At 33.4% G+C, this 113349-nt stretch overlaps 10 protein-coding genes, 1 long non-coding RNA gene, 1 other non-coding gene and 1 pseudogene across 20 annotated transcripts; 7 read left to right on the forward strand and 6 right to left on the reverse strand.

Moving 5' to 3' along the window:
- Positions 1–12413: 12413 nt before the first annotated feature.
- On the forward strand, positions 12414–15665 carry ROPGAP3 (Rho GTPase activating protein with PAK-box/P21-Rho-binding domain-containing protein). The gene is made up of 5 exons (XM_020356867.3): positions 12414–13035; positions 13939–14059; positions 14392–14511; positions 14601–14831; positions 14940–15665. Exons 1-5 carry the CDS (start codon positions 12572–12574, stop codon positions 15492–15494), a joined length of 1491 nt encoding a protein of 496 aa, XP_020212456.1. The 5' UTR covers positions 12414–12571; the 3' UTR covers positions 15495–15665.
- A 414-nt stretch (positions 15666–16079) lies between these two features.
- Positions 16080–17462, reverse strand: LOC109796551 (uncharacterized). The gene is made up of 3 exons (XM_020356219.2): positions 17431–17462; positions 17244–17310; positions 16080–16379 (listed from the first exon to the last, which is right to left on the reverse strand). Exons 1-3 carry the CDS (start codon positions 17460–17462, stop codon positions 16080–16082), a joined length of 399 nt encoding a protein of 132 aa, XP_020211808.2.
- Positions 17463–21898: 4436 nt separating this feature from the next.
- On the forward strand, positions 21899–25099 carry LOC109796952 (DHHC-type zinc finger family protein). The gene is made up of 6 exons (XM_020356816.3): positions 21899–22398; positions 22468–22559; positions 22740–22866; positions 22973–23058; positions 23459–23524; positions 24539–25099. The coding sequence occupies exons 1-6, from the start codon at positions 22029–22031 to the stop codon at positions 24653–24655; spliced, it is 858 nt and encodes a 285-aa protein (XP_020212405.1). The 5' UTR covers positions 21899–22028; the 3' UTR covers positions 24656–25099.
- A 13166-nt stretch (positions 25100–38265) lies between these two features.
- On the forward strand, positions 38266–42775 carry LOC109796584 (CBL-interacting serine/threonine-protein kinase 9). 6 transcript variants are annotated; one of them, XM_083066152.1, is made up of 14 exons: positions 38266–38501; positions 38690–38752; positions 40126–40197; positions 40349–40456; positions 40547–40621; positions 40746–40799; positions 40886–41035; positions 41138–41251; positions 41369–41491; positions 41579–41686; positions 41837–41953; positions 42037–42093; positions 42177–42251; positions 42357–42775. In XM_083066152.1, exons 1-14 carry the CDS (start codon positions 38325–38327, stop codon positions 42417–42419), a joined length of 1356 nt encoding a protein of 451 aa, XP_082922278.1. In that variant the 5' UTR covers positions 38266–38324; the 3' UTR covers positions 42420–42775. The 6 variants fall into 6 exon arrangements, with proteins under 6 accessions (XP_082922278.1, XP_082922279.1, XP_020211845.1 ...); XM_083066153.1 differs by having other exon boundaries at positions 38268–38501; positions 41138–41227; XM_020356256.3 differs by having other exon boundaries at positions 38269–38501; positions 40910–41035.
- Positions 42776–52417: 9642 nt separating this feature from the next.
- LOC109796791 (3-ketoacyl-CoA synthase 1) lies at positions 52418–59038 on the forward strand. 2 transcript variants are annotated; one of them, XM_083066151.1, is made up of 3 exons: positions 52418–57383; positions 57475–57572; positions 58848–59038. In XM_083066151.1, exon 1 carries the CDS (start codon positions 52747–52749, stop codon positions 54250–54252), a length of 1506 nt encoding a protein of 501 aa, XP_082922277.1. In that variant the 5' UTR covers positions 52418–52746; the 3' UTR covers positions 54253–57383; positions 57475–57572; positions 58848–59038. The 2 variants fall into 2 exon arrangements, with proteins under 2 accessions (XP_082922277.1, XP_082922276.1); XM_083066150.1 differs by having other exon boundaries at positions 52418–57572.
- Positions 59039–62332: 3294 nt separating this feature from the next.
- Positions 62333–62743, forward strand: LOC109797534 (death domain associated protein). The gene has a single exon (XM_020357595.3). It carries the CDS (start codon positions 62333–62335, stop codon positions 62741–62743), a length of 411 nt encoding a protein of 136 aa, XP_020213184.1.
- Positions 62744–64177: 1434 nt separating this feature from the next.
- LIF2 (RNA-binding (RRM/RBD/RNP motifs) family protein) lies at positions 64178–70938 on the reverse strand. Its single transcript, XM_020355716.3, has 9 exons — positions 70766–70938; positions 69134–69571; positions 68906–69022; positions 68656–68796; positions 68393–68569; positions 65266–65470; positions 64945–65123; positions 64751–64836; positions 64178–64662 (listed from the first exon to the last, which is right to left on the reverse strand). The coding sequence occupies exons 2-9, from the start codon at positions 69533–69535 to the stop codon at positions 64518–64520; spliced, it is 1452 nt and encodes a 483-aa protein (XP_020211305.1). The 5' UTR covers positions 69536–69571; positions 70766–70938; the 3' UTR covers positions 64178–64517.
- A 1815-nt stretch (positions 70939–72753) lies between these two features.
- Positions 72754–74519, reverse strand: GULLO7 (FAD-dependent oxidoreductase family protein; the record flags this gene model as incomplete). The annotated part of the gene is given in 4 exon segments (XM_083067550.1): positions 72754–73502; positions 73505–73734; positions 74299–74414; positions 74416–74519. Coding segments are annotated over 4 exon segments (678 nt in total), but the record flags the coding sequence as incomplete, so codon positions are not given.
- Positions 74520–75733: 1214 nt separating this feature from the next.
- Positions 75734–78527, reverse strand: LOC109797626 (putative L-gulonolactone oxidase 4). 2 transcript variants are annotated; one of them, XM_020357726.3, is made up of 4 exons: positions 77689–78527; positions 77126–77384; positions 76757–76858; positions 75734–76609 (listed from the first exon to the last, which is right to left on the reverse strand). In XM_020357726.3, exons 1-4 carry the CDS (start codon positions 78370–78372, stop codon positions 75897–75899), a joined length of 1758 nt encoding a protein of 585 aa, XP_020213315.1. In that variant the 5' UTR covers positions 78373–78527; the 3' UTR covers positions 75734–75896. The 2 variants fall into 2 exon arrangements, with proteins under 2 accessions (XP_020213315.1, XP_020213316.1); XM_020357727.3 differs by having other exon boundaries at positions 77126–77381; positions 77689–78522.
- A 7046-nt stretch (positions 78528–85573) lies between these two features.
- On the reverse strand, positions 85574–86426 carry LOC109795789 (uncharacterized). The gene has a single exon (XR_003804058.2). It is a non-coding gene; the product is annotated as an uncharacterized LOC109795789 (transcript).
- Positions 86427–95418: 8992 nt separating this feature from the next.
- LOC145952983 (uncharacterized) lies at positions 95419–98191 on the forward strand. The gene is made up of 3 exons (XR_014430492.1): positions 95419–96432; positions 96507–96851; positions 97156–98191. It is a non-coding gene; the product is annotated as an uncharacterized LOC145952983 (long non-coding RNA).
- A 2804-nt stretch (positions 98192–100995) lies between these two features.
- On the reverse strand, positions 100996–108250 carry LOC109796553 (uncharacterized; annotated as a pseudogene). Its single transcript, XR_014430857.1, has 8 exons — positions 108075–108250; positions 104198–104405; positions 104012–104104; positions 103612–103730; positions 103396–103482; positions 101899–101976; positions 101724–101775; positions 100996–101290 (listed from the first exon to the last, which is right to left on the reverse strand). The product of XR_014430857.1 is annotated as an uncharacterized LOC109796553 (transcript).
- Positions 108251–111154: 2904 nt separating this feature from the next.
- On the forward strand, positions 111155–112524 carry LOC109797177 (large ribosomal subunit protein P1y). The gene is made up of 4 exons (XM_020357125.3): positions 111155–111296; positions 111406–111481; positions 111954–112169; positions 112271–112524. Exons 2-4 carry the CDS (start codon positions 111413–111415, stop codon positions 112322–112324), a joined length of 339 nt encoding a protein of 112 aa, XP_020212714.1. The 5' UTR covers positions 111155–111296; positions 111406–111412; the 3' UTR covers positions 112325–112524.
- Positions 112525–113349: the final 825 nt, after the last annotated feature.

The following is a 113349-nucleotide window of genomic DNA, read 5'->3' on the forward strand; positions in this document are numbered from 1 at the left end:
AATCGAGCTATTTATTTATTGTAATTTAACTCATAAGACTAGAGATCTATTTATATTTCGTAAAATATATATATATTTTTTATACTTTTATAGTTGCAAAGTCACCTCAAATTATTATATCATATATCAATGTACATATTTAACGAATTTTAATTTATCTATAAATGTTTTTTATAAAGTCTTTAATCATAACAATTCTAGAATAGTAAAAAAATTTAACCAATAGTATTTAAAATCTTATATACATGAATGATGATATTGAATACTAATATAATATAGTCATTTGAGTGCAATAAAATACTACATTCATCTTTATATATAAGGTCTAATTGCCTAATTCATTAAGATTAAGAAAAATATTTAATTTAATTATTAGTAATAAATTTGTCTTATATATATATATATTCTCCTAAATTTATCTTTATAATATATTTTTTTAATTAATATTCATATATTTTATAAATAATTCAAAATTAAATCTTATAAATAAAAATAGAGATAATAAAAAATATTATGTTAAATTAAAAATCATAAATTATAAATAAATATCTAATTATAAGAATTAAATTATAAAAAGATGAAAGATAAAAAGGATGATTTTTTTTTAATTTAAGACCTAATTAAAAATAAAATTGTAAATTAAATAATATATTAAACTTTAATTAAAACATATATCTATTTTTATATTATTAATATTTATATTTTAAATTATTCATATATATATATATATATATATATATATATATATATAAATAAAGATTGATATTTATTATTTTGTTGCAGGGTTGTTCCCGTAAATCCACACATCATGATGAGGTTTTGGAATGTTTCAGTACACACTATGACAAAACATTAAATGCCCGTGTCTTTTGGTCCAAATTTTGCTCATTAACAACAATGCATTAAACTAAAAAAATTGTGGTAATAAATCAAAATTAGTATATATATATATATATATATATATATATATATATAATTTTAGTATAAATATGAATGTGTTTTAATTTTGGTTGCATAAAATAAAGGATTTATATATATTTTTTAATTAGAAATGACATATGATAGTTGTGGCAATATTTGGGATAATTAATTAACTTTCTAATAATTAGATAAGTAACTAAAATTATAACATAATAATAAAAATTAAAATAATAATTTTAAATTTTAAAGAGACAAAAAATAAAAAAATTACCGGAATTAAAATTAAAATTTATTTATTGTATAAAAATTAAAATATATTTAAATTTAAAAATAAAAATATTTTCAATTAAATAAATTCTAATATATTCATTATTTTCTTAATTTTTTTTAATTTTAAATCTTTATAATATAAAAAAATTCGTCTTTTAAAGTTTAGTTTATCTATTATTGTCCCAATCTCATTTGTTAAGTAGTAGTTATTTTAATTTTCATAATTTATACTTTGTTTTTAGATATTTTTTGTCTATTTATTTAAGAATAATGAGCTAACTTGAACTTTCATAAATTTCTCTATATTTGTCTATTTTGCCTTACTTATGTAAATTTTTTAATATGAAATGTCTTTAAATATTTTAATTGGCTATGTAGGACTTTCAAAAAAGTTAGGTGAGGCCTTAGAAAATGCCTATGGCAAGTAACAAGATAGTATTGAGTCTTGAATTTTTAAATAAATAATAATTATTTACAATTTAAGGAAAATGTTTGACTCAACTGATTTTCACCCGTTATTAAGATAAGGGACTTTTTCAGCTTAAAATTGACTCAATATTTATCATTTTAGCTTTTTTAGTGCTTTTGTTTATAGATTTATCACAATAGAAGTTGTTACCAAAATTTTATTTTGATTTTTGCAAAACATGTTTATTGATGCAAGTTAATACAGTCCACTAAGGGGCAAGTTTTAGAAAAATAGTCTGTAAAACACTGGGCCTAAACTTTTCTGCAGCCCATGTTTTTCAGCTTAAGAGGAATTAAGCATTGGCAGATGGTAAATACACCTCCACTCTCGTATAAACACACCTCTTTTTAAAAAAAAATATATAAAATGTCTAAATTACCCTTAAAAAAATATAATTCCCAAAATTTACACCCTCCTTCCCCGCACCCCACACCCCCATTCCCCGCACCCCTACACCCCACACCCCCTTCTTCCTAAAGCCTCTGTCCACTCAATGTCATCAAGTAACTTTCAAGATAGTAAGGGGTCCTCCAGCGCCGCCTCGTCCTGGGATGCCCGCTCTACCACTGCCTCGCCCCGGCATGCCACCACCACCTGGAGGTGGTGTTCCGGTGTATGGTCCTCCTCGACCTGGCATGCCTCGTCCAAGCCCAGCCCGGCCTTGCCGGCCTCGTCCTCGGCATCGGTGGCCCCGCTCCCGGCATGATGCAGACTCAGATCTCGCGCCCGCCGCAGCTCAACGCGCCGTCGGTGTCTTACCCCTACGCTCCGCTGCCGGTGATGCGCCCGCCTGGCCAGATGCTGGGGTACCCCGGCCAAGGCCCGCCTCCTATGGCGAGGGGACCTCCGCCGCCGATGCCGCCCGGGCAATTCGCTTCCAGGCCCAGCGGTGCTCTGCCGCAGCCTTACCCTGTTCCGCCACAGTTTGGACAGCGTCCCATGGGGCCTCCTCCTCCTGGTAAGGGGTCCTCCGGCGCCGCCTCGTCCCGGGATGCCCGCTCCGCCACCGCCTCGCCCCGACATGCCACCACCACCTGGAGGTGGTGTTCCAGTGTATGGTCCTCCTTGACCTGGCATGCCCCCTCCGCCAAACCCTTCGAATCAACAACAACAGTAATGGGAGAAGGGATTGATAGGTTGGTTTGTGCTGTTTTGCTCATTTCTCTCTTTTAGGTTTCGTTGAGACTGTGTGTTAGCAGAATTTATTTTGAAGTGAAGTGATGTATGTTTGAATGTGGGGTCCGGGGAAAGAGGGTGTGGGGGTGAGGGGAAGGGGTGCGGGAAAGGGGGTGTAAATTTAGGAATTTTATTTTTTTTAAGGATAATTTAGACATTTTATATATTTTTTTTAAAAAAGGAGGTGTGTTTATACAAGAGTGGAGGTGTGTTTATCATCTGCCTTAAGCATTTAGCGCATTCTTGGGCCAGACCTACCTTGAACAGTTTACAATCCATATCTTATTAGTGTTCTACGCATAAAAAAAAAGTGTAAACTAAATATTAATACAATTTTATGTCTAATATTTTTCTTCAGTTATTAAATATTTACATATATTTTCATGCTAAACCATCAATTTTACATTATATGAAATCAAATATTTTGTCTAACTAGAAAAAAAAAGTGTAATTATTTCTGCAATGAATACTAAAAAATGGTATATTCGTCCCTTATTGAAAGGTTTTAGATACATGCATTTTGGGACTTCATTATTGTGTTTTTGTCATTTGGCTAGCTAATAGACTTAATTTATTATGCAAGGTACAAATTTGCTAAGAAGGGATCCCGAACACTTATTTATAATAAAATAATGATAATAAAAAATTAACATATAGTAATATAATATTTATTACTAAAAATTACTTTTATTTATACTATAAATACAATATGTTAATATAATTATGTATCAAATAGATTTATACTTATACATGTTATATTTATAATAACACTTTTTTATTGTATAGAATATTTATTGTAGTGAGTTAAAATTTAGGCTGCAATATACTCTTTGATTGTAAATAAATTATATAATTATACAAATTATCTACGACTCAAAGCAAGATGAAGCTTAACATGAGTTTATGTCACAAAAGAAGATGTAGTTAAAGCAGATCACCCATACAATAAGTTTCAGTGTTCAACCTTTGTACGTCGATCGTTAAAGGAAATCATTGCATTTCAATATATCGTGATGATTCACCGATACACATCATCAGTTTGAGATACTAAATTTTTGAGTGAAGTTAAAGAAAATATCCAATATGTAAATGAACTTAGTATGACATAAATTTCCAACAAACTTGTATAATATAAAGTATCATCCGTATGCGTGTGGATTTGAATGAAATATTATTAAAATATCATGACCATGTCCATTTATTATTTATGAGAAACGAAAGCAAGTTTAATGAAAGCAAATTAATTGTAATAATCAATAAGCTGAGATTTTAGTTTATTAATTATCTGACATAAAAGTATTAGGGACAATATGGAGGAAAGAAAAAAGACAAGACTTCCCTGTTAAGTCAACTTCCATAAAATTTGGTTAAATTCTGTTTGAATACAATTATGCAAAGCTACGTGTCTAAAAGGTACTTGAAAGGTTACAAGAAACAAGTAATAACGTTGACAGTTCCATAAAAATAAAAATAAAAAGAAGCAAGCAAGCAATCTTCACTTCAATATACCAATATGTACTCAATTATTGTTTTGAGCCTATTCAATACCTTAGAGCTCACACTTTTTGTTCGTTAAGAAGTTTTATTCTAGTTGGTGGGGTTTAGTTAAACTGTTACACACGCACACCTTCACCTAATTTCTTCATTCTCTTCCCCAAAGAAATTAAAAAGCCCTTTGTGGAGGCTTGGAACTCCGAAGCTCATTATGGGGTAGCTTAAAAGTAACTCTTAAACCAAATCAAGACTAGTATAGAATATATGCATGGAATTGGTAGTGCATGTTCTTCGATGCTTCAAAGGCAACCACATGATAATGACTCGAACAGTTTTAAATGATGGTGTGTGTTTTAGCAATGGATGACACAATTAATCATGGTTGAGATATATTCAAACACACCAATCATATGGAAGAATGTCTGCAGAAAGCAAGTTCCCAAAAACTGATTTCCTCAATATGTAACTTATAATAGAAATGAAAGCTTTATAGAAGCAGGCCCGGCTTAGAATTATTGAAGATCAAGACCCATGGCTAGGCTCCAAATTCATACAGAGATAGCAGATAAAGTTATTGTCTGATTACGTTTTTGCGTTGCCCCCACATAAAGTTATTATCGATTTCCCAAAGTAATCGAGATATACGGCCACTCATCTTGAATAAATATATACAGAAATATTTATAGGATCCTGCTAATCAATAAGCTTAGTTAGTGTATTAGTTTTTTTTTTTTTTTTTGAGGTACTTAGTGTATTAGTTAAACAATCATCATGTTCTATAATCATATATTCTAAAGAATAAGTATTAATTTTAAATTGATAATTTTTATGTTATTCTAAGAAAGAATATCTAATTAGGGTGATTATAGTCATATGAAAAAGAAGAATGACTATTTTAATTTGAGAAATTACCCATATATAAAGAAATGTATAATAACATCTAAAACAAAGATTAATGACTAGGGCAAAGTACTAATTTAGATAAAGACTTGTCTCATCCGAAACTTTAGTGTTACTTTGCTATTTTGTTGTATAGCTCGTCTAAATTGAAACTTTGAACGAACTATATATTTATCTGGTGGTCAAACTATTGTCAAGGACGTCTTGGATTTAGGTAAACTCTTCGTATTCAAATATAATACTTCCTCAAAATGTAACTTTCCTACAGATTAGTTGTACTTGTACAATAAATAAGTCCTTTATTGTTCGTCATTTATTATCCATACAATATGTTGCCATATACGTTAACTTTAATGTCTCAGGATGAAAAAAAAAAACCCCTGCAAAGCTAGGCACCTTAATTTAACGTTATGTTATTCCTTTTTTTTAGTGAGTCTATTGTCACATCTACAAATTAGAGAAGGGTAATTAAGGGAAAGGACAAGGAGAGTGAAGGTGACACATCATCTAGGAGACAGGTGGCAACAAATTCATGGAAGATGGACGTGCAGAAAAGTAAGAGAAATAGAATATCAAATTCACGTTGGAGGTATTACGTGTGAGAGTATGATGGTATATAGCCAATTAATTACAAGAGAGAGGGCATGTAAAGGCTGATTCTGGTTTTCTCTCTCTCAATATTTTCCTTACTTTCATTATTTCTTTTCTCTGTATCTGCTACTATTCATGGTAGCTCAACCTTTCATTGTAAGAAATTCATAGTGCAATAATACTTACAGAGGAATTTCATACTCATTGATCATAGTTAATTTTACACATTACAAATTGGTGCTTTCATTTTTGTCATGGCGGAAAATACTCGCTTAAAAGAACTCTCCTCTGATGTGAAGCGCATTCTGGAATGGATGGAAAATCGTGATAAAGAGGATTCAACTAGATTTGAGACATTAGAATCTGTTGTGGATGAATTGATGAAACAAAAGCTAATACGAGAAACAAACGGTAGTGCTCCGGTTCAATCTTTCCAGGTACGAAACATTAAATTGGATTTTCCGCGTTTTGATGGTACTAATGTGCTTCAATGGATTTTTAAAGCAGAGCAATTCTTTAATTACTATAAAGCTCTTGATGCACAACGACTTACCATTGCTGCTATATATACACCTGGATAAAGACGTCGTTCCGTGGTATCAAATGATGACTCGCACCAATACATTTCATTCATGGGTTGACCTTACAAGAGCTTTGGAGATTGAATTTGGTCCTTCACTATATGAATGTCCTAGGTCACATTTGTTCAAATTGACACAGGCTGGGTCAGTGTAGGATTATTATGTGCAGTTCACTTCTTTGGCGAACCTTGTGCATGGAATTACCACTGATGCTCTTTTGGATTGCTTTGTGGGTGGTTTAAAACCTGAGATTAGGAGGGATGTTATTGCACAGGCTCCTACCACTTTGATCCGATCTATTTCGTTAGCCAAGTTATATGAAGAAAAATACATTCCTAACCACAAACCATACCAAACTAGCCTACCCTTATCCCAAACCCTTCGAACTACCAGTTCACCACCATTATTGCCCACCCCAAACCAAAGTTCTCTCGTTAACATGATTAAGAAGATTTCTCCTGCAGAGATGCAATTAAGAAGGGAGAAGGGATTGTGTTATACATGTGATGAGAAGTTATCTTCCAATCATAGATGTCCCAACAAACAGTACCTTCTTTTACAATTAGAAGAAGATGATATTAATGAGTCGGAACCTAACCCTCCTGATATACTGGGTTCTAATTCTACTTTGAGTTTGCAGCAACCTCACTTATCTTACAATGCCTTGAAGGGTTCCTCAGGTTTAGGCACCATGAAGTTCCAAGGTTCAATCAATGGCCTTTTAGTGCAAGTGTTGCTTGATAGTGGGAGCTCGGATAATTTCTTACAATCTCAAATTGCTCATTCATTGAAACTGCCTATTGAGCCAATTCCTCAATTCCAAGTTTTAGTTGGTAACGGAAATTCTCTGCAGGATGAAGGATTGGTTTGTGACTTGGATGTTCGAATTCAAGGACAACAACTAAAGCTTCCCGTGTATCTTTTAAATGTTTCTAGCACTGATTTAGTGTTGGGAGCAGCTTGGTGTTAAGTCTCAATTATACCTCTTTTTGGACAAAACTTAATAAACAATTTCACTCATTCTTTGAACCATTGCAATACAATTGTTCTCTTTTTGGTTCATTTTGTGTGCAGATATAACTAACCCAAATTTAGCTAACAATACCTTAATACACCTCATTTTTGTGCAGGTATTGAGCTAGATACTTGAGGATTGAAGACCCTTAGGATTGGAAATCTAAGGAGTAGGGAGCAGAGCAGAGTGGCTGCGCCGGGCGCAACATTACCCGCGCCGGGCTTGAGAAGAACAGAGTGCCTCGTCTTTGCAAGAAATATTCGCACCGGGCGCAAAAGGAATTGCGCCGGGCGTGTTCTGAGGCAGAGAATACTTGACCTCACTGGAAGGCCTCGCGCCGGGCGTGAAGACTTACGCGCCGGTCGCGAAACCCTAATCTGATCTCCCCAAGCTCGTATTTGAAGCCATTTTCGAGGGTTTCTCCCTCATTCACGCAGGGGCGCCTCCTTGGAGCGGTAGAAGGGATTCTCCGAGCTTGGGAACGTTCGTGTGTGGATCTTTCCTTCGGTTCTTCACTTCTCCTTTCATCTCTATTTTGTATTTACCCTCATTGTTGAGTGGTTCCACCCATTTTTTGTGGGGTTAGATGTAACCAACGAATTCTAGTGTAATCCTTACGTTTTCAATGATATATATATATATATATATATATATATATATATATATATATATATATGTTGTTCATTCATTGTTGTGTACGTTTCTATGCTTAATGCTTGCTTTGGATTTATCACCCTTTGCATGATTTAAGGTTCCATTGAGTATTGGGAAATACCATTGAAACTAGTTCTGGAACATATGCCCAGTGGAGATTGTATCTAGGGATAGAGCTTGACCCATTAGTAGTCTTAAACCCTAGCCCGTAATGCGGGTGTAGATATTGAGTATTCAAGGGATTGATATTCAATGTCCGCACCTAGGCTCTTTCTCTAAGGGATTAGGTTTGAGTAAACTTATGGGTTGACTAAGCAATGTATGTAACAAGAGATTAAGGATTCATTAGTCTGACGTTTGGTGAAATCTAACCCCCACAACCTCACAAAACCATTATACCATCTCTAACCTTTTTCACTCACAAACCAATATTTATTTATAGCTTTCATTCCAATAGTCACAACTTTGAATTCACATGACAAACTATGAAATTGGAATTATTCTTTAGTCACGAATAGTCAATAAATGCTTATTTTACCTTCTAATCCCTGTGAATACGATATTTTTACTACTTGAACGGCCGGTATACTTGCCGTGTTTGAGACCTTTAACAAAACAAAAGTGATTTAAAGTGATAACAAAAGTGGTTTTAACGGAAATCTCAACACTTGGTTAGCAACACTCGACTCTCATGTTTCAGATTACAGCAATCTAACCTTGAAATTTTATGTGGGTGACAAATTTATTACTTTACAAGGTGAACTGTTGCAGCTTCCTCGACCTGCTCAATTTAATCACCTAAGAAGGATGCAAAACACTCATGCTATTTCTGAGTTGTTTATTCTGCAATTTCAACACCCTGCCTGTCCACAGGATCAGTGGTTAGATTTACCAACTGATATGGGCTAGAATTAGCCAGATTGCTACATACTTACAAGGATGTTTTTGTTGTAACAACGGGATTACCTCCTAGGCACTCTCAAGACCATTCCATTCCATTGAAGTCAGGTACAACACCGGTTAAAGTGAGACCTTATCGATATCCTCACCGCTAGAAACAACAGATTGAGTTTATGGTGCAAAAATGATGAATGAGGTCTTTAGTGGGTTGTTGAGGAAGTTTGTGCTTGTATTTTTTGATGATATCCTTTTGTATAGTACATCTTGGTCTACACATTTACAACACTTAGAAATGGTCCTCCTCCTGTTGCAACAACATAAATTGTTTGCCAATTGTGGTCCTTTTCCAATTGTGGAGCGCATTGGACAGCCATCCAGTATTTTACAGACTCGTGCGATACTTCGGGGATCGAAGCAAGTGACACAACATTTAGTTCAATGGCAAAGACTTGATGTTTAACAAGCTACTTGGGAGGAGGATCATAATGCTATGACAGAGGCATTTCCAACTTTCAACCTTGAGGACAAGGTTGTGGTTAAAGGGGATGGTATTGTCACATCTACAAATGAGAGAAGGGTAATTAAGGGAAAGGACAAGGAGAGTGAAGCTGACACATCATCTAGGGGACAGGTGACAACTAATTCATAGAAGGTGGAGCAGAAAAGTAAGAGAAATAGAATATCAAATTCACATTGGAGGTATTACGTGTGAGAGCATGATGATATATAGCCAATTAATTACAAGAGAGATGGCATGAAAAGGTTGATTCTGGTTTTCTCTCTCTCAATATTTTTCCTACTTTCGTTATTTCTTTTCTTTGTATATGCTACTATTCATGGTAGTTCAACCTTTCATTGTAAGAAATTTATAGTGCAATAATACTTACAGAGAAATTTCATACTCATTGATCATAGTTAATTTTACACATTACACCTATGTATAATCATATCATCAATTTAGCGAGTTATATAGAGGGTTAATTGATGAGAATTTTGTTAAGGTGTAAATAAAGTTTTATATCATTGAATCACTTGAAAAAATAAAAAGTTTTTAAAGTATATACAATTTCTATTAGTAGGAATTTTTTTAAGAAATAACTAAAAATAAAACTATAAAAATATAAATTTAAAGATATATGTGTCCATTCTCGATCTCCTTCAAATTTTAATTCTATATCTAATTATTTATCTCTCATTTTAAGATATATGATCGGTACTTGGTGGCATAAGCTCAACTCATGATTGTAAAGTCACAATTTCTTAAATATTAGTTATTGTGATACACCCCAACTCCAAACAAAAGAAAGTTGCATATTAAAATGTGAGTAATAAACATACACCTCATTTCTCTTATTCTCTATCATCTCATTTTTGATCTTATCCTCTTATTCTAATTGGAAAGAGTAAATTATTGTTTGCAGAGTGATGCGAATGGGTTTTCAAATATAATTTATTTATTTTTAGGTGTAGAAATTATTCAAATAAGTTTTTTTTTCTGAATAAAATTTGTCTCATATGACAAAAAATTAAGCTCGTCATACTATGCTTAAGAAATTGATCTATTATTTGGATGAATCTCGCGGGGGAAATAACAATCTTCCTCTAAAGTGTATAATCACTTGGCTGTCTTGTAAGTTAAATGTACGAGACTGGACTTAGGTTATGGCAGAGAACGAACTAAATTTAATGTCTAAGGCGAAATGAATTAACCTTTCACTGCAAACAAGTTCCACGAATGCAGTAAATTGGAACGGAATTGATCTTCCTAGGAAAGTGAGGTTGCCCTGCCCAGTGCCCACATAGCTCTTAGTTCTGACTCATTTAATACGCCAGCTACTGCACCATTTATATTTACATGGTTCTTGACTTCTGCACTGTGTAAGTTGAAAGCACCACTTTTGACGTCCCCTTATCCTCTCTTTTTTCCCTCCCGAACTGGACTCTTCAGATACAGTAGTATTTATATTACTCTTACCCACTCAATATTTACAACTCTTCTTTAAAACAAATAACATAGATTAACTTCATAAAAATTAAATTTTAACTCAAACGGATTAATTTTTGTTTCTCTAGTTTTGATTAAACTTCGAACAAACTAAAAACTAGATGACATCGCAATAATAATTAGTACAGGACCCAATACTTTTTTTTTTCTTCCAAAAACAAAAATACACTCATGTCAACAAATGGAACATTGATAAAAATATTGTAACAGTAACTCTCTAATCCAAATAAATACAAAGTCCCCGGTACACAGAAGTTTCAACTTCGTTTCCCCAAGGCCACATAATATTGCGATTAGAAGAATATAATATAAATGGTTAACATCAGTACACGTATACTTGGAGTAATTCAACACTCAATGTTAGGATATATAAAAAAAAGTTCCCAAGAAAAGAAAAGCCCCAAAACTATTGTTTACTAATATTGAATAAGATGAAAACTGAAACCTATGACTGGATTGGTATTAGAAAATGGTTTTATTATATTCCTACACCTAATTGTAAGTAGTAATATGATAGAGGCTAGCAAACAATACACGTGATGCATGGGATGGGGACCAAAGAAAAGCCCACGGGTAGATAACATCACGCGGAGGTGGCATAGTAATGACAGGACAGGTAGGTGCATTTGCATGATGTGTGCATGGCCATGTTCTCATGCCCTACGGGTCCCAAAAATGACACAACACCCTTTCCACTTCACTTATGTGAAATTCATTATTTAATTGTTGCAATGAAAGTTTGCAGCTTCGAACAAGGAAGGAACATGTACCCATGTGACTTGGGTGTGGGAGTTCGGAGGCAAAATCCAAAACACAAGCAGTACTTTCTAGCTGTTGAGAATGAGAATCCATTCTGTCACTTACCAACTGTTGATAAAAATTTCCCTTTTTCGAACCTCAATTATCTACCCAATTAAGTTTAGCACGGAAAAACGGCGTAATTAGTTCATTTCAATTTCGAAAGGTGCTCCTTTGTTTACCTTTTTATTCACACCCTCTTTGTTTTCCCCGTTTCAAGGTTTAGTATCTTTCGTGATTTGAGGTGAAAGATATACTTTTTTCCGGCAACAACCAATCTAAATATTTCAAAAAAAATTAAGGGTAAACAAACAAAATCTTATCTAAAAAAAGAAACAACTGTATAAATATAAAAATCTGAAACAAATATCATAAAATTTTACAGAGCTTACGTATTTGCGAAATGTCAAAACTGTATTAACTACTACCGTCAAAACTTCCATTTCACTCTCACATAGGCTCGATCATTTTGTTAACTTTCACTCTAATGTCAATTTTTCTCACTAACCCGCTATTTTATTTAAAAAAAAAAGAAGGACCACCAACATAATACTAACAAACAAAAAGAAAAGCAAGTAGTCTCCATCAACCTTACCAGCATAGCGTCCCAATCTGATTATCTTTCCTTGGTTCTCTCTCCTTTTCACCACTTAACCAACCCCATCTCGTTTCCTTTAAAAGTATTCCCTTTTAGTTTTAGTTTTACCGCCTCCATAATAATACTCATTCTCTCTCTCACAGACACATTCGGATCCTTTTAACACGCCCCCATTATTGCTTGCTCGTTAATTACGGCAATGACTCGCCTATTTCGATCCAAATCTTGCGGACTCGTCGAGTTCAATGCTGCTCCGCCGAGTCCACTTTTCCACGATGTCAAAAATGTGGACAATGATAATGAAGAAGAAGAGGAGGAAGAAGAAGTAGAAGAGGAAGAGGAAGTGGAGTTTGACAGTGATGATGATGATGATGATGGTTCGAGCAACCAGGTTTCGACGCCGTTCATCAATCCAGGGTCAAAAGTAGGTGGTGGCCATAGTTGCCAAACGAACCAGTTTGCGATATTGGATATTTTGATGGCTGCGTTGAAGAAGTCGCTGGTGACTTGCAGTGTGGAGAGAGAGGATGTTTCTTCCTTGGATATTAGCTGGCCAACAGAGGTGCGCCATGTCTCGCATGTTACATTTGATAGGTTCAATGGCTTTCTTGGTTTGCCCTCTGAACTCGAGCCAGAGGTTCCCACGAGGGTCCCTAGTGCCAGGTCAACTTTCAACTCTCTCTTCCTTTCTTCTTACACAACCAATCATACTTTTTTAACTACTTATGAATTATAATAAAACATGAATTTGGGTAATTGAAGTAACTCCAAGGGTCCAATTTCGTTGAGTTTTTTTTTTGGTTCGGATCAGACAGAGTGTTGATTTACAATTTTCTTAAGATTAGATGCATTTGTTTTCTCACTGCATGAAAAAGATTCTAAATTTATTAGGACTGCTTCTTTGTGTGTTGGCTGATGCAGAATGCATCCACCGAAGTGTTCAGATGGTCCTGGCCTAGTCACATGGGGACAGGTTGGGACGATATACACATGGTAGTCTAGATCATACAATAATTTCTCTATAAGATATTAGTTTCGTGTTAAAGTTGCAAATTCTTAGCAACTTTGCTTTCTAAAGTTTTGATGCCCTGGAAATTGTATGAGCCTTCCGGAACGATTTTTGCTTTATTTCTTGGTTGACATTTGTTCTAAGTTTTATTAATGAATGCATCTAAGCAATTGTGAAATAAATTGCTTGGTAACTGTGAATTCACCACTGTTTCCTTCGGTAACACGTTATGTTGGATAAAACGAAAGGTCTGATCACTTACATTAGTTACATTACAACTGGGGAGAAATTATACAGTTGGATCTGGATTTATAGTTGTAAACTCAGTACAACTTAGAAGGTTCTTTGATTGATCTTGTGGTTGTTGATTATATTTGTAATCTCTTCATTGCCTTTTCCCTTCTCAGTGAGGAGGGAATTCAGTTGTTGCGAGAGGCAAGATAGAGAAAATATTAACTATGCTGGGAGATGATTGATTCATCTTTCATATCTGTACTACTGTCTTCCTTTCATTTCATTTTAAATCCATCTTTGACTGAGTTCTTATGATCATGCAGTGCAAAAGTATTCGGAGTTTCTGCAAAGTCAATGCAATGTTCTTATGATGAAAGGGGGAACAGTGTCCCAACCATTCTGCTGATGATGCAAAAGCGCTTGTATTCAGAGGGAGGCCTTAAAGTATGTTCTGTTTGTGCAGAATAAGTTGTTAAACGCATTTAATTGGTTTTACTTTCCGTAATTGCTCTTTAGCTTGAGACAGGATAGCATACCAGTATGCTGGCCGAATTATCAAACATTTATTGATCATCTAGTGCGGCTATAAATGTTCAAGAATTCATTAAATACAAACCCACCATCAATAAAATTTGTTTCACAACCTAACTCTAGTATCGTAGCTATAAATGTTAGTAGTAACTCATTAAATACAACCAACCGTTAATAAAATTTTTTTTGACAACCTTACTTTCACATGATTTTGAGGCCTAATTTCATGCTTGCTGTGCCTGAAGGCGGAAGGAATATTCCGGATTAATGCTGATAACAGCCAAGAAGAGGTTGTGCGAGATCAGCTAAACAGAGGTCTGGTCCCACTTGGAATCGACGTTCATTGTTTATCTGGTTTGATTAAGGTACATACTAAATTCTCAATTTTTAATTTAACTTTTCTGCCCTTTTTTGTTGTTGTTGTTGTTTTTAAGTTTTAAATTATATCTTGCAGGCATGGTTTAGAGAGCTTCCAACAGGGGTACTTGATTCCCTCACCCCCGAACAGGTGATGCATTGCAACACAGAAGAGGATTGCACCAATCTTATGAAGCTGCTTCCTTCAACTGAAGCTGCCCTTCTTGACTGGGCAATCAATTTGATGGCTGACGTTGTTGAGCAAGAACAGTTCAACAAAATGAATGCTCGCAATATTGCCATGGTTTTTGCTCCCAATATGACACAGGTTGGTTGACAATACAACCAAAGACGTTAATTTGCTCCTGTTCCTTCAGTTGTTGTTTGTTGGTTTTTTCAAACACATTTTAAATGCTTGTTTGATTGTGGTATGCAGATGGCGGACCCTTTGACTGCATTGATCCATGCAGTGCAAGTGATGAATTTCCTTAAGACATTGATTCTGAAGACCCTTCGAGAAAGAGATGAATCAATTGCCAAGGCGAGACAGCTTTCATCACTCTTGGATTCTCCCTCCTGCAAAGGTGATTCTCATATTCCTTTGGAAGTTAACAACGGGGTTGAGGAATCTTGTGATGAAACCGAATACGAGGATACTTGTACCGCAAAGGTACCCAAGTTCTCGAGAACTTCAACCTTGGGAAGAATAGAATGGTGCATTGAAGAGAAACTTTGGAAGTCTGAGGAAAAGGGAAACCGAGGTGGGGAATTAGAATCCGTTTCAGGTGGTAGCTCACCTTCTAGATATGAGAATGGTCCATTAGAGAATAGGTATAGGGGTATATATGAGAATGAACATTGGATGAGATTGAGAAAAGGAGTGCGCAGGCTATGCAGACACCCTGTGTTTCAATTGAGCAAGCCCACTAAGAAGCGTGAGAGTCTTGGTATTGTAAATACTAGCGAAGGAGGTGGAGAGGCTTGGGCCTAAACCAACTTCTCCATGCTTTTGTTTTATGGCTTGTATGATTGAGATGTATAGATCTTTGCTTGAAAGATTGTATGTAGCGTAGCTTTAGTTGTAATTGCTGCTTGGTAGAAAACAGTGAGATGTTTCAAGGAGTTTACAAATAGATAGATACACTAATTCGTCTGGGTACAACTATATTTTCTTATTGTCACTCTATTACCCTAAACAAAATTATGTTGAATATTTTCATACCAACCCGGCAACCACATTCATTGCGGATAAGTATTTGTTCAACTTATAAATAATTTTGCAAGTATTCGTATGATTCAAGTACATTTTGTCATCCTATATATCATAGCAGCACTTTTAGCTATACAAAATTGTCGTATGCCAAGAACCTAAAAGAAATTCTTTTATTGATTTGCTCACACACAAAAAAAATAAAAAGAAGAGAAACTTTGTTCTTTTGCTTGACCTATCAACGGGCATCGAATACACTAGTCCCACCATTAAGAGAAGGCTAATATCAACAGTTACATGTATCTTACGAAAGCTAGCTACAAGAAAGCATGTCACAAGTCCATCAGAAAAGATAATACAATATCGCTATTTGTTAAGATCAGGCAGACGAGTTGAGCTGCCATGAACATCTCTAGTGCCCTCAGAAGAACCTTGCATGCTTCCATCAGATGCATCATTTAGACCCACATTTGAAGATGAGCCAGTACTATTGGTGTGACCTCCAAGAACAACCTCACTATGCATTGGATACAAGTCATTACCTATCCATGGAGTTCTTGGTGTTGTTTGTCCTTGGATAGTCTGCTGTTGTGGATTACCAAATTGCAATGACATGTTTTGGGGAGAAATTCCATGTTGTTGCATCCTAGGGGTTGGGTTCATATGCTACAAGTGTCCAAAATGAGGCAATCAAGACGAGATGAGGGATGGTAAAAATACTCGCACCCGTGGGTATTTGCGGGTAAAATTCGCTACGGATAATAAATAGATAAATTAATTGGGTACTCGCGGATAATGGGGACGGATAATTTTTTATCCGTTTATAAACGGGGCAGGGGCGGGTATGATGATATTCATACTTGCGGGTACCCGTTTAATAATATTTCTTAAATATCTTAATTATCTCTATACCACATAATCCTAAAATTACATTCTCTCATCTTTTTTTCTTACAAAAGTGAGGTTGATGAAGTTACCAACATGTGTTAAGCATGTTATAAAATTATGTTGGATGTAATTTGATTAATTTTCTAGCTTCGATTGGACTAATAAAATTTATGTATTTTAAGTTGTTTACTTTCGTTTGAAATTATGAGATTGAATTATTGCAACTTTGTGATGAGACTTTAACTTGTGAGATTGACGTATTTTAAGTTATTGATTATCTTCATTTTTATTATTATTTCAACAAAATTAATGTTAAATACAAGTTCAAAATTAATATTAAATTTTTATTTTTAATATTTCAATAACATTAAATATAAACTTAAAATTATTTGTAATATAATTTTTTTAATTTCTTAAAAAAATTATAAATATTCATGAATATCCGTGGATATTCAAGAAATTCATAAATACCCGCTTAATGGATACCCACGTGGATATGAGGTGAGTATGAGACCAATTTTCATCCGGCAGAACGGGACGAATTTACTATTACCCGCCTCCATGGAGCCCATTGCCATCCTAGAGCTGATAGATTGCAAGGGACCAGAAATGCTTATTTTACATCTTTGGGGCAATGCCTACCTTTTGTACTTGCCAATCAGCAATTGCAGCTAAATACATGAAATTTTTTCGGAGTCGTTCTTGGTACCTAAGAAATCAAACCAATTTCTCAATCACATCCATCAATCCGCCTAATACTTGTATACCACTTATTAAATTCAAACCAAAAGTCGGCACAAATAAAATATGCAGATATGAGGTTACTTACTTGGCACATTCATGAAGCCTTCCGAGAGTCATATTTGCCCGTATTGCATTAATCAAGTTCTCGTTCTCATTATTGAGATACTTCATCATGTGTCATAACAAGGTATATAACATGTAGATCATAGGAAATAACAATCATTTCAAGAAAACAAATGTCACGATGGATAAAACTTCTCCAAAATAGGCCTAAAACATAAAGAGCAAGTGAACAATTTTGTGAATTTTAAACTTACATCTCTTCATGAATCTTGTTTAGTATACTATAGAAAAATTTCAAACACATTAGCACCATTAACGTTCATGTCCTCGATCTCAAACATTTAAGTATTTCAAGAAATATATACCATGGATGATTCTGGTGTGAAAATTTCCAAAAACCACTTTCATTCACTTACCAACTTAAAAATAATTTAAATGCATGAGATGTCCGAGTGCATCTTATGGACATGATTAAAACGTTAAAAACCATACCTGTTGAACCTCTTCGGGGGTCATTTTTCTGCGTATATATGGTGTTTGTTGATCTTATTTGCCTTGTAATGTTCACTGAATAACTAAAGAGCACAGATCCTAATTTCTCAACAACAACAAAAAAAAAGAGAATCATCAACAATTTACGACAAACAAATCCAAAACTCAAATGCAGGAACTTTATCCAGGGAAAGACAAAAACTACAAGAGAAAGAGAGCCTCAGTCTAGGAGTAGGTGCGACGAGTCAAGGAATGAGAATCTCTTGTCAAGATCTTTGAGATGTTGTGTCCACAATGTTTCTAGAATCATATCATAGTACATTTATGAATTCACAAATAGGTAAGGTAAACGTTGTTACATTCATTGAGAATTCATACATATTACAGATATTCGGATATTAATAATACAATAAATAAATTTAATGATTAAATAAATTATATTATGATATTCAAATCATTGTCACTTTTGTTTTTTATTATGGTATAATGAATAAAAATAATTAAGTTAATTTTGATAAATATATTTATAATTTTAATTAAAAAATAAACATTTAGCATGCATAATTATTTTGTTGCATTATTTAAATAATAATAATTAATGAAATAAATGTACAATTAATATATTTGAATAAAAAATATACTGAATAAATTTTTTTTTGCATAATAAATTAAGGTATTATGACAACTTAGACTATTAAGAAAATAATTGATATTATTAGGTTTAAGAATACATGTTTTTATCTATAAATAACTATATATTTTTTTATTTTGAAATAATTTATTTATAGACTTGACAAATTATAATGATTAGATTATTAATATAATTATAAAAAAATCTGATTAAGAATAAGATTTATAAATGATAAGATAAACCTAATTAGGTCTAATATATATTATGTAAAATAATTTATATTTGGTCTAAACTAATATAGAAATTTTATTTGATTTATCCAAATAAATTTATTTAATCAAATAATGATACTGAATTGTATTTTAAAATATGTAATATAAGTATTTATAATTATTCTTTTATGAAATAATATTCAATTAAATATTACTGAATTGTAATATTTTATGAAAATTATATTCAATTAACTAAAAGAAATTTAATTAGATTTGTCCAAAATAAACTTATTGAATTTTAATATTTAAATTAGATGAAAATAATATATATCTGGTGGCATGGACGGGTTTCCGCACTAGTTCAAGACTAAGTAAAAAAAACATAAACATAAATACAAGGAATATTTTAAGGTACCTTGACTCTTGGAGATTATGATTCAAAAACGAAACCCCCTACATTTGGTGTAGTTCGGCTTAAGGTAGTTCCACGTTGCCCAGACAGGCCCAACACTACATTATGTTCACATTACCCAGTGATTGAATTTTGGTGTCAACAAGTTCTTTCAGAATTGTTAATTAACCAATGACTACATCGTGTGTATGCTTATAATTCAAAACATTATTTATCAAAATAATAATAATTAAATACATTAACTTCTTTTTTCTTTTTTTTTTTACAATAAAGAGAATTAAATTTTGTTTGGCCAAATAATGTAACATGTGCATTTTTATTAATATTATTAATTTAAATGTTGCTGTGATTAGTTGATTAATTATTTTAAAATCCTAAGGATTTGAAAATCTTAATGAGTTTTGTAATTTAGAAGTTATTCTGAGTTGAAATCAAGTTGACTTGTTAGGAGAATATATATATATATATATATATATATATATATATATATATATAATTTTTTTAATAAAATTTCATAAGTTCATTTATTTATAAAGGTTAGAAAGAAGTTAGAGAGGGACACTAGAGCTAAGGAAAATCACATTCTCTTTCGATTTAGCATATTTTCTTTTGTCCTTTCCCTAAGAGTGAATTTTAGTAGTTGGTTAGAAATGCAAAGCTTCAGAACCTAGAATCAAAATAGTGGTTGTGTCCATGCGAAGTTAGCTAGGAAAACTCCATCTTCTTTTTTCTCCTTCTTTTCTATTTGATTTAGAGGTAAGTAATTAAAGCTTATATCTTGTTGGTTTTTATATTGTTCATGTTGATTTCTACCCAGAACATTGCTTGAGTTATGCATATTGGTGGTTGTGTTGTAATAGAATTGAGGAGTGGGTTTTGGCTCTTGGGGGATTTTGGTGCCTTGAAGGAGAATTGTTGAATTTGAGCTATTTAATGGGTGCATGTTTTTGTTGACCATAATGAGTTGGTAGTAATGTGTAGACACTATTTTGTGCATTGCATGTTAAAAATTTCTAAATTTCAAGTGGATTGAGCCAAAACGTGAATCTATCAAGTGTAGCATGTTAGAAAATATTAGTAGAAAAAGAATGAAAGAGAATATTGTGTTGTGGCACTAGCCACCGCCTTGAAAGCAAATTTTCGATGGACCTTTGGTGTAACCCAATAATTGATTTGCACCCTAAGGTCTTGATTGAAATGCGTGACGATATATTATGTTATTTTATTATTCAGTTGTAGAGTTGATATATGTTGACATGTTAAAATGTTGTGAATTTGTTGTGTTATGAAATAATTTATTGTGGGCTATTATGTTGATTATATGTTGTGTTGAAGAATTGTAGAATTCATATGCTAAGTTGAGGTGTTGTTGTGTTGCACAGTTGAATCCTTAATGAATTGTATTAAGTAGTTATATATTGATGTTGATAATATAGTTGTACTCTACATTTATACTTATTATGTTATTTTTTGTAACTTTACACTCGCATGTTTCCTTGTGTTTGGGCTGAGATAATCATACTTAATATGAGAGTAGAGTAGAGATAGACTAGAGGAGGAGTATGTGTAGTGAGCCATGTTGGTGAATATAGAGTTCTTTTGGTACTACTCGAGATTAGTTGTTTTGTAGTTGTTGCTTGATCAACAACTAAAATAAATTTTGTGTTTTCAACTTAAAATTTGGTGTAGTTATGTATATATGTACATGATCTATGACACACACACACACACACATATATATATATATATATATGAGTTAATCACCTATATACTGTCAGTGTAAAGTTTTTTTACACTAGCAATCAATTATATATCTTAATTGTGTCATGTCACTGTTAAAAGTAAATGTGTTTATAGTGACATGACATAATTAAGAGATATAATTGGTTGTCAGTGTAAAAAAACTTTACACTGATAGTGTATAGGTGATTAACTATATATATATATATTTATATATATTGTTGCATATATATTAAAGAACCATTTGCATAATAATCTTAATTAGTTAGTTTTATGTTTTCTACTGCTTTAGTCACTCAACTATAAAGAGTAAAGGCTTGTTGGTTCATTACAAATAACTCATTTAATAACCTTTTATATAATAAGAATTTATGTTATAAGTACTTAAAATTTAATAGATTATTGTATTTGAATATACATGTTAACAAATAGTTAAACAATTTTAAAGTGTTTGAATATATCATTATTTAATCATTTATAAGATGTTATCTCATTTTAAAAATAAAAAAATTACAAATTAAATTTTGTCTTAAAATAAAATAAAAATATAAAAAAATAACTAAATATTTTTTAAAACGACATTATATATTACAAATATTAAAAATAAAAAATCATTAATTATTGTTCATCTAATTTTAGTTTATAAAAAATAAAATTATTATTAAAATATGAGAAATCAAATATATATATAAACATGATTAAAAATTAAAAAACATAAATTTTTAAAAATAAAAAATAATTCTATATATTATATAAAATCATGATAAAACTTTATTTTATAAATATTAACGATACGACTTTTTGAGAACAAAAACAAAAACTGTTGAGATGCATATTTTATGCATCATTTATCTTTTTATAAATAGATGAAGTAAAAAAGAGAAATAAACATCAAATTATAATTAATATTATTCTTAAAAAGTAAAAAAGAATTTTATATGATGTAAGAGAGGAGTAAAAATAAAAAATAATTTAATTTTGTTTAAATGGTGGAAATAAAGTTGGATGTGGATGGATAGAGACTAGAGAGGAGGAGAAGGGGAAGAAGCAATTCCATCCTGGCATCGGATATCTGGAAACGCCTATTCCCGGGCGGAAGAAGGTCAGTGGCAATCCCAAGCGCAGCGATAAGAATGGGAACAAACATAAACGTGTTGAAGCTATGGTCAGGCCTCAGAGTCTTAGGTTACCTGATGATCCTGTTGTTCGCAGCCATCGTTGCCCTCACTTACTACGCCGTCGTTGTAATCACATGGGGCCCTCTCCTCTTTCGCTCCCCTCTCCGCCTCCCCTCCTTCCTCTCCGCCTTCTTCATTCTCCTCCTCTTTCACATTCTCCTCCTGCTACTCACCTCCTCCTACCTCATGGTCCTCCTCACTGATCCCGGTTCCGTTCCTCACAATTCCAGACTGCCCTTCCATTTCCAGGCAACCCCCTCCCCCTCCGCCTACTGCTCTCGATGCCAAAACGCCAAGCCACCGCGTTCCCACCACTGCTCTATTTGTAATTCTCTCTTCCAACCTCTTTTTCTTCTTCCTCGCCCTCTCCCTTACCATCTTCTCCTTTTTCTAGGCCAAAGGTGCGTTCTCAAGATGGATCATCATTGCATTTGGGTCGTCAATTGCGTTGGCGCACGCAACTACAAGTTTTTTCTCCTCTTCTTGGTAATTCTCTTTATTCCTTCCACCCAATACCTATTTCTTAACACTTAACACACACATGCTATTTTTATTACACAATAAAATAAAACATTTCATTCAATGCCATTTAGATAAAACTTCAATTCTCATTATCTACATTTTGTCTCTTTTGCTTAACTTTCCTTTCTATCCCCCTTTTCATAGCTGTATACATTTCTCGAGACAACGCTGGATTGTTTAGCTCTGGTTCCTAGTTTTATCAGATTCTTTGGTGGGGCCAAGACTCGTTCACTGTCTCCCGGGGGCTTTGCTGTCATCTTTTTGGCTTCTAGTAAGGATATGTCTTCTGCTTCTGAAAAATTGAGTGACTGTCACTGCCTCTTAATTGCATTCTCATAACTGTTAATGCTTCTTACAGATTGTGTGCCTTGATGCAGTTCTTAATTTAGCCTTTGCGCTCAGTCTTCTCTGTTTCGTTGTTATGCATGTATCTCTTCTGTTAAACAACACAACTTCAGTAGAGGTAATCAATACCTTGTTGTTTTCTCTTTACCCTGTTTGAACTGCTTTATTTTATCTTTAGCTGGGTTACAAAATCACCTTTCATTTGGAAAAATACTTCATGGCAGTGCTTTGAACAGTTTTATTTTATCTATAGACCACAGAATCATGAGATTCATTAGGTTCATCATTGATTCTGATGATATGGTTATGTACTTGGGGCATATTTTTGTTTCATTGAGTTATTGATTCAACTATCTATTCCTAATTCCTCATTGTCTTAGTGAACTTAAACTCGACAAAAACTCTGCACTGACTACCAAACAAATTTGAAAATAACTTGGCATTGTTTATCTTGAATCTTCATGCAACATTGTGTCTTCTTTTTATCTAAAATATTGTTTGTAAAAATGGTGTTTTAGGTTCATGAAAAGAAAAAAGGAGTTAGGTGGAGGTACGACCTGGGCTGGAAGAGGAATTTTGAGCAGGTAATATCTAAATATCAAGTAGGAAAAGATTACAAAATGATAGTAAAACAGCAAAAAAAAAAAGGAACACGTTTTTAACCTCAGAAATTTAATGTTTTTTCCTAACACCTTTCAGTTCTCCTCTACCCTCTCTCCCAACAAAAAGCAATTTTATGCCCCTTGGCATAAGAAAATTCTTACTCTTGGAGGCTTCTCTAACCATTACCCTTTTTTTTTAAATGATTAGAAATAGTCAAGAAGTGGAGTAAAAGTGGATAGTGAGGATCCTTCCTGGGATGGTTTAAGGACTTTTCATGCCCCCTAAAAATTTGACTAAAGCCTACTTTCAATGTTGTGGTTTTTTTTTAACGAAATTTAACATAAAATTAAGTTTTCTGCTGAGGATTTGTTTGTCTCATGATCTGTAATTAAACTAACGGATTATAACTTCTCTTGGTGGCCAAAATATAATCTGAAATAATGTGATAGTTTTATTGCAATTTAACATGGAATGATTTTCTTCCAAGGAATAAACCATGTAACAGTTTCTATCAAAATAAAAGGGCTTTATTGCTCTTTTGGTCCCTCTACTCTCAGTTTCATGATTCATCCCTTTTTTTCTTTTTGCGAATTTGACTCCCCTTCTGTTTTAGTTGTGCAATTTTTGCTATCCATTAACTGTACATCCAATATTTAATGGAACGTGATAGTTTGATAGAGTACTAAGTCAGCATGGAAGGTAGTGCAGTAGAGTGTTACATTAGCATTTTTTTGAATAATGGATGTTAAGTCAATAAATGAACCAAAGTTGCACAATTAAAATAGTGAGGATTAGATTCATGAAAAAAATTAGAGATGAAATTCGGGAATTTGAGAAAGTAGAGAGACTAAAAGTGTAATTAAACTTTAAAAGAATTCTGTAATAGTAGTTCTGTGATCTCTGATTGAACTAATAGATTATGAAGATTATATTCAATCTTATCTGATTTTTTATTTTTTATTTTGTTTTTTATTTATATATTTTACCTTTGAAAGGTTTTCGGCACTAAGAAGGTCCTGTGGTTGCTCCCATTGTATTCAAAAGAGGATTTAGACAACATACCTGCACTAAGGGGCATTGAGTTCCCAACAAGGTCAGATGTTGATGTATGAAGCCTGGGTCCCTTACAGGTTTGAACCTTTTTTTCAGTAAATGATGCTATTTTATGGTTCATGACAGTGAGTGCAGTGTAGGGCATGAAAATATTTTTATGCTCGACTGCATATGTTTAAAATTAAAGAATTGTGCAGTAGATGTATATATGTAATCTCCGATTCAGTTTGTATTGGTTATTCGTATAATCATTTTAAGAACTTGCCATCTCAAGGGAACAAAATGTAGATTTGCTTTCGAAGGACAAATTCATTCCAACTGTTTAACCTGTCGATTATTGTACTGTTCTGTTGAAATGCTGTTGTAGGTTTGTTTGTGGAATCGATTGATCAAAGTGGAACCTCACTTTTATCTGTTGATGCATTATTAATCTGATTTGTTTGTTGTACTACTACTCATTGATAAGATATTTAAAGAGTTAATCCAAATATTAGATTTGTTAAGGTATTGCGGAGTCCAAAATTTGTCTGAGAGAGATGCAACTGTTGAAAATTAGATGGGAATGATAACCTTGGCTTCAAGGAGTCAAGAAACTCATTCAGTCATTCTATTATTTGATTCTTAATGTTAGTCAACTTCTTATCAAGTAGTTTCTAAAACATGCTGAATTTCAAGTAGTGGGAACTGGTGATGTTCAGTGTTCAGGGTACCTGATTTGCGCATGGTGTATGTTTTGTTTTGTACCAATCCCTCGGATTGCAATGAAACTCGACGACATGTTTCATCTAATCGTCTTAGAGTATAGATCGTAAATCATACTTCTTTCCTCTGAAAGATGCATATAAGTTATCTTTTCTTCCTTGCCAATTTTACATCCCCTGAATCTTAAGTGTTATATTTTAGTTCATTTTAACGGAAATAATGTTCAGATATCTTGCTTTTGCTATGATTCTCGGCATCAACAAGAGCTAGTTTTGAAACCCTTATCAATTTTTTGAGATTTTAGAACGTGTAAAGATTTTGGGTAATGATTCAAAGCCAGTAGTAGTATTGGTGGTTAAACTTGAAACAATATTTTATCTTCAAACTCTATAATAAAAAGGAAGAATGGGAGAGGTTAGTTTATACATATTTCTTATTGTTAAGAGATTCATATATATTAACATAAATTAAAATATAATAATTATTCATCTCTCAATAAAGGAAAGGATAAATTATTCAAAGAATTAGATGGGCAAAAAGTAATGGTTTAACGCAAAATTTATTTAAAACTTATTTTTGTAATCTTCACACTTGAAAATAATTAGTTTTTGACTATTGATTGAGAAATGTCTTTTATAAAGTAATTGAGAAAGTGCTTCTAGTCGTACACGGAAAATATAACAATGCTCTTTAATAAAATAAAAGTCGTATAGCAAATTGCCTTAAGTGGCGATAAAGGTAAAGATAAAATAATTTCTACATTTTTTTATTGTGTATGTACAATAGGAACAACAAAATTTAACTTAGATGTAGTGCAAAGTTTAAATTTCCCAAGACCCCACTGCTAGGTCAACTTGAATGGAAATTAAATGAACAAATCTTAAATCAAAATAATTCAAAATATAGATACTTTAAATTTAATGAAGTCTGAAAATTCTTGGTACAAACACAACCTTAAAGATTTCCTAACAAATTTGTATTGAAATAGGGTTCTTATAGAAATTTGGATGAATTATTGTGGCTCTTAGCTTCTTGGAAGTCTTAAAAAATGGCTTTTTAAAATAATGGTATTATTGGAAAGCAACATGATGTCTTGGAAAGTAATAGAGGGTGAACTGGGGACGGTGTTGGAAAAAATGCTTTTTCTTGAAAGCTACCGATATGTGGCCTAGTCAATTCCAATTGGATTGCAGAATCTGGGGAAGGGAACATCTGTGACTACCCCACCCCTGCCATGCCTCTTCTAAATCACCATAGATATCATCCCCTGTAACCTCTTTTTAATAATAATAATAATAATAATAACATGTCACAATAGTAATCAATATTTTAATTTGTGGTTCCAGTCACAACTTTGTTTCCATATTTGATATTAGGAGAAATTATAAATAAATACAGTCGTAACTGTGATTGAGATAGCAGACTTTTTTAAAACCTTAATAATAATACTGAAAAATTTGGTCCCAGATATCACGTACTACCCCTAAGATATCTGATACTTAGCTGTAGCCTGTAACCAAGAATTAATTAATCTATAGAAACTAACAACAAAAGATTGTTGAAACAAAGTCATTTTAATGAATAAGTGAAGAGAGGTGTAGTATACTCTATGAAATATGTAATTTGAAGTGTTTTATACAAACTTGTTTCGAAGAAGAATGAAAGCAGAGAAGTAATAGAAAAGGGGGTTATAAGATGCGAAGATCATGATCTGTTTGGTTGAGACTTGAGGCAGTTGATTGTGGTTGTGGAAAGAGGAAGAATTAGTGAGAGGGAGATAATGAGAGGGGTAAGGAAGAGAAGGAAGCCAAAGGGCACCATCCAGAGTTGAGTATTTGTTGGATGGTATTTGTGTAGCCACCATCCAAGCACCAAAGCTCCTGCTATGCTTAGCAACAACAAGAAGGACAAGAATAAAATAAAGAAACATGACCTGCTTCTGCTTCTGCTTTTGTTGTAGCCTCCATTTTCCTCTCCCTCGTTTGATCTCATCTCAAGTTGAACAAAACTTGCCTATGTTGTCTGTTGAGAAAACAAATAACAACATGAATGCAGGCCCACGATGTGGGACTCAAACAACTTAAGCTCTACTTAACTTATAAGAGAAAGACGAGCATTATATGGGTAGAGCCGTAGAGCCGTAGAGCGGGGCTCAGCTAGGTACGTGCTTGTGCTTGTGCTTATTCAACCGTCTATATATAATAATGTCAACTAAATTTCTTTTTCATCTGTAGACCAGGATCAAAATTAACTTCTTATACATTTTTCTTAATTTCTATCAACAAAAGAAAGAAAAACTCAATCTCCACCGTTATAATTCAACAATTGAAAATACAATATTTTTACGATCTAATTGTTATATATATACGGAGAAAATTAATTAAAAGTTACTTATTGATTAAATTATTACTTAAAAAATCATGTATTTACCTTTTTTTATTTTATAATTTTCACTATTTAAATAAAAAATAATTTATATTTATTATGTTTATTTTTAATAATAATGTTCTCGTTAAATAACTTGTTATAAATATGATTTTTGAATAGTTATATTTTAATTCAGTTAATCAAAGTAAAACTTTTCTATAAATAAAATATTAAAATATATTCTCTTTTCAAACAAGTAAATTATTGGTACGAGACTCTTTTGTATCAAAAAAATTACTAATTAATTTAACAATTTTTATGATGTGTGATTAAAAATAAGAGTGCTTCTGTGATGAAGTATGTTACGAAAAATTTCACGAGTGTAATAGGAAAAAGAATCATGATAATAATATTTTATTATTTAATATTTTTTACATTTATTTTTAACAATATTTAAATTTTATTTTATATAAATATTTATGTTTGTAATTACACTTAAAAACCTCTCCATTGAATTCATTGATGTGGAAATTGGCTTTGCACGAAGCTTCGTGCTGGCATCTGGACCAATATTTTTAAACTATTGTATTAAAAAGCCTCAACTGCATGATTGAATTCCTTTTCACTCAACTGCCTCTTCAACGATCCCACCGTGCTGCATTTCTTCAACTCTCCTAGCACCACCATCCGTCACTCATAACTCTCTGGTAACGTTTCTCTGACACCATCTTTCCCTTTATCGTCATCATCGTTGTGCAACATGTCATGGCCTCCGTAATCATCGTGACAATTTCTTAAAAAAAAATAAATGACTACTCTTCAAGTTCTAGATCACAGGCAACGATAATGAGGTTGTTCTTATCGTCTGGTTATAGTGATTGGAGACTCATATGGTTAAGGAATTCAATTCACATTGTCACTGATTACCCACCTCCTCTACAATTGTAAATTAAGTCTACAACATTTCAGCTATTCAATTCAAAATTATACATATCATGCGCTTCATATAGCTTGGAACTAGATGAACCACCTAATAGATGCTTATTTTTAATGTCTCACTAGTGTAGCACCTAACATATATGGTGCTTCATGTTAGAATCCCTATAAAAATAAAAATAAGGATTAGTCCTCATAACATATCATGTGAGACATATCAGTCAATGTTAATCTAGTTTCAATAGTATGTGTTGCAACCCAATTCTGAATACACAGAAAGCTCAGACCTCACTCATTTCCTTTTGTTCTTGTGATGTTCCCAAACCCTCACTCTATCTCTCCTTAAAGCATTATTTCTTTGTATTGCTCCACTCGCATCACTATGGCTCTTAGTTGTTCTCTCATGGTGGTCATCACTGTCAAGCTTGATTTGAAGCCCATAATCACTATCAACAACGTAAGTTGTCAACTTTCTCATTCCTTGTCTTTCAAGTTTCTCATTGTCGAATGACCACTCATCGTAACAAACCACGTCACTAGAATTAGAAGTGTCAATTTGGATCTAATTCTTAAGATCATTCGAACAACTCATAAATAATATTAGATTGAGATTGAAAAATAATGATTCAAATAGAAGTAATCTTTTCGGACCTGACCCATTTAGCTTAATGGAGACTTACATTATAAAATTGACCTCAATACTTATATCACATTGGTAATAATTAGGTGTTAATCGAGTCAAGCTACCTAACCTAATTTATATAGACCAAATATTATTTTATACTAAGTTGACCTAACCTATATTCTTTTTAAGCTACCATTTTTTGCCCTAATCTGCTCCATGTCAGGACATTAGACCATCATGTCAAATTGATCTAATTAAAAATATATTAAAAAAATTAAATCTATTTTTTATAATGAAAAAAATAAGCATTATAATATGATTAATTGATATTGTACACTAATTATAAATGAACAATCAGCCAGTCACATTCATATAATTAACTTTGGATAGTTATAATTGACCATACATTAGAAATCAAACATATTTTACTTAAAATAATAATTAATACATTCTTTAAATTTTCCTGTTTAGTACGTTAAAAGCCACTTTATTGTGATCAAATGTTGAAGGATTTCTATAATTAGGTTTAAAATAAGGATTATAACATTTTATTCACTTTCCAACCCCATCAAATTTAGCATAAGTATATGGAAGGTCATGCTTTATAATACACCTAGCAAGTGCATCTCTTTTAAGTCTTAGGATCAAATTTTCTCTACTTCAATAAATTAGTTTTTGTTATGAATAATAATTAGTGGATGCCAATATTGATTATCAATCATTACCATTTATATTTCCATTATGTATTATTCCCTTTATTATATAATTGTTCAGTTACCACATGTACTTATAAATAGGTTACTCCTCTCCCAAAGTAGTCAAATTCTTCTTTTCATCTCATATTATCTTCTTTGTTCTCTCTATTTTACTTTCTTTTATAACACGTTATCAGCACGATAGTCTTTTATCTATTAGTGTTGCAACTACAAGAGAAAGCTATGAAGAATTTTCTTGAAGAAAGTCATATTTTTCAAGACAAATATTTCAAGGTTAGCTATTCATTTTTCACAATAAGAATTTTATCAAATATTTGTATTGTTTACATTGTTACGAATCAAAGTACTCTTGAAGACATTATAGTAGTCCTGAAGACACTATGAAATAAAGAAATTCTTCATACATTTTTGAAATGTTTAGAAGACATTATCAAAGAAGAATGTTCAACCTCTTTTACTTTATTATTTTTTTTCCTCACCAGAAGTGAGAAATATCAATGTTTCATTAACGTAATATATTTTGAAATCATGTTTTTCATATTATGTATTTGATAGAATATCTTTTTCATGATTGTGAAATTTATTTTAATACAATTGATTTTTAAGACAAAAAAAAATTATAAAAATATTTTTATAATATTATAGAAGACATTATCAAATAAAGATATATTAAAAATTTGACAATGATTGTGAATGATTCTCCGTGAATGATATGTGTTGTAAAAATTTATAATTCTCCATGAATGTTATATATATATACACATATAACGATTTTGCAATGATCCAGAAGACATTGTCAAATTAAGAAATTTTAAGCATTTTTTTTCTCACCGGAATAATTGTGCAAAAATAAAAAATAAAAGGATATTTTCTCACTGGAAGTGAGATAATTGTACGAAAATGAAAATAAAAGAATATTTTCATCACCGGAAGTGAGAAAATAATATGAAAAATGAAAAATAAAATCAATTTCACCAGAAGTGAAAAATTTGATATAAATATATTATATTGTATTTTATCCTTTGATATAAATGAGGTCATCATCGGAAGTGAAATAATTTTGTAAATTTCAGAATTATAATGAATGATATTTGAGGCACTTATAAAAATTATGACTAGCAAAGCGTGTCCTTAAGCCTATTTAGGTTTTGTGTGATTTCTTGAAAAGATTATGAGTTTTCATACATCTGTAATTTGATATTCTTCATAATTAAATTGATTGAAATAAGCAACTTGTCATGTAATTGAACTCATGTGTTACGTTATTGAATCTTAAAGGATTTGGTTTCAAATCCTATTGATATAATTGATGTCTAAAGATACATAACAAGAATGTCATTTTTATAATGATTTCCCGATTTGAAAAATATATTATATTTTTTATATATCTATTTTGCTCCAGAAGTAGCAATTTTTTTATTTTATAAAAGAAAAAGGATTAAGAAATATCCTTAGTTGGTGTATTGTCTCTTGAAGACTAAAACAAAATATTGAGAATTTTTATGCAAGAGACCATTTTAACTAGGATTATTTCATTCCCTGAAGTGAATGTTCTAATGTATTAATTTTTGTCTTCTCATATTCAATAATGCGAGAAATTAATGTTATATGATACTACAAATATAATTGAAGGCTCCAAAAGAGTTAATATATTATTACTGAAAGACACGAAGTTGCATATTAAAAATGCATTATATTTTTCTAAGTATTACAGAAACTTATTAAGTTTCAAGACTATTCGTTTAAATGAGTTTCATTATGAAACAAACAATGAAAGAAATGTAGAATATCTTTACATCACGAAACTCCACTTGAATAAAAAAGAAGTATTGGAAAAATTATTTGTTTTCTCCTATAGACTGTATTGCATGTATATTAATACAGTTGAAACATATACTATATTGTAAACCAGAAGTTTACAAATCAAAATAAATTTGAGGTTTGGCATGATCGATTGGGTCACCTTGAGACTATCATGATGCGAAAATAATTGAAAATATATGTGGACATTTATTGAAGAGCCGGGAGATTCTTCAATCAAATATTTTTTCATGTACCTCTTGTTCCCAAGGAAAGTTAATAACTAGACCATCACCAGCAAAAATTGGGAATGAATCTATCTTATTTTTAGAACGAATACAAGGCGATATTTGTGGACCAATACACCCCCATGTGGACCATTTAGATATTTTATGGTTTAATTGATGCATCAACAAGATGGTCACATGTTTGTCTATTATCAACTCGCAACCAGGCGTTTGCGAGATTATTAGCTCAACTAATTAGATTAAGAACTCATTTTCCTGATTATCCAATTAAGAAAATTTGTTTGGATAATACTGGTGAATTCACATCTCATGCTTTTAATGAGTATTGTATATCCATTGGAATTGATATTGAACATCCAGTAGCACATGTTCATACACAAAATGGACTTGCAGAATCATTTATCAAACGTTTAAAACTAATTACAAGACCATTACTCATGAGATCAAAACTTCCAATGTCAACTTGGGGGCATGCAATCTTACATGCCGCAATATTAATTCGCATCAGGCCAACAAGTTATCACAAATTATTTCCTTTATAGTTGGTTTTTGGTGAGCAACCCAATATTTCTCATTTGAGAATCTTCGGGTGTGTTGTATATGTTCCAATTACCCCCCCTCAAAGAACCAAAATGGGTTCTCAAAGAAGGTTGGGAATATATGTTGGGTATGAATCTCCATCTATAATAAAATATCTTGAACCATTAATAGGAGATTTATTTACGGCTAGGTTTGCCGATTACCATTTTAATGAGTTATTTTCCCAACATTAGGGGGAAAACAAAAATAGTTGGAAAAAGATATTAGTTGGAATGAATTATCACAATCTCATCTTGATCCTCATACAAAACAATGTGAACTATAAGTTCAAAAGATAATTCATTTGAAAAATCTAGCCAACCAATTACCAAATGTATTCACAGATCCAAAAAGGATGACTAAGTCATATGTACTAGCGGCTAATGCTCCAATAAGAGTTGAAGTCCCTGTTGGACAATTTAATACTACAAACGAGTCACAAATACGCCTGAAGCGTGGTAGACCAATTGGTTCCAAGGATAAGAATCCTCGAATAAAAAAGGGAGCTAAAGAGCAAAATGACCAAATTGAGGATGTAAAAACTCAAAAAGATTCCTCTGACATAACTCATATTCCAGTTTCAGAAGAAACTCAGATACCTAAAATTATTGAAAATGAAGAGATCTTAATAAATTGTCATGAATGGAATATGATGGAATCGAAACAATGTCAATATTGATGACGTGTTCGCATATAATATAGCGCTAAAAGAAATAAATGATATTGAGGATCAAGAACCAAAGTCCATCAACGATTGTCGACAAAGAAATGATTGGCCAAAATGGAAAGATGCAATTGAGGCAGAATTAGACTTGCTTGCTAAGCGAAAAGATTTTGGACCAATACTAGTACACCAAAGGTGTAAAACCAATTGGATACAAATGGGTTTTTGTGCAAAAACGAAATTAAAATGGTGAAATTGTGAGATACAAAGCAAGACTAGTTGCTCAAGGTTTTTCACAAAGACCCGATATTGATTTTGAAGAAAGATTCACCTGTAGTGGATGCAAAAACTTTTCGATATTTAATTAGCTTGGTTGTACATGAAAAACTTAATTTACATCTAATGGATGTAGTTACAACATATTTATATGGCTCTCTTGATGCTGACATTTATATGAAACTCCCATAAGAATTTAATTTGCCTGAAGATGCAATTTCTAGAGAAGATTATTCGATCAAATTGAATAAGTCCCTATATGGGCTAAAGTAATTAGATCGTATGTGGTATAATCGACTAAGTGAATACTTGTTACAAGAAGGATATAAAAATGTTTCAATTTGTCCGTGTATATTTATAAAAAGATCTGAAAACGGATTTGCCATAATTATAGTTTATGTAGATGACATAAACATTATTGGAACTCTTGAAGAGCTTTCAAAAGCAATAGATTGCTTAAAGAAAGAATTTGAAATGAAGGATCTAGGAAGGACAAAGTTTGTCTAGGACTGCAAGTTGAATACTTAGAAAATGGAATTCTTCTACATCAAGAAACTTATATAACAAGGGTGCTTAAAAGGTTTTATATGGACAAATCACATCCATTGTGCACTCCCATGGTTGTAAGATCTTTAGATGTTAACAAAGATCCATTTAGACCCCAAGAAAAGGATGAAGAAATACTTGGTTCCGAAGTACCATATCTTAGTGCTATAGGAGCACTAATGTAACTTGCTAATTATACACGACCTGATATAACATTTGCTGTTAATTTGTTAGCAAGATATAGTTCTTCACCTACACGAAGACATTGGAATGGAGTTAAACAAATCCTTCGTTATCTTAGAGGTACAATAGATATGGGGTTATTATATTCAAATGTTCCCAAACCAGAACTAAATGGTTATGCAGATGCAGGTTATTTGTCAGATCCTCAAAATGGTAAATCACAAACAGGATATTTGTTTACAAATGGTGGTACAACCATTTCATGGCGATCTGTAAAACAAACCATATCAGCCACTTTTTCTAATCATGCTGAAATTTTAGCATTACATGAGGCAAGTCGTGAATGTGTTTGGCTAAGATATGTGATTCAACACATACGGGAAACTTGTAGTTTATCTTCTGGCAAAATGAGATCGACAGTTATATATGAAGATAATGCTGCATGTATTGCATAATTGAAATATGGATACATAAAGGGAGATAGAACAAAGCATATTCTACCAAAATTCTTTTTTACTCATGATCTTCAAAAGAATGGTGATATAAATGTTCAGCAAGTCCGCTCAAGTGACAACCTAGCAGATCTCTTTACAAAGTCACTTCCAAGAAAAGTTTTTGAACAATTGATACACAAGATTGGACTCCGTCATCTTAAAGATTGTATGCATGAGGGGGAGAAATAAATATTTATGAATGATGTACTCTTTTTCCTTCACTAGGTTTTTATCCCACAGGGTTTTTCCTAGTAAGGTTTTAACGAGGCACATTCTAAATATTGGACATCCAAGGGGGAGTGTTATGAATAATAATTAGTGGATGTCAATATTGATTATCAATCATTACCATTTATATTTCCATTATGTATTATTCCCTTTATTGTATAATTGTTCAGTTACCACATGTACTTATAAATAGGTTACTCCTCTCCCAAAGATAATACACTAGTCAAATTCTTTTTTTCATCTCATATTATCTTCTTTGTTCTCTCTATTTTACTTTCTTTTATAACAGTTTTATTATTTAACATGATAAGATTCAATACATTTAATAATATGACATCTTAAATGATTAGTACTTGAAGCAAGAGCTAATAAACCCTCACAGTGCTTAACTTTAATTCAAAGTTTATAACCACAACTTTGTTAACGAGCGTAAAATATTGAAAAAATATTACTATTATTACATTTTATTTAATTATTTTATAATACATCACTCATTGACAATGACAATACCATCAACCCATAAGCCTTTAGATTTACTTGATCAGAGCCCATTTGACCTATTGAACTTAGTAGACTAGACTAAAATAACATAATTCTATTTAGGTAATTCTTTTTAAGGTCTAATTTAGTTTATTTATGGACTGATTCGGACCAAATTGACAGGTCTAAAAATAATCAATTTACACTATTTTTATGTTGACATTAACTTTTTGTCATTTGGCATCATGTATATAAAATAAAGTATGTAACTTTAAGTTTATCTTTTATTTAAATTAATAGTAACTATTTAATTTAACTTTAAAATGAATATCTAGAAATTAAATTACTCCAATATCACAATACATTAATTAATATAATAAAAAAAATTGCATTTAAGCCTATAAGTTATTATTAGATGTTTAAATAGAAGGGGCTAAAATTACATGATTAAGATATTAAAGAGATTAAAATTGTTCAATTAAAATTTCACGGTATAATAGATACTATCATTACACTACAATAAATGTTATATACAATAACATATAAAAAGAATTATTATAAATACAATATATGTAAATATAAATCTATTTAACATATAATTATACACAATTTAAGTATTGGTTTAAATGAGATTGAACAACATATATTGTATGTCATTATAGTACTAGTCTATACCTACACTTTTTAATAATATATCAACATATATTATACCTATAATGTAAGTAATGGTAATTTTTAGTAACAACTATAGTGTTAATATAGGGTGTATCATTACATGTCAATTTGTTTTGTAATGTTACTACTTGCACAATTAGACATCCAACCCGTAACCATAATGATTTATTTGCAAGAATGAAACTCTACCAACTAAGTTATATCTCTTGAGCCAAATGGAGCATGTACGAAAACATCAAGTTAGTTTTATATTCTTTTCCTTAGCACCACTTGCTCATAAAATAAATCATTGTAACTATAGTCTTACCAATTGAAAAAAAAAGAAATAGAATTCTTTTAAGAACAACGATACTTAATAAACCAAAAATATATTTAACTCTATATAATTGTGTGACTCTCCTATCCTATCTTTATTTTCCTCCTCTCAGACTCAATCATTGTCCGCTCAATAATTCACCAAGTTTTTTTTTCCCACCTATAGTCTTAATTGCAACAAAAATGGACCTTCGAAGTTTGACAAAATGTATGCATAATTGACGAAAGAGGGCGAACGTACGCCCTCCACGCGGGGCAGTGAATAATAATTTATCCCAAATCTAATGATGATTAAATTTAATAAAATTAAGTAAGATTCTTAAATTTGCATTATGAACATTTTATTCCAACTTTAATAATGAAGAAAAATTAATAAAATATTTTTTGAAAAAATTTTGCATTATGGCTTTTCATATGTAATAAACATTTTACGTGGAGATATTTTTCAACCAAGGTAAAGTATTTCATAAGTCTCACTAAAATATTTTCACGTCACTTATAAGGTTATTTGATTTCTTTTATCTTATTAATAGTGTGTTTGGTTTTACCATAGAAAATAAAGATGAGTACAAAATTATGGTGAGTTCACCACAGAAATTAATAATGTTTGCTTTAAAAAATATTGTCAAGATTAACTCACCATCCATCTAAATACACATTGAGTTAGTTAATTTTTTTAATTATAAGTAAGTATATTGAAAAATTAAAATTTTTATTGAATATATAGAATCTTTTCCATCTAAATACACATTAACTAGAGTAGGTTGGTTTTTCTAATTATAACTAAGTATACCAAAAAATTAAATTATTATTATTATCTTATCCTTCAAAATTGCATAGATAATTGAATTAGTCAAAATATTAATTTAAAGTTTAATAGTTCAATCAAATTAACCATTATTAATAAATAAAAAATCATTTATTTAAAGGTAAAATATTGCATTTTCGAGTATTTTATTCTCGCCAATAATATACCTAGAAATATTATACTTTGGTTGACATTCATTAACTAAAAATAAAATTTATTTAATTAATGTGGAACATTGTAATGGAAAAGAATAGTTATTGGAAAAAATAACTTCCATCCTTATATAATTTGGTGTACAAAATAAAATGACCACAACTCCAAATAAAATAAATTGTCAACGGAAAATGGGGGAGTATATCATAATTTGAATAGGCTAATAAATATATTTAATATCATTTTATGTGTCACGTATCAGAAAACTCAATAAACATAAAAAAAATTTGCATAGAAATTATATTGATTTAACTATAAATTTTTATCAGAGTATAATGAAAACATCAAGTAATTAATTATTCAACTAAGTTAACTAACAACATACACTACATGGAGAGTATGTGTGCGGTGGACTTTCTTTTTCATTTGAAACATAGATAAAATTTTCAGACAAAACAAATGAACAATTAATTGAATAGTTTGAAATAAGGTATAATACATATATATATATATATATATATACTTTTTAATAATATAATAATATATATTGTATAAGTGAAAATAATTTTTAATGATAATTATTGTGTCACTTCATGATCCTGTGTAGCATTTCGATCACTTCATCATCGCCTGAGTTTTGTCTTTTAGTTATCTCTTTTGGAAAGTAATAAACTAATCCAAGAAGGAGAGAAAGGGAAGCCACGTCTGGCCATTGGCGCATTTGTTTTGTTCTGTAGCAATGCAAACTCAGACAGTACCTCTGCGGGACCTACAATGTACCATCCTTCCTCCTCATTGGTACACACCTTCTCACAGCACAAACAATGATTTCGAAAGTGATCAAACGCGAGCCTCATATGACCAAACGGATAAGAAGTTAATTAAGAACTTATATATATCAGCGAATTAAACAACAACTTAGTTAAAGAAAAAATGAGCGTCAAAGTAGCAACAGGTCGTATCCGGGTTGGGAAATACGAATTGGGTAAAACTATTGGAGAAGGAAGCTTTGCCAAGGTCAAGTTCGCCAGGGATGTCGACAACGGCAACCACGTTGCCATCAAAATCCTCGACCGTAAACATGTTCTCCGCCACAACATGACGGAACAGGTATATATTATTATTATTATTATTGCATGTTGGATAAGTTATACTAGTAAAGTCACTAAAATAATATATATATAAAAGTGAAGAAATATCTTAATCTTTAATCTACTTGCTTAAGAATTTGTTTAAGGTTGCTGATTAACCGCACCAACCGTAGTTTGCTGATGAAATCTTGTCATTGTTCTTGGCAGCTGATGAGAGAAATATCAACGATGAAGCTAATCAATCACCCAAACGTTATTAAAATATTTGAGGTACCGAACCACGTAGCTTTCTTACGTTTCGTTTTTTGTTAATTAGATGTTATACTCTGCGATATATATTTGGTGTAGTTTTTGGTTATCCCACTATCTTTTTCTTCTTCTTTATTTTTAAATACCAAACATAAAATAAAACTGATAGTACAAGAACTGAATATAAAACAATCCATCACACTACTACCCCATGAAAGTCGAGCAGTATGGGCCGGGGAACACGTGATACTGCAGAAATTGCTAAACATATTTTCTATAATTTTAAAGATTAGATCGGATTGATCACTTCAACCGTGATAAATGGTTCAGTCAAGACTGTGAAATTATTGGTATTGGCGGTTTGATTATCAGATTCTTAATTGTTAAACTAGCTATGAACTTTCAGAACAGATATTCGATTCAGGAATAACCTGATCAACCTTAATGAATACAGAACATTCCGTTGCATGTAAGGAGTACTTTAGTCTCTTTACAAAGCAACTTGTAGTTGTAACCACCACACCACGTGTTTCTCAATATAAATATAAGCAGCAAACTGCATGTAAATGTAATGATATTAAATGCATACAGCAGGAAACCAATTTTACTATACAAATTAAAATATATTTATATCATATTTCATTAAAATATCATGTATTTAATAATATAAAATGTAGATGAATTTATGAATGTTAAATTTATTGTTGAGTTTGAATATTTGTCATGTTACTTGATTAATATTGCATCTTTACTGATTTGATAATCAATTTAATTTTAAAAACTGTGATTTTTTTAGCATGTGAAGTATGCACATATAGAAAAGACAATATAATAATGAGAAATATGTTAGTAATGCGACTTTTTTTTATCACACTGTTACTGAGTATATTTTATCTGGATGTTATTAACAAGAGACTGATCAAGAGCTAAACTTTTTTTTCTTCTCAGTTTTTAATGAATTTAATTAGAGGAAAATAAAGAGAAGAGGATTTTATAATTTATTTTTTCTAATTTTTCCATTGATTTAAATTTGGAGGTAAGGAAGAGAAAATGAAGGGACTAAAATCCCTTCCCCTTTATTTTTGTATTTCCTCTGATGTTGGGAAAATTTGAAAGAAAACGTTAGTACGTGAATATCTGTCTTCCTTTCCGCGAAAAGGCTATGTATCATATATACACACTCTACATAGTTTTGTTGTTACATTAGGGTTGCAGTATGTCAGCACGCGTGCTAGTGGTACACACCTTCTCACAGCACAAACAATGATATTAGAATAAGCCTAAATTACATATTAGCCTAATAATTTCTTATTCTTTTTTTTTTTGTCCATAATAATTTCTTATTCTTTGAATCCATTACATTCAGTTAATATATGTCCTCTATTAAAGGATAGGTGATGGCAAGCAAAACAAAGATTTTCATTGTCCTGGAGTTAGTTAACGGGGGAGAACTATTTGACAAAATAGTAAGTCTCATTTTCTTATTGTACATCCGTACACTTATATATTCCTTGTACGCTATATATTTGTTTTCTATTTACTTTTATATCAATTTTGTTCCTGGAGAATCTTGAATCTGAGCGCATACAATTCTTGGATTGCTTCGTTGATTTCTAGGCTTCAAATGGGAGACTTAAAGAAGATGAAGCAAGAAATTATTTCCAACAACTTATTAATGCTGTTGACTACTGTCATAGTAGAGGCGTGTATCACAGAGATTTGAAGGTCTTTCAACTTCCTTGATCTTCTCTACCCTGCACCATAACTTTCAAATTTAGATTGATAGGATTCAATTATTTTATGGTCATCTTGCAGCCTGAGAATCTTCTTCTGGACTCAAATAGTGTTCTTAAAGTTTCAGATTTTGGATTGAGTACATACTCACAGAAAGTAAGATGACTTCTGCTATATTGGAATGATACATGCTTCATGTTATTTGATTTCTGATTTATACCCTGTGCACCTGCCTAAGTTACAGTTTTAGCTGATACAAGCAAATTCTTATATAATGCAGGAGGATGAACTACTCCGCACCGCATGTGGAACCCCGAATTATGTTGCTCCTGAGGTACCTACTTTAGGTCTTGACATGGTGAATGACATTGTAAACTACATTATATTAATTAGTTCCTCAAACTTGCATTAAATAAATAGTATGTTGTGTGCAATTTGTATCAGGTGCTTAAAGATAGAGGTTATGTTGGTTCTACATCTGATATCTGGTCTTGTGGAGTCATTCTCTTTGTACTTATGGCTGGTTACTTGCCTTTTGATGAGCCAACTCATATGGCTCTGTACAGGAAAGTAAGTCATTTTGGATTATTACTTATGAGAATTGAGAACTAAAATTTTACTTTGTCATCATTATTTATGGAATTGAAAATCTATAAATACTATATATTTCAGATTGGCATGGCAAAATTCTCTTGTCCATCATGGTTTCCGCCACAGGCAAAGAAACTGCTGAAACGCATTCTTGATCCAAACCCTCTAACGGTTTGCTTTAAACTTTTGCTTGAAGTATTGACCATTCCTACATGCTAGTTTCCTATTGGGCCATTACTGTTGTATTTTACTGTTCTGTTTGTTGTTATTTGCTATGGTTTTAATTCAAGATCTTTTATTTGGTTTTTGCAGAGGATAAAAATTCCTGAGCTCTTAGAAGATGAATGGTTCAAGAAAGGATACAAGCAAGCATCATTTACTGAGGAAGAGGACCTAAGTGTAGAGGATGTAGCCGTTGCTTTCAATGTGTCTAATGTAGTGATTTTTAGGCAATTTTTGTATTCAAATTCTTTCATCAAACGTAGAAAATTCTGTTGTTTATTCGTTCACTTTGATTTGTAGGAAAATCTAGTGACAGAGAGAAAAGAGAAACCCGTCTACATGAATGCTTTTGAGCTAATTTCTGGTTCACAAAGTTTCAATCTCGACAGTTTGTTTGAGAAGCAAAAGGTATGAGAAAATGAATTGTTATTTGGATCAATTATGGCCGATTTAAGTTCAATTCTTAGTTTATTCATTAATGGACAATAAAAAGTTGATAGTTATGTTTAGTCCTTCTGGGTGATTCTTGTCGTATCGTATGTAAACTGAACACTGTAGGATCAAGTAAAGCGAGAAACCCGATTTACTTCACAGTGCCCTGCAAATGAAATTATGTTTAAAATCGAGGAAGCAGCGAAGCCACTGGGCTTTAATGTACAGAAGCAAAATTATAAGGTAGCAGTGTTTTGACTATGCACATTCATCTGAATCGTCTATTTCCTTAGTGTGACTTACTTTCGTAGAATTAAACATTGCAGATGAAGCTGCAAGGTGACAAGAGCGGGAGGAAGGGTCACCTTTCAGTGGCTACTGAGGTACTAACCACGGCCTCTTGGGTCTCTTGAGTACTGTTGACTCTATAATATGTGGAACATAAATTGGTTGTCTTTGGGTTCAGGTTTTTGAAGTGGCTCCCTCCTTGCACATGGTGGAGCTGCGAAAGACAAGGGGTGATACACTGGAGTTTAATAAGGCATGTGAAAATTCCTTCATCCACAAATACATGAGTCATGACATAATTTCTGGATCCAAGTTCTGTCGTCATTAAATGATACCCCATCTTTTGGTTTATATGCAGTTCTACAAAATCTTCTCATCAGGGTTGCAAGACATAGTCTGGCATACTGAACCAAAAAAATGAAGAATTAAGGTATCACCTACATACATATATATATATCCTAACTCGTAAGAAAGAGAACGTTTTTGCTGTTTCCTTCGGCCAGGTGCTTTGCTAAATCTGGAACTTTGGATGTACGTTAAAAGGATATCGTCTCTTCATCTTTGACGTGGTACTCTTAAAATTTGAGTAGTGTATTCAGTGTAAATGGGGAAAAGAAAATAGTATTAGTGAAATAGGCTTGGAGTGTGGTACAGTAATAGTATCTTACCACGTCTTAGTATCAAACATAATTGCCACCATTGTTGTACTCAGATTTGGATTTTCTGCGTCTTTTCAACCACGTACTGCAATATCTGCAGGTAACCCTAACTATAAAATATTACTCTCTCCACTCACTATTATAATTAAAAAAAAAAAAAAAAAAAAAAAGAACAACAACAAGAAGCAAATACATCCTTTTCTTAAATATAATCAAATTTTAACTATCTCTCTTTTAATATGTATAACCTTTTAATTGTATTATTTTTTTTAAATATTGATTACAAAGATAATTTAAAAATATTATAAAATTAATAAAATTTAATATAAATAATTAATTTTGATAAATAAAAAAAGAATATTATTTTTTAATAAAATATATAAAATAAAAAGCTAAATTATACATTTAATTTTCTAATTTTTTCGATCTATGCAATTTTTGTTCTCTCTATCATTTGACTTTTAATTGACCACTAATTATTAACTTGACATTAATGTAAACATATTACTTTTATGATAATATAACGATTTACGTGGATTGATAAAGTGACATGATGACATAAATGCACAACTAAAACTAATATAAAAATAAAGTATTAAGACTTTTAAAAATAATAAAAGGTGATCTTACAAAAATTAGAATCAATACTTTATTGATATTATTATATTATTTAAAGCACCAAATCACTTAACATTCTTTTTAACACTATTATATATAATATTATTGCTTAAATCAACTACTATATTAAATTCCTTATCTAATGTTAATTTAGTTTAAAATTAAAATTAAAATTTTATTTAATAAAAATATATGTTATATCATGAAATAAAATTCAAAGTTTTTAACTTCAAAATGTAAATAAATCATTATGGGAGTTTATTTTACAAATTAAATATCATTTTTCAGGATTGTGAAGATGAGAATGTAATATTCTCATATTTGTTATGAGCTTTGAAAATTTATTTTCAGGTATTGTTCATTCTCAAAAATGTTTTCCTACCATATTCTTGCTTTTTTATTCGTTGAAGGTGTGGGAATGTGATATTCCTATGGCAATATTAAAAGTTACATTTTAAGTATTCTTTACACGTACATTTGCAGTTTTCTCTTTTAATTATTTTTTATTTAATTTATTTTAAATTTTGAAAATATTTCAAGAAATGTTAGAATATAACCAAACACATTTTCTAAAGATACTTGGAAATAACATTCTAGTCAAAATATTCTCAAGAATATGATTATTAAGAATGTAATATGACACCCCAAAACAAATGCTCTTATATATAAAATGTAATGAGATGTCATGGCTAGACAATATATCTACTAAAACAACTTATATATAAAATGTAATGAGATGTCATGGCTAGACAATATATCTACTAAAACAAGGCATGGAGGAGAGAGTAAACCGCTCGGCCCTTTCAAAATGGCTAAGCGGTATGAAAGATTCTTCAAGGTGAAACAACTTCAAGGGTTAAGCCATTTTGAATCCACTAAGCCCTTGGGAGTCGGATTTTTCATCCTCTCTAGATCCAAATTATACAGTCCTTTCCAAAAGGCTGAGTAATTTTAAGTTTGTTTTGAGGCCTTTAATCTTCTTTTATACCTATAAGACATAAACCCAAAATTTTATAAATAAATCTTCATCAACTCTTTACAAACTACTAATTGCCACAACCTTTTCATTCTTCTAAGTTTGTAGGAGTTAAATAAAAAGAAACATTTTAATCCAAGCTAGATAAGTGTCAAAATGATCAAACATTTTAGGAAAAATAGACACTTATCACTCACCCAACTGATTTTAGCAACTACTAACTTGAATCCAAAAACAACACAATATTAGTAAGGATCAAGAAGGAAAGAGAAAAAGATTCGGAGTTGAAGTAAACTCATGGACCAGAGCACCTCTTTCTAGAATCCACTTTCTATAATTCTTAGAATTTGAGTTTATGAAGCTTTATTTTAAATAGAAACCTTATATACTCTTTCTCTTGGGATCAAACTGACCCTCTATCCAAAGAAACTTCTAATACTACCGAAATTCCTAAGGAATGCTCAAATCCTAGAGTCTCTTACACTGAACAACAATTCAACTTAACTACACAAAAATAACTTAAAATAATTATAACACTCTATGATTTATAGTGTTGCATAAAATACGAATAATTATATTGTATGAGAGTTTTTAGAAATTTTTCTTCAACGAAAGAATTTTTAAGATTTCTTTCAATTTCATGTTTAATTAAAATTTTATTTATTATAATTATGAATAATAATAATAATAATAATAATAATAATCTTGTACAACAATATAAATTATTTATCATAAATCTAAAATAATTAATATATTTAAAATATTTTTTATTCAAATTTTAATATAATTTATATATTTAAACATAATATTTATTTATATACATACTTTATTAAAATTTTTGTTTATATACATTTAACATGTGCAATATACTGGTATGCATGCTAAAATACTAATAAGCTTTAAATATAATATTTAATAAGAATTAAGTATAATATTATTTTCTTTTTATATATTTGTCTTTCCCTTTTCATTATGTAAAAAAATTATGGGTATTACGTGATATATAATTAAAATTTATAATATATATATATATATTATATTTGAATACATAATTTTTTTAAAATAATATATAAAGTATTTTAAAATTTATATAAATAAATATTTTTAAACACATAGATTAAATATTAAATTTAAATTAAATAATTTATATTGTAGTATAAAATTAACTCTAATTATTAGTAATTTATTTTTAAAATATTAAAATTTAATTTATAAATAAATATGATAAATAAAAATTAAATTAAATAAAAATTTAAAAGAATCTCTATAAATTCTCCGCTGAAAGATAATCCCTAAGAATATTTTTGTGTAATATACTCATTGTTCATATTTAATATATAGAAATTGATTGATATGTTTAAATATAAAATTATATTTTAAATTTAAGATAAATAATTAATATTATAATTTAAGATTATTTTTAATTATTGATAATTAATTTTAAAATATTAAAATTTAAGTAAATAAATATTTTAAATAAAAAATTATAAAAGAATTAAAAATTCTAAAAACAATTTTTGTCAAAAAATGGCCTCTCTAAATGCTCTTGCACAAAAAAAAAAGTCGATCGTATTTATAGGACAGTGAAATTATATATAGTACAAGTAATATATATATATATATATATATATATATATATATATATATATATATACGATAACTTATTTCATAATTTTTATTCTTAATAATTAAATAATAGTATATAGTATTATAAATCATTTTAAATTTAAATAAATATTTATAAAATTGTTTTTTAATTATTATTGTTCATAAAATATATTTTAATAAATTCATTAAAAAATAAAGTATACTTATATATACACAATATTTTTTTTCTTAATTTTTCATTAAAATAAAATAATAAGAGCTAGTTATATTAGATTTAACTTCCTGTACCAAAACAAAATATTAGATTTAACTAGTATTTATAAAATCATTATGAATAAAAATTTATTTATAAAATTAATACTTTTAATTTGTTATTATTATTTTTAAATATACTTTAAAGCAAAAAAAAAAATTAAAATATTTGGCACACATATTAATATAATATTTAAATTATGGTAGTCTTTATATATACTATTAATTTAGAATTATCAAAATTGTATAATAAATATCATTATTATAAGTAATTTAAGTCTTCATTAAAAGTGATTAGGTACATTAAATTCAGTTAATTTAATATTTATTATAAATTCAAGTTTCCATCAATTATTTGAAGATAAATGTAATATGTATTTATGTTTTTTGGATTTTATTGAATATAATTTTTTTGACAAGATTGAACATGATTCTCAGAATATAAAAAGTGATGAGACCAAAAAAAAAAATATATAAAAGGTGAACATGATTCTCTTTCTAGTTACATGTTTAGCCTTCCACTAAATAATAGTCTATCAGTAACAAGTGTAGTGACCTGCCGAGATAAATATTAAGATTTGTTTGAATAAATTTTTTATAGAAACACATAGAGAAAGAATAAATAAGTAAATTTGTTAACATTTAAAATTAGTTTATAAAGTTAATTTTTAAGAAATTCTCTTATCTTTTTCAAAATATTTTTTAATTTATACATAAGTTAATTTTTTTATCCATAAATATGATCTACAAAATATTGCAAAACTGATCAAGGACTATGTACTAGTAGATACATAAGTTAATTTTGATTTATTAAATGATTTTTTTTATTTTTCTTCTAAAAATACTTATATAAAAGTTTATTCAAACATGTCATCTGAGTTGGTTTAAACCAGCCGTGGACCCCATGATTATCAATGCCATTATTTTCAAATACATTGATTGATTTTGTTTCTAGTTGAAAAACCAAAATTGAAAAACGAAGCAATGGACCAGAATCCCTCAGATGCTGCAATGAGGTCTATGTCACCAACTCACTGAATACACATGTGAGCATGGAATTGGGACCCAAAACTTTTAATCTCACTTGCTAACTGGGTACATAAATCCAGTTTCTGTATCTCATTTGTTATTGGGGACCATTATCAAGTTGCGGAATTCAAAGGGTTCTAATCCGATCATAACTTTAACTTGTTTTCGTCCCTTTGCACATAATTGTTTAATTTATACTCGTCGAACTTAATTCCTTGTTATGTTTTACACCATTCAATTCCAAACCTTGCACTTTGGTCTATTCAAACTAGAGATATTAAAAATACCATCAAAGAGAAGTGGTTTAGAATCTCTCGGACGCTCAAGCCTAACACTTTATTTAAGTGTTTAATGCGCAACAATTTAAGTTAAATTTTATTATATCTCTGTGTAAGGTTGCAATACAATAATTAAAATATATAGTGTTCCGGTCACGGGATGCGCTAGGGTTTTTCCTAGATCAAGCTGCAAAGTCAGAGCATTCGAAAAGTGTAATCTGCCCTCTCATCTCTAGGGTTTTGGGTTTTATGGTACGCCGTTCATGGGCTACTTGGGCCCCGAGGATCAAGGGATTTCCTTAACCGTTAATATTTGGAGAATATCTTGTCATTAAAGATGAGATTTTATCCCTGATATCGGAACAGTATCTATGTGGGAGAGTTAGATCGGATTTTGGCCGAGTTACTCCTGCAGAGCAGACAGGTCGGATTCTAACCGAGTGCACCCATGTAGATGGGTTGGATCCTGACCGGGACGGTACACTTGCCTCCCAGCCCTGAGCCTAAAAGGCGAAAAGGGCTTAAGCAAACGCTCCTATGAATCGTATCGGAAATAGGCCGAGATCAGACAGGTCAGATTCTGACCGGGACGGTACACTTGCCTCCCAGCCCTGAGCCTAAAAGGCGAAAAGGGCTTAAGCAACCACGCCTTAGATTTATGTCGGAGGCAAACCGAGATATTATGAGTCATCCTGTGGTAAAACTTGAATTTTTGCAAGCCAATCGCCCAAACTCCGATTAAAACGATGAAATAGAAAATACTCTAAGTTAGAGACTTTGTTACACTTAAGCAAAGCGTACGCCCAAACGCCGATGTTAATTATCAATAAGAATTTTCTGTAAGGGGTAAAGTTGGATATTTTGAATCGGGTAATTGCCGATACGCGGATCACTATGGTGAATGAAACATTCCAATCTCCTTAAAAATTTAGGGAAATAATTCCGAATTAAAATATTGTTGAAAGATGAGGTCGTTTTAATTCCGATATCATGAAGAATAGGAAAAATAATTCCAAGTTAATATTGTACCGATCAATCACGAGTTCTTCGATTTTTTATACTTGCGCCAGTCGGATTTTTACCGATCAGTGACAAGTTCTTCGATTTTTTATACTTGCGCCAGTCGGATTTTTTACCGATCAGTGACAAGTTCTTCGATTTTTTATACTTGCGCCAGTCGGATTTTTACCGATCAGTGACAAGTTCTTCGATTTTTTATACTTGCGTCAGTCAGATTTTTTACCGATCAGTGACAAGTTCTTCGATTTTTTATACTTGCGCCAGTCGGATTTTTTACCGATCAGTGACAAGTTCTTCGATTTTTTATACTTGCGCCAGTCGGATTTTTACCGATCAGTGACAAGTTCTTCGATTTTTTATACTTGCGCCAGTCGGATTTTTTACCGATCAGTGACAAGTTCTTCAATTTTTTATACTTGCGCCAGTCAGATTTTTACCGGTCAGTGACAAGTTCTTCGATTTTTTATACTTGCGCCAGTCGGATTTTTACCGATCAGTGACAAGTTCTTCGATTTTTTATACTTGCGCCAGTCGAATTTTTACCGATCAGTGACAAGTTCTTCGATTTTTTATACTCGCCCAGCCGAACTGTTGCCGACAATCACGAGTACTCGCCAAGTCGGAATCTAACTGATCAAGGTCGTATTTGGTACAAAACGAGTTATTTATACTCGCCCAGCCAGACTGTTGCCGACAATCACGAGTTCTTCGAGTTATTTATACTCGCCCAGCCGGACTTTTGCCGACAATCACGAGTTTGCCTACAAGTCAGAATCAATTTGAAAATAATTTGAAAATAATGATTTTTATTATTTGATGTTACCTCGTTAAAAAACCTTTGTAGCATAAAACCCTCGCAGCAGACTCCCATGCTTCCTCCACGAATTAACATCTGGGCACGAAAGTCCATTAGATGTTGACTAGGATCCTGTTTCCCGTCAAACGGTTCCAACTGCTGATACGAAGCTGTTCTTTGACAAACCGGACCTTAGATTGACGATCCGAACGGTCAAAATGAAGAACCTCACTTCCCGAACCTATAGTCCAAAAATCAGCCCGATCCAACGGTGAACGACTTCACACCGATTAAAACACAGTACCAGTCCTGTTTTGCGCTAGAACACTTTCACCTACTGATACGAAGTTTTTTTCTCCCAAACCAGGCCTCCGGTTAATAATCCGAACGGTCAGAATGAAGAACCACACTTCTGGAACCTACAGTCCAAAAATCAGCGCGATCCAACGGTGAACGACTTCACACCGATTAAAACACAGTACCAGTCCTGTTTTGCGCTAGAACACTTTCACCTACCGATACGAAGCTGTTTTCTCCCAAACCAGGCCTCCGGTTAATAATCCGAACGGTCAGAATGAAGAACCACACTTCTGGAACCTACAGTCCAAAAATCAGCGCGATCCAACGGTGAACGACTTCACACCGATTAAAACACAGTACCCACTCTGTTTTTGTGCGGGAAACTTCCTCTCCTTCTCTCTCTCAGGGTCGCTCTCCTCTCTCAAGCCATTGATCAACGCCATCATCTCCTCCATGGTAGGGTGTTGTGGGTCGTGGTTGGATGTGCCGCCTCTCGCCATAGTAGAGTGTAGGTTTTTTCCTGTGACTTAGGGCGTAGGAAGAGTTTTACCGTGGCCCCACGGTGGGCGCCAAAATGTTCCGGTCACGGGATGCGCTAGGGTTTTTCCTAGATCAAGCCGCAAAGCCAGAGCATTCGAAAAGTGTAATCTGCCCTCTCATCTCTAGGGTTTTGGGTTTTATGGTACGCCGTTCATGGGGTACTTGGGCCCCGAGGATCAAGGGATTTCCTTAACCGTTAATATTTGGAGAATATCTTGTCATTAAAGATGAGATTTTATCCCTGATATCGGAACAGTATCTATGTGGGAGAGTTAGATCGGATTTTGGCCGAGTTACTCCTGCAGAGCAGACAGGTCGGATTCTAACCGAGTGCACCCATGTAGATGGGTTGGATCCTGACCGGGACGGTACACTTGCCTCCCAGCCCTGAGCCTAAAAGGCGAAAAGGGCTTAAGCAAACGCTCCTATGAATCGTATCGGAAATAGGCCGAGATCAGACAGGTCAGATTCTGACCGGGACGGTACATACATACATATATATATATATATATACACGTGAACTTCATAGTTTATCAAGTAACTAGTAAGGTATGAATTAATAATATTAAAAAAAAAAAAAAGAAAAAAAGATCATGAGCGTGTTCTAACAAAATAACTGTACGAAAAAAGCTAGTAATACACTTCTTAAAAATATTGATTTATTGTTGCTAAAATGAACACGAAATGTTCATTGAACCATCCGCATTAGAAACGTATAATGCAATCTCAAACACCAATAAATGGTCGTGAAACTTGTCCTCCGCATTAGCAAAACGTATAATGCACCAATAAATGGTCGTGAAACTTGCCTTTCGCATTAGCAAAATAGTGACCGAGTACGTCCCATTAAGCGTAATTAAAAAAAAAGCATTAATCACAAAATTGACGGTTATGGTACCTTTTATCCTTAAACATGGAGATTTGAACAAGACAGTTCATCTTCACATGCTAAATCCTACTATAGCATTTGATATTTTGATTTGAGAAAAGAAGATCATCTCACTAATGCGTTGCAACTGATATCTTACTTGATAAGAATCATGTGTAACTTTTTATTTATTTATAACACTATTTTACCTAAAAACAGGGATATCTAAACAAGACAGTTCATTTTTTTTTCCTTTTTTGTCTTTTACACTCCGTTGACCGGTGATCTGAAAGTATCACCTTTGTGGCTAACCAAGTTCAACATACTAAAACAGTTGAACAAGGTTGGGGAGCTACATGCGCCAATATATATGGCTGCAGCATGTAATCCACGTGTTGTAAGAGGTGGCCTTGAAATGGATTAATTAGGGATAAAGACTCCAATGGATCGCCAATATAATATGTAATGATATTGGGTCCAATTCTATTATGACTTGGAGCAAATGTAATGGCAGTCATCGTGTGACAGAAATTTCAATCACAAAACATAACATGGTAAAATGAACAAAAACAGAAACAATCGAACTAAACTTTGCTTCTACACTACTGTAGGAATGCCGTTGTATCACAAAATTTACAGTTATGGGCTGATTATGTCATTCAATTTCCATTTGTTGGCCTAAAACCACTTTTCCACCAACTTAGATAGACATAGCTCAGTTCAATCCTATTGCAGATACAACTTTACTAGAAAAAGTCAAAACAGTTTCCGAATTCCACCACCCATCACCAAACTCAACTCGTGTTTCTGGCTTCAGCCCAACAGTTGAATAATTTAGATCAGCTAATTCCATTTCCTATTACTACTGTTCCCCAACTTTCCCTAACCTGTCTTTGTGTATTGTTTCAGGATGACTTAATGACATTACCGTACTTTGTAAGAAAAACGTGCACTAACTAAAAGAAATTGACTAGTCACGTACGTGAACAGCTCCATAACTTACATACATACCCCTTCATTTTGTAGCTGGTACGAAAAGACACTGCCCTTATTTGAAACGGACACAAAATCAAGCTTTGGAATTTGCATTGGTCTAAATCAAAGTGATAGTTTTTATTTATTTTCTAGTTTTAAAATGGGGTTAAGCTTTTGACAAGTTAACACAAAACCATTATTAATTTTCCCTTGATGAGCAGCTACCAACGACCACCGGCTTTCCATCCATTTATTTCCCCCTCAGCTTGCTGGCTGCTACTGGGAACGATAAATGCCCCCAGGCTCAAACCATTTTCTTAGAGACCATTTTCTTTTCCTCATTTTATTTTTTTTGGATTAGACTTGCGTGCCCGGGTACACCAAACATTAATAACACAAATGGAAAAAGGGGCAAACACAAGCAAACCTCAGCTTATTAAGAGAAGATCTCACAAAAGTCAAATTGTTTATCCACTCCGATTAAAGTTTGTATTTATTAAAAATACTTATTACCAAAACCAAGGGTGAAGCTAAAATCACCTACCTGCACACAATGTATATTGGTTAGAAAAAAAGAAGAAAAAAAAAAGTTTGGTTTTCCAAAAGTGGTTGAGCTACATACATGGAAGACTTTTCTAATCTACCTCCCCCAAAGGTTAATTAACAACTAGACTCAATAGGTTTCTTGCGGTGAATGTAGTCTCACCGTGCGTGGGGCGTGAGGAGAAGCTAATAACATGTTTGTTGTGTAGGATCAATAGGTTTCTTTATAAGCCAACCAAAACCCACCTCTTATGCAAACATCACATTCCATTACAAACCACCTGGCATGGGTCACAATAGCATAGACATGGAGAAGGAGAGATTAACGGCGGAGATGAACTTCAAGGACTCGTCCTCCGCCGTCATCAGAATCCGGCGGCGGATGCCGGATTTCCTTCAGTCGGTGAAGCTCAAGTACGTGAAGCAGGGATTGGGATACGCGTACTCGTGCAACGCAGGCACGGGCATTGCGATTGCGATGCTAGCCATGAGTAGTGTAAGCCTGAGCGGTGTGAAAGTGTGGGTGGCAGTGGCGGGGGCGCTGCTCTTGGGTCTGTACCAGTGGAAGCGGTCCCCCTCGGTGTACATGGTGGACTTCGCGTGCTACAAGCCGGAGGAGGAGCGGAAACTGTCGGTGGAAGGGTTCCTGAAGATGACCGAAGAGAGTGGGGCGTTCGAGGAAGAGTCGCTGGAGTTCCAGAGGAAGATTTGCAGGAAGGCGGGGTTGGGCGACGAGACCTACGTTCCGAGGGGAATCAGTTCCCGGCCGCCGAATCTGTGCATGGAGGAAGCGCGTGTGGAGGCGGAGGCGGTGATGTTCGGCGCTCTGGACGCGCTTCTGGCGAAAACGGGAATTGAGGCGAAGGACATTGATATTCTGGTGGTGAATTGCAGTTTGTTCAACCCTACACCTTCTCTTTCGGCGATGATAGTGAACCACTACAAGCTGAGGAGCAACATCAAGAGCTTCAACCTGGGGGGGATGGGATGCAGCGCGGGGTTAATCTCGATTGACTTGGCGAAAGACCTTCTGAAAGCAAACCCTAACTCGTACGCGGTGGTGGTGAGCACGGAGAACATGACGCTGAATTGGTACATGGGGAAGGAGCGGTCCATGCTTGTGTGCAACTGCATTTTCCGCATGGGAGGGGCAGCGGTGCTCTTATCCAACAAGGGGCGGGAGAGGGCCCGGTCCAAGTACGAGCTGCTCCACACCGTACGGACGCACAAGGGGGCCGACGACAGGAACTACAATTGCGTGTACCAGAAGGAGGACGGCAGCGGGAAAGTAGGGGTGTGTTTGGCGAGGGAGTTGATGGGCGTGGCAGGGGACGCTCTCAAGACAAACATAACCACTTTAGGGCCTCTGGTACTCCCTTACTCGGAGCAGTTTATGTTTTTGGTGTCTCTGTTTCGGAGGAAGCCCTACATTCCGAACTTCAAGCTGGCCTTTGAGCACTTTTGCATCCACGCGGGGGGGAGGGCGGTGCTGGACGTGCTGCAGAAGAATCTGGAGCTGAGCGAGTGGCACATGGAGCCCTCCAGGATGACCCTCCATCGGTTCGGGAACACCTCCAGCAGCTCCCTCTGGTACGAGCTGGCTTATACCGAAGCCAAGGGTCGGGTGGCCAAGGGGGACCGTGTTTGGCAGATTGCCTGTGGCTCTGGTTTCAAGTGCAACAGCGCCGTTTGGAAGGCCCTGCAGGACATCCACGTCCTCACCGACTGGCGTGGCAACCCCTGGGATGACTCCTTTCATTACTACCCTATTTCTCTTCCTGCTGCTGCTTAATTATATTATTATCACTAATATCAATTTATCACTTCTCTCTCTAATGTCTCATCCCTTTTAATATCATTTCTCATCAATTCAAATTTATTTCACAATCCTATAATAATTCCCTATCCATATCTAACATACATAATTATAGTGGATTAAGCCTAACTCAACCCTACAAAACCGGCTTGTAAGGTGAGGGTTGTTTTCTACTTATATACTATTCAATTGCCTAATCTCTAGTCGATGTGGGACTTAGGTTTTTCCCAATACACCCCCTCACGTCCAGCACTATCAGGCTTGGTACGTGGATAAATGGTGGGTGGCCCTTTTTAATGATCTAGGATTGGCGGGACTTGGGTTTTTCCCAATACACCCCCTCACACCTATGAGACATGCATCGTGGCCCATTTTTAAAGTAGATCTAAATGGCTCTGATACCATGTTAGAATAGTGGATTAAGCCTAACTCAACCCTACAAAACCGGCTTGTAAGGTGAGGGTTGTTTTCCACTTATATACTATTCAATTGCCTAATCTCTAGTCGATGTGGGACTTGGGTTTTTCTCAATATAACAAAGTTATGGAAAAGAATCGTCTCCCATTCTATTGATCTATAGGTAATTATATACAAGTATACAGGCTAAATTATCTCCCTCATATCTTTGATATGATTTGGCAATATTCTGCAATAAAGGAGAATTAAAACCAACAAAATATACGCCAAATTAAATATTCTAATTGAGGAAATAATCTCAAGAATTATGCATGAGAGCATAACCCGTATATCATATCCCATATTACCCTCCCTCAAGGTGGAACATGAGGATTACGAATGCCCAGCTTGTTAAGCAGAGTCTGAAATTGATGTCGTCCCAAGGCTTTTGTAAGGATGTCGGCAAGTTGCTCTTGTGTCAGAACATATGATGGTTGAATGGTGCCTTGGAGTATCTCATTACGAATGAAATGACAATCCACTTCAATATGTTTTGTCCGTTCATAGAAAACTGGATTTTTCGCTATATGCAAAGCAGCCTGACTATCACAGTGGAGGTGCATAGGTCCTTTATGAGAAATGCCTAAATCAGCCAGTAAGCTCCGGAGCCACTTAAGTTCACAACAAGTAGTAGCCATAGAACGGTATTCTGCTTCAGCAGATGAACGAGAGACAGTATGTTGTTTCTTGGTTTTCCAAGATATAGGAGAGTAACCCAAGAACACAACCCACCCAGTAGTTGAACGCCGAGTTAATGGACATCCGGCCCAGTCGGAATCACACCATCCATGTAGTTGGAAATCAGATGTGCTTTTGAGGAGAATTCCTTGCCCAGGACTTCCTTTGAGGTATCTCACAATTCGAATGGCTGCATTCCAATGTTCTTCACGCGGTTGTTGCATGAATTGCGACAAGGTATGAACACAGTAGGACAATTCCGGTCTGGTAAAACACAAGTATATGAGGCGCCCAACAAGGCGTCGATACCTGTCAGGTTGATCAATGTAGCGTCCAGTGGCAAGTCCAAGTTGATGATTCTGCTCAAGAGGTGTAGCCACGGGCTGTGCACCAAGCAGGCCTGCTTCTTGAATGATGTCTAATGCATATTTACGTTGACACAAAAATATTCCACTTGAATTCCTTGCAACTTCTACTCCCAAAAAATATTTTAAATGTCCCAAGTCTTTCATGTGAAAGCACTTGCTAAGATATTCTTTAAAGCGTTGAATTGCAGCGGAATCGTTCCCACATATGATTAAATCATCTACATATACCAGAACCATCATTTGCACTCCATGGGCAAGAAGAGTAAAGAGTGAGTGGTCACAACCTGATTGACGGAATCCAAAGTTTATCAAAGCAGATGATAATTTGGCAAACCAACAACGAGGGGCTTGCTTCAAACCGTATAAAGACTTTTTCAATTTACAAACATGGTTCGGTTGAGAAGCATGAAAGCCCGGAGGAAGCTTCATGTAGACATCTTCATGTAAATCACCATGAAGGAAAGCATTGTGGACGTCCATTTGATGCAATTCCCACTTCTTTGTCGCTGCAACAGCAAGAACAAGGCGAACCGTAGCCATTTTGACAACAGGGGCAAATGTCTCAGTATAGTCAACCCCTTCTTTTTGATGATTCCCGAGAATAACCAGCCTCGCCTTGTATCGCTCTATCGTGCCATCTGAATTATGCTTGATCTTGTATACCCATTTACAACCAAGAGGTTTCTTCCCATCCGGTAGAGTTTCTAGAGACCATGTTCCATTGGCTTCTAGTGCATGAAGTTCTTGCTGCATTGCAAGCCTCCATTTGGCATCTTGCACTGCTTCAACATAATGAATGGGTTCTTGGGCTAGAGTAATAGCAGCAACAAACCTGCAATGCTTTTCAGAGAAATTTTCACAACTTATATAGTGAGATATAGGATAGGGAGTACCTGAAGAATACTGTGAAGTGGATTGACTTGGAGATGGACTTAACTTCTTTATGGTGTGAGTTACATACTCACGTAGCTTCACGGAAGGAAATTTGGTACGATGACCTCTTCCTAGTTCCTCCAAACTGCTTTGACGAACAAGCTCTAGTGAGTCAACATTAGGAGTTGGATTATTTCCTTCTTCTACGAGCTCATCACTTCTCTCACTGTCTAAGGCAACAGTTCCCTCCCTCACTTCAGAACCTACAACTGTAACATTGTAAAAAAAAAAAAAAAAAAAAAAAAAAAAAAAAAAAAAAGAGGCTGATTCAGTAGCCTAGAACGGGCCGTTCCCAAACTGGAACGGGCCGTTCCACACTACTGAATTGAACTACATATTGTAGTTGAGAACGGGCCGTTCCGGCAAGGAGAACGGGCCGTTCTAGGAAGGAGAACGGGCCGTTCCGGAGGGAGAATGGGCCGTTCCGGAGGGAGAACGGGCTGTTCCTGAGGGAGAATGGGCCGTTCCGGATGAGTCCCGGAACGGGCCGTTCTATTTTCAGAACGGGCCGTTCTGGGCGTGGATTTTGTGCGTGATCTGGGAGTTCAGAACGGGCCGTTCCGGTATCGGTACGGGCCGTTCTGGCCACTCCGGATTGCCTATAAATAGGGGTGAGGGGGGGCCGTGAGGAGTTCTGGTTCTAGAGAGAAGTTTTAGAGAGAAGGTCTCTGGGTCAGTGAGCTCCTTTCTCTCCCAAATTTCTCTGTTTAACTCCTTTTCTCCTCTAGATCAATAACTCCTTCTGTCTTTTCTTGAAATTCAGATTAGAAAGCTTGTTTTGGGAGGATTGAAGTTTCGAGTTGAGCCTCGAGGGGAAATTCTACTTTTGTTCAGTCTTTGGCTATCTGAGCCAATCTTCAGGTAAGGGAAGCTAGATTGTTTGCATGTGGCTGAATTTGTTAGTTTGGATGAGAGTTTTGAACTCTCTAAATAGTTTAGGGCCGGGCGCAGGTTGAGCGTGTCAGGCGTGGAAGAGCTTAGAGCTCTTGGGTTGGTGTTAGGCCAGGCGCAAGTTGACGGCACTGTGCTTGAATATATTTATGAATGAATTGATGCTTATGCATGTTTAAAGTTGAAGTTTTAGATCATGTATGTATGATATATGATGTATGGTGAGGTGTGATTCATATGTATGCTTTGTGATGATATATATGAATGTTTGAATATGATACGTTCATATGGTATGTATTGATCATAATGGTAGGTAGACCATTTATGATGTATGATGCATTATTGCATGTGATGTCTTATGACATGTGTATGGTTGTTGATCATGATGGTGGGCAGACCATTATGATGTATGATGCATGATTGCATGTGATGCCTATGGCATGAGTCTAGCCTAGGACTTGAGGAGAGGAAAAATATTTCGAACTAGAAGAGCTCACATAGAGTCTCTTGAGAGTGGTGCTTGGATAGGCCACTGATATATGAGAGTGGTGCTCTGGGAGGCCACTGGATTTGGGAGAGTGGTGCTCAGATAGGCCACTGGGTTGGGTGAGTCTCCTCTAAGTCCTTAGCTAGTGTTGGAGCGGGGTATGAGGTCGAGGGTTATTCCCTTAACCAAGTACTCGGGAAGGTGCGTGGATCCTTGCGGATAGTCGGTGGGCGAACTCCACAATTGACTTGGTTAATGCATGTCAAGGTCGTGGTAAGCCCGTACCCAGCTGTGCTATACCTGACGGTGGATCTGGACTTCCAAGTGTGTAAGTGACATCATCCGAGTAAACCCGAGTGAGGATTATATATCCTGTTTAGCTGTGACCGAGCGGGCGCATTGGGCGTGAAAACGGTTGGGGTGGTTTCGGTAGGATGGAATGTCACTTGTACAGCTCTATTGTTATGGAGATCTCCTAGGTGTATGCGTGACGACGCATTAGATGATTGATATGTATGCATATCTGTCATGAGTTCCATTCATTGCATGATTATTAATATGATGAAGTGTGGTGTTTGACTTCATGTTTGATGAATGAATGATTGATTGAGATGAAAGGTTCCTTAGGGACAGGATTTGGGATGCATGTGTAATATAGATTTTTATTCTGTACTTGTATTATTGATCTTTGAATTCTAGCTTACCCTTTTGTTTTCCATGTGGTGGAACTGCAATGATCATACTTGGTATGGGAGCAGGTCAAGGATAGCTTGGGAGTAGAGATGATCGTTGTGAGACGAGGAGCTGAGTCTCGTGTTTTGAGTTACCATTCTGGGTAACATTTTTTTTTTTTTGTCAGTGCTTGACCGGCATTAAGGAATATTTTGGGATGACTGTACATATATGGTGCTATATTTTATATACAGAAACTTAATTATTTCGATCTTTATATTTATGCCTGTATGTATGTGTTATCCAGTTTAATATTCTCTTAGTTAACTAGTTGTAGTGCGATTCCACTAAGTGTAGAGACCGTGGCGGGTCGTTACAACAACTACCTCATTGAGTGTATTTTCTCCCATCCTTGTGTCATTATCCAAATCATTATCATCATCATTATCCAATGTATCGTTCATTAACGACGAATCCACAGATAAATCATATTTGACCCAGCTGTAGGTGTGAAAGGAAATTCCGTTTCAAAGAACTCAACATCACGAGACACAAAATAGCATTGAGTATCTAAATCAAATAATTTCCAACCCTTCTTCCCATAGGGGTAACCCACAAAGATACACTTTCGACTTCGACTAGCAAACTTATCACCATGTCTATCCAAGTTGTGTGCATAGCATAAACAACCAAAAACTTTTAAATGCTCATACATGGGAGCTTGACCATACAACATCTCATACGGTGTTTTTCCAGACAACACTGGAGTGGGAGTACGATTAATCAAGTATCCAGCTGTTAAGACACACCACCCCAAAAAGAAATAGGGAGATTACCTTGAAATCGTAGAGCACGAGCAACATTAAGAATGTGTCTATGCTTTCTTTCTACTCTTCCGTTTTGTTGTGGGGTTCCTGGACAAGATGTTTGAAATACTATCCCGTGTTCATGAAAGTAGTTTCTCAAACATGTAAATTCAGTACCATTATCGCTACGTAGCACTTTAATCTGTTTACCAAATTGTCTTTCTATTAATGCAAAGAAATTCAGCAATGTACGTGACACTTCTCTTTTATCAGAAATCAAATAAATCCAAATAGTACGAGAAAAATCATCCATTATTGTCAAAAAAATATGAAGCACCACAAGAAGAGGGGGTTCTATAGGGCCCCCACAAATCACAGTGTATTAATTCAAAACTACCACTAGCATTATTTGTACTTAATGGAAAGACATCTCTAGTTTGCTTAGCCCGTAAACATACATCACATGGTTTGTTCTTTAAAATACTGTTATCACACCTCATGTTGGAAGCTAATTTAGTGACCTTGAAAGAAGGGTGCCCCATGCGTTGATGCCATAGATTAAGTTCGCAAGTTCCATTAGCTTTGTGTGCTTTCTCACTTCGGATTCCTTTAAAGAAGTAAAGTCCATCTCGTTGTTCACCCACTCCAATCAGCATCTTCGAAGTGCAATCCTGCATAACACATAAGTTGTTAGTGAAATAGACAACATAATTTGTTTCATTTGTCAATTGAGAAATAGACAACAGGTTGCAACTCAATGTTGGCACATAAAGCACATTTTCCACTTTCAATCCTCCATCAAGTGTCACTGTCCCTTCTTTGTTTGCCATCAGTTGTTTTCCATCTGGAAGTCTCACTGGACACCCAATTACGTCTCTCAGCCCACATAATAAACTCAAGTTTCCTGTCATGTGGCTAGAGGCCCCTGTGTCTATGATCCACTCACTATGTTTACCTGTCATTTTGTCACTTGTGGTTCCTTTGTGATTGTTCAAAAAATCCTTTAGAGTTTTCCATTGTTCAGATCTTAGTCCACTCAATGCATTTTCATTAGTCCCGTTGGTTTCTCCATTCACTTGCATTGCATTTGCTCGAAAACCTCCATTCAAATTTCCTGAATTATCTTTTGCATGCAAGTCATACGGTGAAGGTATCTTTTTCACCAATTCGGTCTTCTTCTCGATCTCAGCTTTATCCATGAGAAGAGTTTTGTCACACGTTCTCACCGAGACTTTGTACGCTCTGATACCATAACAAAGTTATGAAAAAGAATCGTCTCCCATTCTATTGATCAATAGGTAATTATATACAAATATACAGGCTAAATTATCTCCCTCATATCTTTGATATGATTTGGCAATATTCTGCAATAAAGGAGAATTAAAACCAACAAAATATACGTCAAATTAAATATTCTAATTGAGGAAATAATCTCAAGAATTATGCATGAGAGCATAACCCGTATATCATATCTCATATTACATCTCCATCTCATAACTTCATATAAGACAGAAAACTAATGACAATGTTAAATTTGGAAAGTTATTATTTTCTTTTATCTATTTATGAATTCTTTTTTATCTATGTAAAACAACTTAAAAAAAAGTGTAATATTAACTTTAGTATTTCTGTCTTGAAGAAGCAACCAAGCAGGTATATGTACCAGTCCTTTAAATAATAGTAGTAGCATTTAATAAATTGGTTAAAATATGGATAAACATAACATAACATTTTTTTTCTTCAAATTTTATAGCGCTAAGCACCATTCCTTCTTCAAACAACGAAATTAAAAAAAAATTAAAATTTCTCTTGTCACGTAGGATCACTCCAATAAAAAATTCTTGTAAGTATTATTGCTTATTTTAGGGTTTAAGAACAAATTTTTATGTTTTCTTTTTCTTTTATTTCCTTTTATGTGTAAATTTTTGTGTCTCTTATTTACGTTAACAACAAAATTTAGAGCAAATTATACTAATAAACCCTAAATTTCTATATTTATTTGAGAAATTCTACGGTTCTCATATTGTTTGAGAAGGTACCAGTACAGTTATAATTATAATTTTATTTTATATTTTATATTTTTAATAATTTATTTAAATAATATTTATAATATTTTATTCTTTCAATTTTTAAATTATTTAATCATTTTATTTTTTTTATATATTCTAATTTTATTTGTAATAATATTATTATATATTTAAATAGTTTAATTTAATAATTTTTAAGTATATTTTTGTCCTTTTACTTAAAATTTTTGAATTTCTATATTTTAATTTTAATAATTTTTTATTTTTATTATTTTTTAATTCTTTTCTTTTTTTAATATTTTATAATATTATTAAAATCTTATAATTTTAATTTCTATAATTTTATTTTACTTTTTATTTTATAAATATAATTTGAATTATTCATTTTATAATTATAATTAAATTGGTTTTTTTTTTTAAATTTTTGTAAGTTTAGATAAAAGAAATATATTAAAATTTCTCAATTTTTAAGAGTATCGTAGCAATTTCTTATATTTATTTATGCTGATTGTTGAGTCAACAACAGTATATATTAATTATGGATTTAAAAAAGAAATAGCGATTTGAGGATCTCACTAGAAACAGAAGAAAATGAGACATGAGACATGCGACGTGGAGCCTCTGATTCCCATAGTTTGGGTGGATGAGGAATTAAAGTAAATTTATATTCGAAAACATTTTAAAAAATGGAAAAAAGATTTGAAAAGGAATAAGCGTAGAAGAGGAGAGAGGAAAAAGATGTGGTGTTGCGAAGTTGCAATCCCAAAGCACGCGGCTCTTGTTCCCTCCGTCTCAGCCACCTCATGGCGGCGGGGCCACGGCGTCTCCGCCAACGCGAGCCAACAAGGTGGGAAATTGGGTCAGACCCTTCTTGCGACTCTCCAATCGGAATCAAGTCGGATTCCGAAAGCACAGCATGAAGGCGAGATTAGTGGGTCAGATGTGCTTTGGGCGCTGCAGAGAGCAAGTGCTCGGAAGAAGAAGAAGAAGAAGAAAGAGCATGGAAGGGGGTCATCCTCTGTGCCCACACCCACAGAAGAAACCACTCCGGACTACACCAATGTTCGCCCACTCCGCATAAACGCAAATTGGTCCGCCAAATTGGATCAATTCGACAAACGTCTTCGTCAGCTTTCAGATACTATTTGATTTCACCCTTCCTATTTTATACATCAACCTTTTTTTTTTTTTTTTTAACCTTTCACAATTATTTAATATAGATTTTTTTTATAAATATAGTAATTGCTTGATTTTGTGTCACTTGATTGTTAGAGCTTTTCTCATGTTTTGAAATATATATTTGTCATTCAGTTATATCAGTAACATCATTTTTTGTTGATACAACTGAACTTCTGTAGTTCTATGCATGCATGTGTTCGGAACTGGAGTTTGTGTGTCAAAAATTGTAATTTCCAAAGGTTATCCATATTCCCTATCTGCTTTGTTGATGCCTTCCTTTGAGATCGATTTTCTAGTTATATTCAACGAAAATGCATGTAGATTGAGAACATCTGTTTAAGAACACCTTTTGTAGTCCTATAATCCTACATTTGACCAGTTCCCTGTAAAATCCTGAAATTGACTCCTTTTTAATCATTCATTTTATTAGTTCAGAAATAAAATATGCAAAATAGCTTGATAAGTTTGCAGGATACAGCATTTAGATTAAGGCTTTAAGCAAACAAGTTGCAGTGATCGAGAAATATAGAGGTAATGAGCAGAACTGTCTGTATGCACTTAAATGCTTCTCTCCCATCAACAAAGTGAAAGATGGTGAACCTGTTACTGGGGTTTGACGACTCTGTCTGTCAAAGTATTATTCAAGTCAATCCATTTCTTATGTATGAAAGGAACTGGTTGTGTCGGATAAGTAAAACGCAAATGCATATTGGTGATTTGAAGCATTTAACAATACCAGCTTTGCGAGCAACCATGTATTCGTCAATGGATGGGTTTATATAATAACAATACATGAAGAAAACAAGTAAAGCCATTTTCATTCTGAGCATATTTTTAAAAGAACAACCATGTAAGCAGGGGCGTGAATGTTTGTGAAATTTGAGAAAGCGTAAAAACTTCGTTTGGAAAGTGAAAGAGCAAGTATCTCGGATGATTTACTGCCGCATGCTTACGTTCTTCAATGTTTCACGAGTTTCGACTCGTCTAATTGAAGCGAATATCGTTTTCTCTCGTTTTTTCTTTAATTGCATTGTATTATCAACAATGATTGTCATTTTGTTCAATCGTCATTGCCATACAGATATAAAAAAGAAATTACTTTAATTTCGGCCATGATCAAATCCACTCATGAAAATCAAACCAGCCACCTAGTACTTTAGTGATATATTTTTCTTTCATGTGTTTTTCACTGAATTAGCTATGTTGCGGCGCTAATTTATTTATTCATTCGTTCATTTTTTATAATTTTGTTTTTATTTTGACCGAATGCATTTTCAGAATGGAAACGACTTTGGTTTTGGTTTCAGACTGTAGTAAAGTAGCATAATTAGCATTGCTATTGTATTATCAAAGCTCGCAGAAGAGCACCATTTAGAGCATGAAAAAAGAGCAACAAAACCGGTATAGTTGCTGAAGCCAAATTAACACAATTTTCTACTGGTTGTCAATAAAAAAAAATGCCAAAAAGCATTACAAGCAGAAAAGATAGCAATTACTCTGCCGTGACTCATCTAACAGCAATAGACACCAACATTAAACAGTTAAATAGAATATCATTGGTCCTAATCCTAACTTTCTCTTTAAAATTTCTCTTTTCTCCCCCTTTTTATGGGATAGGGATAGGGATTGTGAAGGGATTTCCTGTCAATGCATAGCAAATGGATTACACGTCCCTGGTTCCCAAAGTCTCCTCCTCACCAAGACAATTGGGAGGCAAGACATCGCAATTATCTGTCTTCTATCCCTAATAGGGTCGATACCTTCTATTTCGATTGCCTTCATCATTGCCACTACCTCCTCCTCCTCCTCGCCCTGGCTGCCCACTTGGACCATTGCTCCGATCAATTCTACGGGGTCGGGAAGGTGGCACCTGTACACCAGGTTGCTGACTGCAGCATAACCCCAATATAAAGATCATGGTATGATATCAAATAATATAGGGTAATGAAACTATGTACATGAGTTCTAACAACTTACAGGACATAGCCAATTCGACCATCTGGTAACACCATTGGAACCATTTGCATTCCAGCTGGCATTGGACCCCTACCATATATCATTGGCTGTTCAAACATACATAAGAACCCACAAGATCCAAACATATTAGAACCAAGAATAGAACAAAAATGAAACCCATCAATTATGAATATATGTTGTAACTCGCTATGTACCTGTTGATAACCACCAGCAACACCATATCCAGCCCCTAAAGAGCCGTAAGGGTTTCCAGAAAAGTTGCCGTATGCAGGATGTGGAAGATGATTTGGATGAACTCCAGGATTGTAGGCATAACCTCCATCAGGTTTTTTATCAGTTTGAGGCTTAGCAAGAACAACTTCAAGCACTTGGCCTGCAGTTCAAATCCATTAAACATATTTAAGTGAACATACATACTGAATATATTCGAAGAAGAACACCTTTTAATGATAAGAACACCAGTGACACTTGCAGCGTCAAAATTGGTATATAACTTTCCAGTATAAAACAAGTACCATCAATTTCATATTTCTCTGTCTCTTTTACAGCTTTCAATGCACTTGACCTCTCTGCATAATGAATGAAACCAAAATCGCGTTTCCCTCCAGCTTTGCCAGGCGGCATGACCACTTTAGTTACTTCTCCATGACGGCGGAATAATTCCTTTAGTTGTTCAGTGGTAACATTCTCTGGTATGTTTTTGACATATAGAGCTTTAACCTGAAAATGCCAGACACAAAAATAGTTTGAAAGCAAAACCACAATTAACTAAGTAGTTCCTCATAGGCTCATACACCACAAAATACATAATATAAACACATCCACATTTATGATGCTTTCAACAACAATCAACATCAATGCCTTTCTTAAACAAAACCAGCATTCTGTACAAGTCTCAATAATAGTAATTTCGCCAATACAACAGTCCATAGACTGAAGAGTAAATCAAGACACTGGATGTTTCTGAATTCTGTCCATTTACATGCATGCAAATGATTGAGAAACAAGCCAAGAAACAGAAAAAATTGATAGAAGGGACGTGAGATGAAACTTAAATTGATTGAAAGGGTTAAGGCTATGTTTACACAATCCAATTATGAGCTTATTTGTGCCACAAGGATAGCTTCTTAATTGCTAGAACAGTAGTACTTAACTAACAACCAATATAACAACATTCAATTTAACCAATCAAACGTGGCAATAGATCCTAGCAAGCTTAACAATGAGCACTAAGCATTCCTACCTGGGGATGAACAAAACTCCACTCAATAAACAAATATTAATTAAAAAAAAAAAAAAAAAAAAAAAGCCATGCTGTAATCACATTGGCTAATAAGAAAATCAGAAAATATGTGAATTAGAATCAGCAATAACCAAGGAGCGTAGCTCATAGAAATCTTCAACCAGTCTATAGGCACACTTGGTATTCTTCTAGAGTCACCATGGCACTTATTAAAAGCAAATTACGACTTTCCGGACCCCAAATAACATCACAATTAACAACCCTAAATGTGGGAATAATAATCTTAATGCCGAACTGAGTAGACTTAACAACCAAAGACATTAGCTGTCAAAGTTTAACAACCTAAGGCAGTGGCAAACCAATACTGAATATAAAAAGATGTATTCCAGATGATTTTGAAGATTTTGATAGTAGCACATGGAAGCATATATCCGATAGGAATCTCTGAAGGAATTGAATAGAAGAAAAGATCCTTTTTTATTGATTGAATGAAATTGACAGAATAAAGGACAGAAAAAACTCTCCTCCAAGTGTTTCCCCTTCACAAAGAGCAACCCCTTTCCTTACAACTGAGTACTTGCTCAATTCCCTCCAAATACAAGGTTCCTGAATGATCCCCTTATCCTTACTCCCTCCATATATTTAACTAATCCTGTCTAGCAAACCAATTGTTCTAACTATCTAAAGTAACTACCTTATTTTCCTTTTATTCTTCCAAGCAACTACCCTTCTGTCATTAACAATATCACATGAAAGCATTAAGTCAACAGAATAGAGAAGAGAATAGTGAATCAAATTACTTCCTGGTAGGGGGGAATTAGAAATATCATGACAGATAAATTCATGCCAAAAAAATCTGACTGAAACAAAATATATTTCAAAGAGAAGGGAAAAGAGCAAACTCAAGAATCGGGGAGAGCAGAGGGGAATGTTCCCTAGAAAATAAAGAACATGTGAGAAAAACAGCTGCAGAGAAATTAAAATGAAGGGAAATATAGGAAAAATTAGGATTAAGTTTCAGAAAAAATAGAGGGGGGGAAAAAACAAAAAGGAGATGATGCAATTGAAAAAAGCTCAAGGTGTGTAGTGTATGATTTTATTTACCATGTTGAGAAACATGGCAAGAGCAAAATAAGATTGAGAGAAGAAACTGAAATAGATTGAATGAGTAAGGTTGTGCTGACAAAATACCATTATAAGCTTATACAGAGAAGCTTTCAAAATCAAATGGCTTGCTTTCAAAATCTAACAAAATCAACTAATCTAACCAATTAACCTCATGTAAAATGCTATTAAATGTTTTTCATCAACCATCATAAATGACCATTATCCAAAGCTACCAAGCTCAACTGAATGAAACACTCAATTACATATTGCTTCCATAAATCTTGAGTTGCTTTGATAGCATCCTTGATAGATTTCTACAGAATAGCAATCAATCATCTCTCTATCATCCAATAAAAGGAATCAGACTTGGAACACTGCAACCCTCATCGATGAGCTAGAATCTCATTTTATCTCAAATCAAACAGTAAACCTCAAGCAATCATGTCTTTAGAAAATCTAGGAACCCTTTTAGGTAGAGGGTTAAAATGTACCCTTAGAGGGACTTTATACCAGGATTCAGGATCTAGCAATTTCCACAGAGACCTAGTGCCACTTGAGATAAAACTCTTGGCATGACTCGGATCATTTATTCATATACTTAATGCAAGATTAGGAAGATCAGAGTTGAAACATAACAGAAAGGAGTAGCTACTACCAGTTCTTCACATTCTGCATATAAAATTTGAGCCAATAATGACCAAGTCCACCTAGTAAACATGAACCACCAATGAGGATCATGGCTTAATAGATATGATCAAATTGAGTTCACAAGCAGGTCATATATTTAAATCCTGCTGATGGTCCTTGGTTGATAGGCCATCTGTAAGTAACACAGTACAACTGCAAGTCCTCATTGAAACTTGGAAATTGTGACCATGGAATAAGGAAAACTCATTTCCCCATCAACCTTTTTATTACCAAAAATAATTTGTAAATAATAACGAGTTTCTTTCCTTTGTATTTTTTTTAAGAGATGACACATCTTGCTCAAATTGACATCTCGAAAATGTAGCTTAGGGAATCACGGTACCTAAATCAATAAATTTCCCCAACGCCAAATGGGTTTTCCTTAGTTGCTGAGATCTATATCAAAAACATAATGAAACTTGGAAATACCCATTGGCAAGGGTTCTGCAGGGTGGGAACAAAAAGCAGAAAAAGAGGAAAATAGCCAGAGAAGGGAAGCAAGTATTATCCCCTATAAGTATCCAATCAAACATTTGATGCAATGATAAGAAAAGGCAATTAGAACTGTTCACAGCACTACATTCAATTTTAATTCAAGGAATTACCTGTGAAGAAGCAGAATGATCAGGTGAGTTCTTTGGATCTGCCCATGTGACAGTTGGGGTATTACCATCCAACTTAAAACTCCCACTTGCCATCTTTTGCCGAGAATAATCAGCACATGCATTATTGTAATACAAAACAAAAGCAAACCCACGATTCCTACTTGGATTTTGAGGGTCCTGATATAAACAAAATAGAGCAGGAATAAGAAGGTGGGCCAGACAACATTTAAATATAAGTTAAACGCAGTTATTCAATATTGCACCTTAATGAGCTCAATGTTTTCAACTCCAGGACCAACACCTTCAACAACTTTCCTAAACTCATCTTCAGTCCATGTTTTTGGAACATTACCAATGAATAATCTGTGTTTGGTTTCAGAAAGTGAACACCTCAAAGTTTTTCCCTGATATCATGAAAAGTGTCACATGAAATACCAAAATAAGATTCTTGATTGAAACTTGTCTTGAAAATTGATTATAGTGACCAAGATTTTTAGGAGGCACCATAAATACCTTAAATTCCTTGTTATGTATCTCTTCAATAGCTCTTTGCGCTACCTCTTTTGTTTTAAAGGCCACAAAGGCATAACCCTTGTTTTCTCCAGTGTCCCTGTCTTTCATTAATCGCACCTGAAAAGTAACGATAAATAAAAATCTTACTAATAATCCCAATTTTCACGCATCTGTGGAAAAGGACAGGTTTGTAATGTCATTAGAAGAGTAATTCATCCAGGCTCTGACCTCAAGAATATCACCCATTGGCTCGCACAATTCCCTTAAATCATCTTCACATACATCCCGAGGAAGTCCACCAATAAAGACTTCAGAACCATGAGGTGGAAGGGCAAGAAGTTCATCATGCTTCTCCTTCTCATCCTCATCAAACAAAGATGGTTTTTGCTCATCATCACCAAATTCAGTGGCAATGTCACTTTTTTCTGCTTTAAGCAGTTGATCTTTCCCACCAGCCTCAGCTGCTGAATCCTCATATTCATGCTCTTCAGCACTACCTTCAGCATTTTCATCTTCACCTCCATCCACTCCGTCGTCATCTATTTGTTCTTCAACATCGTCATCCATCTCTTCCATATAATTTTCCTCATCGAGGTCCACACGCTCATCGATTTCTGCACCTTCTGACATGATCGGTTCAGGCTTTTGTCATAAACAGCTGAATACCTGCAGGTTCACACGTTAATTACAAAATCTGTACAGAACAGTAGGACTTTCAGGCCACCAGGTTTTAAGGTAAGTGCTTTTTCAGAGGGGGAATAAATCTTTATAGGGCTATTAAAGTGGACGCATAAGAATGGCATACTGCCTGCCAGTGCCAGATAGACAACCCAGCAACATCACTAAATGCCCCCATTTGACCAGTAGGTAACTGAATTGGGACCCTAGGGTTTAGTTATGTTTGAAAGTGGAATTTGAGAGGGAAGGGGAAGGCATATAAGGAGGGTTTACATTGATTGGAGCTTTTTAAAATGGGGAACAGAATTGGGGATCTTTCAAAACCCTAGCTTCCCCAATTTGGTGGGGTTTGTAGAAAAATTCCTTAAGTGACTCAGTTATCCCGGCCAACATTTGTAAATTCCACCATCATATTCATGCTCTCTCTGATTCATCTGCAAGATGTAGAAACCCTAGCACTCCCTCATCCATGTTCATCTTTTCAGTGCCAGGAACATCTATCACCACTGGTATTGGCGACGAACTAGCAGTCTAGCAGATGCAACAGCAGCACCAGCACCAGCACCGGCAAGTTTTCCTGTGAGTGTAGGCCTAGAGATGGACATTCTCCAGCAGGGGGACATGATAGACCTGGTTCTCGGGGATCTGGATGACACAGGTTCCCACTGGCAGCTAGGTTTCGAAGCAAGGGTGGATTTTGTTCCTTCATTCCCTTCCCGTAACAGGCAAAAACACCCCCAGCAACACTCGAATTGGGGAAAATTCCGTACCTAATTGTTAATTTTGTTCTTCACCTACTCAAGTTCTAATTCTACACAATGAAATGGGGGTAATAGGCATTTTTAAAAATTGTGATGTATAGAGACACAATTGCATGTTTGTCCAATGTGGAACAGAGGAATGCGAACAAATCGAATCAGCCATTAAAACTAAACAAGGAAAATAAAGAAGCAGACATGCAAATCTTGTGCAGAAAAAACCCTGGAAGGTTAGAGTTAAACCCTGTGACGTGAGTGGCAGAAGAGAGCAGAGAATTGTGACATAGCAAAAAGAAAGAGTAGATTGAGGCCGAAATAGGCGATATGGGAAGGTTTAGAATTGGATCGAAAGAAGAAGTGGGGCGAAGAAAAAGAGGCATATTTATTGAAGGAAAAGAAAAAGGAGTGATTTTGCATAGCATACCAGTACTATGAAATGAGGGGTTTTCGGATTTGCTTCTGAGTGGGTTCGGTTGTTTGATGCTTCTTCTTCTTCTTCCCCTGTGTGTGGCCGCACAGAGAGAGAGAGAGAGAGAGAGAGAGAGAGAGAGAGAGAGAGAGAGACTCAGATATGTGTGTGTTTATCCGGCGAACCCTCTTTTCCAGATGGCCCTAATAGACAACAATAAGAAACGCTCGTTCTCACTACACGCACTTGCACCCGCACCCTCCTCCAATCATTCTTTTCCACGTGTCCCCACACTCTCTTGCCTTCACAGTAATGTATACAGTCAAATCACGTTTTAATTTTAATGTTAAAATAATGTATGTACGCCGTAACATTGAAATATCCGGATTTTTAAATATATTCTTAAATATATAACTATTTGTATTTTAATATATGGATCAATATTTATTTTATATAATTAAAATTACATTTTAATCTTAAAATAACTAATACGGTAAAATTGAACTGTCTGAATTGTTTAAATTAAGGTAATGTTTTATTAAAGTTGAAAGCGTATTTTTACGAATTTTAATGTAAATTTGGGATTTTAGTGTATAAATAAGGAATGAAAATTTTGTTATTTTGATAATAAAATTATTTATAAGCTTTTCAAACTAAAATCTAAACATCAAATATTTTTTAAAAATTAAAGTTAACTAGTATTTTAATATGTACAATATACAGATAACATGTTTATTATATATAATTAAAATTTAAAATAAAATATGTATATAAATAGTATTATATGAGAATATATACATTATATTATAAAATTAAAAAAATTTCTTAAAATTTTTCTATTTGAAGAATAATCTATATACACTATCATACAAGATAGTAGTTCATGTTTTATATATAGGAATAGATTTTGATAAATAGAAGATTTTTACATAAATAAATACTAGTATTTTAGTCCATATAGTATATAAGATAAATATTTTATTTTATATAACTGAAATTTATATTAAATATATAATTTTTAAATACATAAATTATAATATAATTTATATTTATAATAAATAATATTTTAATATATATTATATTTTAAATTTATGTAAAACAAATTATATTATGCTGAAAGGTTATTTTTAATATTGATAATTTAAAAATATTAAATTTTAATTTAGAATAAATATTAAAAACATTTTTTTAAAACGTGGTTATAAAAATATTTCTAAAAATTATTTTATTAAAATATAAATCTGGTTGAAAAATAATTCCTAAAAGTAACTATATATATATATAATTTTTTATTTTAATTGTTAAATTTACTAAATATATTATATCTAATGATATATATATAACTATCAATAGTAGTTAGTCATTGCACTATAACTATGAAAAAATGTGATTAAATTTAAAATCAATCATAACAATATATTATAAGATAATGTTATTATTTTTATTACTTTTACCATCATCACTTTGATCATTATAATTATCATTGTTGTTGTCATAATATGATGGTAATAGCAATAATAATATTTTATTTTAAATATTTTATTTACTTCAATTGAGTCTAACAGTACGATATTGTATTTAAGTAAACTCATTAAAATATATATATATAAATTTTGTTCTAATGGTGTTTCTTAATTAAGAAATCACTCTTTCATATATATATATATATATATATATTTCTTACTTACACCTTTTATATATATTTTTTATACAATGATTTTTTTATTCATGAGCTATTATATCTTATAAAATATGAAACTTATTTTAAATTATTCTTACGGTTTGTTGGACCAAAGGATATGAGAGGAATGAAAGAATTTTAATGGAGGGGAAGGATAGGGATAGGGTTAGAAATTTTATTTAGTTGAGAAAAGAAAAAAAAAAGAGATTTTAATGGAGAATTAAAAAAAGTAGTTATTTTCTTACTTGGCTCACACGAAAAGAGGAAAGATTTTAAAAATCAACTTATGTTTGCATCCTTGCAATTTTAATTTTAAAAATATAAGTAAGAATATTTTAAATATTTTACTAAAAATGTTTTAAAAATAAGAATTTTCATCGAATACAAAGTAAAAGAGAATAATGTTTTTAGATAGTATAAAATAAAATTTACGAAAGTGAATATGGATATTAACCAATTACAAAAATATATTTAGATATAATAACCAATCATTTATAATAAATTTATAGTGATGTAAATTGGGATAAATATAAATTAAATTTGTTAATCTAATACTTTATACATCCTTAACTTTTATTTCTTTCTATTTTTTCTTTTCATCACATCATATCACCTATCATTTCTATATTTTGTTATATATTCTCTCATTATCTCATTGGTATCTAGTAACATTTCGGGTGTCCAATTATTTTTTCAATAAATAAACCTCATTTGATAGGGTGTTGTATAATTTCGTTCTTTCACAACATTGATCAACTAGTTCATCAATTTTAGCATTGAAACAAACTAAATTATGATATGATAACAAATTAAACATTTTTCCTTTTCTAGAAAAGATAATCGCTATTTTAAAGAAGCAAGACTACAGAAAACAAAAGGTAACAAATTATCCCAAATCATCCATAGTTCATCCTTCACATCATCTGCCTTGGTTTTCTTAACATCAAGTGTACAAACCTTTGCTTCCTTGTAAATTCTGCTTGGTCTACAAAAGTAGCCGTTATTTGGTGCACAGTGACTATATTGTGAGCAAATATACAACCCTTCCAATGCACACCCATTATTCATTATATTGTCACCCCGTCTTTAAGTCCAAGCACTTGGTTTGTCCACTCGCTAGAGAAAAGTCCTTGTGGGTCATACTCCTTTTTAACTTGCAAAAATTTATCAGCATCCCGATACTTGTTGATTGTTCCATAAAATCCTAAGTTTATATTTTTACCCCTGTGGGGATAACCCCCATATTTAAACAATTCAATTTGTTCTATCTCTTCAAGTATGTATTGGAATAGTGTGTTTGGATAAGAAATTTTATAAATTCAAAAAATTTTAAATTCTTGATATTTAAATTACTTTGATTTTAATTTTTATCATTCTTAAAATATTTTGTTTGGATGAGTCAATTCAAATTTTTTAACTTTTAAATTGTTAGGTTGAATATGATAATTTGATTCCATCATAGTAAAATCGATTTAAAAAATATATTTATATGTTGAATTTTTAAATTAAATTTTATAAAAATAAATATTAATTCATTTTTAAATATTTAATAAATTTAAAATTAATATTAAATAATATTTAAAAATTTAAAAATATTTTTGAATATTCAATAATTAAAAGAATGAAGAGATAAGATAAAATATATAAATGAAATAAGAAAAACAAATATGAGAAATTTCAAATTCTCCTATTTTTGAGAGAATTTGAAATTCTACTATTTTAAGGAATTTCACAAATGCTTCAATTTCAAATTCTTTATAAATTTTCCATCCAAACAAAGTATTTTATCTCAAAAAATTTGAAATTCTTCAAATAAATGAATTACCCTATATAAATTCTCCATCCAAACACACCATAAGAGTCATCATGTCTTTACTATGGTAGTATGTGATATCAAAATCCATAGCATCCTCTCATTTTTCAAGGTAAGCACTAGAATCTGTAACATAACGCATAAGGATTCCATATGCAGTTTCTAAACCAAAGTTTTTTCGCATCTTCGATGAACTTGTTTACCTTAGACAAAGAAATGTTAAACGATGTTTAGTGAAACAATTCCTCCTTGATTCTAGAGTCCCATGGACGTAGGAATTCATATTATAATAGTGAGATTGAGATATTTTATATTTTTATTTATTTTCATAAAAAAAATTAGAAGTAATCATGTACCAATTATAATAAGAGATGAGAAAAAAAAGAAGGGAAAGAGGGAAAGCAATTGTGTAAGTAGTACAAAATTTTCACTTACAATATTTAATAATGTTCAGAGACTAAAACGTAAAAACAGAAAAATTGAATATAAAGAAATTAGTTTATCTTTTAAAAAAGTTATGAAAGACAAAATAATCTCATTAAAAATAAATGTAAAAAACTGTTACAAAATAAGATATCATCTTTAATATATTATATATAAAGTTCCTTTCTATAATTTCAAGCTCACATCAACTCATATTAGCCGCCCCATATTTATTTATAACAATTTTTACCTCTTTGTAATGTCTCAATTTGATTAAAATAAATAACTCAAAACTTAGCTATGTAAAGGTAAGTAATGAAGGATTGGGATAAAATGGATAAACCATAACCATAAGCTAAGAAGTTGGAATGTTATTGCTGTTATTCTAATTTTAATTCTCACAAAAAAAAAAATAGAAGCTAACAAGTTTTTTAATAGTCAGAAGTAGTTAACTAAAAACCGAAAATTATTAAGTTAATTAATTAAATTAACAGTATTTGATTAAAAATTTAAATATATTTTTAGTCCCTCAAATTTAAGGTAAATTTATTTTTAATCTTTCAAATTTAAAATTCATCTTTTTAATCTTTCTAATTTTAAAAAAATTGTTTTAGTCTAAACTCAAATTTTGTTAAGAAATTTGTCAAATATTATTATATAAAATCTAATTATTGATGTCACTGTTAGTAAAAATATCACAATAAATCCAATTTATATTGCATAATTGTCTCAACCTATCACTTTTAGATATATTATTAGTAATAGTAATCTAAGAGACTAAAACAAGATTTTTAAAAATTAAATAAATAAAAAAATAACAATTTTAAATTTGAGACTAAAAACATAGTTAAACCTTGATTAAATTATTTGTTAAAACAACTAATAAACATAAAATAATATAAATATACATATTTCATTATATGATATTTTCGATAATTTTAATTTTATTTTATAGAAAAAAATACTTGAGTTATTATATTTTTAATTCTCATATTAAACATCAATTGTTTTAATTACATTTTCTTGACCTAGTGATTGAGTGGAAAATGATTGAGGTAATTAGAAGTATGAGAACCTAGGTTCAATCTTTATTGTGACTATTTTTATAATTTTTTCTATCTTTTCCAAAAAAAAAAATTACATTTTCTTGTCTCTCTCCCTCTTTTTCTCTCCATGTTAATTATATTCTTAACTCCATTATTCTATTAATAATCCATTTGTTACACTTGTTAATATCTCAGACGAGTACAAATCTTTGCTTCCTTATAGACTTTGCCTGGTCTACAAAAGTAGCCCTTGCTTGGTGCACAATGGTTGTCCTGTGAGCATATACACAAACCTTCTAATGCGCACCCATCCTTTGATATTGTTACCCCTTCTTTTAGACCAAGCACTTGATCTGTCCACTCACTAGAGAATAGCCCTTGTGAATCATACTCATCTTTGACCTTTAAAAACTTCCCTGCATTTTTGTACTTGTTCATTACACCTTCAAACGCTACGTTCCTGTTCTTACCCCAATGGGGTAAGCCTCCATATTTGAAAATTCCTAACTGCTCAATCTCTTCAATAATGTCTTCATTTAGCCTAGGAGTCATTGGGTCTTTGCTACGGTAGTATGTGATATCAAAGTCTATGGCATCCTCTTGCTTCCCCAAGTAAGCACTTGAAGCCTTCACATAACGCATTAGAATTCCGTTATAGATCTCTATTCCACAAAATCCCTTTGGTTCCAATTCAACTAGTTTTTGCACATCTTCAATGAAGTTCTTTACCACAGACAAACCAATGCTAAATGCAGTTTGGTGAAAGAACTCTCCTTTGACTCTGAAGTCCCAAGGACATGATGTGATCTTTGCATTCATATCAACATCTAGGCATGACCCAGAAGCCTGAAGGTGGTGATGAAATCCAACTACAGGGAATCCAGTGAAGATTACACCTACAGAAACCAAATATAAACAAATGGTTCTACTTCTTTGAGTAATGGAGAAGAAAAAAAGTAAAAGTGCTTCAAAAATAAGTGCTCATTTGACTGAAATATATAAATAAAAAATAAAATAAAATAAATAAATAAAAAACTCAGTACCATTGTTAGTTAGTCCATAAGCAGTAGCCATAAGGGTACTAGTTGCAATCTTTGCGAGGGAGCATTTCCCGTCTACATCACCAATTGGCTCCTGAGCATCCTCTGCAGTAAGTACCCAAAAACAAAAAGGGGTAGAGACCATTATAATTCATTTTCACGTGTTTTCTGGTATATACCAGCTCATGTTAAGGTTTTTAAGTTCCTTATAATTACGTACCTTTGTTGAGAACGTACTTCATATAACTTTTTGGGTGAAAATCCGATCAAACATCCACTCTTCAATTTCTCACATTTATACTTCTTATTTACTTAATCGAGCACATTTTTAATTTAGATAACATTTTCAAGACAATAAAGCAAAAAACTGACCTGTGGTTCTGATGAGTGCTAATTCAAGTGAGGGAGTGGAACGGAAAGGGATGAAATCATAGACACCACTGCCTGATGTATTGATGGGCACACGATCATCAACACGGTATACAGCCCTGTGTTGATTTGGGTACCAAAATATATCTGCAAACTCATGTTGTTGTCCAAATGCTGCAGCTTGATCCCCCAAATCTGAATCGTTTTTGGTCAAATAGGTAATGGATCGCTTGAACAGAGGTTCTAGTCTCAAAGTAATCTGCTAAAATCATAGACATATCAGCATAAGGGGCGGGGGTTATCTGCATAATCCTTTTTTTCCAACAAAAATGCCATACCACCCCCAATTTAGGATGTCGTAAAGACTTATTAATATAGCAAGGTTAGGTTATCAAGTATATATATATTTTTTAAATACATTTTTAGGTTTTATAATTTTATTTATTTTAGGTTATCAAGTATCCTTGGAAGGTGCTGAAGTGGCGACAGCATAAGACACAGTAGACAGTATTTAGTTTTAATTAAAAGGATAATTGAGATTAATTTAAAAAATTAAAAAGTTATACCTGTGAAATGAGGCCAAGCAAGCCGAGTGAGAGTTTAGCTGCATGGAGATGTGGATGTTGTTGAGTTAGAATCTGAAGCTTAGCATAGCCGTCTTGGGGACCCGCAGGCGTAACAATTCTAAGTTCCACGACACGTTCATGAACCGAACTTCCTTTCCCCCACAAGGAGCTTCCATGAGCCCCTGTTCCCAAAATGCCCCCCATGGTTAAACCCCACCAATACGGCGTGTACGGCAACGCCAACCCCGCCTTCGCACTCTCTTCTATGACCTGCTTCAGTGTCACGCCACTCTGCACCGTTATGCTCTTTGCCTCGGCGTCAATTTCCAACACCCTGTTCAGATATTTGGTGCTTATAAGCCACCCCTTTTGGCCATCTGGGCACACCCACTTGGGGATGCTGTGGCAGAAACGTGTCGCCACTTTCACCTTCTTTTTTCTTTCACTCGCTGACGCTACCACTTTCACCACCTCTTCCTCGTTTCTCGGGTAAAACACTCGTTCCGCTTCGCAAATGCTTCGATCGGGGAACATGCCGTACGAGTTTGTGACGGTGCAGCTTGTGTTTGTGTCCTCTGAGGAGCACTTTATCGGATCCTCCGGCGTGGGGAGTGCCAAGTGGAAAAATAAGAAGAAGAAGAAGAAGAAGATGGGAAGAGTGAGGTTTAAGCACAAGAATGCCATGGCAATTTCTTTTATCTTTTAGAATGCTCATGTTTCTCGGTTACATATAGACGGGGCATGGTCATGAATCATGATCGGTGTCGATTGCGAGCTGAAGAAGGAAGATGCAAATATCCGTACCACGTATCAAGTAGGTAAGGATTATTTTTACTCCACGAAACTACATCAGATCTCTCCATTCTTTTATTTTAATTACATTTGATAAAGGTTTAAATATAGTTGCCCTTACATTCTTCTTTAGATAATCATATTATAATTTAAAATTCTATTTTTTTATTCCTTATTTTTTTATTCTTTTTTACTTTTTACAGTATAATATAATTTTTTTATTTCATATATTTGTATTTTTTTATTTTTTATTTTTTTAACAGTAACTTTTTTTTATCAATGCAATAAAGATGTTAATTCAATTTTTTTATATATTCGATGTTGAATATATTTTACTAAAAATATTTTAAATTATATCTTTGACATTTTGTGTATCTTAAATATCTTTATCTATGATGTCGTTCATTGTTGAGACATATTTTTTACTTTCACAAAAATAAAAATCTTTATCACATTAAAATAAAATAGATAATATTGTAAAAAAAAATAATGATAGAAACTAAAAAAAAAAAACCATAAATATAAGGATTAAAAAATCTATTTTAAATTAAAGAGACTAAAAAATTAAAAAGATAAATATATAAATTAAAAATATATTTTAATTATAAAGATTAAAATGTAATATAAGTAAAATTATAAGAAAAAAAAAACATTTTAATCCTTGTTAAATTAGACGTTTCAATAGTTTAAGGGTGTTGTTCACTTGGTTCAACTCAGATTTTATCTAACCTATTGGAACTACTTTATATGAATTTCTTTTATCAAATACAAACCAAATAAAACCCAGTTTAATAATATGCTGGTTTGGATTGGAAAAACTCAACAAAAATAATTTAAAATTTTAAAATATTTCTATTTTTACAATTTTAAAATAATATTTTGATATGACTTTTGAATAATGGTTTTATATATATATATATATATATATATATATATATATATATTTTTTTTTTTTTTTTTTTTTTTTTTTTGTTCATTCTTTGCAAATCAATTTCTTATCCTATTAATAAAATATCACATCATGTAAAATCTTTTATAAAGCCTTTTTAAATAATAAACAGTATTTTTAAAAGTAGTAATAAACATTGTGAGTGCACTTTTATGATTAGTATACTATCTCGTGAGAATCTTGTAATTGTGTTATACGTGTATATTTTGTTTTCCGAATTTATTTATTAAAATTAATATAAATAAAAAAATTTAAAGTATGTTATGTGGACTAATAGTTAATGGGATACTAAAAATTTAGCTATTTTTTGGCCTCTATTTTATAAGATTTTTTTTCGTAACAAATTCTTAGAATAGTGGATTAAGTCTAACTCAACCCTACAAAACCGGTTTGTAAGGTGAGGGAGGGTTGTTTTCCACTTATATACTATTCAATTGCCTAATCTCTAGTCGATGTGAGACTTGAGTTTTTTCCAATACACCCCCTCACGTCTAGCACTATTGGGCTTGGTACGTGGATAAATGGTGGGTGACCCTTTTAATGATCTAGGATTGGCGGGACTTGGGTTTTTCCCAATACACCCCCTCACGTCCAGCACTATTGGGCTTGGTACGTGGATAAATGGTGGGTGACCCTTTTAATGATCTAGGATTGGCGGGACTTGGGTTTTTCCCAATACACCCCCTCACGTCCAGCACTATTGGGCTTGGTACGTGGATAAATGGTGGGTGACCCTTTTAATTATCTAGGATTGGCAGGACTTGGGTTTTTCTCAATACACTCCCTCATGCCTATGAGGCATGCATCAATGGTGGGTGACCCATTTTTAAAGTGGATCTAAATGGCTCTAATACCAAGTTAGAATAGTGGATTAAGCCTAACTCAACCCTACAAAACCGGCTTATAAGGTGAGGGTTGTTTTCCACTTATATACTATTCAATTGCCTAATCTCTAGTCGATGTGAGACTTGGGTTTTTCCCAATACACCCCCTCACGTCCAGCACTATTGGGCTTGGTACGTGGATAAATGGTGGGTGACCCTTTTAATTATCTAGGATTGGCAGGACTTGGGTTTTTCTCAATACACTCCCTCATGCCTATGAGGCATGCATCAATGGTGGGTGACCCATTTTTAAAGTGGATCTAAATGGCTCTAATACCAAGTTAGAATAGTGGATTAAGCCTAACTCAACCCTACAAAACCGGCTTATAAGGTGAGGGTTGTTTTCCACTTATATACTATTCAATTGCCTAATCTCTAGTCGATGTGAGACTTGGGTTTTTCCCAATACACCCCCTCACGTCCAGCACTATTGGGCTTGGTACGTGGATAAATGGTGGGTGACTCTTTTAATGATCTAGGATTGGCGGGACTTGGGTTTTTCCGAATACACCCCCTCACGTCCAGCACTATTGGGCTTGGTACGTGGATAAATGGTGGGTGACCCTTTTAATGATCTAGGATTGGCGGGACTTGGGTTTTTCCCAATACACCCCCTCACGTCCAGCACTATTGGGCTTGGTACGTGGATAAATGGTGGGTGACCCATTTTTAAAGTGGATCTAAATGGCTCTAATACCAAGTTAGAATAGTGGATTAAGCCTAACTCAACTCTACAAAACCGGCTTATAAGGTGAGGGAGGGTTGTTTTCCACTTATATACTATTCAATTGTCTAATCTCTAGTCGATGTGAGACTTGGGTTTTTCCCAATACACCCCCTCACGTCCAGCACTATTGGGCTTGGTACGTGGATAAATGGTGGGTGACTCTTTTAATGATCTAGGATTGGCGGGACTTGGGTTTTTTCGAATACACCCCCTCACGTCCAGCACTATTGGGCTTGGTACGTGGATAAATGGTGGGTGACCCTTTTAATGATCTAGGATTGGCGGGACTTGGGTTTTTCCCAATACACCCCCTCACGTCCAGCACTATTGGGCTTGGTACGTGGATAAATGGTGAGTGACCCTTTTAATTATCTAGGATTGGCGGGACTTGGGTTTTTCTCAATACACCCCCTCATGCCTATGAGGCATGCATTAATGGTGGGTGACCCATTTTTAAAGTGGATCTAAATGGCTCTAATACCAAGTTAGAATAGTGGATTAAGCCTAACTCAACCCTACAAAACCGGCTTGTAAGGTGAGGGTTGTTTTCCACTTATATACTATTCAATTGCCTAATCTCTAGTCGATGTGGGACTTAGGTTTTTCCCAATACACCCCCTCACGTCCAGCACTATTGGGCTTGGTACGTGAATAAATGGTGGGTGACCATTTTTAATGATCTAGGATTGGCGGGACTTAGATTTTTCCCAATACAAATATATCATATACGTTTATTTATAATAATAGACTCGATTAATTTATTTGTAAATAAATTTACAGTGCAATTCAAATTTCTAATCAAAATCTCTTCACACTTTTTTCAAGATGGAGTCAACTTCATTGTTCATAATTTTTTTAAATGTTATAACTTTGATAATTTGCCGACAATCAAATTCAACAACTTGAATGATATTCATAAATGTAATTCATGTCAATCCATTGAAAAAAGTCATTGCTCCTACCTCCAAAGGTGTAACATTGCCTTGATACCAACTAGTTAAAGTTAAAAAGAAATTTTCATTGTGATCATAGATGTAAGTTATCGTAATCGTAGTGTTTAAAATTGGTAAAAACAACATTGATATTGTAATTTAGTATTCCAACAAAATGTCTCTCCCAAAATGAAATAACGTGATTCAAGGTTGTAATAAGAAACTCATTTATTTTCTTCTATCTTGTGCAAACTTCCAATTACAAATCATTTGCATGACCAGGTTAAAAAGGAAAGTTGTTTTAAAGTTCACATTATTCCACACTTTATCATTTCTTCCCTTCTATATACACCAAAACTCGTAAATCAAATTTTCTTTTTCTCTTGTAATTAGAATTGCAAGAGCCTGCAAAATAATATTCTTGAAACTCTTCATGTTATTTGTTGCATCATGTAACTTTGACAAATTTTCAATTTGGTTCCAAACTACTGTAGCATAATCACAATGAAAAAATGAGTCATGATTGATTTTTGTCAGTCAAATATCATTTTAACACATACGAGAATCAAATTTAAGAAAAATCCTTTTTTTATAATAAGAAGTATAACTTTCTCGTGTAGGGAAAAAAACTATTATCATCGATTGTTACTTCAGACATAGAAAATGAAGATCAAACTCAAGGAAAAGGATTAACAATAAGAAGAAAAAAAAAGTTAACTCTTATTTTGGCAATAATTAAATTAAAGTGGGATGAATGGTTAGTTATGGATAATTACTTATGTAATTATTTAGACAATTACGATTTTAAACAAATTTTACATTTTAATTTTACCGACTTATTATAGATTCAAAATAGTAAGAGAAGTAAGGATGACAATACGATAGATTGAAGGTATTTTTTTCTCCTTAATCCTGCCTCCCAAGGTTTTAAGGAGGTAGGTTTTTGTATTTTTAAAATATATCTTTATCCCTATTAGATTTTGTTGGATTTTGGTAAATCTACAGAAATCATAACTTTTTAATTTCAATTTACTTATACATTTTAAATAAACTAAATTTAAAATTTAAAGTTATATGATAATATAAATAATACATAAAAATAAAAAGTAAGAAAAAATTTATAAATAAATTTTAAAAATTAAATTAAATTTTTAATTAAACGTATAATTTTAAGTTTGTTATTCAATTATTATTATAATTTAAATTATTTAATATTTATAAAAATTAAAACTTAACTTTAATTATATATATATATATATATATATATATATATATATATATATTCCTGTGCTGTAAAAATGCAATAGGACAGGTATGAAGTCGGGATGGGGATTCACATACCCAAATCTGCTCCCAAACTCCATTTCTCAAGGCAGAAAAAACCCATATCCAAATATCGATTAAAACGGATTTTCTCCATTAAAATTTGATCGGGTTAAATAGATCCCAAGAATATAGGTTTAATTGTTATGCCCGAAAAAAGCAAGTTGTATACGTGTAATCTGCGAGACTAATTCATCCATCTCACTTAACTCATTTTGATGGAGTTAAGACTTATTATCTGCAAAGGTAGCATTGTTAGCTGTACGTTCCTTTGTGTAGTTCTTTTTAAGTCCTTTTTTTTTTCCGAAACATCTTGAGACAAAAATACTATTTTCCTCTAGGCATGGCAATGGGGCAGGGCGGGGCGGGTTTTACATTCTTGTCTCGCTACTGCAAATTTAAACCGTCCCGTCCACGCCCCTATACCCACCGGAGATAAAATTTGAGCCCCCATCTCTGTCTTCGACAGGGTTCAGGTTTCCCCGCCCCGCCCCCACTCTCACTCCTATTTTTTTTCTTTTTTTTCTTTTTAAAAAAATAAATATGAATAATTTAAAAAAAAATAAAAAAAATAAAATAATATAAATTTTTACATATAAATATTTATAATTTTGGTTTATATATATATAAAAATAATTTTTTAATTATATTATTAAGCGGGGCAGGGACGGGGGCGGGTATGGGGGCGGGGGCGGGATGGGTATTAACATCCCCGCCCCGCCCCCGATTTTATCAATCAGGGAAAATCCGAACTCGAACCCGATAAATACAAGTTTTTCCCATCCAAATCGAGGCGGGTTCGGGCGAATACCCATGGGAACGGGTTAGATTGTCATGCTTATTTTCCTCCTAATTATTTTTAGATATGTATCCACCAGCTCTCTGATCTCTTGTTCTAGCAAATACTATGGACACCTTATTCATTATATTTTTTTTATATATTATTTTCTTTACCTTTGATACTAATAAAAAATTAAATAAATTGGTACTATTTCAACAATAAGATTATAGTATTATTTCATTATGATAATAAAGAGAAATTTTGTTCTTATTCATACTCTTTTTAATGATTATTTTTTAATAATTCTTTCTAAAAAGATATTATATATATATATATATATATATATATATTGTAATAATTCTTTTTGAAAAGATATTATATATATATATATATATGAAAAATGATCCACTTATTTTAAAAGTAATCTATTCAGACTTATTTCACTCAATAACTTATGTTCTACATCAAATTTCAACCATTCAACCATTAAATTAAAAGTTTTTAATGCATAGATCAAGTTTGTAAATTTTTTAAATATTTTAAAATTATATATATTGTTTTGAATTAATGAAACAAAATATCAAATAATTTTTAAATTTTTTTAAAACATTACAAACTTGATTTATATATTAAGAATTTTTAATTTAACGATTGAATTATTTTATATAAAATATAATTTATTACCTAATAATAAGTTTAAGTAGACTTATTTTAAAGTAAATAATTTTTTTCCGCTTTCTCTTTACCTATATATATATATATATATATATATATATAAATATAAAAATATAATAAATCGTGATTAAAAAGACGATCTCCCACGAACCCATGCAATTATATGTACGAGAACATTTTTTGTAAAATACAACATGAAATTATCTATTTGCATGCATATATATACGATTTCTTTAGGGGATAATCTTTAATATTTTCACACACAAAAATATCATAAATTTTTACAACATACATAATTTAAAGGAATGTGTGTAATTACATCATCTAGTCTTAATGTGTGTGTTTAGTAAAAGAATGAGAAAATTAATAGAGTAAAAATGATAAAATTAATATTATTTCTTCTCATTTTTACCTTATTCAAAGAAAATATATTATGGGAACAATACTTATTTTTTTAAGGGGGTATTTTTTTTTTATCTAACATAGTTAAGTAAAAAGAAAAAACGTGTGGGCACAATTGTCCCATAGTCTAACATGTGGATCCACCCCTAATTATGGTATATTTAAAAGTTATTATTATTATTATTTGACAAAATTTCTCTTATCTTCTCCTTTCTTCCTTTTTCTTTAATGTGTTTAATTTTATTAATTATTGACCCAAAAAAATAATAATACAAAAATTCTTGAATTTATCCTAAGAATTTAATAAATATGTACTATCTGTAAATATTCTTATATTATTATTAAAAATATTTTTATTGTAATTTAAAAATAATTATAATTAAAGTGAACAATTATAAGATATTAAATATATTGCACTAATAGATGAATACATGCACTATTTTATTTAAATTATTTGAATACCGTAGAAACTATCTTTAAAAAAAAAACTAAAACTTAACGCTATAAATTTGTGAAAGATTAAGATTATCTGGGTTATGAATTAAATAACAAAAGAGCAAAATATTAATTAATTTAACCATGTAAACCTTGATTGTCAGTGATGGACACACTCGAGTGATCGGAATTGGGCACCAACGGCAGCCCACTGCCGCACTTCGCCACCGTCCTCAAGCTCTCGACGAACGCCTCGGTCCGCGACTCCTGCGACAAAATCTCCGACAGCTGCTCCGGGCTTATCACTAACTTTACTTTCCACACCCCCTTCCTCGGAAACACTTCATCCCCTGCTTCCGACCACACCCTATTATTATTGTTATTGTTGCTTTCGTAGGTAGACATCCTATAAGGCGTTAAGGTTGCACTACCACCAGCGTTGGACACGTGCCTCATCATTCTCTTGCTACATGTCAACCTGCGAGAAGGGTCCAGAGGAAGGAGGTAGTAGAGTTCCCCCGCGTGAAGCTCCTCGTCGTGGTGCAGCGGCTCCGATAACAGGTCGCGGCGGCTTCGGAATATTCCGTGGCCGGAAAACTCGTTGGTTATGCGCTCTGCGGTTATGGGGGTGTAGAGCTCCATGATACCTCCGTTTGAGGTCACCACCTTTTCGTCCGAAACGCCCTCACTTGTGGTGTTCCCTTTGAACACACAGTTCCCCATTGATGGAAATAAGAGCTCTGGATGTGAATGGTGACAACTGACAACGTTTTTTTTATATGTTATTATGGGTGGTTTTGGAGGATAACTAGCCGACACATAAAGCATCCAATTCCTTTCTTCTTTCTTTGCGAACCTTTGGGGGTATCTTTGTATATTGTATATGGTTGGTTGGTTTTTAGTGGGGACTGGATGACCCACTTAGTTTGTATTATGATCAAAGTAAGATTAGACCATTACTATTTATTCTTGTTAATAGAGAAAAGAAAGTAAAAAGCAAAATATTTATTACATTAAAAATGTTAAAGGTTTTGACTAACTAATATATACTCCACTTAAAATTAAAATTTCATAGTTATTTTGAATATATATGTAGTCATTAAGAGGAAATATAGACACCAGATTTATTATTAGTATTGACATATATTATTATTGGATGCTTATCCTTTGTTTGCTATATTTAATGAATTAAAACAAAATGGCTTAAAAGTTGCAGCTAGCTAGCAATGTGTGAAAAAGGAGCAGAGCAACATGTTGTAGAAGGCAATAGATAAGAAGTAAGAAGCGTAACGTCAACGTTTGGTAGATGATGGTCAATGGACCGTATGATGAATTCATGGAAAGGGGAAGGGAGGCATGTCGCGCCGAGGAATGGCTACTGTGGAAGTTTCAAGATGCAGGAAGCTACAATGTTTATGGGGTAATGGGTAGGACAGGAGTATATGTAGAAGACAATCAGACGAGGAAGATTGATTCCGGCGAGTGAGCCCAAAATATATGACGACGAACATGTGTCCCTTCCCTTCCCATACTTTATTACAATTTGACGCTTATAATCATGGTCTCTACTTTTTTACCCTTTTTTTGTTGAGCACTTTTTTACTTTTTACACGTGTAATATGTAAGTAATAACACACTAAAAAGAAATGCTAACAAATAGTAGTATTAATTTGGTCTAAGAAATTAAATTACTCAAAATTTTAAATGTGTATAGTACTATACATCGAATGAGGATCGTAACTATATATATATATATATATATATATATATATATATATATATATATATATATATATATTTTAGATAAAATATATATTTAAATCATAGTACAATTAATGGCCAATAATAGCAAAGAGACGATGAAAATTGAAATAAATAAATTCACCTTCCATGTTGCTTTTTGAACGCACAACCTCACGGGTTGTATATAATAATCACGTGCTAAACTTCTTTAATACTTCATCCATTCTCTAAATTTTTTAAAAAATTAATAAAATAAAATTGACAAAGATGATATATATTTTATGATAAGTTATATTTATATTTTAATAATAAAAGAAATAGAGGGGAAAAAAAAAACTTAACTCATCATTGTAACGGTAACGTTCCAATTGCCTGCGACATGATAGACAAACTCTTTTTGTTTTTCATAATCGTTTGTCATAGTCTTTGTTTTGAAACTCAAGTTACTTTCAACAGATTCTTTTTCTTATTTAACAAAGTTGAAACAATATTAACAGGTGAAATTAGTTAACCATTTGTAGAAAATAAGAGTAAGAGATCGCCTATATATTAGTATGGTCGTGTTCGGAAAAAATGAAAAGAAAAATAGGGGACAACATGCGTGGTAATATTATTCTCAAGTATATATTCATCTCACGCAACGTATTTCTAATTACTATTGGAGACGAGCTACATTATATCTTTATATTTATTTAAGGAGACAAATTTGGTAAAAATAAAAATAAAAATAAAAGTATATCCATTATAAAGGACGAATCGAAATAGTAAACTGTGGAGACATTTGCCCTCAATAAGTTTTCTATTTTTAACTTCAATCTATTTAATAATAAAATCTGTCCCACAAAAGAATATTATCCGTATACAATATATTTTTTTAAATAAGTGCTGAAAACTGTTAGACAGCTGTGGGCAGCTGTGGCGGGCGGCCAGCACCGAAAACACTTTCGGTGATTTTTGATTTTTAAATCAAAAGCGGGTCCCACATAATAATAAAATAATATTAAAAGTTTAGGAGAAATTACAAAAATGCCATTGGGACTTTCCTATAAATAGGGAAGCTGAAAACCATAATTTTCATCCCAAATCTTCTTCTCTTCTCTTTTCCTCTCTTATACACCTTGAGATCTGTTCTCGGTAGTAGTAGTCTCCTAATTAAAAAGGAGTAAGTTATAGAGAGAGAAGTGTTGTAATTTTCTCCCTTTCAGTAAATAATATTTTTACTGTGGTTATTTTCTCCCTTGTCTCTTTTTACTCATCTCTTGTTTTAGCTGTGAGTAACTATTAAGCCTACTCTGGACCTAACAGTGGTATCAGAGCCACTAGGTTGTTTATTATTCCGCTGTGGTGTACATTGGTATAGTGCCGGAGAAAATTCTTAGTATGCTCTGTGGCTGCAGTATTGTCTGATCAGTCACATCAGAAAAGAATTATTCTTGTTACTGGATTTTATCATTGTTCCAGTAAGCGGTACTATTCTAGTGAAAGTTACTTAAGTCGGTTTAATAGAAGAAATTATGGCAGCAAAGTTTGAGATAGAGAAGTTCAATGGGAACAATTTTTCCCTGTGGAAATTGAAGATAAGAGCAATTTTGAGAAAAGACAACTGTCTTAAAGCAATTGAAGGCAGGCCATCAGATATTACTGATGAAAAGTGGAGAGAAATGGATGACAATGCTGTTGCCAATTTGCACTTAGCAATGGCTGATTCAGTTTTATCAAGCATAGCAGAGAAGACAACTGCAAAGGAGATTTGGGACACGCTCGTAAAATTATACGAGGTCAAGTCACTTCACACCAGAATATTCTTAAAGAGGAAACTCTACACTCTTCGAATGAGTGAGTCCACAGCAGTGACGGACCACATCAACAATCTGAATACGCTATTTGCTCAGCTTTCAACAGCTGATTTCAACATAGTGGAAAATGAACGTGCGGAGCTTCTACTTCAGAGTTTACCAGATTCATATGATCAACTCATCATCAACATAACAAACAATAATGTTGTTGGTCGTCTATCCTTTGAGGATGTTGCCGGAGCTATTCTTGAAGAAGAGTCCAGGCGAAAGAATAAGGAAGACAGACTAGAAAGTTCAAAGCAAGCAGAAGCTTTGACGATGATGAGAGGAAGATCAATGGAACATGGCTCCAGTGGGAGTCAAAATCATGGTAGATCAAAATCTCGAGGAAGGAAGAACCTCAAATGCTATAATTGTGGCATGAGAGGGCACATGAAGAAAGATTGTTGGCACAAGAAGAGTGGAGGAGGGAAGAATTCTGAAGCGTCAACCTCTCAAGGTTGTGTTGCTAGTACCCAAGAAGATGGAGAAATATTGTACAGTGAAGCAATAAGTTCTAGAGGCGAAAAACAACTCCATGAATGTTGGATATTGGATTCAGGTGCAACCTGGCACATGACTCCAAATAGAGATTGGTTTTGCACTTATGAACCAATTTCAGGAGGATCCGTATTTATGGGAAATGATCATGCTTTGGAAATTGCTGGAGTTGGTATTATCAAATTAAAAATGTATGATGGTACTATTCGTACAATTCAAGGGGTACGACATGTGAAGGGCTTGAAAAAGAATCTATTGTCCATTGGGCAACTAGATGATCTGAATTGCAAGATCCACGTTGAAGGTGGAATCTTGAAGGTAGTTAAAGGCAATTTGGTGGTGATGAAAGCTGAGAAGATCACATCAAATCTATACTTGCTCTTGGGAGAAACGTTGCAAGAAGCAGATGCATCAGTTGCAGCAATAAGTCAAGAAGAGGCAACGATGATGTGGCATCGTAGACTAGGACATATGTCAGAGCGAGGCCTGAGAATTCTTGCGGAACGTAATCTCTTGTCGGGGCTTAAAATGGTAACCTTACCATTTTGTGAGCACTGTGTGACAAGCAAGCAACATAGATTACAATTTGCCAAAGTAACTACAAGGAGCAAACACATACTTGACTTGATCCATTCTGATGTCTGGGAATCACCAGAAATTTCCATGGGAGGAGCAAAATATTTTGTATCATTTATTGATGATTATTCCCGGAGATTGTGGGTGTACCCAATCAAGAAGAAGTCAGATGTGTTCCCAGTATTCAAGGAATTTAAAGCACAAGTGGAACTTGATACTGGAAAAAGGATTAAGTGCTTGAGGACAGATAATGGAGGAGAATATATAGATGGTGATTTTTTGGCATTCTGCAAGCAAGAGGGTATTAAGAGGCAATTTACAGTTGCTCATACACCTCAGCAGAATGGGGTAGCAGAGCGGATGAATCGAACTCTCCTAGAAAGGACAAGAGCTATGTTGAGAACTGCAGGATTAGCCAAGTCTTTCTGGGCAGAAGCAGTCAAAACTGCTTGTTATTTGATCAATCGCTCACCATCAACAGCAATTGGTTTGAAGACACCAATGGAGATGTGGAATGGAAAATCATCAAATTATTCTTCATTACATGTGTTTGGATGTCCGGTGTACGTGATGTACAACTCCCAAGAAAGAACAAAGCTGGACCCAAAATCCAGGAAATGTATATTCTTGGGTTATGCTGACAATGTTAAGGGGTATCGCTTGTGGGATCCCACTGCCCGCAAGGTTGTTGTCAGCAGGGATGTAGTCTTTGCAGAAACTGAACTGCAAAAGGAGCAGGAGAATGACAGCACTATAGTGGAGATAGGAGGAAAGTCTAAAAAGGATGACACCTCTGAAGCAGAACAAGAGCATGAGGAACAAGAACCAGATGAAGCCAATGATGAAGAAGTTCAACAAATAAGACGTGAGAGAAGGAGACCATCTTGGCATTCAGACTATGTTATGGCAAGTCATGATGCGTACTGTCTCTTAACTGAAGAAGGAGAACCATCAACCTTTCAAGAGGCGTTGAGGAGTTCTGATGTTTCTCAGTGGATGGCAGCAATGCATGAAGAAATAGAGGCCTTACATAGAAATAAAACATGGGAACTTGTTGATCTTCCAAAAGGTCGAAAAGCCATTGGTTGCAAATGGGTCTATAAGATCAAACGTGATGGCAATGATCAAGTGGAGAGATATCGTGCAAGATTGGTGGTTAAGGGATATGCTCAGAAAGAGGGCATTGATTTTAACGAGATATTCTCGCCAGTTGTTCGATTAACCACAATCAGAGTTGTTCTGGCTATGTGTGCTGCATTTAATTTACATCTTGAGCAACTTGATGTAAAGACTGCTTTTCTTCATGGGGAACTCCAAGAAGAAATATATATGCTCCAACCAGAAGGCTTTAAAGAACAAGGAAAAGAAAACTTGGTTTGTAGGTTGACCAAATCTCTGTACGGTTTAAAGCAGGCGCCAAGGTGTTGGTATAAGAGATTTGATTCCTTCATTATTAGCCTTGGTTACAACAGACTGAGTTCAGACCATTGTACGTACTACAATAGGTTTGATGACAATGATTTCATCATCTTGCTGTTGTATGTGGATGACATGTTGGTGGTAGGCCCCAACAAAGATCAGATCCAAGAATTAAAGGCACAATTGGCTAGGGAGTTTGATATGAAGGACTTGGGACCAGCAAACAAGATTTTAGGGATGCAAATTCACCGAGACAGAAAAAAACAGGAGGATTTGGCTTTCTCAGAAGAATTATTTATTGAAAGTCTTGCGGCGCTTCAACATGCAAGACTGTAAGCCAATTTCGACCCCACTTCCTGTCAATTACAAATTATCCTTAAGTATGAGTCCTAGCAACGAAGCAGAGAGGATGGAAATGTCTCGAGTGCCGTATGCATCAGCGGTGGGAAGCCTTATGTATGCCATGATTTGTACGAGACCAGACATTGCACAAGCAGTGGGAGCGGTCAGTAGGTTTATGGCAGATCCTGGTAGAGAGCATTGGAGTATTGTAAAGAGGATCCTTAGATATATCAAAGGAACCTCAGATGTTGCATTATGTTTTGAAGGATCGGAGTTTTTTGTCAAAGGCTATGTTGATTCAGATTTTGCAGGAGATCTGGATAAAAGAAAATCTACTACTGGTTATGTGTTTACACTTGCTGGAGGAGCAGTGAGCTGGTTGTCTAAGTTACAGACTGTTGTAGCTCTATCTACTACAGAAGCTGAATACATGGCAGCTACGCAAGCATGCAAGGAAGCAATCTGGATTCAAAGGTTACTGGAAGAACTCGGGCACAAGCAGGAGAAAATTACTGTGTATTGTGACAGTCAGAGTGCCTTGCACATTGCAAGGAATCCAGCCTTTCATTCCAGGACAAAGCACATAGGAATTCAATATCACTTTGTTCGTGAAGTAGTAGAAGAAGGAAAAGTGGATATGCAGAAGATCCATACAAAAGACAACATAGCAGACGTAATGACAAAGCCTGTCAACACTGACAAGTTTACATGGTGTCGATCCTTATTTGGCCTATTGAAGACATAAGCAACATGAAGTATCAATGGTGTGAAGATATGATTAACTTAATCATAATCTTCAAGTGGGAGAAATGTTAGACAGCTGTGGGCAGCTGTGGCGGGCGGCCAGCACCGAAAACACTTTCGGTGATTTTTGATTTTTAAATCAAAAGCGGGTCCCACATAATAATAAAATAATATTAAAAGTTTAGGAGAAATTACAAAAATGCCATTGGGACTTTCCTATAAATAGGGAAGCTGAAAACCATAATTTTCATCCCAAATCTTCTTCTCTTCTCTTTTCCTCTCTTATACACCTTGAGATCTGTTCTCGGTAGTAGTAGTCTCCTAATTAAAAAGGAGTAAGTTATAGAGAGAGAAGTGTTGTAATTTTCTCCCTTTCAGTAAATAATATTTTTACTGTGGTTATTTTCTCCCTTGTCTCTTTTTACTCATCTCTTGTTTTAGCTGTGAGTAACTATTAAGCCTACTCTGGACCTAACAAAAACTTATAAAAGATAGAAATGGAAATAAATTAGTACTGAATTTATTACTTTATCCTAATTTTGACCATTTTATTGTTAATCTAATTAATACTAAACAAAACACACAAAATTACAAATAAATATCTTAATACAATAAATCAAATAGAAGGAAAAAAAAAGAAGAGAAATTACCGATCAATTTATTAAACAATTTTAATTTATAGAAAATAAGGTATTTAATTTTTTCATGAATAATTATTTTATAAAAATTTATAATATTTTCCTTTATAAAAATATTATAAATTATTTTCCCCTCTAAAAATATTTTCTAGATCCGTCAGTGTCTGTTATTCTTCTGGCTGGCATGGAAAAATATCCTATATAGGGCTGGAGACCGATAATTAAGTCCATAAATTCAAGAATAATCTCTATAAATCTTTAAGTTTAGAACTAGGTTATATACATATGTATGTTAACGTATTAACATTTTGGATTTTTTTAGAGATAACTTAAAGAAATTTTGAAGTGATATTTCCTATCTTCACGTAATTAGTTGACCATTTATATTCACTAACCTATTGAAGCAAGTTGACTGTTTATATTCATTTAACCTACTATTGAATTTTCATTCTATTGGTATCAACCTAAAAAAGATCGATCTAGAAAGTCATTCTAACATATAGACTTAAAGTAAACCAATATATATAAAAAAGAGATTATTAGCCTAAAGAAGATCAAGTTAGAGATGTTGTATAAAGAAGATGGCATGGAAAATATCAACATACAACTTTATAAAGTACATAAAAAAAATGTCTAATACATCATTAACCCTTTAATTTTTTGTGAAGTTTTAATTAGACCCTAAACTGGAATTGAATCCTTCATCGTATATTTTTGCAATTTAGTTTTTATGGTTAGAGGTTTTTTAAAAATCTGTAAAATTTGATAAAATATAATTTATGTCTTTAAATTTGGACAACTATATTATATTATTATTCTGTATCATCATCTATGTATAATAAATTTTAATCATTATCTAATTATATGTAATCTCCTTAATCATTAATCCCTAAACTCTCAATCAACTCTAGAATGTAATCTTTAAAATCGTTTCCAAACTCTGAAAATTGGTTATTCCTACATGAAGATATGAAAAAATATTCGATCAAATTTCATGAAATGTAAACTAATCCCTAATTCTTGAGACTTAATTACAGAGTTATGAAAAGATTAACAATCAATAACAATGTTTTACATTTAAGGACCTCATTTCAAATTCTCATATTGTTTAAGAATCAATTTTGAATTGGTCAAACTAGTTGAAAATTCATAAATAAAAAACTAGGAAAATTTTATAAAAAGTATTTTCTTATTATTTTAATTTAAATATAAAATAAATTCAAAATAAATAAAATTTTATTTAAATACTATTTTTGTTCCTGTTTATGTAAACCAACTTAGAATAATTGTTTATTTATTTTTATAAGACTTAATTTATAGTATTTAATGTATTAATTATTTTTAGACTAAATTATCTTTAATTAAAATATACTTTCTTAATTTGATGAAATACATTAATTTTAAACTTTTTAAAAGACATACATTTTAATTAATTTAAAAAATAAGTAATATAAATTACGAGAGAGAAATAATATATAATATGTATTTTAGTTAGTTAAGAAAAAATGTGAATATTAATTAACAAGTACTATAAAAATAATTGTAAATATATATATAAATAAAATAAAATAATTATTATCAATTAAATTAATTATTTTTAATCTTAATAAATTAAATATTTGAATCTTGAAGATAATATTACGCATAAACTCCAAACCCTAAAGACCGCAACGGGGGCATGCATGGTTCGACCATTAACAAAATATAAATGACTAATGTAATTGAAAATTATAGGGGCAGCTGCTGGGTTATTATATATTAACGTCCTCGGAAAAACAAGTTGAATTGTCGTTATTTCTATTTCATAACATGGCTACAGTTCCCTTCAAAAAAAAAAAAAAAAACATGGCTACAGTATAGAAATAATAAAAATTACAAGTTTGTACAAAAAAGGCGTCCACCTGTAGGCTCTTGATAGCTATTAACTAGATAGGAAAGTAAGTATCTGGCCAAAGCAAATAAGTTATAGGAAAAATATAAATTTATTAATAATAATTAATTTCTTATATTTATATAAATCCATATCTTTATTTAATATAAAAAAAATAAAGTTTAAATACGTTTTTAGTCTCTCAAATTTTTTAAAGAAGAAAGAATTTTTAGTCTTCTAAATTTAAAATTAATCTTTATAATCTTATAATTTTAATATATATATATATATATATATATTAGTTTTTATACTTAAATCTTATTAAGAATTCTGTCAAATATTATCGACTAAAATTAATTTTTTTAAGATTATAAGACTAAAAATAATAATTATAAGTTAAAGAGACAAAAAATAAATGTATTTTAAATTTAAAGAATTAAAAATATATTTAAATTTAAAAAATAACTATGAATTTTTGTCATTATTTGATTAATGATTTAAATTCTCATTTTGATCCTAAACTCTAATATCAAATGATAAAGATATAACCAACCAATTCAAAGTAGAATATTAAAGAAAGACAAGACAGGAAATAAAAAGAAAAATAGACAATGGACAACTTTTAGTTAATTACCCATTAGGTGTCAATGTCCACACGGGTCATCATGCAATGTAAGTGTTTTAGATTTTTCCCTATAACTTATTAAAATAAGCTTTGGTTAGTTTATGTTAGTAAGTTTCACACTTATGATGTGCTCTAATATGATAAATAAGTGTATTAAACATGTACTTAACTATACTGTACTCAAATTTGTAACATGGGAGCTTATATCAAAAACTTAAATCAAAAGCTTAAATTGTGAAGCTTACTAAATAAGCGAAAGTATAATTTGTTTAAATAAAAGTTATTATAATAAGTCAAAAATAATTAATAAAAAGCTGAATACCACATTTACACGTGTGAACAAATATGATTGAATTTCTTGGAAGGCCTCCCTGGATCTCGTTGTGATGCATGTACAGAAATGACGAATTCTCCCATTTAACAATTGGAGGCAATAAATAAAATTTTGAAATAGATGTTAAGTTGCTGACCGAAAACGAAGCAATAAATAAGGGCAGTGTTGAATTCTATTTTGTTTGGCAGAATGGTCCCATGCACGATTTCATCGGAAGGTGATGTTCGTTTATGTCACAAATTGTCAACCAAGCACAGTGTCATAGCTTCATATGTTACTTTCTGTTGACAGGTTTTCCTATTTAAAGGGAACGATGTGCTTCCAAGTTTAGGCAAACAGCAGAGAGAGACACAATGGGTAACGTTTGGTTTGGGAAGAAGAGAAACACAAAGGCAGTGGTGCACCCTGCGGTTCAAGGCGTGACAATCAAGGTGCGAATGACCACGGCCCAACTCCAGGATTTAACCGAGAAGGTCGATATGAGCAATGGCAATTCAGAGTTAGGGCGTTTGATCGTTCAAGAATGCTCCAAGGGAAAGTTACATGCTCGTGTTGTTGCAGCTGCTGATTTGACTAGGGCAAACATGTATTCAAGTTTAAGTCCAATTCATGAATGATGAAACACCACCTCCTTTTGTAAGTTTCTGAAACAGTTTTTGTGTTTCTAATTTCATCAGAAACAGAGTTGTAAATCTTTTGGTTTTTAATTATCAATTATTATTACCAAGACCGTGAGACGGGACTTTATAGTATACAAAAGCAGAGCAAAAACAATTCTAACATAAGACATCGCAATTGATTTCAAACAATCCCCCTCCCCAAACTTTTTCTTTAGATTAAAGAACTCCATATCTTTTAGCCCTTACAATCATTCATTGTTAACTTACCACAATTTGATCGAGTATATTTGATTAGTTTATTAACATTTTATTTTGGTCAGGTTTTATGTGTGAGAATCGAACTTGATGCGAAATTCTTTTATAAGAACTTATGCACCATGCTTAATCGTGAACACCCTTCTCCCGGCTCCACCGCCCCCAAGAATAAAAGAAAAGAAAACTTCTGAACTCGATGGTTTCTATTTGCAGAAAATGATCGAGTTGTTTATATTCTGTAAGTTTGAAGAAAAAGCCATATCCATGTGCTATACGTGGGCTATTTTCAACAAATGGTGGGTAGGAGTATTATGTAACAACTAACTAGTTAAATTTTTGGGCATGTTCACTGATGCGCCAGTTCGTGTACTATTTCCTTTTTCTCGTTTTAACAACTAAGCCAATTTTTTTCGGTGAGCTTATGTGTGATATGGTTCATGAGTGAACTAGAAAGATAAAAGTTTTGTGACATGTGATCCACAGGTGAATCAATAATCTAACACCTTTAGTCATATTTTAAAAAAAATGACGGATAATATTAATAGTTATTATTATATTGTAAAAAAGTGAATATTTATTTTATATTTGTCAATGTCCATTTTATCTCCGAGGACCAACTTTTTGTTCTCTTGCATCCATACCAACAGTCATTCAATCGATCGACTACTTCAACGTCACATGCAGCAACACTTAGTCTTGCAGAATAGTAGATCCGACGAGTCAGACCCAAAAACAATGATCGAATTCATTGTTTTCTAACGGCAAATTCATTTAGTCACTACTTGGATCTCGTCCCAAAACAGCTTAGAAGTTGCAATTGGACAAAGGAGCGTGCGTCACGTGCTTCGGTCTTTATTCAAATTCAAAAAGCGCGGATGCATTTGTAACCCCGTAATGAATATTAGCAACAACAAAAAAAAAAAAAAAAACCCTCGTACCTACGTTGTATTAAAATAAGTAAAAGAATAAGAAGTTACTCATAAAAAATATAATTATTAAAAAATAAATAAAGAATAAAATGATCCGTATAAAAATAGAAAAAAAAAATAGTTATTGAAAGTAGTATCTCTTTTATCTATACTAATAGATAAAGATTCCAATTATGTCATGACTTTTATTTTTTATTTTTTATTTTCTCTCTCTTTTGAATCTAACAAAAATTCTCCCTTAACCCATAATAACTATTGTTGTTGTTGCACATCGACGAACCAACAATTGAAGATTCTGCTGAAGTTGCTATGGTGAATTGAATGCTGAGAAGTGAGAATAATAGTAAAATTCACAAAGCAATTAAAAAAAATACATATGAACGATTGGGTAGGAGATCAGATGGAATAGGTTGAATTTACTCTATTTGAGGCAAATATTTTAAAATAGGGGTTAATAGTAATTTTACAATAATTTAAATAAATAATTTAAGAAATATTTTTCGGTATTGTATCATATTTTACTTATCCAATGATGAATCTTATGGGACAATTCTCTACAATAGCATTCGTCTTATTTATACATTCATTTATAGTTTTTAATGGTGAAGAAGCATATAAAATGATTCACCGATGAATCACCCAAAGAAAATAGTGTTTTAATAAAGGAATCTAAAAATTAGATTTTTATTTAGTAAACAGGTTGGAGTGAAGCGATGACTATGATATATAAGTTTATCACATTGTCTATCAATACATAAGTGAACAATACTTTTATTTGTTTATTTAACATATTTAAAATTACTAAAAAGTCTTTTTATTAAGTTAGGAATTCACTCCGACGGCAACACGTTTGCTGGCGTTGCAAATGACAAGGTGGTGGTTGTTGTTGATGACAACGGGCTTGGCACAAGCATCATAGGTGACGAGGTGGTGGTGGTTGTCGACAATTGTGGGCTTGGCATAGGCGGTACATGAAGTTGAGTTGCGGGAGGGGAAGACATCGCAGGGTTCTCGTGATAGGCACATGTGATTTTGACAACAGAGTTCGATAGGGTTTCAATGAAAAAAAAGGAAGGTGAAGGGATTTCGCTCATGCAACTTCCTTGTTAGAGTTAGAATTTGTTGTTGTCACCAGAGTTGGGGCTCATTAAGAATAAGTACTGTTAAGAGTTTGGGACTTGAACCTTGTCTTCTTCATCCTGTCGTCCATCATGAAGGCGTCGTTGTCAAGGATGAAGATGCTACTGTAGGTGGGGCTGTAGAACTCGTAAGCGACAACGATCTTGTTGTTGATCTTGAAGGGACTGTTGTCGAAGGAAGGAGGAGGGATGAAGCCATCGAGGGTTGAAGTTGTTGTCGTTATTAAGGTTGACAGAGTTAAAGAAGGAGACTGAAGTTGACAGAGTTGAAGAAAGAAATTGGAGTTAACGATAAGGTTGACGAGGGTTTTTTTTTTTGACAAAATGGTCATTTACCATTATGAAATAAATTTAATACGTTATTGTTCCGGTATAGAAGATCGCCGCCGAGGAACTCTTAGCGATACCGTGCTAAAGGACCGGGCCGTAGTCTTAACCTAGAACATTTGATGAGAGTAATCCCCTTTCTTAGACCTAATCATTGCTATATATAATGGTGTAGCGTTACAGACATGAATCGCACACTCCTCTTTATGATCTCATAAATCACGTCCCATTGTGGACTCATAACTCCCGGTATTTATTACCGTTCCCATGGATTGTGGGATCTTATTGATTGTCTAAGTGAGCTAGTGAATCTTCCCAAATTTGGGTCCCTATTATGGGCTCGGCATTTTGTCGATGTGCCTCGGGTCGGCCAATGGGAGACCACCACGGTACATAGCCCTCCATGCTCAAGCACTAAAGTGCGAGGAGCATGTTGGGTCGGTATTGCGTAGGTTCGGTTTGATCAGTTTTTGGGGGACCTCCATGGTGCATTTTGTCGATGTGCCTCGGGTCGGCCAATGGGAGACCACCACGGTACATAGCCCTCCATGCTCAAGCACTAAAGTGCGAGGAGCATGTTGGGTCGGTATTGCGTAGGTTCGGTTTGATCGGTTTTTGGGGGACCTTCATGGTGCACTTTGTCGGTGTGCCTCGGGTCGGCCAATGGGAGGCCACCACGGTACATATATAGCCCTCCATGCTCAAGCACTAAAGTGCGAGGAGCATGTTGGGTCAACATTTTGCCGACCTGCTTTGGTCGGTCTGTGGAAGACCTTCATGGTACATAACCCTCCATGCTCGAGCACTAAGGTGCAAAGAGCATGTTGGATCAACATTTTGCCGACTTACGTTGGTCGATCTGGGAGACCATCATGGTACATAACTCTCCATGCTCGAGCACTAAGGTGTGAAGAGCATGTCAGGTAGGCATTTTGTTGACCTACTTTGGGTCGCAACTTGGGGCGCACCGTTTGACTTGATTTATGGTGATCGTCTAAATTCCAACCTTAAAGTGCTCTTCACACTACGGTTTAGGTCTTTTAAATTCTAACCTTAAGGTGCTATTCACACCAAGGTTTGGATCGTCTAAATGCCACTACTACAAGATGCACATTTTACATCGGTTCTCTAAAGTCATCTACATCGGTTCTAAAACCGATGTAGAATAGAGCGACGTAAAAAAGGTATACATTTTTACATTGGTTCTGAAAAACCGATGTAAATTTATGCTTAAATCTACATCGGTTCTCAAGAGAACCGATGTAAATTGCAGTTTTTTTAATAAAAAAAAAATCATGCTTATTTTTTGATTATTTTTTATTACCTGTAATTAAATACAAATGTATGCTCATTACATTTCTTTGCTAATAGGAGATAAATTTATAGTATACATAAAGCAAATAGGAGGTGTATTATAGTAACATCTCATACTCCCACCAGCAAGCCTTTCCCATATGGATAACAAAATTAATAACTTACAAAATCATCATTGCTAAATTAGAGTGCACAGTTATGACAGTAATATTTTAGATAAATTTATTATGTTTAAAAAACAACAATTACAACTTAATGAAAATACAATGCTTTAATTGTGCGGGGGACACACAGGCACACAGTTTACTTCATGTAAGATACAATGCAACATGCTACCAGGAAAAGAAAATACTACTCCTACCACATTAATGCTTCTTCAGCTCATTTTTATGCCTGTCCACTAGTATGCAAAGCTGTCCTCCCATTCTGTGAATCTTGAGCAGATGGATCAGCTCCAGCTGCAAGCAATATCTGCACCAGTTCTCTCCCCTCTATATACCCACCACCAATGGCAAGACAAAAAATAATAGTCAAAAGTAAAAAAGATATATACAAATTTAATTACATGACCATTAGTTAAATTTTAATCTTAATTATCTATGTATTATATGACTTGAATTATAATTTTTATTTCTCACAATAACAAAATTCTTGCGAGATACACTCCTAGAAGGTTAATGCTAATTTTATTCAATAACATCATGTGTGAGTGTTAATAGTTGCAGCAGGTTATTTGAAATACGCATGACTTAACTCAGTAAATCATACTTAAAAAACACAATTACCCGGGCTTCACTAAAAAGAACTATCACCACTATAAAGTGTTTACTTTTTGGAGACTACATGAACAAAGATGGTGTTATAAACCTATTACTTCAAGATAGAAGTTTAGACTTCAAATATAAACAAAAAACTGGCACAGACCTGCAGCTTCCAATTGCTTCTGAAGTTCTTGGCCTATTGCATCATTTTCATCCTGAAAGGAAAATGTAGAAACAATGTAAAAACATAAATACTCTATGTTCCAATTACATCATTATTTATTATTAATTACACCAGTCAATCACATAAAAAACAGAGTGAGCTGTGAGTTCCATACTTGTAGTTCTGTAATCCTCTTAATTTGTGCTTCTTCACCTCCCTCAGATATGGGAAACGCTGTAACCAATGCATCAAACTGCAAAAGAAACGACAGATATTTCAAGGGACCACTCATAAGTGATCTGATTAAATAATTTGTTTAATATAGAAGACAGAAGGCATAATACATAATGATGAAGTACAGATTGACATAACAAGAAAAACAGAGGCTAGACTCTAATTGATTAATTTGGTTCTATGCATATGTCCAATATGGGTTTAAAATTTCTAAACTAACAATCTAGTGTGTGCGTGTAGTTTACTAGTCTAGTGTTGATATGTGTTGTGTTTCATGAGGCATGGCCAGGCTCCATAGTTTATTAGTAACAAATTACATTCTTTCTTCATTGAGAAAAGATAAAACAACTCAGTATCATATACTAGCCTCCTTTTCTCTTTTGACTAAATATTGATAAAAAGGCTTAAACATGAAAGACACAAAATCCAGGAGGACATCAGCTACGGCAATTTAAAATTCAAAGTATATTGCCACCGTCGTGAACGTAATGCCATTAAAGCTGAACAAAAAATTAGAGAAAAAAATATTTTCGTAAGATATTTAAAATTATGCTGTATTTATTTTAAAATTAATGTATATTACACTTTAATTTATTTTAACATAAACCAGTCTATTAGTCATAATGAACAACTATGAATAAGTATTCCGAGAGTACTTTCTCTTATCTTCAACTTTTATTGTTACCCGTAACAAATTTTGAACATTTTATCATCAGTTCAGTAGTTCACAATAGGAAGTCAAAATTACACTTATTCTATCTTTTACGAAATATTTTAGTGCAAAATGACAAAAATTCACAATGCTGATATGCTATTGGTTAACTAATAATAGTTAAATAACAATATAAAACTAAAGAATGAGTATAGGTTTTAAAATAAAATTAAAAAAATTAGTATAATTTAAAGACTAAAATTTACTGAAAAATTTATAACGATAAAAAGATATAAGCAAATTACAAATAGATAAGCAGTGGCTGAGATAGTTCTGCAGTCATAAATAATCAAGGAAGTCCAAAATTATGACGAACATAAATTTATATCAACCAAGACAGCATGATATTACAAAACTTCCCATGGCCAGTGTTTGATTCAGATTCAATTGGTGCCTTTTCTTTCTAATGAACACAATATGTAAATATATATATATATATAATAATAAAATTAAAAAAAAAAAAAACAGAAACTTTGAACTTACTAGAAAACCAGTGACGTAAAGAAATAAATACAACACAATCATAAAAAGGGTGAAGTTTTCATCACTACATCACTACTAATATTTTCTAAATAAAATTATGGAAGTAACTTGGTCAATCATTCATAACACTTTCAAGTATCTAAAAAGAAAAGAAAGACAACATGAAAAAAGACATACAAATAAGATGAAAATGTAAAAAGATTTATTCCCAACCCATATAGCACTACATGGTGAATGACTCACCATCAGATTATGTGGAACATCTTCTAGTGTAGAAGCCTGTCTTGAAAAAATCTCATTTCTCATGTTCGATAGACACATCATAACAGCCTGTAAAAAATGGAAGCAATGCAAAAGAAAAGTTCCACAATAACCCATACTTGATTCGGAACAAGAAAACAGTGAAATGAAATTTCCTATGACAGCTTTTGTTTTTGAATGTGTAAAAAAGAAGGAAACCTTTCTGAAAGCATTTGGATTTGCAACACCCTGGATCTTAACATCATCACTGGGTGGCCTTCTTACTCCAACGTTTTCAATTCTAAGAGAATAGACATTAAAAAGTGATTGCAAGTATCCTACGAATACACATAATCAATTAGGTACCAAAAATCGAAACCAATAGAACAATTGCTAGACCCTGGGAGGCTTAAAAACATAAAATGAAACATCCAAAAACACAATTGTTTCTCATGTTTTATGATCTTTGTACAAATGAACAACAAAATAATTGTTTTATCCTGTCTACTAGCACGAATTTAAACAAATCAAATGAACCCTAACCGTTAATGAAATCCAACACTATCCCATTTGCGAACCCAAAGCAGAAGAACACATAAGAAAATTGCAAAAACCCAACCTTGTTCAACGACAACATCGGCCACAAAGTGCAAAAAAAGTGCTTCTCTTTCTTGAGCACTCCAAAACACGAAAACGGCACGGGCCTCGTAACCTGAGTTACACAACAACAAAAAAAAGGGTAATAATTTGTAAAATGAATTCCCCAAAAAAGAAATAAATAAATAAAAAATGGAAGATGAATTGCCTTGTAAACAATAGCGTTAGGAGTGAGATAGAGGATTCTGGAACGAATATCCTTCCGAAGAATGAACCTCCTGACTGGAACATAAATCAACATGAGTAATCCATCGACGCCGCATTCATCTCCACCACCACCAACACCACCGGCGGCGGCACCAGCCGCAGCACCTGCGCCAGCCTGTTCAGGAAAGAGAGGCGCGAAGCAGAGGATTCATTTGTAGGGTCCATGGGAGGGAGATTCTTGGGAGGTGCGGGTTCCTTAGGTTTAGATGGACGGGAACGAGTGTTGACGGAAGAAAGAGAGGCGGTGGTGGCGGTGGAAGAAGAAGAGAGACGCGCGCTTGCTAGAGCGAGTGGTGGGACCAGAGGAAGATGATGAAGGGGCAGTTGAGGAAGCCTCCGCCCGCTTCCGGCTCCGAGTTCACCGCCAAGCGTCAATCACGCGAGAATCCCTACCATGGATCGAATCTTTGTTGAGACAAACGAATCAATTAGAAACCCTAGATATTGTAGGTGAGGGGATTGCGCGTGTTTGGAAGGAGGCATTGAGTGAGATTTTCGTTGTTGCCAGAAAACCCTAAGGCACTTTGTTACCAGAAAGAAGGAACAAAGATAGGGCTGCTAGTGTGTGCCAGAGTGTTGAGAGGCGCTAAAGGAACTGTGTCAGCCCGCGCGGAGATTGTTCATCCCTTCAACATCGGTCGTAAAGAAACCCGATGTAGAATACTTCATTTTTACATCAGTTTTAGCAATGTAAATTTACTTATATTTTCTACTTAATTACAAGTTTGCCACCGCATATGTATTTTACATCATTTTTTAGACAACCGATGTAAATATAGCGATGTAAAATAATATTTTCCTAGTAGTGTGCCGATCTTAAAGTGCTCGTTACACGTCTAAATCCCGACCTTAAAGTGCTCTTCACACTAAGGTCTTGATCATCTAAATTCCGACCTTAAAGTGCTCTTCACACTAAGGTTTGGGTCTTCTAAATTCTAACCTTAAGGTGCTCTTCACACCAAGGTTTGGATCGTCTAAATGTCGATCTTAAAGTGCTCTTCGCTCCAAGGTTTGAATAGTCAAAATGCCGACCTTAAAGTGCTCGTTGCACCAAGGTCTTGATCGTCAAAATGCCGACCTTAAAGTGCTCTTCACACTAAGGTCTTGATCGTCTAAACTCCAACCTTAAAGTGCTCTTCACACCAAGGTTTGGGTAGTCAAAATGCCGATCTTAAAGTGCTCTTTGCACCAAGGTCTTGATTGTCTAAATTCTGACCTTAAGGTGCTCTATACACCAAGGTTTGGATCGTCGAAATGCCTACCTTAAAGTGCTCTTCGCACCGAGGTCTTGATCGTCTAAATTCCGACCTTAAAGTGTTGTTCGCACCAAGGTTTGGATCGTCAAAATGTCGACCTTAGGTTTGGGTTGTCTAAATTCCGATCTTAAGGTGCTCTATACACCAAGGTTTGGATCGTCGAAACGCCTACCTTAAAGTGCTCTTCACACCAAGGTTTTGATCGTCTAAATTTCGACCTTAAAGTGCTCTTCGCACCGAGGTCTTGATCGTCTAAATTCTGACCTTAAAGTGCTCTTCACACCAAGGTTTTGATCATATAAATTCCGACCTTAAGGTGCTCTTCACACCAAGGTTTGGATCGTCGAAATGCCTACCTTAAAGTGCTATTCACACCAAGGTTTAGATCGTTAAATTTCTGACCTTAAAGTTCTTTTCACACCAAGGTTTGGATCGTCGAAATGCCTACCTTAAAGTGCTATTCACACCAAGGTTTAGATCGTTAAATTTCTGACCTTAAAGTTCTTTTCACACCAAGGTTCGGGTCTTCTAAATTCTAACCTTAAGGTGCTCTTCACACCAAGGTCTTGATCGTCTAAATTCCGACCTTAAAGTGCTCTATACACCAAGGTTTGGATCGTCGAAACGCCTACCTTAAAGTGCTCTTCACACCAAGGTTTTGATCGTCTAAATTTTAACCTTAAAGTGCTCTTCGCACCGAGGTCTTGATCGTCTAAATTCCGACCTTAAAGTGCTCTTCACACCAAGGTTTTGATCATATAAATTCCGACCTTAAGGTGCTCTTCACACCAAGGTTTGGATCGTCGAAATGCCTACCTTAAAGTGCTATTCACACAAAGGTTTAGATCGTTAAATTTCTGACCTTAAAGTGCTATTCACACCAAGGTTCGGGTCTTCTAAATTCTAACCTTAAGGTGCTCTTCACACCAAGGTCTTGATCGTCTAAATTCTGACCTTAAAGTGTTGTTCGCACCAAGGTCTTGATTGTCTAAATTTTGACCTTAAAGTGCTCTTCGCACCAAGGTCTTGATCATCTAAATTCCGACCTTAAGGTGCTCTTCACACCAAGGTTTGGATCGTCGAAATGCCTACCTTAAAGTGCTCTTCGCACCAAGGTCTTGATCGTTTAAATTCCGACCTTAAAGTGCTCTTCACACCAAAGTCTTGATCGTCTAAATTCTGACCTTAAAGTGCTCTATACACCAAGGTTTGGATCGTCGAAACGCCTACCTTAAAGTGCTCTTCACACCAAGGTTTTGATCGTCTAAATTTTAACCTTAAAGTGCTCTTCGCACCGAGGTCTTGATCGTCTAAATTCCGACCTTAAAGTGCTCTTCACACCAAGGTTTTGATCATATAAATTCCGACCTTAAGGTGCTCTTCACACCAAGGTTTGGATCGTCGAAATGCCTACCTTAAAGTGCTATTCACACCAAGGTTTAGATCATTAAATTTCTGACCTTAAAGTGCTATTCACACCAAGGTTCGGGTCTTCTAAATTCTAACCTTAAGGTGCTCTTCACACCAAGGTCTTGATCGTCTAAATTCTGACCTTAAAGTGTTGTTCATACCAAGGTCTTGATTGTCTAAATTTCGACCTTAAAGTGCTCTTCGCACCAAGGTCTTGATCATCTAAATTCCGACCTTAAGGTGCTCTTCACACCAAGGTTTGGATCGTCGAAATGCCTACCTTAAAGTGCTCTTCGCACCAAGGTCTTGATCGTTTAAATTCCGACCTTAAAGTGCTCTTCACACCAAGGTCTTGATCGTCAAAATTCCGACCTTAAAGTGCTCTTCACACCAAGGTCTTGATCGTCTAAATTCCGACCTTAAAGTGCTCTTCGCACCAAGGTCTTGATCGTCTAAATTCCGACCTTAAAGTGCTCTTCGCACCAAGGTCTTGATCGTCTAAATTCTGACCTTAAAGTGCTCTTCACACCAAGGTTTTGATCATATAAATTCCGACTTTAAGGTGCTCTTCACACCAAGGTTTGGATCGTTGAAATGCCGACCTTAAAGTGCTATTCACACCAAGGTTTAGATCGTTAAATTTCTGACCTTAAAGTGCTATTCACACCAAGGTTCGGGTCTTCTAAATTCTAACCTTAAGGTGCTCTTCACACCAAGGTCTTGATCGTCTAAATTCCGACCTTAAGGTGCTCTTCACACCAAGTTACATAGCCCTCCATGCTTGAGATAAACTTGAAAACAAGGGAGGAGGGATAATCAAATAAGCAAATATTAAGTTCTAAATGCTTTCACTAATAATTTAGAATTATAAGCTGTTAGCACAGTGGCAATTGAGTCTCCAAGTTTCTACCACTACCTTTATCCGAGAGATATATGTAATTATCAAATGTGTTAAGAAGAATGCATAGCAACAATCACAAATGAAAAACAAGTTATTTTACTTCTCAGAACAAACAAAATCCAGAGTTGCGGATACTTTATCTTCACTTTTCAGTATTCATTTCGTTAAACACCATCCCATGAATAATTCATAATACCATAGCACCTCAAAGAGTAAATGTGTTTATTTCACTAGTGGAACCACTAGCAAACCTCATGCTGGACCAGGGAAACTTAGCGATAGCAGCAGCCTCGGGGTGGCCCAAACGTGGACGGTTGTTGCGGGCCCCGAAGGGTTGTTGGGCCTCCTTCTTATGATCGAGCCAGTGAGTGGTGACGTGGGCCTCTTCTTCGACGACGTTGGACTTGGTTTGCTTGCTCATCCTCATCTTGTCATCTTCAATGATTCGGATCGGGTAGAGATTCGTGGAGATTGAGAGCGGGCTCCTGAGGGTGACGTAGGCCTTCTTGTAATCGGGTTTGGCGATCAACAAGCCACCGCGCTTCTTTTTTTTTTTTCGTCCATGTTTAGGGTTCGAACCTTTTGGACCTCGAAGCCGTAGAGGGACTCGAGGACGCGCTTGATCTCGATCTTGGTGGCGGAAGGGATGGTCTTGAGGGCGATTTCGCGGATGTTGGTGAAGCTGTTGGGCATTAGAAGCTTTATCGGTAGGTTCGCGAACTGCACTACTCTTCTTCTCGATCTACTTCCCATGCTTCTCTCTATGCACTCCAACAAAACCTTCCGCCGCGGAAACCTTTTTCCTTTCGTTTGTTACCGTCAAATACCTAACTCAGAAATCCTCATGGCATCTCCTTGACGCCTTTTGGTTGACCTCGATCATACTTATGCTTCTTCTTTCTCGATAGTTTTTATTGCTCCTTAGTAACCTATGCATTGTGACCTTCCGATCACACAAGGCAACCAAGGTGTGGGATGCAGTTTTACCTGCCCCACGATGGGCGCCAAAATGTTCCGGTATAGAAGACCGCCGCCGAGGAACCCTTAGCGATACCGTGCTAAAGGACCGGGCCGTAGTCTTAACCTAGAACATTTGATGAGAGTAATCTCCTTTCTTAGACCTAATCATTGCTATATATAATGGTGTAGCGTTACAGACATGAATCGCACACTCCTCTTTATGATCTCATAAATCACGTCTCATTGTGGACTCGTAACTCCCGGTATTTATTACCGTTCCCATGGATTGTGGGATCTTATTGATTGTCTGAGTGAGCTAGTGAATCTTCCCATATTTAGGTCCCTATTATGGGCTTGGCATTTTGTCAATGTGCCTCGAGTCGGCCAATGGGAGATCACCACGGTACAGTTATTAAATTTTTTATCATCAAATAAATCTAAATCGTTTAATTTAATTATTCATATATATCTAACTTACTTTCTCCTCCAGTGAACTACATAAAAAACATACTTTGTTTAATACTTTGTTTTATTGGTTCACCCATGAACTATATGATGTATGAGTGTACCGTAATTTTCACCTTGGAGTGATCAGTAAAAGGCCAACTTCAGGCACTATGACAAGTAACAACCAATGTGCTTCGTGAATGGTGACCATAAATGTCGATTTTAGTCTTTATCTGCAAAGTTGACATCTTGAGCAATTGTTATGGCCATAATTCTTCATAAACAAACTCGAGTCCCTAAACTATGGAAGAAACAAATTTAAAATTATTACATATTATTTTATTATATTATAATATACTATTTGCTACTTTAACAAAATATCTTTTTTTTTCTTATATTTTATCTTATCATGCTGATTTAGTGTAATAAAATTTATTTTATAAATAAATAGAATAACTACAATTTTTATACATACAAATTGATATACACACATATAAGTCCCTATAAAATATATATTTTTTTGTTTTCATCCCTTTAAAATTTAAATCAACTATTTTTAGTCCCTAATAATCATTTTAAGACGGATAAATAACACTTCTTTTAAGAATTTATAATTTTTTTAAAGGTGCTAAATATCGACATTATATTAATAATGATTGTAGATAATACTTAAGATGGTTACTTAATTTTTTTAATAAATAAAAAGTAGTTAAAAAGTAATTACATAAAAATAAGGACTAAAAATAATAATTTTAATTTTATAAGGATGAAAAATAAAGAAAAATTATATAAAAATTAAAATCAAAACTTGATAATTTTATTGGGATGAAAAATACATTTAAGCCAATTTATAATAAGTTATACATATAAATAAGTAATATATATATATATATATATATATATTAATTTACAATTTAAATAAATAAATATATTTTGAGCATATAAATTATATTTTATATTTGTAAAAAAAAATTATATTTAGACAAAAATATATTTTTAATTATTAATAGTTTATTTTAAAATATTAAATTTAATTTGAAAATGTATGTGATAAATACAAATTGAAATAGATAAAAACTTAAAGTAATTTTTATAAAAAAATTTAACAAATAAATATGTCTAAAAGTACTCTCTTTAAAGAGAAATTCCTACAAATCTTTTCATATATTCTTATTTAATATATCGGGGTGAATTAAGGATGAAGTGTGAAACAATTGTTAGAAAAATCGAGTGTTTCTCAATAGTCATCATATTTTTTCAGGCATGACTGTCTTTTAAAGATATGTATTAGTTAGTCTTTGAAGAAAAGTTTGATTGGCCTTTTAGTTTATCATATTTAACATACAAGAGTAATTACTATAGGTGTAAGTTTACTAATTTTAATAACTAGTGTCAAAGCAAATTATAAATTACATTTTTTTTTTTGTTTCTGTTTTAATTTTTGATTGATGATATTCTGAATTTTGTTGTTTTATTTTTATTTTTTATATATTTTAATTAACTGTTTACATTTCAAATTAATTAATTTTTTATTTTTAATTAGAATTAAAATTATTATTTTTTCGTCAAATTCACTTGACTAATTCTTATATATTAAACTAGAATCATTATTTTATTATTTTAATAGTTTTTATGTTTTATTTATATTTTTTTGCAGATGTTTTTATCAACTCTTCTTTTAAAACTCAAATCTTTAAAAGTAATTATACACATATTTTGTAATTATATATAAGTTTAACGTAAACTGAATATGCACATATCTTATAATTTCAAATATTCTATTTTTATTTATATTTATAAAATTTAACCTAAATGTAAAATATTCGTACAATGTAGTAATTTTTTGATTAAGAAAACAAAATATGGATAATCCATTGTGGACTGGTGTCTAAAAAAAAGAGAAAAGAAAGACACAATGAAGAAAATCAAATATGGGCCCTAAACGATGAGGCCCATAAACTGTTTTTGTTCACCTTTTAAACCCTCAAACCCTAACTCGGACTACACTTGCGGCTGCAGAGAAGCACTCTTCATTCTTCTGTTGCTCCGATCTGCTTTCTCCGAAGGTAGCTCTTGTAGCATGTATTACCTTTGACGATATTATGTGAATACTTGTTTTTTTCATGCGAATATTATTCTGATATGTATTATTTTCCTTAATTAACTGATTTGCAGTTTCAAAATGTCGGTTGGAGAAGTTGCTTGTTCATACGCTGCTCTCATCCTTCACGAAGATGGAATTGGCATCACTGTATCCTTTTAAGTGTCCTTTAGTTTTGCGTTGATAAATTGTGCGTGGTTGTTCGATATTTTTTTTGTTTCTGCTTATGTATTTCTATCATTGGCTTCGATTTTGACTCAATTGGAGTATTGTGTGTAATTAGGGTCTATATTTTCTATTGTGGGTTGGGTATCGAATAGATGTAAGTGTCCCTTAGTGTTTCTATCGTTGGTTTATATTTTCTATTGTTGGGTTGAGTGCCGAATAGATTTTAGTACCGGATAATTTGATTATAACAAAGCAAAATGTTCTTTTTTTGGATGAAGAAAGTGTATCAGATGATTTTGTTATCATTATTTTGATTCAAAAAGCGGGTATAATTTAATAACTGTTTTGTTATTTTGGGGGTATTTTATTTTCCTCGGGAGAGAAGTTGTGGAATTTGAGGTTTATCACAAATGAATGTGTGAATTTGGCGTGTTGTTCCTTAAGTCATGAATAGGCCGATAAGATCGTTGCTTTGCTGAAGACTGCAAAGGTTGAAGTTGATTCTTATTGGCCCACCTTATTTGCCAAACTCGCCGAAAAGAAAAATCTTGGCGATTTGATAGCAAATGCTGCGGGAGGTGGGGCACCAGCTGCTGTTGCAGTCGCCCCAGTTGCTGCTTCAGGTGGTGGTGCTGCCGCAGCTGCTCCAGCTGCTGAGGAGAAGAAAAAGGTAACTCTTTAGTGAAGATGTTGGTTCTTGCTGTTGTTGAATCCTGCCTTGTTTTGGCTCGCGGTTATCTAATTTGTATTTTGTGTGTTGCATTTTTATAGGAAGAGCCTGAAGAGGAGAGTGACGATGATATGGGATTCGGCTTGTTCGATTAAGGACTTTCTCGATGTGATCTGGTCAATTTTTGTGTTTCTTTAAGTTACTTTATGGATATCCTAGATTTTCTTTTAGTGATGGCTATTTATATTTGTATACGACTTGATTTTGTAGTGCTATGAACATCTAAACATGGGTTTATGTTCAATTGAGGATTTAGACAAGAGGAATGTTTACTTGTTATTTTGGTTTTTCTCCATCTTGTTTGTGTCTCCCCTTTTGCCTTATTGTTTCACTCTTTTATTGCCCGTCACTCTTGCTGAATTGACATTTGATAGTTAATTCTGGCACAAAATTTATCTTCTTGCTTGGCATGTGATATGATCATATTAGGACGACATTATAGTTGAGGTTTGATATATACTAATTTGGGTTTTCAAATTAATATGATGACATTGTTCGTTATGTTGCTGAAATATGCCGTGTAAAATTATTCTGTCCATTGTTTTTATCGATTATCTTGTTTCACTATTTGGTCAATTAGGCTTGATTTACTCTTAGCAAAGATTTGTGGAAGTGATATAACGACATGATTGAACAGAAATTGTTGCGACTATTAAATATCATTATTGATGTTCAGACGTTCTTTGAAACTGATTTAAACTATCAAGTATCAAGACCATCTTGATAGTGTGATGTTATTGGAAAAGATTGGGCATTGCCTGTTTGATTGGGATTTTGTGATTTACATTAGATTGGATGATGCGTTTATTCTTGTTCTTGGGCGTGCCATACTGCCATATTTATTCCAATGTTTGAAAGGTTATAACCCACTCAGAAGGCCAAAGTATTGAATTAACTAGTAAGTTCCTACTGGCAATGGCATATTGTTGTAAAGCCCAGTGAATAATCCCCTTATGCGCTCATCGTGGCCGGAAATGTTGTGTACTCATTCAGTGGGTTTAATCTTCCAGCAATTTAAAGAAGTAGATGCTGTGTTTTTTTGTTGATATGAAACTGATAAAATTTGATTCTTTGAATGTCTACTAGTCTTTGGATCTTCGGCTTACGAGTAGCCCCATGT

This window comes from Cajanus cajan, chromosome 11 (assembly GCF_000230855.2).
Source record: "Cajanus cajan strain Asha chromosome 11, NIPB_CcT2T_4, whole genome shotgun sequence".
Taxonomy (NCBI): Eukaryota; Viridiplantae; Streptophyta; class Magnoliopsida; order Fabales; family Fabaceae; genus Cajanus; species Cajanus cajan.

Coding starts and splice junctions, on each gene's coding strand:
- ROPGAP3 (XM_020356867.3), top strand. CDS start 12,572: ATGACTCGCCTATTTCGATCCAAATCTTGCGGACTCGTCGAGTTCAAT. Junction 14,060..14,391: donor ATTCAGAGGGAGGCCTTAAA/GTATGTTCTGTT, acceptor CTGTGCCTGAAG/GCGGAAGGAATATTCCGGAT. Junction 14,832..14,939: donor TTGCTCCCAATATGACACAG/GTTGGTTGACAA, acceptor TGTGGTATGCAG/ATGGCGGACCCTTTGACTGC.
- LOC109796551 (XM_020356219.2), bottom strand. CDS start 17,462: ATGACTCTCGGAAGGCTTCATGAATGTGCCAA. Junction 17,311..17,430: donor AGGCTTCATGAATGTGCCAA/GTAAGTAACCTC, acceptor TTGATTTCTTAG/GTACCAAGAACGACTCCGAA. Junction 16,380..17,243: donor CTGATTGGCAAGTACAAAAG/GTAGGCATTGCC, acceptor GGACACTTGTAG/CATATGAACCCAACCCCTAG.
- LOC109796952 (XM_020356816.3), top strand. CDS start 22,029: ATGGGAACAAACATAAACGTGTTGAAGCTATGGTCAGGCCTCAGAGTC. Junction 22,399..22,467: donor TTCCCACCACTGCTCTATTT/GTAATTCTCTCT, acceptor TCCTTTTTCTAG/GCCAAAGGTGCGTTCTCAAG. Junction 22,560..22,739: donor AGTTTTTTCTCCTCTTCTTG/GTAATTCTCTTT, acceptor CCCTTTTCATAG/CTGTATACATTTCTCGAGAC.
- LOC109796584 (XM_083066152.1), top strand. CDS start 38,325: ATGAGCGTCAAAGTAGCAACAGGTCGTATCCGGGTTGGGAAATACGAA. Junction 40,198..40,348: donor GAGAACTATTTGACAAAATA/GTAAGTCTCATT, acceptor GTTGATTTCTAG/GCTTCAAATGGGAGACTTAA. Junction 42,252..42,356: donor ATACACTGGAGTTTAATAAG/GCATGTGAAAAT, acceptor GTTTATATGCAG/TTCTACAAAATCTTCTCATC.
- LOC109796791 (XM_083066150.1), top strand. CDS start 52,747: ATGGGTCACAATAGCATAGACATGGAGAAGGAGAGATTAACGGCGGAG.
- LOC109797534 (XM_020357595.3), top strand. CDS start 62,333: ATGTGGTGTTGCGAAGTTGCAATCCCAAAGCACGCGGCTCTTGTTCCC.
- LIF2 (XM_020355716.3), bottom strand. CDS start 69,535: ATGTCAGAAGGTGCAGAAATCGATGAGCGTGTGGACCTCGATGAGGAA. Junction 69,023..69,133: donor CAATGGGTGATATTCTTGAG/GTCAGAGCCTGG, acceptor GTTACTTTTCAG/GTGCGATTAATGAAAGACAG. Junction 68,570..68,655: donor AAAACATTGAGCTCATTAAG/GTGCAATATTGA, acceptor TGTTTATATCAG/GACCCTCAAAATCCAAGTAG.
- LOC109797626 (XM_020357726.3), bottom strand. CDS start 78,372: ATGGCATTCTTGTGCTTAAACCTCACTCTTCCCATCTTCTTCTTCTTC. Junction 77,385..77,688: donor TGCTTGGCCTCATTTCACAG/GTATAACTTTTT, acceptor CTATGATTTTAG/CAGATTACTTTGAGACTAGA. Junction 76,610..76,756: donor TTATGGACTAACTAACAATG/GTACTGAGTTTT, acceptor TGGTTTCTGTAG/GTGTAATCTTCACTGGATTC.
- LOC109797177 (XM_020357125.3), top strand. CDS start 111,413: ATGTCGGTTGGAGAAGTTGCTTGTTCATACGCTGCTCTCATCCTTCAC. Junction 111,482..111,953: donor AAGATGGAATTGGCATCACT/GTATCCTTTTAA, acceptor AGTCATGAATAG/GCCGATAAGATCGTTGCTTT. Junction 112,170..112,270: donor CTGCTGAGGAGAAGAAAAAG/GTAACTCTTTAG, acceptor GCATTTTTATAG/GAAGAGCCTGAAGAGGAGAG.